The sequence below is a fragment of the Muscardinus avellanarius genome (assembly GCF_963383645.1).
Source record: "Muscardinus avellanarius genome assembly, chromosome: 1".
Classification (NCBI taxonomy): domain Eukaryota; kingdom Metazoa; phylum Chordata; class Mammalia; order Rodentia; family Gliridae; genus Muscardinus; species Muscardinus avellanarius.
Genome location: NC_137786.1, coordinates 28,391,158 through 28,535,336, shown reverse-complemented (window position 1 = coordinate 28,535,336; position 144,179 = coordinate 28,391,158). Strand labels below are relative to the sequence as shown.

Here is a 144,179-nt window from a genome sequence, read left to right as displayed (position 1 = left end):
AAAATGACCAATGTGAAAGCCAAGCAGAGAATCTTAAAGGCAACAAAAACAAAGGGCCAAGTGACATTCAGAGACAAACCAATTAGAATCACTCCAGACTTCCCAAACCAAGTCATGAAAGCCAGAAGGGCTTGGAGTAACATATTCCAAACTCTGAAAGAAAACAACTTCCAGCCAAAAATTTCCTACCCAGCAAAACTTTCTATCAAATTAGATGGGGAAATAAGAAGCTTCCATGACAAACAAACTGAAGGAATTTATGTCTTCAAAACCAGCACTAGAGAAAATACTCAAAGAGATTAACTACAAAGAATTAGGTAACACACACCAGAACCAGAGAAACAAGATTTTCCATCCAACAGACAACTAAGATTGGTTATCTTTGGAGATTCGTTATTTATTTTAGTCTTTTACCTATTTCTAAATGGTATTGTTTGCTTTAATTGTTGCTAATTTTTAGGATTTCTAGTTGGAATATTAATATACCTTCAGATATAGCATTTGGAAATATTTTATCCCATTCTATCAGTAACTTTTAACTCTGTTTACATTGTCTTTAGATATACAATATTTTTTTAATTTTTAGGGAGTTTGTTTACCCTTCTGTTGCCTGTGTCATTGAAATCATATCCAAGAAATCACTGCCAATTTCAATGTTGTGAGGTTTAATGACCCAGATTTTCTTCTAAAAGTTTATAGTCTTAAGATTTATATTTAGGTCTTTTATCTATTTTGAGTTAATATTTGTATATGGTGTTAGGTATGGGTCCAATTTTATTCTTTTTCATGTAATTATTATGTTTCAACAATATTTAGTTAAAAGATTAATATTTCCACCACCAAATGTTCGTGGAAACCTTGTCAAAAATAACTTGACAATATAGGGAAGAATTTAGCTCTAGGCTTTTATTTAACTCCAATGGTTTATATATCTGCCTTTAGAATAGTACTACACTGTTTCAATTATTGTAGTTTTATATGGTTTGAAATCAGAAAATATACATCTTCTAGCTTTGTTCTTTTTCAAGATCGTTGTGGGTACCTAGAGTCCATATTCCATATTAGGATAGATTTTTTTTCTGAAAAATAAATATATAAATATATGATAGTTTCACCTAAAAAATAGAAAAAATAGATTCTCTGGTAAGAAAGAAAGCAAAAAGAAATATTGAAATGTTATCTTTAAGTCATCAAAAGCTTGGTATCAGACAAATGAAACTGTTATGTGAGATTATAATTTTTAATTTTTGATAAATTGCTATAATACTAGATGTCAACCACTAAGCCAAGCATGGGAGGAAGGGATAGGGAGAGAATGGGGTGGGGATCTGCTGGACTAATCATTTACTTTGTTTATATGTAATTCACTATTGTTTTGCTGTGATTGCCCCCCTTCCCTTTCTTTTTTCTCCTATTATTAATCTCACTGGTGAAGGGTATAAATTTTTCGGGGTTTTTGTAATAAAGTGTCATTGGCTCAAGAAGCCTTTGTCCACCTCAGATTCTTTCCCAAGCGTCGTACCTAAAAAACTTAGGGAATTCATAGAGGGGAAGGAATCGCTGCAGATAAGTTTCTGCAGAACTCCACCTGCCTTTTGCCCCATCTTTCTGAGGATTTGACCGGGAGCTGACAATAACGACCCAACTGAGATTAGTCGGCGACAAAAAATAAATAAAATAAATAAAAATAAAAATAAATAAGACATTGGATATCTTGAAAAAAAAAAAAAAGAAATACCAAGGAAAAGGAAACAAAGGACGATACAACATATTGACAGTAGAAGGCGCTCTGTTCTCATCTAGTCCTGTGGACTAGCAGAACTCAGTCCAACAGAAAGGACAAGAATCATGGGAATGTAAAGCCCCCAAATCCAGGGGTTAGGACACCAATCAAAAAAAGTTAGCACAGGACCCATGAATGCTGTATCCCAACCCAAGTGAAGAGGTAAAAGTTGGCGAGACCAACAGTGGGCAGGTCAGTGAGGTAGGGAGTCGGTGTCTGCTCGTGGATCTTGAGACTTTATATCAAGGTGACCACTTCTCCAGATGAGCAGTCTTCTAGTGTTGCTGTCAGGAGTGGCTGATAATCCCTGAGAAGAAGCTGGTTGAATGTTTGATTAGAAATCTGGGTGATTCAGTCTTGGAGGCATCAGATGATTCAGGGGGCCTGAGGTTTGAAAGGGGCCGAAGAGTGGTAATAACCATGGGGCCATCCCCTTCCATATTCCCCAGGAGGCCTCTCAGTGCCATGAGTTCATTTTACCTTTAGGTCTTGTACTATTCCCTTACGGTGCTGTATGTTATATTCCACCTGACCTAATTGATTAACATAATAGCAACATTCCTCTCCTATGAAAAGGCAAGTACTGTTCTGAAGTATGACCTCAGCTAAAGAAGAAAGTAGTTGTTGGAGTGCCTGGATAAGAGAATGTGCCAATTCCCTGCTGCCAGTCCCATAGCTGTAACTGCTGTAACTAAACTATCCCCTAGGAGGACAGTTAGGGTAGCTGCCTATGTGACACGTGTCCTGGATAAGTCACGGTTAGGTCCAGGGAAGGAGTTATCAGCTGTGGGAGAGGCGAGCAGGTCCATGGTGAGCAGGTCTGTGGCCTTGGCCTCAGAACAGAGGGGATTAGGCTGGGAGTCAAGGTAACTGAATGACAAGGTCCAGTTGTGGCAGGCCCAAGGCAAGGGAAGACTTGAGAGGAGTGTAGGAAAAGCATGCCTGGGGGAAGGGTAACTGAGTCCCCATTTAATGGGATCCATCAGGTCACAGGCAGCATAAGGAACAGTTCCTGGCCCAGCATGAAGTTATATTGAGAAAAGAGAGAATTGAGGAGAGGGAGGAGCTGAACAGGTTGGGGTGGACATAAAGTTAAAGGGCCTCACTGGAATGGGAATTAACAAGGACCTGTGGAGCGGCTCACTTAGGGAACAGGCTGAAGTACTGACGTTTAGAAAGTTAGCCAATATGGATAAGGAGAAGGAGAGAATTGTGTCCCATGAGAAGCAGAGGGTGAGGTTTAAGTGTTTGAGCCAAGCCACTGGCCATTGTCTAGTGATGTTGAGGGCTTCTAGAGCCTTGGTTGTGTGAGAATCTTGGATTTTTTTTTTAAGATTTAAAAAAGTTTTATTAGAAAGATAGAAATACAGAAAATAGAAATACAGCCCCATGCCAAAAAGGCATAGGGGAGGGTGACTTGAAATGAATACACCAGAATCTTAGATTTTTTTTAACTTAATTTTTCCTCGGCCTTGGAAGTTAATCGTGATTAACAAATCCCACAGCTGCAATGTGGCTCTGCCAGGTAGTAGGGTTGTTAATTTTAAAGGGTACATTATTTTTGCTGCTTTTTTACTGTAACGGATTGGTGTAATTTCCCAGGTCTTAGTTGTTCCCATATATGGGTAGGACCCGTGGTACCTGCATTTCCAATGTGGGCATCCCTCCCATCCTCCACGGTCTCTGCAAGTGTTATTCATTTGGTCCTCCTGGAGGTAGCAGTATTTACTTGTTCTCTTAGATTGTGGTGGGCACTGATGAACACACATGGAGACTGCATCAAACGTGAGGAGAATATTTGGGCAATTATCAAATGGGCACAATTTCTGATCAAGAAGATGGATTTGTCTTCCCTGGTTATCTAATTGCCAGACTTCAAAAACATACTGGCAAGTAGGTACGGTACAACTAGGCACTGAGCAATGTAGTTGACATAGGTAGGGCAGAAAATAGAAGCCAAGAAAAGGCAGAATCATGTCTTATCTGGGATAGGAGAAGCAGCACAAACGCAGGAGAAGCAGAGTTTAAGGGGATTGTTGAGAGAGGGTGTACAAGTAAAGTGAGAGGAGTGGGGCGAGAGATATTTAGAAGGGTTTGCATTGTCACTCTCAGTAGGCTTAAGTCGGGAGATGTGAATCCAGAACATTAGGGTTCCAGAGCGTTCACGCAGCTTAGCAGCAGTGGGGGTGCAGAACACCACTTGGAGAGGGCCTGTCCACTTTGGAGCAAGAGAAACCTTCCTTGAGTCCGAGGGGGGGGGAATAGACCCAAGATCTAGGTGTTAACAGAAACTGGGAGGCAAGCCTATTTGAGTTAGGCAGCAGCGTGTCCTGAGATGTCCAGAGTTGGTGCCTTATAAAGGTAAGAAGTGGGGAGATGAGATCCTTGGGCAAGGGCCCTTTAACTGGGCAATTCCAGGTGGGAGGGCCGGACGCCTGAACATGACCGCAAAGAAGGTTTTTTGGGGGAAGAATTTATAGCCAAACTGCAAGAGGGAGTAACTTCACCCAATCAATGTGGAGTTCCAAAGAGAGCTTAGGGAGAACTCTTTTGAGAGTTTGATTGGTCCTTTTAACTTTACCTACGGATTGAGGGTGATTAAGGATGCGAAAGTGCCACAGGACATTCAGAGCAGAGGAGAGGTTTTGGGAGTGTGGATCTGGGGATGGAGAGAGAGAGAGAGAGACCTTGTCTATCCCTGGAAGTTTTTCGTAAAGGAGGACTTGACAGAGAAAGCGATACAGAACAAGGGGCAATAGTGGAGAGAAAGAAAGCTTGAAAATCCCCATTCTTGGTCTTGACAGGGGCTCAGCAGGTAGGTTTCTGGGCTGTGGGCAGGGAGTTGATTAGGATCTCTTTTTTGCCATTGCTGAAGTGTTTTGTTCTCTAGCTCCTCTGGCCAGGCCTCACAGCCAGACCTGACCGTGCCCACATTTTGGGAAATGGGCAGCTGGATTTTCTCTGGATACATCCTGCATGATGAAGGTAGACCGAGAGGTAGGAGCTGTGTTGCAGACTCTGTGAGGGTCTTCGTAGTTTTGTGCATCTGAGAGGAGGGTGTGTTGGCCTTTGGTCTGCAAGAGAAGAAGCTCCTTAACAGAGCAGTTAGTGAGATTTTTGTTTGTTGTTTGTTTGTTTTTTATTTGCAACCTAATCAGGTTGATTATCCATGGCCCAAAGAGTAGGATGAAGCGGAGTAAGGAGTTAGAAAGACCAAGAGCCATGCTATCCAGGAGGAACACACCCAAAGATTTTACTTGGTTGGCAAGTATTGTCCAGGTGTTTTACATATATTAAACTAGTTATGGTTTTGAATTATCAGTAATATTAAAACAACATGCCCCAGGAAATTTCTGACATCCCAAAGGATGGAGTAAGAGCAGGTTTTCTTTGCCCTATTTTATCTATTAAATATGGGCAAGGGACAAAACATCAAAGTGAGAAGAAGCAAATTTGGATGAGGGTATTGAGGGGAACAGGTGCAACAAGGTTGATCGTAATACCTCGAAGCTTTTTGTGGCACAAATCTTGAAAAAGATCCAGCATGTTCTGTAGGATTTTGAACAGGACTCAAATCCTCTAGGAGTTTACACAAATAGGAATTTTTACTTTTGGTAGAAGTCTGATGGTCCTGGACCTGTAAAACTTATAAATGGCTTTAATACAGATCCTATTTGTCACCCTTGAAATAGCAGATTTGCCTCTGGTTATACTGTTTTTCTGGTAATTCAAGGCCAAGCTGGGCAAACATATGCTTTTAAGAATTTTGCTATTAAGGTCAGTCAAGGCTTCTCAGGGTTACTCTTAGGGACTTGGTGAGGCTTCACCTCTACCAGTCGTGCCCTCTGTCATATCATGGTACAGGCCATATCATGGTACTGCTGACCATTTTGCTTTACTTGAAGCATAGAGCACTTTTTCCTCTCTGATGACTTTCCCTTTGCAAAGCATAGGTTGGTGGCTTTATCTCTGGGGTATCCACAATCTTCCTTCTTGGGGGATTGAGTGACTTCCCAGAATTTACAAAGTCATTAGAAGTCCCATCACTTATTCCCTGAGTTGCATTTGACCTTAGAGGACTAGGGCCAAAATATTGGTGGATTTACCTTTTATTTCCAGATTATTTCATAAGCCTCAGCTTGAAGGCCCAGAAAGTCAGTTCTACCAGGTCTTTTTAGCTGCCTTGCAGGTGATGAAACAGTTGTATAACTCTTTGGGGAAAACACAAAGCAGAATTAGGCCTGTACATTTTCAGGACACAAATATCTAAAACATTATAGCCCATAGATATACAGATTTTATAAAACTTTACCCAAAGCAGATCAGTGTGGTAGGAAGGATCATCACAGTAATGTATATTTCCAGTGCCAAAGAAAAACCCTTGAAAGCAATGAACACTGTATTCGGAAACATCCACAAGCTCCAAAAGAGTGAAAACAGCCATAATAAACTTGTATAAAGGCTTGCATTAGAAAACTGGTTTCAGCCAGGCGTGGTGGCACATGCTTGTAATCCCCGCAGTTGGGAGGCTGAGACAGGAGGATCACACAGTCACACAGGTTCAAAGCCAGCCTCAGCTACTTAGTGAGGCTCTCAGCAACTTATTGAGACCCTGTTTCCAAATAAAATATAAAACAGGTCTGGGAGTATAGCCCGGAGGTAGAAAGCCCCTGGGTTCCACCCCCAGTACCACCAAAAAAAAAAAAAAAAAGAAAGAAAGAAAACTGGTTTTGCTGGGCATGGTGGCGCATGCTTGTAATCCCTGTGCTTGGGAGGCGGAGACAGGAGGATCGCAGGTTCGAAGCCAGCCATGCTGGTTTAAGAGACCCTGTTTCCAAATAAAAAAATATAAAATAGGTCTGGGAGTGTAGCCCTAAGGTAGAAGGGCTTCCAGGAACCCCAGTACCACCAAAATAATAATAATAATAATAATAATAATAATAATAATAATAATAATAATAAAAGAAAACTGGTTTCAATTTACCCTTTTAGGTATGTTGAGTTCCTAACTGGGCACAGAACCCAGGCCACCAGGGCATTTTAAAAACTCCTTTAGCTTTAAAGGTGGTGCAGAGGCAAGGCTGAGGCTCAGCACCAGGTGTGGGCAGGGAAACAGGTGGACTTGGAGCCTGGATCCTGGGCCAGGCGGATGAGAGCCCTAAGGAGGAGGACATGAGATGGGGAGAAAGTTTTACAGAGATTGTTGGGAACAGAGTAGGAAAAAACTCATGGAGATAGGAAGACTTCTGCCTTTTGCCAGTCAAAGGCTGAAATTTTCCCTTTCCTCTGCATTGCAGGAGAGTGTTATTTACAGCCAGATTTTACAGGCCAATATTTATCTGGGATGTTATCTGGAGCATCATCTGGAGCTTGATGGCTTCAACTCTGTTGATGACAGACTTAACCACATAATTTAGTAACCATGGGACAAATATAAGTATGAGTAGAATGGCCTCCAGGAGTCTAAAAAGGCAGGCTGAATAGAAACTTACTGCAGGTTTTTAACTAAATTTTATATAAAACCATCTTTATCACATATACAAACAAACATACCATAAATGCCTTACAACTTACCTCAAACCTTTGATTTTTATCCTAGTCCTTTTGGGACAATCTTGGGATAAACCCTACTGTATGCCAAATGCTTTTTTATTCTTACAGACCTTCTTTTCTTTTATATCCTTTTTTCACCAAAAACTTTACACACCCACACACTTTTCACATCTGTCTCTTGTTCTTACATACAAGCTGATCTAAAAGCAATGTCATTTTACAATGTTGCTTTTACACCAATAATATAGAAACCCATGTAAAAGACTTAAATGTTACTTTAAACCTTATGAAGTTAAGAGCATTTTAAAGCATTACTCACACTTTACATTTACTTAATAACTGAATTACAGATTACTGGAGAGAATTAAGACATCAGATTTACAGACTAAGAAAACTTGGGAAGCTGAAAAGCTGGAGGGGTCTCTCTGTAATCAGCCTCATGGTCCAGGCAGATAACTGGCTTTCTAGCCCCTGGCCCATAGACAGTCTGATCTGTGGCCAGGGCTGTGTAAATTAAGTTGTCCTGTCCCTCTTATCAGGCTTATCCTCTTTTTACCCTGGGCTCCCACCTCCTGGTTGCCTAGGTGGAGGGGCAGACCCATTAAGTTGTAAGGCACTCTCCCACTAGACTAGGGGGGAGCAGGTAGATGCAAGTGCTGGGTGCGTGGACCTGTGGGCATGGCCATGGGGGAAGTTTTGGGAGTAGACTGGAGGTGCAATGGAGGTGCAGAACCACCACTCAGAGCCACCGGGTGGTGCAGGGTTTTTTGGCATCCTGGATGCAAATGGCAGTGGCAGCAAGAGCTGTGGGACCTGACAGCTGGAGTCCCTAGGAGGCTGGGCACCTCAGAAGGAGGAGGAGTGCCTACACAGCAAGCACACTTGCAGGGGGCATGGGGGGTAGGGAAGCAAAAAAGGCTCCAGAGATTGCACCAAATGTGCAGGTGGCCCTACTGGTCTCAGGGTTGCAGTGGGCTGGCCGGTGGGCAGTACTAAGGGCTGCAGTGGGAGGGGCAAGCAGCAATAAAAGAGGGGATGAGGCATCTCGAGTAGCCAGCTCCAAAGGGGCCAGCATCTGTGCGGGTGGGGCCTGTGAAGAGGGGGCAGAAGCTAGACAGCATTAGGCAGTGCGGAAGTTGGAAGGGAGGGGAAGGGTGGAGTCACCACTGATTGCAGAGCTCCGGTTGCAGAGGGAGAAGAGAAAAGGCTTGTATATAGGAATCTGTCCATTTTTTTTTATTGCTCACAGAAGTTAAAAAGATTCCTCAGCAGGGAGGAATCCAGGGACCCCTCAGGGAGCCATTTTTTGTTTTTTTAAGGGATACGTAGGCTACTTCAGAGTACAGAGCTTTATACATTGGGTGGATTAAGGGCATTAATTTTTTTTTTATTTTTTTATTTTTGGTGGTACTGGGGTTCCTGGAAGCCCTTCTACCTTAGGGCTACACTCCCAGACCTATTTTATATTTTTATTTGGAAACAGGGTCTCTTAAAGCCAGAGAGGCTGGCTTCGAACCTGCGCGGTCCTCCTGTCTCTGCCTCCCAAACACGGGGATTACAAGCGTGCACCACCACGCCTGGTGATTAAGGGCATTTAAAAGACACTTTCGGCCAGGCGTGGTGGCGCACGCTTGTAATCCCCGCGCTTGGGAGGCAGAGACAGGAGGATCGCGCAGGTTCGAAGCCAGCCGTGCGCTGGCTTAGGAGACCCTGTTTCCAAAATGAAAATGTAAAAATAGGTCTGGGAGTGTAGCCCCGAGGTAGAAGGGCTTCCAGGAACCCCAGACCACCCCCCCCCCCAAAAAAGACACTTTCGTGGAAAATCAGCCAGAATAGAAGAAGACCACCCATGAGAGGGAGGGTTTAGTGGTGGAATAGCTGGAGAAGCGTCCTTCTCAAGCTAACCACCACCTGGTATGGTATCCACTCACTGAATCCAACCGTCACCGGAGTTCAGGAGGCGGAGAGAGGTGTCAAGATACTGGAGATCATGGGCTACCCAGCGCCAGGATTTTTGCCCCTGGGGGAGTGCAAAAAACAAAGAGGGAGGGAGAGATCCACAATCGGAGGGAAGAAAAGGGAGAGCACTTCCACTATCAAGGCCGAGTTTCCAAGAAGGAAAAAGGGGGCTACACAGGGACAACTGTGACATTGAAGGTCTAGGTGGGGCACATTCCTCCTTGTGGAGATTCTTGAATGGGTTGCCAGACTCTCAAAGGTCAATCCTACCAGACAGATCTCATAAGTTTAGAGCCCAAGAGGATAGGGGAAACTTACCAATCAGAGATTGATGCTGAGTGCTGCTGAGGAGTGATCGAAAGGATGGACCCTGGCCAAAGGGGCTCGGTGGGTCTTAGTCCTCCAGTTCAGATGGGGTCCTGCCCAGGACCACCACGAGGCAGGGAGTTCCATTCAAGTCATGGTACTACTGAAAGAACAAAGTTTGACCACACCAGAGACCACCTTGTAGCCAAGAGATTTATTGGAGGGGCCAGCATGAAAGGAAGAAACAAAGAAAGAGGGAGAGAGAAGCAGAGGGGGAGAGAGAAAAAGAAAAACAAGAGAGAGAGAGAGAGAGAGGGAGAGAGAGAGAGAGAGAGAGAGAGAGAGAGAGAGAGAGAGCGCGCGTGCGCGTGCTGGGGTAAGGGTTATAAACCAGCTCGGGGTTATGTGTTGGGTCTAAGAGTGTAGGAGAAATGCCTTTTGAACTAATTGGCTGGGGTCCCACATAGGGGACGTGAAGCCAGGTAATTGGTTTGGGGTCAATGAGGAATGTCCTTTCACTGATTGGCCAGGGTGGACCAGAAGAGGGCAAGTCTCCCTGGTATATGACCAGGTCCAGCTGGAGGGGGGATGGTGGCTTATCTGATCAGACCAGGGCCTCTCTGGAAACAGACTCATAACTCATGGGGGCTTTCTGGAATAGAAACTTAATCCATCTAACATCTTGAATATAGCCGGGTGTGGTGGCACATGCTTGTAATCCCCACACTTGGAAGACTGAGACAGGAGGATTGTGCAGGTTCGAAGCCAGCCTCAGCTGGCTTAAGAGATCCTGTTTCCAAATAAAAATATAAAATAGGTCTGGGAGTGTAGCCCGGAGGTAGAAGGCCAGTGGTTTCCATCTCCAGTACCACCAAAAAAAATAAAAATAAAAAATAACACCTTGAATATAAAACAAGGAGATACAGTAAGGGAAAAAAGAAAAGTTTTGAGAGAGGAGAGGAGATAGGCTAGAGTGAGGATGTTTATAAAATGAATGGGGGGGAAGAAGCAAACAAACAAAAATAAAGTAACAAAACACAAACAAAAAACACAAATACAAACAAAAAACAAAACAAAAGAAAATAGTCCTACTAATATCTATATAGTGGCCTGCATAATATCTGTATGTCTGTTCACTGTGGTTGATTCTGGAGTATATTCCAATGTCTCTTATTTGCTCTGTAACCTATTGTCAGCTTTTGAACCTACTCTCTGGGTGTTTGCTCCCCTCTCTCACCTCTGACAGCTTTGTGTTTAGGTGTCAGGGTGTCGCGTGTCACTGTTAATGAGTTCCATGTAAGTCCAGAGTTCTGCATTTTTCCACTTTGTGCTCTGTGCTCCCTTGGGCCTCTGAGCTCTTCGCCGTGGACTCAGGCCCTCTGCTCTGTGCCCGTGCTTCCCTACCTGCACTGGTGGAGAGCGTCCAGTATAGTCTTGGAGCAACCCCCGTGACCCTGTGCAGATACCACACCTTGAGCACCTTTCCTGTGTCTCTGGAGGTTCTAACTGGACTAGCTCGCTGGGTTCTGTGGCTGCCCTGGGTGGTCTTCCGCTGAGTACTGAGTAACGCAAGCAGTTACCTGGTTGTCCTGCTGCCAGGTCTCTGGTGGGCTTGCTGCATCCACTATGGTGCTGCCTCTGGTGAGCGCACGGGCTTCTGGATCTTTTACTGCATCCCTGAAGCATGGTTCCAGTCGCTTAAGATGTTGGAGCTTGCCGCCGCTTTCTGCACTTCAAGTTCTTGATTACTTTTCTGGATTTCTTGGGGCTGCCATGCTGGTGTTGGCCAGAACCAGCACTCATGATTTGGGCTGGTGGCCCAAGATGGCACCGGCAGCCACACCATGTCTGTTCCAGGTCAGCCAAGCACTTGGGCTTTTTACAGTGGATCTCACAGTTCAGAGTACTGGATTCCTCCCACCCCCTTTGCAACTCAGAAGGACCCTGTTTCAAAATAAAGAATAAAAAAATAGGGCTGGGGGTATAGCTCAGAGGTAGAATGCCCCTGGGTTCTATCCCCAGGACCGCATAAATAAATAAATAAATAAATAAATAAATAAATAAATACTGGGCATGGTATCACACACCTATAATTCCATCCTTGGCAAGTTACTTGGAAACAGGGTCCCACTAAATTACAGAGATCCTCACTAAGTAGCTGAGGCTAGCCAAGAACTTTAATCATTCGATCTCAGCCTCCCCACTACTGGGATTAAAAGTATTCTTCAGGCATAGTGATATATGTTTTTAATCCCAGTACTCAGGACAGTACTGGTAGATCATGGGTTTACAGCCAGCCTCAGCTACTTAATGAGGCCCTCTGCAACTTAGTTAGACCCTGTTTCAAAATGAAGAGTTCAAAATAGGGCTGGAAGTGTCACTCAGAGGTAGAATGTCCCTGGGTTCAATCCCTAGTAACACACACACACACACACACACACACACACACACACACACACACACAGGCATTCTCCACCACGCCTGGCTGAGATTTCTATTCTAAAATATTCATTACTTCTCTGAACTTATATAGTTCCAAATGAATTTCTCTGGGCATTTTCTCTTCAGTTGATGTTTTCTCATTGGCGGTGAGAAATGAATTGCTCCCCCCACCTCTTCCTGGGCCCTCAGCTCAACTGAACACTAATACTTCTTTTCAGACTACTTAAACCTGTGTGGGATATTTGTGAGGTCTGAGATTGCCTGTTTTACTTGGCTGCCCTCAGAACCTGTTCCAGAAACCAGGAAAACTAATGGTGAATAGCCTCTAGTGTTCTGGATGTAAGGAAGTAGATGGAGAAATAGTTAGTCATTAACAGGGCTCTAGCAGAAAAGGCAGTCTCTAAAAAACATGGAGATGTTTCTTTGCAATTTAGCAATTCCTATTCCTATGTTTCTTTTCTTTCTTTCTTTCTTTCCTTCTTTCTTTCTTTCTTTCTTTTTTTTTTTTTTTTTGTGGTGCTGGGGATTGAAACCAGGGGCATTCTACCTCCAAGCTACACCCCAGACCAATTTTTTTATCATTTGGAAACAGGGTCTCACTAAGTTGCGAAGGGTCTCACTAAGTAGCCGAGGCTAGCTGTGAGCCTGGATTCTCCTGGGATTACAAGCATGTACCACCACGCCTAGCTTTTTCTTTTTCTTTTCTTTTTTTTTCCTTTTTTTTTTTTTTTGTTTATTTGCTTTTTCTGTGCCTGTTGACAAAAAAGTTTTTTTTTCCAAAATTTTTGTTATGTTTTAACATTGGGACAGATGACTATTTCAAACATAAATTTGAAGCTGTCCACAACCCCTGTGTTCTTTTCTAGATATCTAAACAATAGCCTTTCTGGTTGTCAGTGAGTGGGGGTGGCGGTCAGGATCAAAACAGACCTGACTGTTTTTTGAGTAAAGATCAAATATCTGAGTTCAGGGGGACACGCCTGGCCTGGTTTTATTATTTTTTTATTTTTTGCAGTACTGAGGATTGAACCCAGGGGCATTTTACTTCTGAGCTCCACCCCCAGCCCCTCTTTTTTTTTTATTCTTTGTTTTGAAACAAGGTCTCACTAAATTGTGGAGGGCCTCACAAAGTAGCTGAGGCTGGCTGCGAACCTGTGATCCTCCTGTCTCAGCCTCCCAAGTTCTAGGATTGTAAGTGTGCACCATCACGCCCTGCTGGCTTGGTTTTATCTGATGGTTTCTCTAGGCCCTGAAGACTGCATCTCCTTCTAAGATCAATAGGCTTCAAACACCAGTGACCCTCTACTGTGGATAAGGGGACCCTTCCATTCTTCCAGAATTTCAAGCGATATCTGGCCCCAAACAGAACTTGTTATTTTCTGTTAGAAAAGAGATAGCCTAGATGACTGGCTCTTCACTCCTCCCTGACCAGCAATCCCAGAAACTCTAAGATCTAAACTCCATGATTTTTTTTTGCTTTGTTTTGTTTTTTGCAGTACTGGGGACCAAACCCAGAGGCATTCTACCTCCAAGATATACCTCTAGCGCTTCTTTCTTTCTTCTTCTTTTTTTTTTGTGATACTGAGAATGAAACCCAGGGGCATTCTACCTCCACACTACACCCCCAGTCCTAGTTTTTAGTCTTTTTATTTTTGAAACAGGGTCTCACTGTTTCAAGGGCCTCACCAAGTAGCTGACACTGGCCATGAACCTGCAATCCTCCTATCTCAGCCTCCCAAGTACCGGGATTACAAGCGTGACCACCACCCCCAGCTTAAACTCCATGTTTTTGTCTCAGTTAACTTTCAAGAAAGAATAACATGTATTATTTTGTAATTCATGGCCTTCTTATAGTTGATGATGTATAAAGTACTAAATTATGTTCATCTTTATATATAAGTACTGGGGACTGAGCCCAAGGACATTCTACCTCTGAGTTACACCCCCAGCCCTTTTTTATTTTTAATTTTATTTATTTATTTATTTATTTATTTATTTATTTATTATTTTTGGTACTGGGGATTGAACCCAGTGTATTCTGCCTCTGAGCTGCAAACCCAGCCCTATTTTATTTTGTATTTTAAAAGACAGTCTCATTAAGTTACAGAGGGCCTCACTAAGTTGCTGAGGCTGGCTGCAAACCCATGATCCTCCTGCTTCAGCTTGCCAAATCCTGGGATTATAAGAATGTGCCATCATGCCTGGCTATGTATGTATGTATTTATGTGGGACTAGGGATTGAACTCAGTGGCATTCAACCTCTGAATCCCAGCCCCATTTTATTTTTATTTTGAAACAGGATCTCACTAAGTTGATGAGTCTCACTGATTGCTGAGGCTGTCCTTGAACCTGTGATCTTCCTTTTTCAACCTAACCAAGTATGGAGGCTACAGGCCTGCACCATTTTAATAATTCGAAATATATTAACAAGCTTTTTTCATTCCTTCTTTTTTTTTTTTTTTTTTTTTTTTGCAGGTCTGGGGATAGAATCCAGGGGCATTCGACCTCTGAGCTACACCCCCTGCCCTATTTTTTATTCTTTATTTTGAAACATGGTCTCAGGAAGTTGCAGAGGGCCTCACTAAGTAGCTGAGGCTGTCCGCAAACCGCAATCCTCTGGTCTCACCCACCACCATGCCCGGCTTTCATTCCTTCTTAAAGATCATCCCTAGCCAGGCACAGTGGCCTAGCCCTATAGTCCCAGTACTCAGGAGGCTGAGACAGGAAGATTGAATGTTTGTGGCCAGCGCCAGCATTTAGTAAGGCCCTCTTCAATTTTGAGAGACCCTGTTTTCAAATAAAAAATAAAATAGGGCCGGGGATATAGCTGAGAGGCAGAAAGCTTCTGGGTTGAACACCCAGTACACAAAAAATGAATATAATAAAGATCATCCCTGAATTCAGTGCCAGATCTTGACTCTATTATCCCAGAATGAGTCGAGAGAAATTTAAATAGAGAACCAACCAAAATAAAGGGATTTTCTGCCAACTGCCACCTCCTTCCCAACATGCACACACCCCAGGTGCTGAGTGCTCCCGGCTGGGAGAGAGCAAGATCTGAACAGAGAACAGGGGGAGGACCGGAGCGGCCATGTACCTTTCACCTGCCCCACAGTTTCCCTGCAACCCCGGGGGAATCTGAGAGAAGAGTGGGCCGGAGTCCCGCACCCCAGTGGGAGTTTTGGGATATGGTACACCTGCGACTCCTCGTCCCAGACCCCAGGCATACAGCCATTGAAATGGTGGCATGGTCTTCCCAGGCCTTGCTTCTGTGAGGCATGGGAGTTAATCAGGAGAAAGCCAAGGTCCCAGCAGAGGAAAGGGGCAGTTAACCTAAGATATGGCATATGCCACCCAGGGATGCAGACTTGACTGCACCTCTGGGGAGTCGCCAGGCCAGTGAGCCTCACAGAAGCAGGCAGAAGTTTACAGGCCTGAGAGTGCTCTGTGAGCCCAGAGACACAGGGACTCTGGACAGAGAGGCGATGGTCCCTCCCACCCCCCAGGCAGAGACTTTGTTCACTCCAAGAGCCCTGGACCCAGCTCAGAGGGCAGGGGAAGGAAACACTGGAACAGCTCAAAATGAACTTCGACCAGGTTATAAAACCTGAACTCACAAAGACAGAGCTCATAAATAACTCGATTAAGTTGCCTATATCTACTGCTATGACTTTCAGTCCTCAGAACTCATATCACATTTAGCCAGAGCCAAGCTTGGTGGTTCACACTTATAATTTCAGTACTTGGGAGGCTGAAACAGGGTGATCATAGGTTCAAGGACTCTCATCAACCTAGGAAGACCCTGTTTCAAAAAGTAAAAATATAGGCCGGGCATGGTGGCACACGCTTGTAATCCCCGTGCTTGGGAGGCTGAATAGGAGAATTGCACAGATTCGAAGCCAGCCTCAGCTATTTAGTGAGGCTCTCAGCAACTTAGTGAGACCCTGTTTTCAAATAAAATATAAAATGGGTCTGGGAGTATAGCCTGGAGGTAGAAAGCCTCTGGGTTCCACTCCCAGTACCACCAAAAATAAAAAATAAAAAATAAAGAAATAAAAAATAAAAGAGTTTCTTTCTCGCTCAGGGAGTGTTCAGTTCTGCAGCTCCAGGGGAAGTCCAATAGCTGGCCCATGAGCTCATAATCCAAATGGTTGTGGCCCAGTAAGTGTGGCTTGGTAATGGAGGGCAGAGAAAGAAGGTTTCACTAAGTTGCTGAGGCTGGCTTCTTCTCTGCAATCCTCCTATCTCCGTGCTTCATCAGCACTGGGATCAGGTGTGTGCCACCACACCAGGCCCCATTTTTTTTTTTTTTAGCATTTCCCTTCTCCATCCCCACTTTTTAAGTACTCCTGCAGAGGGCGCAGTTTCCTTGTTCCTGAGACTCCCATGTCCTGACAAGTCCTGAAGGCCTTTCCATCCAAGCATCTATCCAAAACACTGAGCGAATCCCTCCAGAAGCACAGGAAGGACCTCCGACCTGAGGAGCTCCCAGCATTCCCAGAGAAACAAGGTAACATGCTCAAGAGGACAGGGCAAGACACCGTAAAGACTCTAGATGCTTAGGAATTCCGGAAAGGTCTCTTCTATTTCCAGCTGTCTCCAAGGAAAAAGTCAAAAGAGGTGTTGGCAGTGAGAGTATGTTTTGTTGGATAGGATGATTGAGGAACTATGCCAAGAAAAGCAGAGACAGAAAACGGCAAGGTCTTATTAAAGTCTCTTGTTTTTTAAATAAAAATTCAAATCATTTGGGGCTAGGGTTGTAGCTCAGTAATAGAACAATTGCCTAGCACAAGATCCTGGTCCCGGGTTTGATCGCCAGCACCATCACCCAAACACAACAAATAAAACTTTAAGTTATTTGAATTCCTCACTATATAATGGCTAATGTGACTTTCCTAGGGGGCTTTGTTAACATATTTATTTACTTATTTTTTGTGGTACTGGAGATGAAAGCCAGGGGCATTCTACTTCCAAGGTACACCCCCTACCCTATTTTTTTTTTAATTCTTTATTTTGAAACAGGGTCTCACTGAGTTGCAAAGGGCCTCACTAAGTAGATGAGACTGTCTGTGAACCAAGATTCTCCTGTCTCAGCCTTCCAAATGCTGGAATTACAAGCATGTGCCACCACACCCAGCAACCTATTTATTTAAAGAAACCTTTTTATTTTTTAAATTTATATGTTAGCTGGGCCTGTGCATGTTTGTAATCCCAGAACTTGGGAGGCTGACACAGGAGGATCACAGGTTCATGGTCAGCCTCAGCTATTTAGTGAGATTTCTCAGGTACTTAGTGAGACCCTGTTTCAAAATAAAGAATAAAATAGGGCTAGGGTTGTAGATTGGATGTAGAATGCCTCTGGGTTCAACTTCCAATGCCCTCCTTAAAATTTATATGTTGTCGGGAATAGGTAATAATTCTCTTTTATTTTTGCTGGGGGTATTGGGAATTAAACCCAGGGGTGTTCTTTTTTTTTTTTTTTTTCAGGTCTGGAGGTGGAACCCAGGGGCATTCGACCTCCAAACTACACCTCCTGCCCTATTTTTTAGTCTTTATTTTGAAACAGGGTCTCACAGAGTTTCAGAGGGCCTCACTAAGTAGCTGAGGCTGTCCGCAAACCGCGATCCTCTGGTCTCAGCCTCCCAAATGCTGGGATAACAAGTGTGCGCCACCACACCTGGCTCCCAGGGGTGTTCTACCTCTTAGATATACCCCAATCCCTATTTTATTTTTTATTTTGAAATAGGATGTTCACTCACTAATTTGCTGAGAGTATTGCTAGGTTGCTGAGGCTGGCCTCAAACCTGAAATCCTCCTGTCTCATCCTCCCAAGTACTAGGATCACAGGCGTGTACTAGCACATCCAGCCTAGCCAATAATTCTCATGGATCAAAATCCAAGGTTAAAAAAGGACGTATAGTAAAAGCTTTTCTATCTTTCCTTGAAGCACTAGTTTTCTTTATTTGTGTGTGTGTGTGTGTGTGTGTGTGTGTGTGTGTGTGTTTCTGGGGATTGAACCCAAGGGCATTTTACCTCCGAGCTATACCCCCAGCCCTGTTTTATTCTTATTTTGAAACAGGGTCTCATTAGGTTAATGAGAGTGTCACTACTTGCTGAGGCTGCCCTCAAACCTACAATCCTCTTTTCTCACCCTCATAAGTATTAGGATTACAGAATGTTTCTCTTTCTTTCTTTTTTTTCTTTTTCTTTTTCTTTTTTTTTTTTTTTTTTTTTTTTTTTTTTTTTTTTTTTTTTTTAGTACTGGGAATGGAACCCAGAGGACTTCTACCTCCAGGCTACTTTTCTAGACCTGTTTTATCTTTTATTTGGAAACAGGATCTCACTAAGTTGCTGAGAGCCTCACTGAGCTACTGAGGCTGGCTTCAAACCTGCAATCCTCCTGACTCAGCCTCCCAAGTACTGGGATTGCAAGCGTGCAGCACCACACCTGGATCTTCCTTCCTTCCTTCCTTCCTTCCTTCCTTCCTTCCTTCCTTCCTTCTTTCCTTTTTCTTTCTTTCTTCCCACTGGGGATTGAACCTACAGACATTCTAGCTCCAAGCTACACCTTCAACCTGATTTTATTTCTTTACTTGGAAAGAGGGTCTCACTAGGTTTCTGAGAGCCTTGCTACATTGCCAAGGCTGGCTTTGAATCTGTGATCCTCTTGACTCAGCCTCCCAAGTACTGGGATTACAAGTGTGCACTACAATGCTCAGCTCAGTTTCACTTTCTGAAAACAACTAATGTCATAGTTCCTTTTGTAACTATCCAAAGATATTCTATGCAAATATGAAGAAATAACTGCACGCAGTCTTTAATTCTCTTTTTTACACAGAAGGTATCTATGGCACACTGTTCTGCATCTTGCTTTAATTATTTACCATATCTTTCTAAAATTATTTTTCTGTATTGATTTTTATTTATAAACAAATTGACATAAAATAAGCTTAGGTGGTAGTGGGAACAACTGTGACCTGCTTAAAAGAAAGCATGAGGACAGAGATAGAAGGAGGAAGATGGCAGCAGCCGTGGTCACAGTGGCGACCACAGTGGCGACCACGGCCGCCGAAAAGGATGTGCATTCTTTGGAGAAGCCCTGGACATCAGATTTTGGTTTAATATCTGAGTGGGACAACTTAAGGAGACATTTCCAGCCGTGACTTCCTTCCTAGAATACAGGAGAGAGTGGATAATGGAATTAGAAGCAAGATGACAAGAAGGTGCCCACCACAAAAGAAAAGTGATTTTTGGAAGAACATCCCAGAAGAGATTAGAGAAAAGACCACTTCAGCTATACATGCTGGGGAACTCTTAACAACATACCTTGTAAGAAAAATAATCAGGGCATGGTAGAGGGATCCCAGAACAGGGCGGAAAGCCCAGCCACGTGTCCCGGGGAACTCAGTGCACCTGACCACCACTCTCCTTTGCTGCGCCAGGGGTCAGGATGTGCTTGGAACAGCAGATCCTGCTCTATGTGGTGAGGCTGTGGGCCTCCACTTGTGGAGGGGAGATAAAATTCATTGCTGCTCAGTGCTTGATCTCACAACCTCTTCAAAACACACATACTGTCTTCTCTTAATAAAAATATTGGAGAGGGATCAAGATGGCGGTGGCGGCAGCCAGGATTCAGGAGATCCAGACAAATCCTAACCAATCCACCTTGAACTTTTTTTTTTTTTTTTTGGTGGTACTGGGGTTCCTGGAAGCCCTTGTACCTCGGGCTACACTCCCAGACCTATTTTATACTTTTTTATTTTTGGAAACAGGATCTCTTAAGCCAGCGCGGCTGGCTTCGAACCTGTGCGATCCTCCTGTCTCTGCCTCCTAAGCGTGGGGATCTCCTAAGGCAGAGACAGGAGGATCGCGCAGGTTTGAAGGGGTGAGGCCGGTGCCGGGGCCAGCAAGTCCAAGATCAGAGCCTGCTGTGAGGCAAGGCCGGTGCTGGGGCCTCCAAGGCCGGGATCGGAGTCTGCTAAGGGGTGAGGCCTGTACTGGGCTAGCGAGGCCGGGATCGGAGTCTGCCATGGGGCAAGGCCAGTGCTGGAGCCTGCTGAGGGGTGAGGCTGGTGCTGGGGCCAGCGAGGCCGGGATCAGAGCCTGCCATGAAGCAAGGCTGGGGCTGGGGCCAGTGAGGCCAGGATTGGAGCCTGCCATGAAGCAAGGCCGGTGCTGGGGCTTCCAAGGCTGGGATCAGAGCCTGCTGAGGGGTGAGGCTGGTGCCGGGATCCCAGACTGCCATGAGGTAAGGCCAGTGCTGGAGCCAGTGAGGCCGAGATCAGAGCCTGCCAAGTGGCCACCCAGTGCTGAAACCTCCAAGAGTGGGATTGAAACTTACAATGTGGCATACACAGAGAAATATCACAGAAAATAAAAAATCAGATAGTTTCCCTAATATGCAAAAACTAGGAAGAAATGGTTAATAGGAAGAAATCCAGTTGAAGAAAGGGCCCTAAGGAGGAGCAATAAAGGTGACCAATCAGAGGGGATGGGATGGGAGAAGATGGAATCTCTTTAAAACACATGATGTACATAAACAAATATATAAAAGTTAATCACTAAATCAAGCATGGGATCGAGGGAGGGGGAGGGAATGGGATGGGAATCGGATAAAGGCTAATTGGATGATGTGTGCTCTTATACCCTCATAAGTATTGTATTCCGTTGAGAGGTTTGACTACAATGTGCCAATAAAAATATTTTTAAAAAAGAAAGAGGCTGAGCCGGGCGTGGTGGCGCACGCTTGTAATCCCCGCGCTTGGGAGGCGGAGACAGGAGGATCGCGCAGGTTCGAAGCCAGCCGTGCTGGCGTAAGAGACCCTGTTTCAAAAATATAAAATAGGTCTGGGAGTGTAGCCCGGAGGAAGAAGGGCTTCCAGGAACCCCAGTACCACCAAAAAAAAAAAAAAAAAAAGAAAAGAAAGAGGCTGGGCGTGGTGGCACATGCTTGTAATCCCTGCGCTTGGGAGGCTGAGACAGGAGGATCACACAGGTTCAAAGCCAGCCCAGCTACTTAGTGAGGCTCTCAGCTACTTAGTGAGACCCTGTTTCCAAATAAAATATAAAGTGGATCTGGGAGTATAGCCTGAAGGTAGAAAGCCTCTGGGTTCCACCCCCCAGTACCACCAAAAAAAAAAAAAAAAAAAAAAAAAGAGAAAGAAAGGAAGAAAGGAAGTAATAAAGAAATTGCACATTAACAGCAAGACAAATTTAAAATAATTTTATTTGCATTGTTTTTCATCTCAGATTTTATGTATCTAGCACATGTTTTGATGAAATGCTGTATTACACACAAAGGATGAAACTGTCACATTCATATTGTGAATTGAAAGTTTTATCTCTATAAAAGGGCTTAATTAATGAGCCACAGGAGGAACTCTAGGTGAAAAAGGAGATCCTATAGAGGAGCAAATAAGGGAACCTGACTGAGGGGATGGGATGGGGGGAGAAGGAAACTCTCTAAAGGACCTGATGTACTTAAACAAACATATAGATGTCAACCACTAAGCCAAGCATGGGAAGGAGGGTTGGGGAAGGAATGGAGTGGGGATCGGGTAGGGGCTAACTGGGCAATGTGTGCATGTATGTCTACACAAGTTTTTTTTTTTAATCCTGTTATGATGTATGAATACAATGCACCAATAAAAATATAAGGGCTTAATTAATCCCTAAAAAAAGCATGAGGACAGTGGAGGGGGTGGGACATTTCAGCCTGAAGACCCTTCCCTCCCCCAACTTAGGGCCTTCTTGGCCTAAAATTAGTAGGCCCAATCTTCTTCTGCAGCAATTCTGGTGAGGGCAAGGAGCCCTGGTAGGGACCATGTGGGAGAGCCCCCACCCACTGTCAGGGCGGGGGGCTACAAGGGGCCCAGTCAGGGAACAGAGGAAGAGATGACAGGACCTCTCCTCCCCACAGTGGGAGGAGTCTGTCCATTCCAAGCAGAGAGTGCCCTGGGGCAGCGTCCTCTAAAAAGGAGCCATGCTGGTATGGGCAGCCTCTCTGGGACCAGGGCAGGGTGGTCTCCCCCAGTGTCTGGAGCAAGAGAAGCATTCTCAGAGGTTTTTCCCAAGTCCAGAAACAATAAATTAACAATAAGAAATGATGATTTGTTTAAGAAAGATAAAGATTTGCACCACGAGTTTGGAGTCTGGGGATGTGGTGGGAAGGCAGAGGTGGTGAGATACCACACCAAGCCTGGGAGCTGCTGTGGGGACTGCATGCCAGGGTCTCCTGAGGCCCAAGGGCTGGCCTCTTCCTCTGTCACTTGGAAGGTCTCAGTCTGAACTCCTGGTGAGAAGCCAGCTGGGCTTGAGAAATAATTAGAGGGGACCCCAGAGCCACTGCCGGGCTGGGGGAAGGAAGAGCAGCGCCAACCCTGGGCCCACACACTCCCTCCTCAGTCCTTCATGGAAGGACACACAGTGGCAGGAAGGGGTAGCAGTGGTGGTTCTACACAGCCTCCTGGAGTCCTGAGAGGCCCAGAACCCACGAGGTGTCTGGAGCAGGGTGGTGGCCCTCCTTCCAAGGAGAATGCCCCATCTGCCTGGTCACTCGGTGTCTCGCTGGGCCTTCTGCTCAGAACTTGCCCTGCTTCAGCCGGTCTATGTGGAAGGAGAGTTTGAGCATGGACCCCAGCTTCAGACCCATGTACTTCATCATCATATCACTGTACAGCGGGAGCAGGGTCTTGCCGTCGAGCTCATGTTTGCAAAAGAGGTGAGCATGAAGGGGGGGGGGTCCAAGCTGATCAGCTTCTTGAACACACTGCACCATGTACTCACCTGTCCATGAGGAGGGGTCCCAGCCACTGGATCAAGAGGCATCCTGACTTTCCAGGTATCGGTCCAATTCTGGGAAATGGCTTAGTTTCCAAAATGATTCCATAGCCCTTCTTTCTTTTGATTCTTTTAACACTCTTCTGGAGTGAGTGAGGTAGTGCCCAGCTGGAGGCCACATAAAGGAAGCAAGGGCCAGTACCCAGGAGCTCGAAGATTCTGGGAGGTGCTGACAAAGTTGGTGGGATTCAAAGCAGAGTCCACAGAGTCTACGCGTGGCACCAAGGACCGGGCCAAACTATTCCCCAGGACAAATGTTTCATCTGGTAGGTACCTTTCATGACTGTGGCTGAACTCTCTGGCAGTAAGTGATAAGTGAGTCTGAATAAAGAGCTGGTTGCCAAACAGATTGTCGCTTCAAAGGCTGTGGCAGAGCTTCTCTAGGAATCGAAGGATGTAGGTGATGCTGTTGACTGCTGAGAGGTTGAAGGTACAGTGTTCCCGGTCAAACACGACTGTGATGATCTCACCACCGTGCCCTGCTTGAGGAAGTTGAAGACAGTTTTCTGGTGATAAGCACAGATGATGCAGGCCTGGACAGCCTGCTGAAGCACCGCAGAGGTGCTGGCTGGCCTGGAATCGTCAGGAAGTTGCTGGACCTCTTATCTGTGCTTCCATTTTTGTTCAAGTAGATACAAACTGTGCGGGCTTGCGTGGCTGATCTGGGGGTGGTGGCACCATCTTGGGGAACAGTACTGGTATCCAGCTCAGGGGTGCTGGTTGTTGGTGAGGTGGGTGGAGGGCTCAGCAAAGTCCAAGGTTTCCTCTTACAGCCAGGTTTAGGACTCTTCTTCGCAAATTTCAAAGGTTCAGCTGACTTGGATGGGGTAGAGATAGGATGGAGAATAAGGGTCTTGGGTGTTTGGCCCCACTTCTTTCCTGATTTATGTCCCCTCTACCCAGGTTGATGTTCCAAGACAGTTTTAGTGCTGCTGTGGTTACTGGGCTTCTCAGTGTTCACATCAGACGCAGGGTAGGGATTCTTTGGAATCACAACTTTGGTGCCAGGTGGCTGCAGGTTGTCTCCAGTCAAGGAACACCAGGCAACAGGAAAGATGTCCTGGGAATTGAAGCAGCACCAGTAGTCAAAGGCCCCTTGCCACCCATCTAACGTGACAAGCACCTCTGAGCCCCGAACTTCCCCAATCATGGCTGGACAAATACAGTGAGGGTTCTTCCTGCCCACAGCTTCTAGCTTCATCCCGATTTTGAAGACGTTGTGGGAAGGTGATGGTGGCTCCTTGTGGAAAAATCCCAATTGGAGCCATCTCTGCTCCATTCAGCATCTTCAAAAGGAACACGGGAGCCAGGCGTGGTGGCGCACGCTTGTAATCCCGGCTTGGGAGGCTGAGATAGGAGGATTGCGGTTCGCGGACAGCCTCAGCTACTTGGTGAGGCTCTTTGCAATTCAGTGGGACCCTGTTTCAAAATAAAGAATAAGAAAAAAATAGGGCCGGGGGTGTAGCTCGGAGGCAGAATACCCTGGGTTCTACCCCCAGTATCTCTCTCTCACACACACACACACACACACACACACACACACACACACACACGAACATGGGCCAAGAAGAAGCATTCAGCTGGAATCCCAGAGGGGGCTGCAGCACCCTCCCCCCATTCTTCTCACAGTTCCCAGCAGGCTGTATTTCTGCTGAGTCAACCAGCCGCCAATAGTCATTCTTGTTGTCACTGCCACGAGGGTGCAGGCGGAGGCGAGCACCTGTCAGTCCAACTACTGTGGCAGTACAGGTAGATGAGGTGTTCCTGGGGTCCTGTGCTTCCACCTCATGCTGACGTGAACTCGTCAGTTGGAGGTGTGTAGGACAGCTTGCAGCAATGGACAGGTGCTGAGACTGAGCGTGTTTCTTTTAGGTATTTGTCTCAGGTAAGACGACCTAGAGGTGACCGCATGATGAAGCAGGGAAGGCCCCAGAGACTCTCACAACTAAATCACTGTAGCAAACCAGCTTTGCTTTTCCTTTCCTTTCCTTTCCTTTCCTTTCCTTTCCTTTCCTTTCCTTTCCTTTCCTCTTCCTTCCTTCCTTCTTTCCTTCCTTCCTTCCTTCCTTCCTTTCTTCCCTTCCCTTCCCCTCCCTCCCCTCTTTCTTTCTTTCTTTCTTTCTTTCTTTCTTTCTTTCTTTCTTTCTTTCTTTCTTTCTTTCTTTCTTTCTTTCTTTCTTTCTTTTGAACCCAGGGGCTCTTCTACCTCCGGGATATACTCCCAGACTTATTTTATATTTTATTTGGAAGCAGGGTCTCACTAAGTAGCTGAGGCTGGCTTTGAACCTGTGTGATCATCCTGTCTCAGCCTCCCAAGCTTGGAGATTACAAGCATGCACAACCGTGCCCAGCACAACAAACCAGCATTTCTTGAAGTTCTGTGGTGGAGCAGCACAGGGCCCCTTTGGGCCATGCAAAAAGCACTAGATTCTGCATTGTTTCATTTCATTTATTTCTTCAGCTCATATAATGGTTCATTTTAGACAAAATCAGGTGCATTCAGGGAGTGAAGGTTCATATGTGTTCTCTAATAGGTGAAAGCAAGGGAGTAATGGGGATACCAGATAATGGAGGAGAAACCACAGTGGAGCCAGGGAGGTGGCCTAGGGGAAGGGGAGGGGGTAAAGTGCGGTTCACTGAAGAAATTACTACCATTGGCTATGTGTACATATGTGAAAATACCAATGTCAGCCGAGTGTGGTGGCGCACGATTGAAATCCCAGCATTCAGGAGGCTGAGACTGGAGGATCACATTTCGAGGATAACGTCAGCTACTTAATGAGGCCCTTTGCAACTCAATGAGACCTTGTTTCAAAATAAAGAATAAAAAAATAGGACTGGAGGTGTCGCTTGGAGGTAGAAATTTGCCTAGGTTTCATCCCTACTACTGCAAAAAAAAAAAAAAGTACCAATGTCAATCTCAGTAATCTGTATGGGGAAGGGGAAGACGGGGAGGCACCAAGTGCTCTGTGCATGTATGCCATTGTCAGTATGGTTTACATTCTGATGTGAGACTATAATGCACCAATAGAAGCTTATTTATTTATTTATTTATTTATTTATTTATTTATTTATTGGTGGTACTGGGGTTCCTGGAAGCCCTTCTACCTCCGGGCTACACTCCCAGACCTATTTTTACATTTTTATTTGGAAACAGGGTCTCCTAAGCCAGCGTGCGCGGCTGGCTTCGAACCTGCGCGATCCTCCTGTCTCTGCCTCCCAAGCGCGGGGATTACAGGCATGCGCCACCACGCCCGGCTTAGAAGCATCTTTAAAAAGGTAAAAAAGTTAAAAAAATAAAAATACAAAAGCCAGCCGGGTGTGGTGGCATACACTTGTAATTCCAGCATTCGGGAGGCTGAGACCGGAGGATCATGGTTCATGGGCAGCCTCAGCTACTGAGCGAGGCCCAGATGACTTGCTTTGTTGCAGCAAGAAGCTAAGGAATTTTCCATTTCTAGTGAAAGAGGGAGGTCTGAAGATACCAGACCATTTGTTAAAATTGAAATTTGGCAAGTGGCCACTAAATAATACATGCATTGTAGTCCTTGAGTATATCTCCTGCTTCCCTGATCACTAACCAATCACAACACTCTCTGCTTTTCACCACTTTGCCCACTCAGGTGCAAATGTTTATTGAATTCCTACTATGTGCTAGGCACTTGTTAGAAAAAGATAAATAAGACACACAAATCAGCTGTTTCAAGTGATTCCAAAGAGGAAGAAATGCAAATGGCCAGGCTTGGTCTACGTGCCAAAAGAAACTGCTGCCCCCATCTGGGAACGTGCTGTCGCCTGTCAGGTTCTGGGAAGGAACTGGATTGCTGCGAGTCTGGCATGCATTGCTATGGAAGCTAAGATTTGTTTCTATTTATAATTCTCTGAGAAATTAGCCAGCATTAGGAGCAAAGAGAGGCCTTAAACTGTTATGTGTAAATTAAAATATTTCAAAATCTAGGGCCTACTATCTGTTTTTAATAATAGAAAGAGAATTAAGCTGGTGGTGCCCGCTTGTAATTCCAGCACTTGGGAGGCTGCCATAGATTTTAGGGCAGCCTCAGCAATGTAGTGAGGCTCTCAGCAACCTAGTGAGACCCTGTTTCAAAGAAAGGACTGGGGGTGTAGCTTGGAGGTAGAATGCCCTTGGGTTCAATCCCCAGTACCCTCCCCTCTAAATATGAAGAGTTATTTGACCTCACCAGGACCAGAAACTTTCAGGGGTGCACCATGGCACTCAGCTTCCCTTCATTTATTTACTTGTTTGCTTGTTTATTGTATATATGGTACTGGGGATTGAACCATGTGGCATTCTACTTCCAATATACAACCCAGGTCTTATTTTTATTTTGAAACAGGATCTTGCTATCAGCTTCGTTTATATTTTATATTTACTTGGATTAGATTTGAGGAGGGAAGCCGGGCGTGGTGACTCACGCTTGTAACCCCAACATTTGGGAGGCTGAGACCAGAGGATCGCGGTTAACGGACAGCCTCAGCTACTTAGTGAGGCAACTCAATGAGACCCTGTTTCAAAATAAAGAATAAAAACTTGGGCAGGAGGTGTAGCTCGGAGGTCAAATGCCTCTGGGTTCCATCCCCAGACCCGCAAAAAAAAAAAAAAAAAAAAAAGATTTAGAAGGGGGACCACAGGAATATTAATTAGGTAAGAAAGCAAGGTCACGTGGTGGCAGTATGACCATAATCGCTGTACTTGGGAGGCTGAGACAGGGGGAAATCGCAGATATCTCAGGGTCCCGGACTAGATTTCTTTAAAGGTGGTTCCTACTCATCTCTATCTAACACAATTCTGAGCGTCATCGATGGAGTTTATTTTCATATTGCAGTGCTAGGGTGAACTACATCCCTAGCCCCTAAAGGTGAAATTTAAACAAAATTTCTTTGCAATTTTGGTTAGAAATGAGGGATTTGTTGGTAACTTGGGAAGACAGATAAAATAAGTCTTTTAAGAGCTTTTGATATTCTACCTCTTAGAAACAAAAGAAAACGCTTGGGAAATTGAAGTTAATAAAATTGTGATCACATCAAATCCTTAGTTCCTCTTAGCACTAGGTTTCTTTCTTGCTCTCTCTTCATTTAAAATATTAAAACTCAGCCTGGCGTGGTGACGCACGCTTGTAATCCCAGCATTTGGGAGGCTGAGACCAGAGGATCACGGTTCACAGACAGCCTCAGCTACTTAGTGAGGCCCTTTGCGACTTAGTGAGACCCTGTTTCAAAATAAAGAATAAAAAACAGGGCAGGGGATGTAGCTCGGAGGTAGAATGCCCCCGGGTTCCATCCCCAGACCTGCAAATAAATAAATAAATAAAAATATTAAAACTCGAAACCGGACGTGATGGTGCACGCCTGTAATCCCAGCATTTGGGATTTGGGAGGCATGTTTCAGTCTCGAAAGTTCCAGGCCAAGCTGGGTAACTGAGCGAGATTCTGTTTCAAAATAAAAAGGGCCGGGGGTTCAGCTAAGCGGTAGGGCGCCCGTGGATGAGGTCCTCAGAATCACAAATAAAGCTTGAGCACTGTTGATGGGGACTTCTAACTGAAACGGCCAGATTCTATACATCATACTTTTGGACATTTTCGTCCTAAAGGCCAAGCAAAGGAAGACAGCAACGGCACTGAACAACTTTCCACAACAACTTAGTGACCGCAGGATCATTGGTCGCCGGCGACATCCTCCCTGTCCAATTGCTGGGAAGCCCGGATAGAACTCTCTTTGGATTGGCTAGAGGAAACATCTCTCCAAGTCCATTCAAGAAGGGGGTGGGCGTGGGCCTCGGCCGGTAGCACCTCCGACCAATCGGCAGATCGTAGAAGTGGGCGTGGACCTCAGCCGGTAGCACCTCTGACCAATCAACAGACCGTGGGGGCCGGGCTTTGCCGCAGGAGGTGGAGTGGAGCCTGTCTTGGGAGACGAATCTCCGCAGTCAGACCCGCCCACCGCCAGCGGAGGGGCGTGGCCTCCGGCTGAGGTCTCCGGCTGGTGGGCGGGGCGCGCGGTGTCTGCGGCGGAGCCGGATGCGGGCGGCGCCCGGGCCGCGGCGGCCCTAGGGATGGGCGGAGCCCCGGCCGCTAGTGCTGGGGGCCGCGGCTGCCCCAGCCCGAGGACGAGCTGCGCTCCCGCCGTGCCGCGGCGCTCCTGGCCAGGGCGGCGGTATGCTGGGGAAAGGGGTGGTCGGCGGCGGCGGCGGCCCCAAGGCGCCTAAGCCCTCCTTCGTGTCGTACGTGCGCCCTGAGGTGAGGGCGCAGCGCCGGGCCGGGCGGCCGGGGCGGGAGCGGGAGCCCGGCGCGGCGGGACGCGGCGCTTCCTGCCGGCGTGCGGGTCGGGGCGAGGCCGGGGCCTCCGCGCGGGCGCGGGCGGCAGGTGCGGGGCGCGGGGCCCCCTCGAGGCGACCTCGGCAGGGCCGAGCCGGGAGCGCCGGGGCCGGGCGCCCGCGTTGCCCGCGTGCCGGGGACCGGGCTCGGCGGCGCGGGGAGGGAAGCAGGGGCAGCCGGGCTCTGCCCCGCAGGACTCGCAGGGCCCGGCTCGCGGGTCTCGGCCGTTGGCGGGAGACCGCCTCCCGCCTCGCAGCGGCGCGGCTCTGCGGGGAGCGGGGGGCGGCCCTGGCCGCAGCCAGCCGCCGGTCCCTGGTGAACCCCCGTCGTTTCTTTCCCTTTTCTTCTCACCCCTTCTTGCTGTCCGTCTGTGGTGTTACTGCCAAGAAGTTCGTTTATTCATTCATAAAATACTTCCTAAGCTCCTACTGTGTGCCAAGACACCGTTCTAAACGCCGGTGATGTCCATCGGTGAACAGAACAATGCTCCCTGGGAGCTTGTATGCGGGAGAGAGGAGAAACTGAGTAAACCGTAGGTATCGTTTGTAAGTAAATTATATGGTGTTAGAAGGTAAGCTTGGAAAGAAAAGGCACATCTTTTTCATCCTTGTAGAGGTGGCATTTGAGCCAAGATTTGAAGGATCTGAGGGGAAGAGTGATACGGGTAGGGGGCCTGGCAAGCCCCGGTAGCTGGAAGAGCACCGAGGAAGCCAGAGTTGTAGAGGCCTGGTGAGCAAAGGTTAGACAGGTCAGAAAGTAGGCCAGTAACTTTTAATCAATGTCTAATTAGATACCGTCTCATTTTGGATTTGTGAAGGCTTATTATTCTCTAGCACTTTATTTATTTATTGTGGTGCTGGGGATGAAAACCAGGGGCCTTCTACCTCCGGCTACACTCCCAGACTTATTTTATATTTTATTTGGAAACAGGGTCTCAATAAGTTGCTGAGAGCCTCACTAAGTAGCTGAGGCTGGCTTTAAACCTGTGCGATATTCCTTTCCCAGTCTTCCAAGTACTGGGATTACAAGCGTGGGCCACCACGCCCGGTTTCTCTAGCACTTTAGTCAGCAACATTCAGAACAAGTACAAAATTTCCTGATGTCTTCCTACTTTGCACCTCTGTAAGGTAGAGTTGGGCTGTGGATGAGACATCTTAATCAGGGCTGCTTCTGCAAGACCACCTGGGGCCTGTAGCCTTTGCATATAACCTTCAAGATGTTGTCTTCAGTGGAGAGCACTTTTGAAATGGGTCCTATTTTTAGTTCTAATTTTCAAATAACTACTTCCTTTGTTAGCATTTGATATGGAGTCAGGATCATTTTAAATTTTCAGCAGGATTCCCTTGTAGTATCACATGTAAGTAATGTGGTCAGTTTCGTGTGTGTGTGTGTGTGTGTGTGTGTGTGTGTGTGTGTGTGTTACTGGGGATTACACCCAGGGGCTTTCTACCTCTGAGCTGTACCCACAAGCCCTTTCTTTGTTTTGTTTTGAAACAGGGTCCCACTAAATTGCTGAGGATCTTGGTAAGTTGCTGAGGCTGGTTTCTAACCTGCAATTCTCCTGTCTCATCCTCCCAAGTATTAAGATCACAGATATGCGCTACCATACCTGGCTTCAGTTTCTCTGTGTCTTTTTTGATAAGGCCCTGTTTAAAGGACAAATGATCTTTAACCTTTCTTTTTCAGTTAGATTAAACTTTCGTCTTTTGAAATGTGGCCAGAGTTTAAAAATGTTCCATCCCTAGTACTATAAAAAAAAAAAAAAAGGAAAGAAAAGAAAAACACGCGTTCAGATTCTTCACCAGATGAATGTGTTGTAATTAATTAGATATGTTTTCATTTTTTACCCTCAGTGCCTCAGTGTTTTTTGTTGTTTTTTTTTTTTTTTTTAGGTACTAGATGTAGAACCCAGGAGTATTCTACTTCTGAGCTACACCTCCAGCCCTATATTTTATTCTTTATTTTGAAACAGGGTCTCACTGAGTTGCAAAGGGCCTCACTAAGTAGCTGAGGCTGTCTTTGAACCATGATCCTCCTGTCTCAGCCTCCCAAATGCTGGAATTACAAGTGTGCACCACTGTGTCTAGCAGTGTTTGATGTATTTCTTTTGAGGATAATTAGGGAAGGGGAGTGGTTCAGCCCCAAAATAACCCTGAGTGGTCACAGTTTTCAGATCCTAATAGTTGGGTATTTTTTTTTTTTTTTTAGGCAGTATTGGGGGTTGAACCCAAAAGCATTCTGCCTCAGCTACACCCCAGCCCTATTTTTTATTCTTCATTTTGAAACAGGGTCTCACTACATTGCGGAGGGCCTCCCTAAGGAGCTGAGGGCTACCTATGAACTTGTAATCCTCTGTCTCAGCCTCCCAAGTACTGGGATTACAAGCATATACCACCATGCCTGGCCCCTTTTTACTTTTTATTTCAAAATGAGGTCTTGCTAAATTGCCAAGGGTCTCACTAAATTACCTATACTGGCCTCAAGCCTACCATCCTCCTGCCTAAGCTTCCAAGTACTGGGATTATTGGTGTGTGCCACATGCTTAGCCTGCAGTTTTGCTTTCCTGCATTAATGTAATATCATGGTACCCAGGTATGGTGGTGCACGCCCATTACCCCAGCACTTGGGAGGCTGAGACAGGTGGATCGCAGGTTCAAGGACAGCCTCAACACAAAGTGAGACTCTCATCAACCTAGGGAGACCCTGTTTCAAAATAAAGATAAAATAGGGCTGGGAGTATAGCTCAGAGGTAGAATGCACCTGGATTCCATTCCCAGTACCAAAAACAACACCCCTCTTCTGAACCATAATACTGTGCAGACACTGTGCCTCTTTGTTGTAGTCTGACTCTAGAACTATTTTGTAACACAATAAGGCCTCACCTAAATTGTGAATAATTTTTTTTCCCTGAAAAGATAAGAATTGGAAGCCATAATGGTACACCCCTGTAATCCTAGTACTTGGGAGGCTGAGACAGTGGCATCACAGGTTGGAGGACAGCCTCAGCAAGTAGTGAGACTTTCATCAACTGAGCAAGACCCTGTTTCAAATTTAAAAAAAGCTGGGCGTGATGGCACACGCTTGTAATCCAGTACTTGGGAGGCTGAGACAGGATCACAGGTTTGTAGCCAGCTTCAACTACTTAGTGAAGCCTTCTGCAACTTAGTGGACACTGTTTCAAAATAAAGAATAAAAATATAGGACTGGAGGTGTAGCTTGGAGGTAGATGCCCTGGCTTCAATCCCCAGTATCACAAAAGAAAAAAGAAAAAGAAAAAAGAAACCACAAGAAACAGGGCTAGGGGTGTAGCACAGAGGTAGACTGCCCCTGGGTTTAATCCCCAAATCTCCAGTAACACACACACACAAAAAAAAAAAAAAAAAAAAAAAAGAAAAAAGAAAAGAAGAAAGAAAAGAAAAAAGATGTGGGTAGGAGGATATGAGAAAACTATTTTTAAGTACATAGCTTTGCAAGACTTCACATTGTGGGAAATGGATGTGAGCAGCTCTGAGGCGCTGTCTGTGTGTCTGAGAGCCCTAGGTCTGTGATCCTCTTGGGCTCACCCAGTGGGAAGAGTCCCTCAGAATACTTTTCAGGACTGTCATCCACTATATCTACTCTCCTTTACTCTCCTTTCCGTCATATTGCCTTCATCTTTACTGCCTTTAGTGTATTTCTTGCTATCTCTTCTTTCTTTATACAACTTTTATTAGCTGGGGAATCGCAGTTTTTCAAATGTTTTTGGTGGGTAGATGACAAAGCTGCCAGAACAACCTGTATGCCTTATGATGTAATGATGTCTGTACCTTGGGGATAAGCTTGTTCTTGGCTGTTCAGAACCTGAAAGGTTCAACTGCAGCTGCCTTCAGTATGCCAGAGAGTCTATCAGAAGTCAACACTTTGTGTTAAAACCAGAAATGCTTAACTGGAAAATGTATTTGAAGACAATATTGTTAAACAAGATTGGCATATCTTTTCCTTACGATCAGAAAAGACTGGTCTTTGAGAACCTAAAATGAGGGATAATAGTTAACTCCAACTTTTTTTCTTTCATAAAGGGCATTGAACCCAGGGATATTCTACCTAAAGCAGAGAATGTGACAGTTAAAATCCTGAATAATTTAGGACCTTTGGTCCTGTTCTGTAAACTGCTTAGAGGATTACTATTAAGTGGGAAGATAATGATGCTAAAAGTAGAGGTGAGCAGGAGGAAGAAACCTGAGGCCATTTCGGTCCTTGATAGCTGGTACCTAAAAAACATCTTAGCACCCCCATCCTAGCTCATCCCCAAGCACAAGGTACAAAGGATGTTGGTTCTGTGCATGCAGGGGAACTTCTGGATCTGGAAGGTATTTAACAGACTCAGAGAGGTTAAATACTTTGTTCAAGATCTTAACTAGCAGGACGGGATGTAGTTCATTGGTAGAGCACTTGCCTAGCATGCAAACACTCTGGGTCCAGGCCCGGCATGGTGGCCCATGCTTGTTATCCCAGCATTTGAGAGGCTGAAACCGGAGGATCACGGTTCGCGGACAGCCTCAGCTACTTAGTGAGGCCCTCTGCAAATCAGTGAGACCCTGTTTCAAAATAAAGAATAAAAAAATTGGGCAGGGGGAGTAGCTCGGAGGTCAAATGCCTCTGGGTTCCATCCCCAAACCCGCAAAACAAACAAACAAAACAAAACAAAACCACTCTGGGTCCAATCCCCAGTACCTTAAGAACAAAACAAAACAAATCACAGCTCAAGGATTGGTATCAGGTTTAAAAGTCTACCCCCAGCCAGGCGTGGTGGCACACGCTTGTAATCCTTGTGCTTGGGAGGCTGAGACAGGAGAATCACACGGGTTCGAAGCCAGCCTTAGCTACTCAGTGAGGCTTCCAGCAACTTAGTGAGACCCTTTTTTCCAAATAAAATATAAAAACAAAAAAGGTCTGGGAGTATAGCCCTGAGGTAGAAAGCCTCTGGGTTCCACCCCCAGTACCACCAAACAACAAAAAAAAGTCAACCTCCAAGGCCCCTTCTTTTATTCTTGTTCTTATGAATGGAAGGAACGTTGTCAGTGAACCTACTTACCTTCAAGCTTGACCTTTGCACACTAGAGTGCTTTCTCAGTGTGTTTTCTAGTAGCAGTTTCTTGCTTGCTGAGCAGTACAGGCAGGGACTTCTTCACTATCTAGTCTCTAGAGGCAGTATTTTTTAAAAATGCATTTGATTAGTTTAATAGATGTTTACTCAGCACATAGTGTGTACCAGACATGATTCCAGGTATTGAGTGGGGATATACCAATCTATAAAACAGATTAAATTACTGAGATGATTTTTTTTTTTTTTTTTTGGCTGGGTCACTTTCTATGTTAACTTTGGTGAATAGATGATAAGATGACAACAAGACAATATTGGCTCATCCTAAAACAGACTAAACAAATATCCTAAAACAAAGTATAGTTCTATTGCCCTTTGCGTGTGTGTACTGGGGATTGAACCTAGGGCTACTCTACCTCTGAGCTACCTGCCCTGTTTTGTTTTTTACTTTGAAACAGGGTCTCACTAAGTTGCTGAGGGCCTCCCTAAATTGCTGAGTCTACTTTGAACCTGCAATCCTCTTATCATAGCCTCTCAAGTACTAGGATTATAGGTACACACTACCTACCTGGTTCCAACTATTTTTTATTTTTTTTTTTGTACTGGGGATTGAAGCTAGAGGCATTCCATCCCTGAGCTACACATCCCAGCCCTTTTTATTTTTGTTTTGAAACAGTGTTGCTAGGTTGCTGATAGTCTTACTGCTGAGTTTGTCCTTGAACCTGTGATCCTCCTGTCTCAGCCTCCTTCTGGGATTACATGTGTGCACTACCACATTCGGCACTGGGGATTGAACCCAGAAGCATTCTACCTCTGAGCTATATCCTTAGCCCTATATTTTAATCTTTAATTTTGAAACAGGGTCTCACAGCCGGGCGTGGTGGCGCACGCTTGTAATCCCCGCGCTTGGGAGGCGGAGACAGGAGGATCGCGCAGGTTCGAAGCCAGCCGTGCTGGCGTAAGAGACCCTGTTTCAAAAATATAAAATAGGTCTGGGAGTGTAGCCCGGAGGAAGGAGGGCTTCCAGGAACCCCAGTACCACCAAAAAAAAAAAAAAAAAAAAGAAACAGGGTCTCACTAAGTTGCAAAAGGCCTCACTAAGGAGCTAAGGCTGTCTGTGAACCCAGATCCTCCCAAGTCCTGGGATTACAAGCATGCACCATCACACCTGGCTCCAGCTAATTTTTTTTTTTGTGTGTGTGTGTGGTACTGAGGATGGTACCCAGGGACATTCTACCTCCGAGCTACATCCCCAGCCCTATTTTTTATTCTTTATTTTGAAACAAGGTCTCACTGAGTTACAAAGGGCCTCACTAATTAGCCGAGGCTGTCCTCAAGCTGTGATTCTCCTGTCTCAGCCTCCCAAATGCAGGGATTACAAATGTGTGCCACCATGCCTGGCTCAGCTATTTTTTTATTTTTTATTTTTTTGGTGGTACTGGGGGTGGAACCCAGAGGCTTTCTACCTCTGGGCTATACTCCCAGACCCATTTTATATTTTATTTGGAAGCAGGGTTTCATTAAGTTGCTGAGAGCCTCACTAAATAGCTGAGGCTGGCTTTGAACATGCAAGATCCTCCTGTCTCAGCCTCCCAAGCTTGGGGATTACAAGCGTGTGCTACTACGCCCGGCCTCAGCTAATTTTTTAATGGTAGAATTTCTCCTTGAGGTTGGAGGTCATTGATAGTCATTTAACAGGCCAAAAAAGGACATTAAAAGTTCTTCCTAAAATAATCACTTTCTTAGCTGTGGCTTTAGCCTGATGATTTGTCCAGAGCTTCCGCTTTTTCTCTCCTGCATGTGCTTCCTGTGGCATCTCCCTGGGTCAGATCCAGCACCACATATTCTGCAGATGGAACATCGGAAAGCATCAGGAGGCTCTGCTAAGCAACATTTCCTGCAGCCCGATTAAACAGCTGCCATGGTCAGCCTTAATCTTAGAGTCAGATAATTCTCTGTACCCTAAGTCCATCTCCAGTGTTATAAACGGAACTACTGGGGCTAGGGCTGGGACTGGGGCCTCTTCAAGCACGTGCTTAGCATGTGTAAGATCATGGGTTTGGTCTTTAGCATGCACACTCACACACATGCACACACACACTGCTACTGTCAGAACTTAGATGATTCACTTATAAGTTTAAGGTTCTAGATTTTTCTCTGAACATCCTCAACAGGATATTGGATATTTTTGGAATTCTTCCACATGAAACTATCCTATGTGTCAATGTGCTTTGGAGAGAATCTGATTTTCAGAGGCCCAAATCTTTTTTGTCACTGTTTAAAAAAAAAAAAAAAAAGTATAGCCGGGTGTGGTGGCGCACGCTTGTAATCGCCGTGCTTGGGAGGCAGAGATGGGAGGATTGTGCAGGTTCGAAGCCAGCCACGTGCACTGGCTTAGGAGACCCTTTTTCCAAAATAAAAATGTAAAAATAGGTCTGGGAGTGTAGCCTGGAGGTAGAAGGGCTTCCAGGAACCCCAGTACCACCAAAAAATAAAAATAAATAATAAGTATAGCATATGATAAAGTCAGTGTAATAAAGTTGCCGTTTGGTTGTTAGAAAAATAAAATAACCTTTAACTATGGTAACAAAGCAGTGATTTTATTTTTTGGTGTGCTCAGGCTTTGTCCATGCTTGTGTATCTCATGTGGCTAAACGCATGTGTAAAAATTTATAGCCTGCACGTGGTTGTCGTTTTTGAAGGTTTTTCTGCTAGTCCCTGACAGTAGAGCATGTACTTTGATTTAACAGCAGGGAGCCACCTTCACTTTCTCATCAGTGGGTTTGTGCCCTTTGATAAGAGAACATGGGGGTTCAGAAAAGGCAGAATCCAGGTCCCCATCTTTGTTAGTGTTATACTCATGGTAACTATCTGTGGGGACTTTTGTGAAGCTCAACAAACAGCAAAGATAGCTGTTCTGGATAGAGTGTTTTTTTTATTGTTTGTTTTTTTGCAGTACTAGAGATTGAACCTGGGGGCATTCTACCTCTGAGCTATACCCAGCCCTATTTTTTATTTTTTTTTATTTTGAAATAGGGGCTCACTGAGTTGCAAAGGGCCTCACTAAGTAACTGAGGCTGTCCATGATCCTCGATCCTCCTGTCTTAGCCTCCCAAATGCTGGGATTACAAACGTGCGCCACCACATCCGGCTTGGATAGAGTTCTGATCAAACACCCACTTAGCCACATTGATAAACTAAAGTTATTTGGTTTTTTGTACTGGTGATTGAACCCAGAGGCATTCTGTCCCCATGCTATATCCCTAGCCGATTTTTTCTTTTTTTTTCTTTTTTCTTTTTCTTCTTCTCCTTCTCCTTCTCCTTCTCATTCTTCTTCTGTACTGGGGATGGCATCCAGGGCATTATACCTCTGAGCTACACCTCCAACCCTATTTTTTATTTTATTTTATTTTATTTTTGCAGGTCTGGGGATGGAACTTAGGGGCATCAGAGGCATTTGACCTCTGAGCTATACCCCCTGCCCTATTTTTTATTCTTTACTTTGAAACAGGGTCTCACAGTTGCAGAGGGCCTCATTAAGTAGCTGAGCCCGTCCATGAACTGAGATCCTCTGGTCTCAGCTTCCCTAATGCTGGGATTATAAGCATGTTCCGCCATGCCTGGCATTATTCTTTATTTTGAAACAGGGTCTTACTGAGTTGCAAAGGGCCTCACTAAGTAGCTGAGGCTGTTCTCGAACCAAGATCCTCCTGTCTCAGCCTACCAAATGCTGGGATTATAAGCATGGGCCATCACACCTGGCCTTATTTCTTATTTTGAAACAGGGTCTTGCTAGGTTGCTAAGAGCCACGCAAAATTGCCAAGGTTGGCTTTGAACCTGCAGTCCTCCTGTCTCAGCCTTTCAGGTACTGGGATTATAAGCTTGCGTCACTATGCCCAGCTCAGAGTATTTTTAGTCTAACACCTTGAGTTTACTCTCACTTATGTAAGTTTAATGGTGAAAAAGAGCCATATAAAAATGTTTTCCAAGTCTTCAGAAGGAATTATTTAAACAAACCTCTTGGCTAGGCGTGGTGGCACATGCTTGTAATCCCAGCATTTGGGAGGCTGAAACAGGAGGATTGAAATTTGTGTACAGCCTCAGCGACTTAGTGAGGTCCTTTGCAACTCAGTGAGATCCTGTTTCAAAATAAAGAATAAAAAAATATGGCTGGGGATGTAGCTCAGAGGTAGAATGCCTCTGGGTTCCATCCCCAAACCCGCAAAACAAACAAAGCCGGGCGTGGTGGCGCACACTTGTAATCCTGGTGCTAGGGAGGCTGAGACAGGAGGATCGCACAGGTTCAAAGCCAGACTCAGTTACTTAGTGAGGCTTTCACCAACTTAGTGAGACCTTGTTTCCAAATAAAATATAAAATAGGTCTGGGTGTAGCCCAGAGGTAGAAAGCCCCTGGGTTCCACCCCCTAGTACCACAAAGAAAGGAAGGAAGGAAAATATGGGGCTGGAGGTCTAGCTCACAGTAGAATGCCCCTGGGTTCCAAACCCCAGTACCACACACACACACACACACACACACACACACACACACACACACACACAAAATAGAATAAATATAAAAAGTAGGGAAAATAATAATGTTCATTTTCTATGATAATTATGTACGAACATTCTGTTTGTACTGGGATGGTACTGTGGCAATGGTAGAGTACTTGCCTAGCATATATACATCCCTGGGTTCCATCCTCAGCACTATAAAACAAAACAAAATAACCAAAACATGGTTATACATGTGAAGCCCTTGGCAGGGTAGTTTCTACCTACCCTGCCAAGTTGGTTAGCCTTCAGTAGAAGCAGACCATTATTATTATTCAGAAGTTGGTCAGAACCACTGAGATGGTTCATGTTGCTTAGTCTTTTAGAGGCAGAAATCTTCCCAGCTAAGGTATTAGTAAAAGTGGAATGTTTTGTTGTGGTGGTTGTTGCCATGGTATCATGTCAGGAAAGTTCACGGTGTGATAACTTTTTCTTAGAGTATTTTTCACCATCTCTAAGTTTCTTTTCCTCTTTGTTCTTTTATGCTTTTGAGAATGATATGATTATATTTAAAATTCCAACCTAATGAGAACACATAGTTGTTAATTTTTTTCATTATTAATATTTGACCTTTGACATTTTGCTAATTCCTGACTTATATTTCCTCTTTGCTCCTTTTTTTTGGGGGTGTGTGTGTGTGTGGTACTGGGGATTGAACCCAGGGGCATTCTATCTCTGAGCTACAACCCCAGCCCTTGAAACAGAGTCTCAGTAAGTTCACAGTTAAGGCTGACTTCTATTCTGTGGTCATCCTGTCCCAGCCTCCCAAACACTGGGATTACAGGCATGTGCCACATGCCCGGCTCCTCTTCACTCATTTCTAATGGGCCTGTCAAAGACCAAATTTTGCTCATTTATCACATCTATTCAGGGATTCATTTAAGATATGAGTGAATCAAATCAAAGTCATAATTAGCCTAAGTAAAATCAAATTCTCTCTTGGAGTAATAACTACTTCAAAGGCAGATGCAAGATGACTGTTTTGGTTTCATATTTAAATGCTTTTCTTCAAACACCATTATCATTTTTCCCTCTTGTGGGCCTGGCTGGTAGGCACAATGTCAGGTTTGGCAGGCTACCTTCATTGTTTGCTTTTGGGAGAGGGGGGTTTTCAGCTACAAGGGCTGGAGCTTAAGTATGGGTGGGGTAGAGGAAGCCCTGGCCGCAATGGTTTCTTTGTTTTTTGGGTTTTTTTTGGTGGTACTAGAGGTGGAACCCATAGGCTTTCTACCTCCGGGCTATACTCCCAGATCCATTTTATATTTTATTTGGAAACAGGGTCTCACTTAAGTTGCTGAGAGCCTCAGTAAGTAGCTGAGGCTGGCTTCGAACCTACGTAATCCTCCTGTCTCAGCCTCCCAAGTGCGGGGATTACAAGCGTGCGCCACCACGCCCGGCTTATGGTGAAATATTTTGAAGTCTACCTTTCTGTTGGGACAGATTTCCACCCCTGTTTCAGACAATGGTTCTGAGCTGTTAGTTTTTCATTTTTGTTTTTGCCGTGAGTTTTTAATTTTTTTTTAAATTATTTTTTGGTACTGAGGATTGAGCCCAGTGACATTCTGTCTTTGAGCTATACCCCCATACCAATTTTTATTTCTTATTTGGAAACAGGGTCTTGTTAGGTTGATAAAACCTCACTACTTGGTGAGGCTGTCCTTGAACCTGTGATGTCCTGTCTGAGCCTCCCTACTGGGATTACAGGTGTGTGCCACCATGCCCAGCCTTGCCAAGAGTTTAAAATACCTGAGAATGCCTTGAAGAGAATGAGCCCAGTTTTTAAAATAAAATTCTCACCAAGTTCCTGCCCTTTCTGTATCTATAAAACAGAATTTCTTAAGATCAACATCCCAATGTGTCCTTTTACTTGGGAGGTGTAGTAATTCTGTTTCCCTCTTGGTCTCCCTGTACATATATGCTTCCTGTTTCTGCAGACTACTAGGAACAGCACTTTCCCCAGCGGACCAGTCTGATTGTGTGTGTAGTGTTGGTTACAGAACACAGTCTGGGTTTCTGGTCCTGGGGATGAATACCAGTACCTCTTATATCAGTAGCCTAGGCTAGGCTGTGTGTCTGTTGGCCCCTCTTTTCCTCACTCCATGCTCATGTACCTACTCCTTGTCGTTTTTCTGAACTCCGTTCCCTCCTCAGCTTGCTTAGTTTAGCTTCAAGTTCACTTGCCCAACCAATCTGGGCTTTGCTCTCTGCTGCTTTGCTCTCTGGAGGAAAGAAGTAGCTGCTTAAAACCTTTTTGTTTTAATGACTACTCTCTGCTACCTGCTGAGTAAAGAAGATGGTCTGTGTTAAGGGAGATGAGAGAAACCCCAATGTACCTATAAGCAATGCCTAAAGAACTCCTAAGTATGTCAGACAGAGAAGTGGTAGGAACTCTGGGGTGCATGGGAGAGGCCCTCTGTGTGGTATGGGCGAGGCTGTCACTAAGGCTGGTGCCAGAACAGAGACAGCTGAGGAATAAACCTATCACAGTAGAAGTTTGGGGATGAGGAGGAGTGCCATGATGTTATGGAAGAGCCTTTGATTGTGGAGCTTTTCAATCCTGCTTTAGCCATTTAAGGGTGACCTTAGACATGGGACTTCACCTCTTTTCCTCACCTGTAACATGTAGATAGGCATCTTCCCTGCAGGCTGTGTGTGTGTGTGTGTGTGTGTGTGTGTGTGTGTGTGTGTGTCTGTGTGTCTGTGTAGTAAAAATCCTTAGGGATTGAACCCACGGGCATTTTACCTCTGAGGTATATCCCCAGCCCTATTTTTTATTTTTTATTTTGAAACAGAGTCTCACTAAGTTGTGAGGGCCTCACTAAGTAGCTGAGGCTGGCTGTGAACCTATTATCCTCCTGTCTTAGCCTCTCAAGTACTGGGATTGCAAGCATGTACCATCATGCCCAGCTCCTGCAGGCTTTTTTTTGAGGATGAGAAGAAAATAAATCATGTATATCCAGCACAGGACCTGACATATAGCAGATACTCAACAACTGCTAGATGCTCTTATTATCTATAATAACTTACTCGGAAGATTCTTTATTTGAGCAACATTTTTGCTTAACCACCATTTGCTAATCACTGGGTTAAAATTAGGAATCTAGTGAAACAGTATGTACTCAGCAGCTTCACATTCTGTTGGAGAGACAGCAGGTCACCAGATGGCTCTGATGGATGGAGGTAGGAGCTGCCTACTTAAGAGGGTGGTGTGCCCAGAATGCTCCAGAGCAGAGGAGGGCCCACTGCAGACCCGCCACAGCATCTGGTCTCCTGTGAAGGCTGTGTAGGACTTGGAAAGGACAGTGTTAAAGTGGGATTTAGTGTGGGAAGGAGGAGGATGTAGCAGACAGCAAGAGGGACAGACTGAGAGGCTCAGAGGTACATGGGGACTGGGTGTTTGGAGCATGCCTATCTTATATAAGGCACGTGTACTTGTGCATGTTGGTGAGAAAAAGAGGTAAAAAAAAAATAGTCTCTAGGCCACCTCTCGAACATGCAGGGGTATTTCTGATATTCGGCAAGGATTCCTTCTTTCTGTAGCATGCTGCTCTACCATTAGGTCAGTCTGGCCCTTAGCAAGCCTGCAGGCACCCTCTCATTTGTCCCCTGCTTCTTCCTCTTGTCCTCATCCTGCTCTAAGGCATTTAACTCCTTCCAGCTATTCAGCCAACCTGGGGTTTACAGAGCATTTCTAGGGGAGGTGACCAAGGGAGAGGCACAGAAGGCAGTGCCATGTGTTTCTGCAGCTGCCGTTAGTCACACCCCTTAGTTTAAAGTGTAAGGCAATGACAGTCCCATAACCGCCACTTGACACCTTTCTTCTGGCACTTGTACACATTCCAACACCATCGTCTTTACTTTCAATATAATTAGGTAGCTAAGAACATAACTTTGAAATCAGACTGAGCTATATTACTTGCTAACTGCAAATTTGGGCTGGGTATTTAGCTTCTCTGAGCCTCAGTTTCCTGATCTTTTAAAGGAGAGTAATAATAATAGCATCTATCCTATATGGTTGTTTTTAGTCTTATGTGAGACAATCCATAGAAAGCTATTAACATAGCTGTGTGGGGTAGCACACACCTGTAATCCAGTACTTGGGAGACTGAGACAGGAGGCCACAAGTTTTGAAGCTTGCTGACTTAGACCCTGTTTCAAAGTAAAAGTAAAATAGGGGGTGAGGTATAGCACATAGGTAGAATGTCCCTAGGTTCAATTCTGCAGTACTATAAAAGAAAAAGAAAGGAAAGCTTGTAACACAAAACTTGGCATACAGTGTTATTTTGGTTTTGCTTTTTGCTTTGTTGTGTTGTTGGAATTAGAACTCAGAGCCTCACCCATGCTGGCAAGTACTCTACCACCGGGCTGTACCCCAGTCCTGTGTTGTTGTTATAGTTGTTATTGCTCACCATCCCAGAAGCTACAAGTGTGTGTGTGTGTGTGTATTGGGGGCCACCAATAGGTCTTGATGGTGCCAAGACTTGACCTGCATTCCCTTCCAGCATTGTCTTCCTTTGTACTCCCTGAGGCAGGTGTCTGAAGATAGGAAGGAGGCCCATGATACTGTAGGAGAACCTTCGATTGTGGAGATTCCCAAGCCTGGTTCAGCTACTTGATGGTGATCTTAGATTTGGGACTTCACTGAGACAACTTCTCACATATAACATGTGGCTAGACATCTTCCCTGCAGGCTTGTTTTGAGGATGAGAAGAAATAAAATGTATACTCAGCTCAGAACCTGATGGGGTGCCTTCCCTTTATAGACTGTGCCATTCCTACCATGGCTCCCTTCCTGCAGTTTTGTGTTTCAGTGAGTAGGTTTGAGTTTTCCTTTCTGTCCTTATATAACAGTATCGTGTCTCAAGGGCTTCTCGGAGGACATGAGGTTTGGGCAGTGTATTAAATCTTGGACTGATACCTCTAGTTGAACTTGGCTTCCCTCTCTTTTTTTTTTTTTTTTTTGGTGGTACTGGGGATGGAATCCAGGGGCCTTCTACCTCCGGCTACACTCCCAGACCTATTTTATATTTTTTATTTGGAAACAGGGTCTCTTAAGCCAGCGGAGGCTGGCTTCAAATCTGTGTGATCCTCCTGTCTCAGCCTCCCAAGCATGGGGATTACAAGCATGTGCCACCATGCTAGCTTTTCCCTCTCCTTTTAAATCAGTCTCCTAGCTTCTACCAGTTGCACCCCTATTTTCTTAGCCACTCATCCTTCAAACCAGTCACAGTCCCCGGAGCCCTTTTGGGAGGCCTTTGTTGCAACCTATCTTCATTTACATTGCCATTTTCCCTGTCTAGCACCCTGTGCTGGGCCTGGGGTGCCCTAGATTAGCCTGTCTGTTTCCCACTTCTTTTGTCTACACTGTTCCAAAACCTCTGCTTACCAGACAGGATTCAGTGGCCATGTTCCTGTTGGGTGTAGCCTGGACTCTGGCCATTTCTTTGTGACCTTGAGGTCTGTGTTCCTGATATGTAGGGTTAGGTTTTCTGCTTTATAGAGTGTTGATGTTGTTTTGGGATGGGTATGTGGGTGTGTGTGTGTTTTACTAGGAGTTGAACCCAGGGGCACTCTAACTGAACCACACCCCAGCCCTTTTTACTTACTTACTTATTTATTTATTTATTTATTTTTGCAGGTCTGGGATGGAACCCAAGGGCATTTGATCTCTGAACCACACCCCCTGCCCTATTTTTTTTTTTTTTATTCTTTATTTTGTAACAGGGTCTCACTAAGTTGCAGAGGACATCACTAAGAATAGCTCAGACTGTCCGTGAACCATGATCCTCTGGTCTCAGCCTCCCAAATGCTGGGATTATAAGCGTGCGCCACCACACCCAGCTTAATTTTTTTTTTTTTTTTTAGATGAGATCTTGCTAAGTTGTTGAGATTGTCCTTGAACTTGGAATATTCCTGTTTCAGCCTCCCAAGTTCTGGGATTATAGGTGTGCACCATCATGTTCATCTTCGTGTATTGTTAAACACATTTTGTTCAAAGGACCTTTTAGAGATTTAAATATGCAAAATAAATAGAAAAAATAGAGTAAAATTCTTTTTGGGGGGGCAGGTCTAGGGATGGAACCCATAGGTATTTGACCTACGAGCTACACCCCCTGCCCAATTTTTTATTCTTTATTTTGAAACAGGGTCTCACTGAGTTGCGAAGGGCCTCACTAAGTAGCTGAGGCTGTCCTCGAACCACGATCCTCCGGTCTCAGCCTCCCAAATGCTGGGATTACAAGCATGCGCCACCACGCCTGGCTTAGAGTAAAAATTTTTTAAGATTTTCAGCAAAGCCCGAGTGTCCAAGAAGGCTGTGAGTAGGGCAGGAGGCACTTGAGTATAATCTGTACTTTTTTCAAAATTTTAGATAGTTAACGTCTTCTCTTATCCCTTGTTGAGAACTGCTGTTTCAAATGAAATCATTTGGGAACTCAAAAATACAGAGAGAGAAAGAAAAGAGGAAAAAGAGTTTGAGGAGCAGTTTGAAAAGCTCTTGGCTAGGCAGCATAGTGGCTTTGTGAAGTTCAAGGTGGCTTCAGAGAAGACTGATTAGACTGTGACCCTGGCTTGGTGACACATGGGACCTGTTCTAGGAGAGGGCCTCCCAAGGTGGTTAGTGGGAAGCATCATTTGGAGGCTTTTAAAAATTTCTCTCCCTCTTTTTTTTTTTTTTTTTGGGTCTGGAGATGGAGCCCAGGGCATTTGACCTTCGAGCTACACCCCCTGCCCTATTTTTTATTCTTTATTTTGAAACAGGGTCTCACTAAGTTGCAGAGGGCCTCACTAAGCTGCGAACCACGATCCTCTGGTCTCAGCCTCCCAAATGCTAGGATTACAAGCGTGCGCCACCACGCCGGCTCTCCCTCTTTTTTTTTTATTGGCGCATTGTAGTCATATATCTTAATGGGGTACAAGATAGTAGAGGCATACATACATGCACTCATTTTGCCCTTCTTTTTTTATTTCTCTTGGTGAGTGCATCTTGAGGATTTTAGGTTGAGAATTGTTTATGGCCTTTAATGTCATCGTCAACTGTAGTCTCAATCTTTATGCTCAGTAATCAGTTTTGGCACAAGGTACTTAGTCTCAAAATACTCCTTTAACCTATCACTGTGGCGGGTGTGTTTGTGTGTGTGTGTGTGTGTGTGTGTGTGTGTGTGTGTGTGTGTGTGTGTGTGTGTTATGGGGACTGAACCCAGAGGCATTCTACCTCTAAGCTCCACCCCAGTCCTATTTTATATCTGTTTTGAAACAAAGTCTTGCTAGGTTGATGAGAGTCTCACAACTTGCTGAGACTCCTCGAACCTGTGTGATCCTCCTGTCTTAGCTTCCCAAGTGCTGGAATTATAGGCATGTGTCATCATGCCTGGCAGTTAGTTATTAAACCAGGGTCCTGTCCTGGTGCCTGAAGCCCAGTTGCTTTTCTGTGATGTGTCTCTGGCTGCCCTGTGCTTTTGCAAACAGCTCTTGAGTATGCAGACCCTCATAGAGAACAAAAGAACCAAGGCAGTTTGGTGAGGTCTGACCTACCTGCCTGAGGCTTACACTAGTGTTTAGGTTGTACTATTTCTATTTTAACTTGAATTTCTTACAACAGAGCGTTTGATAAGGTGTTTAGATTGTTTAAAGGCCTAACAAGTGCCTGGGCAGGATGATCCTTGCTCAAAAGTGTGAAATCTTCACTGTCTTAAAAAACTGATGAGCTTTTGAAATGGATTGAGGGATTTAGTGTGCATCCTAGTGAGCAGTTACTGTCTTTCTTGAAAATAAAGTATTAGGGAAAAATAAACAGTAGTAGGTCTAAATGTGACAGAAAGCGCTTACAGTGGCCATGTGAGTGAGTAGTACTGCTCAGCTGTCATCAGCACCCTGTCAAAGCTCATTGCCAGTTTGCCTGCCCTGAGCACTTGTTGTAGTTGGAAGTGTTGCTTTGTAATAGGAAAAATGCTTAAGATTGGTGGTTGCTGAAATAATCCTTTTGGAGTGATGATAATGTTCTCAAATGGATTGTGCTGATGATTGTACAGCTCTGTGCATAGACTGAATACCATTTCAATACTCTACATTATTAAACTCCTTAAGTGGGTGAATTGTATGGTATGGTATGTGAAGTATGTTTTAAAACATTTTTTAGGGGGGCACTAGAGATTGAACTCAGGGGCATTCTACCTCTGAGTAATATCCGCAATCCTTATTTTTTATTTTGCAACAGGGTCTCACTAAGTTGCTAAGGGCCTTGCTAAGTTGCTAAGGCCACCTTTGAACCTGTGATCCTCCTGTAAGCCTCCCAAGTACTTGGATTACAAGTGTATGCCACCACACCTGGCTTTAAAACTTCTAAAAACTAAGTTAGCTGGGCATGGTGGTAATGCTTGTAATCTCATTACTTGGGAGACTGAGACAGGAGGATCACAGGTTCAAAGACAGCCTTGGCAACTTAGCAAGGCTCTCAGAAACCTAGTGATACCGTATTTCCAAATAAGAAATTAAATTGGGCTGTGGGGGTGGCTTGGAGGTAGAATGCTTGTGGGTTCAATCCCTAGTACCAAAAAAAAAAATAAATAAAAACCAAAGTTTAAGGATCAAAAGTTCAAGGCTTGGCATCAGGACTCCTGATAATGAGTTCTGGCTTTAACATCTATTTAGCTATATGCACTTTGGGCCCATTATTTAGCCTTTTGGAGCTTCATTGGCCTTAATTATAAAGTGGGAATGAAAACACCTCACAGGACTGCCAAGATAAATGACATAGGACATGTGAAAGGAAACATAGTAAAATCTCCAGCAAACTATATTTTTTATGTGTTTAAGTTAGATGTGCATCTTTGTGGAGAACAGATGCTTAGTCTAAAGCATGCTCTCTGGAGTTTCCACACAGCCCTGAGATGAATGCTTCTTGTGGTTAAGAATTGATTTGCATAACGAGTAAACAGTGGGAACCCTTAAAGACCAGGTACACAGTCATCTGTATGTATAGTTTTTATCTTGAGACCAGAGTTGTCAGCCTCTTCCTGGCTTCAGGGGTGTTGTCAGAGTGATTGGTGTCTATAACTGCAAAAGGTAGTATGTAGCTAGTGGAACCGATCTGTGGTCAAAAGCAAAGCTGTTATAACACTTGGTCATGCTTTCAGGGTCAGGAATCTTGAGGAATGAGCCTGCTGGTCAGGCTGGCTCTGAGAGGGCCAGGTCCTCTGGCCATGAGTTGGTAACCAGCAGTGTGGAAACCAGTTCCAAGAAACAAATCCTATTTCAATTTCTGGTTCCCTAGAACTGGGTAATGGATGAATTCATTCAGGCTCTAGTCTATAGCCTCATTGAGAGAGAAGTCTTCAGATTTAAATTTTGACTTTGAAAGGTGGCGCATGCTTGTAATCCCAGCATTCCAGAGGCTGAGACCTGAGAATCTCGGTTCGTGAACAGCCTCAGCTACTTAGGCCCTCTGCAACTCAGTGAGACCCTGTTTCAAAATAAAGAATAAAAAATAGGGCAGGGAGTTTAGCTTGGAGGTCGAATGTCCCTGGGTTCCATCCCCAGACCCGCAAAAAAAAAAATCTGACTTTGAATGTGTCCCTACTCCATCAGTGAAACTAGAATATACTTTAAAAAACTAGCTGAGGGAGGAATGTGACAGTAGTTCAGTAATACCTGCCACTAAGCATATGCATAGTGTGTTAGTCAACTTGTAAAGAAGAAATGTTTATTTTGCATCACAGTTTTGGAGGTTTCAGTCCACGACTGGTTGGCCTTGTTGCTCTTTGGCTTGTAGCAAAGCAGCACATCATGGTAGGAGTGTGTAGTGGGGCAAAACTATTTGCCTCTTGGCAGGGTACAAGAAGGAGAGGAGTGGATCAGGGCCTCACAGATCCTTTGGGGGCATGTCTGCAGTACCTAAAGACCTCCCACTAGCCCCTCCCTCTTTTGTCATGCTGAGGATTGAACCCAAGGACATTCTACCTCTCAGCTACACCGCAAGCCCTCTCCCACTCTTTTTTTTTTTTTTTTACAGGCTTAAGCAAATTTTACTTTTGCAAAGGTAGAAAGAAGGGACAGAATAATAAAGTACTGTATCAGAGGATGCAGTGGAGTGCCTTGAAAATAAGACACTGAAGTTTTTGAACATAGAACAGTTTTTATAAGGATTCATTATCTCCTATCCTGCTTAACCAATAGTCTATCTGCCCCTGACTTGGTGTAGGTGTAGGCCTGCCCATTATCTCCTGCAAGCCTTTGTTATTATTATAAGGATTCACTATCTCCAATCCTGCTTGACCAAGTCTTTTTATCTGCTCCAGACCTGATGCAGGTGTGGACCCACCCATTATCTCCATGCAAGCCTTTGTTACAACCAAGATGTTTTACTTGGTTAACAAAGTCAGGGATCACATAGTATATACCCTCTTTCACAAAGGCCTGTACCATCCTCCTGCCTCCTTGGGGAGTTTTAGCCTATCTGATAGAAGTTGTTTATTATGTAAACTTGTCTTTAAAATATGAAGCCCTGGGCTATAACTCATTTGTGTACTTGGTAATCACTTCTTGTGAGGGGAACTCTGCATTGTAACAGGTGCTCCCCTCCCTGCCTGAGTGCCTGTGCAGCACCCTGGTCCTGACTACTTTTTATATTTTTGAAATGAATACCAAAGCAATTTTCCAATAACAGCTGCCCCCCCCCCTTCTTTTAACTTACTGACACCTGTCAAGCCAAAGGGAATGGGGACTAAAAAAGTCAGTTGAGCTACTTTCATGCTGAGAGGGGTTGAAGTGGGGCCCCGGCCTTGAGGGTGCAAGGAAGTCACTTGTGAGGGTGAGATCAGCTGATGTTCGAGGTGTTCATGGCTGTTCAAGAGGCTCTGGCAGATATTCATCTGGGATATTATCTGGAGCTTGATGGCTTTAACTCTGTTGAAGACAAACTTAACCAGACAATTTAGTAACTGAGGGCCAAATATAAGTATGAATAAAATGAAATCCAGAGGTCTCAAAAGAGGTAGACTTAATAGAAACTTATTGTAAGTCTTTTAAAACTATCTTTATCATGTATGCAATATATTTTTATAAACTTAATTTTTTTTTTTTACAAACATTTTACAAACACTTTGCGACTTGCCTCAGCCCTTTGATTTTTATGCTAGTTCTTTCTTTTCCCATTTGGGACAATCTTATTTTTACAAAATTTTCTTTCTTTCTATCCTTTCTCTACCAAAAACTTTTCATACCCACACACTTTCCATATCTGTCTCTTGATTCTACATATAAGCCGACCTCCAAAAATGCCATTTTACAATATTGTTTTTACACCAACAAGTTAGAAATTCATTTAATAGACTCAAATGTTACTTTAGACTTTATGAAGTTAAGAGCATTTTAAAGCATTACTCACATTTTATATTTAATAATTGAATTATAGATTACTCCAGAAAAAAAACATCAGATAAGCGTCACTAGTGTCTTAAAACATTTTTTTACAAAGAAAAAAAATTTAAAGGCAATGCATCTTGTATTTGATCACATCTCACAGAGGTCTAAGTTTTACAATGGCCTGGACAGCCTTTTGGAGGTTTACATTTTAGCTAGGGTTGGCTGAGGAAAAAAATACCTTGAGCAGTACCTTGTTTTAGTATAGTCAGCAAATGAGAAAAAGAAGAGCTTAAGTTTTTTCTTTTGGGTCTTTTCTGGAAGGATGAGACAAAACATCGTATAATTTTAAATAAGACCAAGGGAGAAGCTTGTACTCAAGTTAGTTTGGTTTATGACATTATATCTTCTTTTTTAACAGAGGAGCTGGAGTCTCTAACATAATTAAGAATGGGAGAAGTGTAGGTCACCCCGAGAGCAGGCTAAATCTTGAGTAAGGAAACATTCCAGGGGCCGGCCTGATATGCTCCTGACTAGAGCTGTACATTTGGACCTTGGGCCAGGAGAGAAGGATAATGGCCCCGGTATCTACAAAGAACCAGACTGTCCAAGACCCCATCGTAAGGATTGCCCAAGGCTATTTAGTCTTAACCCAGGTGGTGGGAGCCTGGAAGAATGGCCCTGGGACCCATCACTGGGAACCTGGATCTGGGGACCCCAGGTTCCTCTGGACCTGGGGGTATCAGACTTCAGTGGTCCCCTTTGCACCATGGGAAGGGCCTTGGAGGGCATTTCCAGCTTCATGGTTGAGGGCATTTGTGCCTGAGATGTCCTGGCTTTCCACACTTAAAACAGACTTGAGCCCAGGCTTTTGTGAGATTAGTGCTCATACACATGGCAGCCAGAATTTCTCCATGGTCTTTGTCCTTCTGTTTCTCCATTTTCAAGTCCCTATTATTATAAACTGAATTAGCAGCCTGCAGTAGTGATTCCAGATTAAATTTGTCTGATTCCAACACCAGTTTTTGGAGTTTTCTTTTTATATCAGGTGCAGACTGAGTTAAGAATTTGTCTCTGAGGATGGCCTCCCCGTCTACTGAGCCTGGAGTCAGGTTGGTAAATTTTATCATGGCTTCCTTTAGTCTCTCAAGGAAGGCCATTGGGGACTCCTGCATTTTGATAAGTGGCAGCCAAAAAGCCATCGTTGAGGGATTTGATCTTAGCTCTTTTTAGCCCCTCAGTTACACAGTATAGGAAATGGGTCCTTTCCCAATCATGCCTTGTATTGTGATGGTCCCGTGGGGGATTGTCTGATGGGGCAACCCGTTCTCCCATTGGAATCATCATTCTCTTCTCACAGAGGGCTGTTGGGAATTACAATAATCATCACCTACTTTCCCTAGCCATCTTATATACTCAGTCTCTCTCCAGTGAAGTCAGGGTCTGATCTAAGAGCAATTTGATGTCCCTCCGGGTTAGGTTGTATAAATTATTGAGTAACCTGAATGCCTGCATATATTGTTCAGGGTCAGTGATATAACTACCAAGGTCCCTTTTAATTTCTTTAAGCTCAGCCAGTGAAAACGACTTATGCACAGATTGAACTCCAAACTCCCCACCACCACCACACACATACTGCTGGCAGGGGAAACATTCCTTTTAGCCCTCTTGGAGCTGGTCCTGGCTGCTGTCTTTCAGTCTTGGGTGTCTCTCGCGCCCCCTGGTTGGAGGGGGGCTGTATCATGGTATGGAGGGGGCCTATTTAGGCACTGCTCCCTGGGTACTAAGGGGAGCTCTACTGGTGCGCTAGCTCCTGCAGGACAGTCATCCTGCTTTTCTGGGGCTACCTGGTCTTTGGGTTTTGCCTCCACTGCTGTTGCTAAAATTGCCTCAAGGTTGCAATCTTTGAATAAGTCTGGGTGGCTCCACAGATAGTAATTAAAAAAAAAAGAAAACTGAATATATGGCCTCTCGTTGTACTTGCCCTCCCCACTGGCACAACTCTTAACTGCAAAATAGTATTAAAGTTTAAGCTTCCCTGTGGTGGCCAGGCCTCCCCATCCCTCAGTGAGTACTGTGGCCAAGTTTGAGTGCAAAAGAAAATGAGAGCTCATTTTTTTAAGATCTGAAAGTCTAACCTATCCCAGTGTCTGAGGATATTGCTGGGATCCCATCTAAGAGAGAAAGGGTGTAATTGGAGGGTACACAGAATGTTGCCTTCCTTCCTTGCACCCTGTGAAGCTGAGTAGCCCAGCTGGGGGCATCTAGCTGGAAGATTGTGTGTGTGGACTTGGTGAGAGTGGCCTCACTGCCCACCGAGGAGGGTCCTTATGGGTTTGAGGCTTTGCCACTCTTGCCCTTGCCCTGCCTCCACCCCTTCCTGCCTGCTTCGTGGCCTGCCTCTGTCTGGATGAGGTTCCCTATAATCTCATTTGTACCCTAGATATTTTTGATATTTTTAATTAAGAAAACACTGCAATTCCCCAAATACTCTCATTATCCATGGACACATCGTGGCCATTAAAGCCAAAGTCTCAAGTGTGGGAGGATCCCGTCTCATTAATTTGCCTTCCCGTGAATGTGCCACAATTTAGGTGGGGATAAAAATCCACGGCTGACAAGAGGTCTGAAATGGCCACCCACAGGTGCTCTTCTTTTCTGGTTTCTACCCTGAGGACTTTTCAGTGCATACAGGGGCAGTGTCTAGTTAGATGAAAGCAGAGGGGAGCCCAGGAACCAGAGAACAGGTGTCTCTCTAACCTCTATTACAGAGTCTCTGTACAGTAGGGACAAGGATTTTTCTGAGAACGTAGCCTGTGTATGAAAAGGTGAGCATCCTCCCCGCATTCTGTTTTCCAGAGGTCTTTTAACAGAATGTCCCATCTTTGACAGGGGCAGAATGGATGGGCACTCATTGAGCCTTACAAGACAATAGTGGGTTTCCCCAGAACCCCAATATAGATCTTGACAAAGATCTAGTCTCACGAGAACATAAGGCAACATGAGCCGTTACTTTGAAAGGCATGAGGCTCCCAAGTCACTGTTTGGTTACCTGTGAATTCATATAGTAAGCTTGAGGAGGGTCTGGAGTCCCTTCTTTTCTCCTATTCTAATTAAAAGAGAATTTCCTCCTCCCCTGGAGAGTGTGCCATAGCTAAGCGGTGGCAGGTGGGTCTCCACAAACACAGAGAACCCGTTGGCACCAGTTACCCAATCATCCACCAGGATCTGATCACATTTTGGGGAGGGTCGCTAACCTTAGGCTACCATTGGCTGGAGCTCCACCGTTGGGCACCAAAACTGTAACAGTATGAGATAGACCTGGCCATTGGGCACCAAAACTGTAATGGTTTGAGGTGTTGACGTGGGTTCTTGTTCTTAGCTAGTTTAGAAAAAATAGCCAGAACTATACTGCTATAAGCTTAAGCAAATTTTATTATTACAAAGGTAGACAGAAGGGACAGAATAATACAGCACTGCATCAAAGGGACGTAGTAGAATGCCTTGAAAATAAGACACTCCCCTCCACCTTTTAAAATTTTTCTTTTTGAAACAGGGTCCTGTTCCTGCCTTGAACTTGCAATCGTCTTGTCTTAGCTTCCCAAGTACTGAAATCATAGGCATGTACTACACTGCATGGCCAGCCCTTTTTGTTTTTTATTTCGAGACAGAGTCTCACTAAATCGCCCAAGCTGACCTTGAATCCTCCTGCCTCAGCCTCCTGAGTAGCTAGGATTATAGGTGTGTACCACCATGCCAACTAGCCCCTTCCTCTTGAAGTTTTCATTACCTCCCAGTAGTGCCAAGCTGGGACCAAGGCCTTTGGTGGACTTTTCAGATCCAAACTATACTAGTTGGCAATTTTGTGTTTGTGGGAGAGGAGGACACAATACTGATGATTGAACCCAGGGCCATTCAGATACTCCAGCCTCTATACTTTTAATTTTGAAACAGTCTTACTAAATTACTGTGTGCTGGTCTTGAACCTGATCCTCATGTTTCAACCTCCCAAGTATTGTGATTGCAGGCATGTGACACTTTACCTGGCTGATTTGTTTGTTTTTTTGTTTTGGTATTTGGTATTGAACCCAGGGGCATTCTACCTCTGAGTGATACCCACATCTCGTTATTTAGTCATTTATTTATTGTACTGGATATTGAGCCCAAGGGCACTCTATCTCTGAGCTATACCCCCAGTCCTTTTTTTTTTTTTTTTTTTTTAAACAGGGTCTCACTAAGTTGTTAAGGGCCTTGCTAAATTGCCAGGTTTTGCCACCAACCTGTGATCCTCCTGTCTCAGTTTCCCAAGTAATAGAATTACAGGTGAGTGCCACCATGCCCAGCTTATTTTTTATTTTGAGACACAGTCTTGCTAAGTTGCTGAGGCTGACCTCCAACCTGTTCTCCTGTCTTAACTTCTCAAGTTCTGGGATTTACAGGTGTGTGTCACCACACCCAGCTGGGATTTTTAAATAGAACTATTTCTTTAATTTCTCAATAACTGTGCCTAGCCCTGAAGATACAGGATCAAAAATTTCCCTCTCTATGTCTTCATGTATGTATCCTTCCAGTAGACTTATTGATGATACACTGTCAGCAGTTGAGGCAAACATATACTAGAATTTGAGGCAAAACCCCACAAAGGTACAGCCTAACCCCTCAGTTTGTTTAATGGAGGCATATACAGAATGTGCTTTGGGCGTCCAGAAAAGGTGCCCCTCAGTGTTCCATGGAGGAAGGCTGTATTATAGAACGCTTGGCAGAGGACCTGCGCTGTAGAGAGTGGATTGGATGGAGAGCTGGATGGACAGGGATGGGGAGAGCATATTGCCTGGGCCCAGTAGTTGCCCAGACAGGCAGTGTGACTGCGGTCATGGGAGCATGCCAAATGGCAGAGGGTGGTGACCTGAAGTAAGAGTGGCAACAGAGGAGGAGGAGGAGGAGTGGACAGGATGGGGGCAGGGAGTAGGTTTCTGTCTTGATTAGGTAGGCTAGCCACAGCCCACAGGAGCAGGCTTAGAAAGGGATCAAGGGGTATGGGTGGTGATGGCTGGCTTTGAAATGTGAATTTGAAGGACATTCTATTGTAATGCAGGTAGCTAGGAGGCTTTGGGGTGTCCAGGTATGGAGCTTACAACAGAAAGCTATTTGGGGATCATCAGCCAAAAGTATTGAAACACCTTGAGTGGGAGAGCTCATCCAGGGAGCGTCAGGTTTGTGAGGTAAGAGAATCCTGCCCAGAAAGGAGACTTGAGTAAGAACAGCCCGAAAGTGTATTGGCCATTCTGCCTGCAACTAATTTTTGCTGATTTTCAGGTATAAATAACACTTTCTGAAGGCGACTGTCTTCTTTGAAATTTTCAGAATGTGAGTAGGCGTGTCTGCTGTGTTTCCAGTGTACCCTTTATTTCCCCTAAGCTCGCACGTGTCTTTGTTAATGCTGCAGGTGGTGATGGACTCTTACAAACTCTGCAGGGTAAACTGTGTGGTGTTTGCTATGCCTGGAATAGAGCATGTGCATAAGGAATGACCTTTGGTAAATGCAAGAGGGTCTGAAAGTGAAAGGGTGGTCACAGTGCCCAAGGGAGGGGGTGGTCGGTCAGGAGAGCAGGTTGGATTGGAATCTAGAACACAATTTAGTCAAATAAACTGAGGCTGAAGGCCCCCTTCACTTAGCCTGGCTCAGTGTTATTTTCCTCATCTCTAAACTGAGAATAATAATTATAGTTAACAAATTTGTGAGGACTAAATGAGATGATGCATAGAGATAGAATCTTTTGTAGGCTTTACTATATATTACACTAAATACCCAATGTTCCAATTATTTTTTTGTCTGTCAGAATTTCACAAGGGTAAAAATCAATTCTTATTTTTTTAATCCCCAGCATTTGGTATTTAAGGTTTTCAGGAACTGTTTATTGAAATGCATTGTTATATATTAGAGATGAGGGTCATCTTGCAACTCTGATTAACTAGACATACAGCTTTGACTAGATATACAGTGTTGACTCAGCTTCATTGGAGTCTTGTGATTTGGGGCCACTCCTCAGAAATAGTTCTGAGACTGGATCAGATTGACAACTTTTTCATGCTGGCCCAGCTACATGATGAGTGTTCTAATAGGTGTGCCTCTTTGGAGCATAAGCCTGCTCAAGAATGGATGACAGTTCTCCAACTCTTCTGTCTTGTCTGGCATAGACATTGTGAAATGGGAGTGCTTCCTACTCAGCATGGGTGAGGATCTTAGATGACCCCACTTTTGGAGGTAGTAGCAGCTGGTCCTGGGAATTGTTGATACTCACAGTGGGAGCCAGAGCACATGTAGCTAGCTCCTTTTGATCTTTGGTTATATCTTACAGAAATGGAAGACTTATTTTTCATGCTCTTATCCTCTTTTTAAATTAGAACAAGCAAACCAAAACAGTAGCCATTACATTGAGGTAAATATTGAAATAAGAAATTAACAACAAAAGCCCAGTTCGTATCTACATTCTGGAAGGACTACCCTTCTTTTCTATCATCTTTTCTAATTAAATTTATGACACAGGTATCCTAGTTTTCTAAACCCTGGATATGCTATGACCCTGGCACCAGAAATTTTTGCTTTTCTTTTGTGCTATAATAGCAAACTTTGTCCATACTCAAATGGAATAGCAAAAGGTGCTAGACAGAGCACATAGGCCATTTTCAGCGCATTTGTTGAACATTCGCGTAACTTTCAAATGAGTTAGTGCTTGAGAAGTCTATCAATGTACTAGTAAAACCAGTTCTTCTAGATTATTAGAGGACCATACATTTTTTAACCTCTTTTTCCCTGCACATTGTTCATGATATTTAATGAAGTCAGCAAGGACTCTTATGTCAGTCTTATAGCTGCAGAAGTAAGATCGCTGATTGAGCAGTTGTCAGGGAATGTCAGAGTTGAAGGACAGTGTGATAGAAGGGGAAGAGGCACACAGGGGATTGTAGGTCCCTCTTGGAAACCAGGTGATTTAAAAAAAATTTTTATTTACTTTTTTATTTATTTATTGGTACTGGGGATTGGAACCTGGGATATCATACCTCCAAGCTACATCCCCAGCCATATTCTTTTTTATTCTTTATTTTGATACAGGGTCTCACTGAGTTGTAAAGGGCCTTACTAAGTAGTAGCTCAGGCTGTCCTGAACCATAGTCCTCCTGTCTCAGCCTCCCAAATGCTGGGATTACAAGTGTGCGCCACCACGCCCGGCTACCAGGTGATATTTTAAGAAGCTTCTGCCACCCTGAAGAACAGGGATATAAGAGAGGCAGTTCATTGGCTGATGGGTGAATTGACTATGAGATCCTGTGATAATGCCTGGCCCATCCAATCCGTAGCTCTAGCCCTGCTACAGTTTTGTTGTTGTTTTAGTTACAGGGGATGGAAGCCAGTGGGCTACATCCCCAGCCCAAGTGTTTATTCTTTATTTTGAAACAGGATCTCACTGTGAATTGCAAAGGGGCTTACTAAGTAGCTGAGGCTCTTCGCAAACCAAGATCCTCCTGTCTCAGCCTCCCAAATGCTGGGATTACAAACATGCACCACCACGCCTGGCTTGCTACAATTCTTTCTGTATAAACTTCATGAGTAATGTCTCTCTGGATTAATACCACCTACAGTGCAGTCTTTAAGGAATCTTCTCTTTCTCCAGTACATTATGATATGCTTAGAGCACTTGGTGATACCATCCATTTTAGTCCCCTTGCCTGGCCACTCTTTTTTTTTTTTTTTTTTTTTTTTTTTGAGGTACTGGGGATGGAACCCAGGGCCTTCTACCTCCAGGCTACACTCCCAGGCCTATTTTATATTTTATTTGGAAACAGGGTCTCTTAAGCCAGCAGAGGCTGGCTTCGAACCTGCGTGATCCTCCTGTCTCAGCCTCCCAAGCACGGGGATTACAAGCGTGTGCCACCACGCCCGGCTGCTTGGCCACTCTTAATCTCCCGTATATTTATCTGGTCACTGTTGATTTTAGAATTAGCCGATTAAGAATTATGTAAAAGTATGGAGTGTTTCTAAAACCTCATATTAAGTATAGTCATTATTAAATTACTCAATAAAATCTTTTCAGTACTTATTGTGTGCAAAGCCTGTTTTAGATTGGGGGACAAAGACTTCCCCACAAGGGCTTATAGTTGGTGGGGAGATAGACTTAAATGATTACTTAAATGAATGTGAAATTGCAATTTGTCTGGTGTTAGCAGGGAATAACACGTGAGAACCTGGAACAGAGAAGGACTCGTAAGGCAGTGACCTGAGACCCAATGAATAAACAAAAAATCTACAGGCCAAGGGCTGGGGGAAGTGTAGCTCAGTGGTAGAGAACCTGGTTCCATCCCGAGTGCTGAACACATGGGTTACCACGTAGATTACCACCTAATATGTGGATGCAGATGGTTTAGTGGAGAAAAAAAGTATTAAGTGTTAGTCTAAAAAAGTAGGGCAACTTTGAGGAGATGCAATGTCTGTGTTGTGTCCTTTTAGCTCTTTGGGGCCAAATGAAATTGTGTTTTGGCACCTTAAGGGATATTGAGGAATGTTGCTTCTTAGAGTTTTCCCTTCTGGCTGGATGAAATTAATCTGAGGAAAGCAGTTTCAGTTTTTGACTCAAAGCTGATGATATGAACATTTCTAAGCATTTTTACCTAAGAGCTTCTTTGTAAACCCCTAGCCCAGTTCTTTTCAAGGTCAGTGGTCTTTCTGGCAGGACCTTTGCCTTTTCTGCCTTTCCTGAGGTACCCCCAGGTGCATCACACTTTTGTGAAGATGTGCACGCAGATTGTGAACTCGGTAAGAAATCAGAAAATTGATTTCTTGAGAACCAGTGGAATGGAAATGACCAGGCTGCTTCTCTGGCTTTTCAACAGATCCTCAGGAGTGGTAGCTGACTTGAACTCCTGTGTGCTTCTGTTCTGTGTGTGGCTGATACAGTGAAGTATAGTTCTCTTCAGGAAATTTTCTAATATGTTCTAATCAGTTTTGTAGGAAAACTGGTTTCCTACAACAAGCAATAATTTTCTCTTTTGTAATGGGAAACTGGAGACCAGGTTTGTTAGAACTGGTACACAGCAGTAAAGAATGTTTGCTCTGATTTAGGATGGGGCTTGGGCTAACACTTGGATAAGAACTCATTTTTCTTCCAAAACCTATGGCAAGGTACTGATCCTGTTTCAGCCTCAGTTTGCTTATCTGTAAAATGGAGTTAATACTAGAATTGTTGTGAGGATTAATGAGCTACTAACAGAAGCCTATTATAGGTTGGCTATTATCATTAGAGTTAAAAGCAAGCATTTGAGGTGGAATTGCTTTGGCAAATAAATTGTGGAGGACTTTGGTCACTGCAGGGCTGGACCGATTTGTTATTACTGCTCAGGAGCCTTTTTGACTTATGCTTTTTGGCAGTATTCCAAATAGGTGAGGCCGAGCCAGGTGTGATGGTGCATGCCTGTAATCGCAGTACTTGGGAGTCTGAGACATGAGAATCACAGGTTCACAGTCAGCCTCAGCAACTTAGTGAGACTCTGTTTTAAAATAAATAATAAGCCGTGTGTGGTAGCTCATGCTTGGAATCCCTGTGTTTGGGAGGTGGAGACCGGAGGATCGCGTAGGTTCAAAGCCAGCCTCACTGGTTTAGTGCCAATGTTAAAACATATTTAACGATTAGGGAAGGGAAGAAGAGGTGTCAGTGCCCCCCCCCCCTTGGTACTGGATATTGAACCCAGGGACATTCTGCCTCTGACTACACTCCCAGCCCAGTTTCTTATTCTTTATTTTGAAACAGGATCTCACTAAATTGTAGCGGGCCTCACTAAATAGCTGAGGATGGCTGCGAACCCGTGATCCTCCTGTCTCTACCTCCCAAGTACTGGGATTACAAATGTGTGCCACCATGCCCAGCTATCAGAGCTTTTAAAATGAAAAAATAAAATGTATAAATTGAGCATTTGAGGTATTTAATAAAGATAAGGGTGCGAGGGAAAGGTCCCTAGCTGCTTGCTTTTTCCTTTCAGGAAATGCTCTAGTTTAGAGGATTGATTTTATTCTTTGTTCTAGAAGACTTTACGGGCTGTGACCAGGTGATTGATCTGGAATGGAGAGGGTCTCTAAGCGTCCCTTCTTCTTTCCTCCTTTCCTTTTTTTATTCTTTTCCTTTTTATGTGGTTGGTCTGGGGATTAGACCCAGGGCCTCTCACATACTATACAAGTGCTATAGCACTGAGCTACTTCCCTCGCTTTTTCTTTTCAGTTTCTAGTGAGGGAAAGGCACCAAGCACCCTCCCTCTCTTCTGGACATAGATACATAGGCTCATTTCCATGTTGTGATTTCAGCTGTACACAGGCTCTCTCGTGCAGGATCTCACAGAGCAGGCAGTACAACTCTTCATTCCATTCTTTCAGATGGGCCAATGAGACCCCAACACTTGCCCAGGATCCTCCTGATGTCTTTGTCAACTAGGAACCACCCAGACTCTTGATTGTGTCCTGTAATTTTTTCTAAAAGATGTTTATTGGTCAGGCGTGGTGGCGCACACTTGTAATCCCAGTGCTTGGGAGGCTGAGACAGGAGGATCACATAAGTTGGAAGCCAGCCTCAGCTACTTAGTGAGGTTCTCAGCAACTTAGTGAGACTCTGTTTCCAAGTAAAGTATGAAATAGGTCTGGGAGTATAGCCTGGAGGTAGAAAAAGCCCCTGGGTTCCACCCCCGGTACCACACACACACAAAAAAGATATTTATTGGGTATAGTAAATAATGTGTGCTTAATTCACTCCCCTACTTAGAGTACTTGAGTTGCTCACATTTCCCACAGGATAAATCCCAAACTCCTTAAAATGGCAGTCAGCTTTTTAGCATTGGTGAGCACTTCAGCTAAATTAATAGGAGAGATAAAGAGATTAATCCCCGTGCTTGGGAGGCGGAGACAGGAGAATCGCGCAGGTTCGAAGCCAGCTTCGCTGGCTTAAGAGACCCTGTTTCCAAATAAAAATATAAAATAGGTCTGGGAGTGTAGCCCGGAGATAGGAGGGTTTCTAGGAACCCCAGTACCACCAAAATAAATTAATAATAATAATAATAATAATAATAATAATAATAAATTTAGTCTTTGCAGTGACAGATAATGACAACTCTCAATGAGAATTTTTTTCTGGGTACTGAGGATTGAACCCAGAGACATTCTACCTCCAAGGCACACAGCAGCCCAATTTTATATCTTATTTGGAAACGGTCTCACTAGGTTGCTGAGAGCCTCACTAAATTGCCAAGGCTGGGCTTTGAACCTGTGATCCTCCTGTCTCAGCCTCCCAAGTACTGGAATTACAAGTGTGCACCATTATGTCCACCTTGAGAATTTTTTAAATTACCAAAACACTCTTAGTATTTACCATGTGAGAATAGTGCTCTTGCTTAAACACCCAGAGAAATGCATCGGAATCAGCAGAGGAACTCTTTACACATCATTCCTATGCTCGAGGTGGGGCTGAGTACCCATATGGATAACAAGCTCCCCAGGTAACCTCTCATGCCTCGAGTTTGAGCAGAACTGCCCTAGAGGGACATGGTTTGTTGACATCTCATGGGATGAGAATCATAGTCACCTCTGCAACAGACCATGCTCAAAATGGATCCCTTGGGAAAGCTACAACATTGTATTTCTGCCTTAAGATGGGCTATCTAGTCTCTCTCTTCCTCAGTTGTACCCAAGTTTCTTCTAAAGCCATAGTCCAATCTGAATTAACAAATTCAGAAAACTTATTATACCTAGAGCCTTCTACCAAAAATAAATAATCCAGTTTTATTTTATTTTTTATTTTATTTTATTGGTGGTACTGGGGTTCCTGGAAGCCCTTCTACCTCCGGGCTACACTCCCAGACCTATTTTTACATTTTTATATTTGGAAACAGGGTCTCCTAAGCCAACGCGCGCGGCTGGCTTCGAACCTGCGCGATCCTCCTGTCTCTGCCTCCCAAGCGCGGGGATTACAAGCGTGCGCCACCACGCCCGGCTCAGACCTAATTTTTTAAAATATATTTTTATTTGGAAACAGGGTCTCTTATCTTAAGCCAGCAAGGCTGGCTCCGAACCTGCGCAATCCTCCTGTCTCCGCCTCCCAAACGCGGGGATTACAAGCATGCGACCTGCAATAATCCAGTTTTATTTGTTGACAAACTGGCTCTATCTTGTAGAGTTTTCCAGTCAGGATTTGACTGATTGCATTCCCCGCTGGATTATTTAATGTGTTTCTCTGTCCCAGTATTTGTTTCTTTTTGCAATACTGAGGATTGAACTCAGCAGCATTCTACCTCAAGCTGTAATCCCAGCCCTATTTTTCATTCTTTATTTTGAAACAAGGTCTTATTAAGTAGCTGACTCAGGTCCATGAAACTGAGATCCTCCTGTCTCATCCTCCCAATTACTGGGATTCCAAGCGTATGCCACCATGCCTGGCTCCAGTGTTTCTTATAAATTGGCGGATTTCTGTAGCTCAAGCAGATTGAGATTAGATATTTTGGTAAGAATACTTTATAGATGGTGTGATAGACTTCATTCATTAAGAGGCCTACCATGTCTCTCTTTTTGTTATGTTGACACTTGACAGCCCTTTTTGGTCATCACTTTGGAAGCATTGTTCATTAAGGTTTGCTAATTGTGTGTGTGTGTGTGTGTGTGTGTGTGTGTGTGTGTGTGTGTGTGTGTGTTTTACTGGGAATTGAACCTTGAACCCAGGGGCATTCTACCTCTGAGCTACACTCCCCAGCCCTATTTTATTTTTATTTTTGAAACAGGGTCTCACTAGGTTGATGAGAGTCTCACTACTTGCTGAGTCACAGTCTTTCCTTAACCTGTGATCCTCCTGTCTAAGTCTCCCAAGTACTGGAATTACAGTCACGTGCCACCATGCCTGGCTTACTAATTATCTTTGACTGTATGGTAAACACTGAACCCAAATAGGGCTTGGAAATACATTTCTTGAGAAACAGTGACACCAAACCAGGCTTTGGTTTTCCATTAGAAGTGGTTGCACACCTTGGCTCTGTCTTGCCATTTTAGGTAACTTAGAATGGACATTGAATGTACCAACTGTCTTTAGTGATCCCCAGTAAGCCATAGAGATGAATCTGTACTGACTAGATACATGTATATTTCCCTGTTTTTGCCTTTAAGCTTTTATATATGTTCATTTTTTCTAAGAACACACAATCTCTTTTGTGTTTGGCCCTTGATTCTCACAGGTGGAGAGGAGACTCATGCTGGAGGTGTCTTCTGTTCCTCTCTGTTTGAGCTCCTTACTTTGCTATGTGCCGCTTCAACTTGTTTATTTACATAAGAGGTGCTCATCCCTGCTTTTCTGCTTGGGACAACGAATAGTTATTAATCCTAAATAATTAGTTTAATACTTTGACTATCACTAACTTTTGGGAATGTTCCATATTTTGGGAATTTTCCTGTTTAAAAACAATGTTTAAAAATTGTGTGTGTGTGTGTGTGTTTGTGTGTGTGTGTGGTGTTATTAGAGACTGAACCCATGGCTTCTACCTCTGAGCTACACTCCAAAACTATTTTATTTTTATTTTGAAATAGGGTCTTCTTAGGTTGATAAGAGTTTCACTACTTGCTTAGGCTATCCTCGAATCTATGATCCTTCTCAACCTCAAATATTAGGATTATAGGTGTGTGCCATCACGCCTATCTTAAAAACATGTTTTTAAAAAGTAGTTTGTTATCTGGGTGTGGTGGCACACACTTGTCATCCCAGTACTTGGGAGGCTGAGACAGGAGGATCGTGCAGGTTTGAAGCCAGCCTCAGCTACTTAATGAGGTGCTCAGCAATGTAGTAAGACCATTTCCAAATAAACTAATAGAATAGGTCTGGGAGTGTAGCCCAGAGGTAGAAAGCCCCTGGGTTCCATCCCCAGTTACACACACACACACACATACACACACACACACACACACACACACACACACACACACAACTAGCTTGTTAAATAAAAACATAGCTTCTGAGGGTACGTGGTTTAGTGTTTGTTTTTTTTTTTTTTGTGGTACTGGGGGTGGAACCCAGAGGCTTTCTACCTCCGGGCTATACCCCCAGACCTATTTTATATTTTATTTGGAAACAGGGTCTCACTAAGTTGCTGAGAGCCTCACTAAGTAGCTGAGGCTGGCTTTGAACCTGCACGATCCTCCTGTCTCAGCCTCCCAAATGCGGGGATTACAAGTGTGCGCCACCACGCCCGGCTTTTAGTGTGTTTTTTAAAAGTATGCTTTTATATTATTTTGAGTCCTTAACAAAGAAAAAGATTACCCTTTGCTTTTCTTTTTTAGGAAATTCACACAAATGAAAAGGAAGTAGCAGAGAAGGAAATAACTCTTCACTTGTTGCCAGGTAACAGTCATGTTAGCATTATAACTCCTGTATAGCCAAAGCCAATGAGAAGTTACATCATCTGTAGTATCAGTATATTTAAAGACCTTTGTTTTCAGCCTCTGGAATGTAGTAGTAATGAGTTGGACAAATATTTCAAGGTCTTTAGTTCAGTAACTTTACACCTGGCTCTGCATATTACAACATCTGGAAAGAATTATTCTTATTTTCCTCTCCTCCCCAGCAGAATCAAATAAAACTGGGAAATTCTCACCTTTTTCACAAGCAAATGAGGCCTTTTTCAGGTTGTCCGTCTTGGCCCCATCCAGTATTTTTTTACTCTCTTTCTTTTTTTGTGGCATAGGGGATTGAACTCAGGGGCATTCTATCTCCGAGCTAAACCCACACCCCTATTATTCATTTATTCATTCATTCATTCACTCATTCATTCATTCAGCGGAACTGGGGATTGAACCCAGAGGCATTCTACCTCTGAGCTACAACCCCAGCCCTATTTTTTATTATTTATTTTTTAATTATTATTATTATTTGTGGTGCTGGGGATTGAACCCAGGGGCATTCTAACTTCGAGCTACACCCCCCAGACCAATTTTTTATTCTTTATTTTGAAGCAGGGTCTTACTAAGCTACGGAGGACCTCACAAGTTGCGGAGAATGGCCACAAATCTTTGATCCTTATGTCTCAGCCTCCCAAATACTGGGGTTAAAAGCTTATGCCACCACACCTGGCTTTATTTTTATTTTGGAAGTGCTTCGCTAAAACTTTCAATCCTCCTGTGTCTCAGCCTCCCAAGAACTACCACCACACCCAGCTCCACCCAGTATTTCTCTACTTTTTGCAGTACTGGGAATGGAACCCAGGGGCATTTTACCTCCAAGCTACACCATCAGTCCTATTTTTTATTCTTTATTTTTAAACAGGGTCTCACTGAGTTTCAAAGGGCCTCAACTAAGTAACTGAGGCTGTCCATGAACGGCGATCCTTCTGTCTCGGCCTCCCAAATGCTGGGATTACAAGCATGCACCACCACGCCTGGCTTCCACCCAGTATTTCTAATCTCCCTTCAGGAAAACCTCAGTACTCTGAAGAGCTCTATACCCCAAGCTTTCTCCCTGCTGCCCAAGCCTGTAGTTGCCTTTGAACAGTGTAGCTGCCCACGCCTCCTAGGTTAGGTATTGGAAGGTAGCCTCACTTGTCTGTTTCTGCTAGCGTATCTGAGCATGGGTACCAGTGATGCTGGGATTTACCAACCCTGGGGCCACTGAGGCTTTGCTTAGCAGTCATTTATTATTAGGAGGCTGGATTAGTTGATAATTTTTAGAGGAGAGTGACTATAGCTTAATTTAGATTTTAATCATTTCTGAGTCCAGGAACGGAAACTACTTGGTGGCACATCTTATCAGTTTATGGGAAATTCTATCCATTGTGTATTTTTTTTCCTCAGTCAGAATAACTTTTTTTTTTTTTTTTTTTTTGGTGTTGAAGATTGAACCCAGGGCCTCACTTATGCTAGGCAAGCACTCTACCACCGAGTCACACCCTCAGCCCAATATATATATATATGGTACTGGGGATGGAACCTAGGGGCCTTCTACCTCTGGGCTATACCTCCAGACCTATTTTATATTTTTTTTGGAAACAGAGTCTCATCAAGTTGCTGAGAGCCTCACTAAGCTGCTGAGACTGGCTTCAAACCTGTAATCTTTCTGTCTCAGCCTCCCAAGTACTAGGATTACAAGCGTGCGCCACCATGCCTGGCTCCAAAATAACTTTTTATATAACTTTTTAAAATATGCATTACTCTAAAACAATAGAGGACCCATTCTGATACTGTGTTATTCCAGTTTGTTGAAGAGATATGAATATGTGCAAGTTTCTGACTATTCCACTTTATTTGGTAGAACATTGAAATCATAAAGTTTTTTCTTTTCCTTTCTTCCTTTCTTTCTTCTTTCTTTTCCTTTCTTTTCTTTTCTTTTCTTTCTTTTTTTTTTTTTTTTTTGGTGGTACTGGGGTTCCTGGAAGCCCTTCTACCTCCGGGCTACACTCCCAGACCTATTTTTACATTTTTTTATTTGGAAACAGGGTCTCCTAAGCCAGTGTGCGCGGCTGGCTTCGAACCTGTGCCATCCTCCTGTCTCTGCCTCCCAAGCACAGGGATTACAAGCGTGCGCCACCACGCCCAGCAACCCAGACCTATTTTTAAAAATATTTTATTTGGAAACAGGGTCTCACTAAGTTGCTGAGAACCTCACTAAGTAGCTGGGGCTGGCTTCGAACCTCTGCTATCCTCCTGTCTCAGATTCCAAGCACGGAGATTACAAGTGTGCCACCACGCCTGGCTTCTCTTGTTGAGGCTGGCTACAAACCTGCATTCCTCCTGTCTCAGCTTTCTAAGTACTAGGATTACAAACATGCATCACCATACCTGGCTTCATTTTCTTTTTCTTTTTCTTTTTCTTTTTCTCTTTTCTTTTCTTTCTTTCTTTCTTTCTTTTCTTTCCTTTTTTTTTTTTTTTTTTGTGGCACTGGGGATTGGACCCAGAGGCGTTCTACCTCTGAGCTATACCCTCAGCTCTATTTTATTTTTATTTTGAAACAGGGTCTTATTTGGTTGCTTGCCGAGAGTCTCACTATTTGCTGAGGCTCTCCTTGAATTTGTGATCTCCTGTCTTAGCCTTCCACGTACTGGGATTATAAGAATGTTCCACTGTGCCCAGCTTTTTTCTTATTTTCTTATTAGTGCATATTAATTATACAGAATAGTGGGCTTCATTGTGGCTTATTTATGCATGCAACATATTTTGATCATTTTACTCAACTTCTTTTCTTAGTGTTTTTAAGTTTCAAAGGCTTTTTTCAATAATGATGACTTAAACCTTGATTCAGGCCGGGCGTGGTGGCACACGCTTGTAATCCCTGCGCTTGGTGGAGACAGGAGGATCGTGCAGTTTTGAAGCCAGCTTCACTGGCTTAAGAGACTCTGTTTCCAAATAAAAAAGTATAAAAATAGGTCTGGGCGTGTAGCCCAGAGGTAGAAGAGTTTCTAGGAACCCCAGTACCACAAAAAAAAAAAAAAAAAAAAAACCTTGATTCATATCTCTTGGTCTTTTTTCTTGGGATTATACATTCTGAAATTACCTTTTAGTAACTGGGTGTTTTGTATATTCTCCCTTCTAGATTATTTGATGATCTCTTCTAAGTGTGTGGCTGTTAGCTTCCTGGAAGCACAGTTAGCTTTTCTGAACCTCAGTTTTCTAAACTAGAGTGCAATCCTTTCCAGCTCCCAGCACTCGTGCTTCTAGAGCCTATGTCTGGTACAGACAAGTTGGTAGTTGTGGTGCAGCATGGCACGTTTGCAGGGGGTCTCACCAGGAATGTTCTAATAGCTGCTGCATGATGGGTCTGGTCTTCAGCACATGACCGTGGAACGGGACCGTCCTGTCTTAGAGTCTCACTGTTAAAAGCCATCGAGCACTGGGAGTTGAAGCACAGGAAGCCTTGCCCACATGTCTTCACCTTGAACTTAGCTGAAACATTTTTTTCTGGAATTATTTTAAGCCTTAATGAGACCCTAAGTTTATTGTTTTCTTCAAATTCTATGGTCTTGCTAGAGGTAGAAATGGTGACTGAACCATTTTCCAGTATTTCCTTAATGTTTCAGCTGGAGGTAATTAACCCTTGAAAAGCTACAAAAGAAAATTTCATAATATATGCCTCCTAATAGTTTATCTGAAGCTCTTCTTTGATTTCATATTGAAAGCTGACCTAAATGAATTATTAGCCAAAAAAAGCAATTTTTGTGTGTGGTACTGAGGATTAAATCCAGGGACATTCTACCTCTGAGTTACACCCTATTTTTTTTTTTTGTGTGTGTGTGTGTGTGTGTGTATGGTACTGGGGTTCCTGGAAGCCCTTCTACCTCTGGGATACACTCCCATGGGCTACACTCCCAGACCTATTTTTTTACTTTTTTTTTTATGTGGAAACAGGGTCTCTTAAGCCAGCAAGGCTGGCTCCAAACCAGCGCGATCCTCCTGTCTCTGCCTCCCAAGTGCGGGGATTACAAGTGTGAGCCACCATGCCCAGCTACACCCTATTTATTTTTATTTTTATTTTGAAACAGTCTCACTAGGTTGATATGATTCTTACTACTTGCTGAGGCTGTCCTCCAATTTGCAATCGTCCTGTCTCAACCTAAGTACTAAGATTACAGCTGTGCACCATACCTGGCTAAAAATAATTTTTTTTTTTTTTTGTGGTACTGGGGAGTGGAACCCAGGGGCTTTCTACCTCTGGGCTATACCCTCAGCCCTATTTTATAATTTATTTGGAAACAGTCTCACTAAGTTGCTGAGAGTCTCACTAAGTAGCTGAGGCTGGCTTCAAACCTGTGTGATCCTCCCGTCTCAGCCTCCCAAGTGCTGATATTACAAGCGTGTGCCACCACGCCCAGCTAAAGATAAATTTAAGGATGAAGAATCCAGAGGGAGATTCTGAGGAGAAAATGATTATCTGTTAAATGAGAAGAAAATTTCTTTTCTTTTTTGTTATAAAGTATTAATGCTCAGTTTTTATTTCCTCCATATCCTTCTCTATCCCTGCCCTCACCCAGATATCCTACCCTCTTGAATTTCTCTGATTCCGAACAGAAAATGTTTACCTGTGTCCTCATCCTAAACATTTTGACCATAAAAAGAAACACTGACTGTTCCGAGCCTGTGGCTTCTCATGTGGGCTGGACACTGCAGATGCAGCGGAGAGGTGACACACTGAGAGGAAATACTCTCAATTAAGAAAGAGAGGAAATGGTTTTTTGTTTTTTTCCCACCACCGGCCTCTGACCTCTTTTTTTCCTCTCATCCTCCCAGCATGCAGCCAGAATGAAGTGGCCCACACTGAGTTCTGCGGAAGGCTGCAGCACCTTTTGTGTCTGCGGAAGCTGCCTGGAAGTCCCCGGGCGCTCACAGGAAAGGGTGGATGTGCGCCAAGGCATGCTAGCGAGCCTGCATGTCTTTGCTTTCTTAGGATATTACTGCTCCAGAACATCTGCCGGGGTCAGAGTGGTAAAACCACTAGATCTGTGCTCAGAAGTACAGCTAAGATCATTACCACCTATTTGGAAGCTTCTAATACAGTGAGAAGATCCCTGCACGAAGGGGTCTCTGAGCCTTGTTGTTGTTGTTCTATTTTTGCAGTGCTGGGGATCAAATCCAGGGCCTCAGGCATACTAGGCACATGCTCTACCACAGAGCTACATCACCAGCCCATCTCTGAGCCATTTTGCTTTCCCCACTGCTGCATCTCTCCTAAATTTTGTAGATCTTGCTACTCTGAGAGCGATATGTTTTGAACTGCTGCTTTTTATTATGTCTGTTCTTATGTAAACAGAGTGGGCAAAGCTCTTAGTGTTCGCATACCGTGTATTCCCTGAAGACTCTAAGGAGGACTTGTTTTGGATTTCACCAGGTGAACAGCTGCTTTGTGAAGCCAGCACAGTCCTGAAGTACGTGCAGGAAGATTCCTGTCAGTGTGGAGTCTATGGGAGGCTCGTCTGTACAGACTTCAAAATCGCCTTCTTGGGTGACAATGAATCTGCATTGGATAATGATGTATGTATGAGCTGCATTTGCTTGCATTTGGAAGGAATAAGAGTTATGGCTCTGTTCCTCAAGCTCCTCTCCCAGCTCCTCAATTCTTCTACCTTCACCCCAACACATAAATACAAACAGAAGACAGATGTCCTTCTCCTCACTGGTCTGCTTTCTCCTTCAGAAGCTCCTTTTAATCAGAAGGACTATTTAGAAATTTCTCGCTTGTGCCTCAGCAAAGGGGCTCGCTTTTGACTTTATAGGTTGCCACTCAATTTTTTTCTCATTTCCTTCCTTCCTTCCTTCCTTCCTTCCTTCCTTCCTTCCTTCCTTTTTTTTTTCTTTTTTTTTTTTTTTTTGCGGTATGGGGGTGGAACCCAGGGGCTTTCTACCTCCGGGCTATACTCCCAGACCTGTTTTATATTTTATTTGGAAACAGGGTCTCACTAAGTTGCTGAAAGCCTCACTAAGTAGCTGAGGCTGGCTTCGAACCTGTGCGATCCTCCTGTCTCAGCCTCCCAAGCACGGGGATTACAAGCGTGCACCACCACGCCCGGCTTAGTATTTCAACACAGTACAAGTCACTCACTGGAATAGCATCTCCCCAAATATACTAGTTCTCCATGTTTTTATTAAAACATATAGAAGTAGAAGTAATGTAAATAAGAGTACTAAACTCTTATTCAGATTCAGGAACTGAGTTCAGTAAAGAAACTGAGGGCAAGTGAAGCTTTTTTTTTTTTTTTTTTTTTTTTTTGCAGTACTGGGGATAGAACCCAGGGGCATTCTACCTTTGAGCTAAACCCCCAGCCCTATTTTGTTTTTATTCTTTTTTAAAAATTAATTATTTATGTTTTGGTGGTACTGGAGTTCTTGGAAACCCTTCTACCTCCAGGCTACACTCCCAGACCTATTTTATATTTTTATTTGGAAACAGGGCCTCTTAAGCCAGCACGGCTGGCTTCAAACCTGTGCGATCCTCCTGTCTCTGCCTCCCAAGCGCGGGGATTACAAGCGTGAGCCACCACGCCTGGCTTTATTCTTTATTTTGAAACAGGGTCTCACTGAGCTGCAAAGGACCTCACTAAGTAGCTGAGGCTCTCCATGAACCACGATCCTCCTGGTCCAGCCTCCCAAATGCTGGGATTATAAACATGTACCACCATGCCCAGCTAAGTACAGCTTTTGAATTTTAGTTTATTTTATGTTTGGTGTAAACTTAGTGGCAATGTCCTCGTGAGATTTGTCCCTACTTACTAATGAAGACAACTACTCACACCCTAGGAGAACACTGTTTTAATGGAAACCCAGACAAGGTCCTTCCTGGCCCCAGCTGCCTTGGACTTCCCTTGTTTCTTTTTTGTTATTTTTTTTCTTACATTTTTCTTTTCATTTACTGGGTAGGGAACCCAGGAACCCAGAGCCGAGCTAAACCCTCGGCCCTTTTTACTATTTTGAGACAGGTCTCATTAAGTTATGTGGATTGGTCTCGAATTTGATCCTCCTGCCTCAGCCTCTTAAGTAACTGGGATTATAGGCATGTGCCATCAAGCCCAACTCCTCCCTTGCTTCTTAAATAGCAGTACTGTTGCTGTTTCCAAATCTGGTCCTCTGTGCTGCTCTACAATGTAGCAGTTTGATTTCTCATCTTGTACTTGAATCTCTCAGGTTTTCTACCCAAATCTGATGTCAAGTACCTGTGAAAGTCACCAAGAATGTTAGTCTACATGTCATGTCCGCATCTTTTCTTTTCTTTTCTCTTCTCTTCTCTTTTTTTTTTTTTTTTTTTTTTTTGGTGGTACTGGGGATGGAACCCAAGGGCATTCTACCTCTGAGCTACACCTGCAGCCCTATTTTTTATTCTGTATTTTGAAACAGGGTCTCAGTGAGTTGCAAAGAGTTTCACTAAGTAGATGAGGCTGTCCGCTAACCACCATCCTCCCAACTCAGCCTCCCAAATGCTAGGATTACAAGCATGCGCCACCACTTTTTTTTTTTTTTTGGTGGTACTTGGGGTGGAACCCAGGGGCTTTCTACCTCCGGCCTACTCTCAGGCCTATTTTTTTTTAAATATATTTTTTAAAACAGGGTCTCACAACGTCGGGCGTGGTGGCACATGCTTGTAATCTCCATGCTTCAGAGGCGGAGACAGGAGGATCGCGCAGGTTCGAAGCCAGTGGCGCTGGCTTAAGAGACCATTTCCAAATAAAAAAAAGATGTAAAAATGGGTCTGGGAGTGTAGCCTGGAGGTAGAAGGGCTTTCAGGAACCCCAGTACCACCAAAAAAAAAACAAAAAACAGGGTCTCACTGAGTTGCGGAGAGCCTCACTAAGCAGCTGAGGCTGGCTTCGAACCTGTGCGATCCTGCTGTCTCAGCCTCCCAAGCACGGGAATTACAAGCATGCGCCACCATGCCCGGCTTCTCCCCATATTTTTTAGTGACTGTGTGTGGCATGGTGGATTTTCCTAGGAGCAGCCCCAGTGTGACCTGGCCTGCTTGAATTGCAAAGCCAGTACTCATGAGCTCTTCTCACACACTTGATTGCCATTCTCTTAGCAATGTGTGGGTGCATTTCTCTGTTTATCTAAATGCAGAAGTGGAGAATGGTGATTTGCTTTGTCTGTAAATGTCTAACAATACATAAAAAGGAGTCACAGTTGTTTCCTTTTAAATCTTTTTAGGAAACTCACTTTAAGAATAAGGTTATAGGAGAAAATGACATTACACTCCACTGTGTGGATCAGATTTATGGAGGTAAGTATCTCTTTTCTCTTAGGATGTCTCCAGCCTTTGAATGTATAGCTATGATGCCGATACCCTTTATAGTTTATAGAAAGTGTTCACATAAATGATCTTGTATCAGTTTTATGGTTGATACATTAATATTTGAAGTAACTCGTTAGGGGTTGTTTAGCTGGAGAAGCTTGGACTTTAACTTGGAACCTGTTTTTTTTCTAGTACTCCACACAGACCATTCTGTATTAGATGTCAACCAGACAGTTTGACACCAGAGTTAGCTGTGTACATTTTACTTTAAAGGCTGATCTGGAAAGGTCTTTTGTTTTGCATTAAGATGCCTTTTCTGCTGACTAGACATGCCACTCCTACGAAGCCTTTCTCTGTTCCTCCTGTGTGTGTGTGTGTGTGTGTGTGTGTGTGTGTGTGTGTGTGTTCAGGGCATTTTCAGAAGTCATTCAGTAGCAGCTGTTCATGATGTTCTGAACACCAGTAGGTGCTAAGTGGTCCAGGCTCTGGGGCAAGAGAGAGGTGTTAGACGGGGTCCCACCCATCACCTACTTGTTGGCTGGTGTGAAAGCACATCCCCAGTGCTCTCTTTTTCATACTTTATGATCTCAGCCTTCAGAAGTGGGTTTTCGGGGGACTTCCGGGAAGATGGCGACCAAGAAAAGCGGGGCTTAAGAGCCCCGCTAACAACAAATCTCCATTACCACAAAATCAGCGCCTTACAAAGCCAGAAAACAACATCATCAGAGAAACAAAAAAAATCACCAGGCTCCAGAGAGAAAGCGGACTGAGAACAGAGCCAGAGAGGAGATCCTCACGCCCGAGGACGCGGCTTCAGGCCCGAGGACGCGGCAGCAGCGCCATACTGCCGGCGGCACCGGCGAATTCACGGGAGGGCCACAGCAAGCCAAGGGGAGCCGCTGCGGAACAGCCAGGTGGGATTTCTCGGCGCAGAGGGCATCTAAAGCTTCCAGTGGCTGAGCTTAGCACACGCTGCAGGGATTCAGAGTGGAAATCAAAACCAAGGAAAAAAAAACGCCAGCCCCATAGCCGAGGGCGTAGCAGCGGCGCCATATTGCCACCGGCGGCAACAGCACCGAATTCACCGAATTCAGTAGAGCTACATCTGCGTACTCAAGAACAGTGAGTCAAATTGTGGGCCACAGCGGAGAAATCCCAGTACTGTACTCACTGGGACTTGACCCAGTAGGAGAGGGGCGGTGGCAGTGATATCACACCATAGGAGAACGTGCAACCTGGCACCCCCCACAGTCTAAAGCAGCCTCTATCGACTCTCTGGGTCGGAGACTCTGTGATACAACCCAGTAAAGGAGTAGTGGGGTCTGAGATACTACTGACTCGAGATCCAGAGCACCTTAAGTGAAGTCATAGTGACCCAAGGGAAGAACCCAGAGAAGGCACAAACTTCCGAAATCATGGGAAAGAGGAATAACACTGGAGCAATGAATGCTCACAACCCCACAACATCAGAACCCGATAAAACAGAAAATCAGAGATTTATAGAAGATCAAATCAGGAAAATAACTGTAGAAATAATAGAGGTGCTTCGAAAAGAACTCAGAGAGAGCCAAAAAGAGATAAAGGATGCAATTAATGAAGTAAAGGCCTCAATTCAAAGCACAAACAACCGTTTAGAACACATGGAGAACAGAATCTCGCTCTTAGAAGATGATCATTCCAAAAATGAACGCATAGTTTCTAATCTAGAAAAAAATATCCGACAGCAGGAATCTGATATTGAAGAAATATGGGCCCATTTTAAGAGAGCTAACCTAAGAATAATTGGAATAGAGGAGGGAAAAGAAAGTGAAACCAAAGGGATCAACAATCTCTTCAAGGAAGTAATAGCAGAAAATTTTCCAGACATAGAGCAAGAGGTCGATACGCAGGTCCAGGAAACGTATAGAACTCCCTTTAGACAGGATCGGAGAAGAGGATCCCCACGCCACATAATTGTCAAAATGACCAATGTGGAAGCCAAGCAGAGAATCTTAAAGGCAACAAAAACAAAGGGCCAAGTGACATTCAGAGGCAAACCAATTAGAATCACTCCAGACTTCCCAAACCAAGTTATGAGAGCCAGAAGGGCTTGGAGTAACATATTCCCAATTTTGAAAGAAAACAACTTCCAGCCAAAAATTTCCTACCCAGCAAAACTTTCTATCAAATTAGATGGAGAAATAAGAAGCTTCCATGACAAACAGAAACTGAAGGAATTTATGTCTTCAAAACCAGCACTAGAGAAAATACTCAAAGAGATTAACTACAAAGAAGAAATAGGTAACACACATCAGAACTAGAGAAACAAGATTTTCCATCCAACAGACAACTAAGATTGGTTATCTGTGGAGATTCATTATTTATGTTAGTCTTTTACCTATCTCTAAAGGGTATTGTTTGCCTTTATTGTTGTTAATTTTTAGGATTTCTAGTTGGAATATTAATATACCTTCAGATATAGCATTTGGAAATATTTTATCCCATTCTATTAGTAACTGTTAACTCTGTTTACATTGTTTTTGGATATACAATATGTTTTTTATTTTTTAGGGAGTTTTTATACTCTTCTGTTGCCTGTGCCATTGAAATCATAACCAAGAAATCACTGCCAATTTCAATGTTGTGAGGTTTAATGACCTAGATTTTCTCCTAAAAGTTTATAGTCTTAAGATTTATATTTAGGTCTTTTATCTAGTTTGAGTTAATATTTGTATATGGGATTAGGTAAGGGTCCAATTTTATTCTTTTCCATGTAATTATTATTTTTCAACAATATTTAGTTAAAAGATTATTATTTCTACCACCAAATGTTCGTGGAAACCTTGTCAAAAATAACTTGACAATATAGGGAAGAATTTAGCTCTAGGCTTTTATTTAACTCCAATGGTTTATATATCTGCCTTTAGAATAGTACTACACTGTTTCAATTATTGTAGCTTTATATGGTTTGAAATCAGAAAATATACATCTTCTAGCTTTGTTCTTTTTCAAGATTGTTGTGGGTACCTAGAGTCCATATTCCATATTAGGATTGATTTTTTTTTCTGAAAAATAAATATATAAATATATGATAGTTTCACCTAAAAAATAGAAAAAAAATATTCTCTGGTAAGAAAGAAAGCAAAAAGAAATATTGAAATTTTATCTTTAAGTCATCAAAAGCTTGGTATCAGACAAATGAAACTGTTGTGAGATTATCATTTTTAATTTTTGATAAATTGCTATAATACTAGATGTCAATCACTAAGCCAAGCATGGGAGGGAGGGATAGGGAGAGAATGGGGTGGGGATCGGGTGGGGGCTGACTGGGCAATGTGTGCATGTATGTCTACAAAAGTATGTATCCCACTATGATGTATGAATACAGTGCACCAATTAAAAATTAAAAAAAAAAAAAAAGAAGTGGGTTTTCTTTGGGCAGTGGAGTCTATTCTGCTGATAGTGGCCAGTATGCCTGGGTCTAGAGTTTACTGTAGTGGAATGAAGAAATGATTGCTTTCAAGAGACAGGGCTGCTGGTTTGGGGGTGGGGGGTCTGGATTCCTGCCCTTGAAAGTTAGTAGGGGGCCTCGTTTCTCTGGCATTAATTGTTGCTATATAACATATTTCTTTTCCTGATTTCATCATTACTCTGTAGTGTTCGATGAGAAAAAAAAAACTCTCTTTGGACAGCTGAAGAAGTACCCAGAGAAACTCATCATCCACTGCAAAGACCTTCGAGTGTTCCACTTTTGTCTGAGGTACACCAAGGAAGAGGAAGTCAAAAGGGTAAGTAGTGGCATTTTGGGGTCTGTTTCCCTTTAGGTTTTCCCGACTATTTCCCCAGTATTTGAGTCAGCATTCTCACCTCTGTGGTCCAGACTTTTTTTTTTTTTTTTTTTTTTGCAATACTGGGAATTGAACCCAGAGGCATTCTACTTCCAAGCTATATCCCCAGCCCGGTGTGTGTGTGTGTGTGTGTGTGTGTGTGTGTGTGTGTGTGTGTGTGTGTGTGTGTGTGTGGTACTGGGGGTGGAACCCAGGGGCTTTTCTATCTCCAGAGTATACTCCCAGACCTATTTTATATTTTATTTGGAAACAGGGTCTCACTAAGTTGCTGAGAGCCTCACTAAGTACCTGAGGCTGGCTTCAAACCTGTGTGATCCTCCTTTCTCAACATCCCAAGCGTGGGATTACAAGCGTCCATCACCATGCCCAGCCTTTTTGTGTGTGTGTGTGTGGTACTGGGAATCGAACCCAGGGTCATTCTACCTCTATGCTACACCCTAGCCCTATTTTTTTTTTTTTTAATTCTTTATTTTGAAACAGTGTCTCACTGAGTTGCAAAAGTATGCACCACCATGCCTGGCTCCCCAGCCCTATTTTTTTACTTATTAATTTTTTTTTTTGTGTGTGTGTGTGTGTGTGGTACTAGGGATGAAACCCAGGGACATTCTACCTCTGATCTACACCCCAGCCTTATTATTTTTTATTCTTTATTTTGAAACAGGGTCTCACTGAGTTGCAAAGGGCCTATGTACCTGAGGCTATCCGAGAACCACATCCTCCTGTCTCAGCCTCCCGAATGCTGAGATTATAAGCATGCAACACCACCACACCAGCTTCCAGCCCTTTTTTTATTCTTTATTTTGAGACAGAGTCTCACTGAGTTGCGGAGGGCCTTACTAAGTACCTGAGGCTGGCCACAAACCTGCAATCCTCCTGTTTCAGCTTCCCAAGTATGCAGCACCATGCCTGCTCAGTCCAAGTATGCAGCACCATGCCTGTTTAGTCCTATATATATATTTCATTTTATGCTGGCTGCCAAGCAGGAGCCAGGGCTGCAGGTATTTACAGTATGATGGTGGGGAGCAGAGAAAAATGGAAAGGTCAGAGAGCAGGTCAGAACTATTCTGCAGGTGGGTGGGACTGGGATACACACACACACACATACCCACACGCATTGCCACGACACCAGGGACCCACCTCCACCCAGTGTGGCCACTGGAGCATGAGGTCCAGGAGACATTTTTACACCCAAATCCACTAACTATAGTTTTTATTTTCATTGACTGAAGGTAGAGGGAAGCCTTCATTCTGTGATGTTGAAATTGGTTGTAATTCCATATTCTTTGATTAAAATGTGAGCGGTAACCCAGGCATAGTGGCACACACTTGTAATCTCAGCATTTGGGAGGCTGGGACAGGAGGATTGCGGTTCGTGGACAGCCTCAACTACTTAGTGAGGCCCTTTGCAACTCTGTGAGACCCTGTTTCAAAATAAAGAATTAAAAAAATAAAAATTAGGCTGGAGATGTAGCTCAGAGGTAGAATGCCCCTGGGTTCAATCCCCAGTACTGAAAAAAAAAAAAAAAAAGTAAGTGAGTGGTGACTGAGTAAAGCATGCCTGCATGTCAGCTTGGCAAGTACTAGCTTTCACCCTTCACTTCATAATGTTTTAACTCCTGTAGCCACTGAAGGTGGGAAGTGAGAAGCCAGGTCAGGAGGCTTTGGAGGAAATAGAAGGTTGGGACAGCTACAAGTTATCCCTCTTCCTACCTCTGCCAGCCTGTTCTAAAGACAGTAGCACTACTGGGTGTGGTGGCTCACGCTTGTAATCTCAGCATTTGGGAGGCTGAGACAGGAGGATCGTGGTTAGGCCCTTTGCAACTCAGTGAGACCCTGTTAACAAATAAAGAATAAAAAATAGGACTGGAGGATATAGCTCGGAGGTAGAATGCCTTTGGGTTCCATTCCCATTCTCTCTCTCTCTCTCTCTCTCTCTCTCTCTCTCTCTCTCTCTCTCTCACACACACACACACACACACACACACACACACACACACACACACAGTAGCACTGACTTTCAACTCCTGTGAATAGTGAGTTACCTCCAGGATGTAGTGGTTGTGTGTGAAAGGAGGTACACAGGTCAGACCAACAAAGCTGCGTTGCCAGTTGTGCCTTTGGAGGCTAAACCTGGTTTAATCTCCTAACTGGCACAATCAATTGAAATCTGTAAAGGGTGAACTCAGAAAGTAGCTGTTTCAATTTGGTGTTCACATTAATTTCAATATTTGTCTTACTAAAATACTAAAGGTCTCAAACTTGCCACTCTTGTAAATATATCAGGAAATTTAGCAAGAGACCAGTACAGTATATTGTCTCTAGTGAGTTGTGTACACCTACAGGTAACGCTTGAATTTTCTTTCAGGTAATCTTTAGTTAAAATAATAAAAATGACTCAACTACCTGTTCTGAGCAGAAAGAGTGGTGTAGGTATGGAAAATTCTCTGAGCAGCTAGAACCTTCATACATACATACATACATACATACATACATACATACATACATACTTATTTACTTGGTCTATTGTAATTTTACATCATATTGAGGTGTAGAATGACAGGAACATATAGCAGGCAACCCCTGGCACACTTCCTTCCAGGTCCTACTCCCTCCCCCACCCCCTTACATGTTTGCAATCGGAACTGGTAATTTTGAATACATATATAGCTTTACTTCTGATGTTACACTCTGTATGTCTTCATCCCCCTCCTTTCTTCCCTAAACTCCCTCATTCACTCCATTGGAGTCTCTGCTCTTCGACCTTATGTTACCCTTGTTTCCGAATTTCTGTCTAGCCTGCACGTATAAGAGAAAACATACATCTATTCATTTTTTTGAGACTAGCTAACCTCACTTACTATAATAGTTTGAAGTTCTATCCATTTTCCTGAAAATGACATGATTTTTTTCTTCTTTATGGCTGAATAAAATTTCACTGTGTGCATATACCAGTTTGGGGATCCATTTATCTATTAATGGATACCTTGGCTATAGAATCTTCATCTTCATTCATTCATTCATTCATTTTTGTGTATATGATACCGGGAATTGAACCCAGGGGCATTCTACCTCCAAGCTACACCCCTAGCCCTATTTTTTATTTTGAAACAGGGCCGTGTGTGTGTGTGTGTGTGTGTGTGTGTGTGTGTGTGTGTGTGTGTGTTACTGGGGATAGAAACCAGAGGCAATATCCACACCCCCCAGCCCTATTTTTTAGTCTTAATTTTATTTTTGAAACAGGAGCTCATTGAGTTGCAAAGGGCCCCACTAAGTAGCTGAGGCTGTCCATGAACTGCGATCCTCCTGTCTCAGCCTCCCTAATGCTGGGATTATAAGCATGCACCACCAGGCCCAGTTCTGAAATAGGGTCTTGCTAGGTTAATGAGAGCCTCATGGTTTGCTGAGACTGTCCTTAAACCTGTGATCTTCCTGTCTCAGCCTCCCAAGTGCTGATATTATAGGCATTTGCTGCCACACCCAGTTGTTTAAAATGTTTTTCTAGAAATTAAGAACTTTTAGAAAGTGACAAAATAGTGTGCTGTTGATCTGGCATTATTCCAAGGGCTGAGTCCAGACCTCAGCAGGGATTGCTGTGTTGTCCCTAGAGCCTCATTAGCATGACTGAGAGCCTAGAAGAGCCAGCTCCAGCCTTAGTGTGTTTATCTGTCAAAGCATAAATATGTCATGTGTGGTGGCACACACTTTAGTAATTTCGGTAGTTGAGTTCTAGGACAGCCTCAGCAACTTAGTGAGACTCTCATCAACTTTGTAAGACCCTGTTTGCAAATTTAAAAAAAAAAAATTTTTTTTTAAAGGGCTTGGGGCCGGGTGTGGTGGTGCACATTTGTAATTCCCAAGCTTGGGAGGCAGAGACAGGAGGATCGTGCAGGTTTGAAGCCAGCCTCGCTGGCTTAAGAGACCCTCTTTCCAAATAAAAATATTTTAAAAAATAGGTCTGGGAGTGTAGCCTGGAGGTAGAAGGGTTTCCAGGAACCCCAGTACCAAAAAAAGGGTGGGGGGGGGGGCTTGGGTAGAGGTTAGATGTACAGGGCAACGGGATTCAATTCCTAGTATGAGAGAGTGAGTGAGTGAGTGAGTGAGTGAGTGAGTGAGTGAGTGAGTGACTGAGAGAGAGAGAGAGAGAGAGAGAGAGAGAGAGAGAGAGAGAGAGAGAGAGAGACTAACTAATATACATTGGCTGGTTTTTTTCTAGATTGTCAGTGGCATAATTCATCATACCCAGGCTCCTAAACTGCTTAAAAGATTGTTTCTGTTTTCCTATGCAACGGCTGCACAAAACAACACAGGTAAGTATTTTCTGGGTTTTAATTTTAGGGTAGGTAGGATCCTTTGTATTTTTTCCTATAGGCAGACATGGGGCAAAACCCACCCAGGGGTGGTCCCCCCACACCCCTTTCTGCTCTAGTTTGGTCACCTCTTGCTTGGGAAATTCGTTCAGAAGGTTTCTACTTTTTTTCCTGTGATCTTTGTTTAAGTTTTCTTTTAGGTTTGTTTACTTGCTTTCTTGCAGTGGATTGTTTGGTGACTTCTTATGAAAAGTAAAATCAATATATTATACTAGGAATGTGAGACTGTAGAGAAGCAAAATTGAAGCAAGTTTAAAATAACCTTATTTGGAGCTGGACATGGTGGTGCATGCCTGTAATCACCATACTTGGGAGATTGAGACAGGAGCCTCAGCAATTCAGTGAGGCTCTCTTTTAAAATGAAATAGGGCTGGGGTGGGGGTGTATCCAGGCGGTAGAGGGCCCCTGGGTTCTATCCCTAGTGCTACCACAAAAAAAAAAAAAAAGCTATTTGTCTTGGGTGATTTTTTTTTTTATTGTGGTGCTAAGATTAAACTCAAGTGTTCTACCTCTTGAGTTGACCCACAGGCCACCCTATCTTTTTTTTAAAGTTAGAAACAAGGTCTTACTTAGTTGCTGAGGCTTGTCTCAAACCTGCAATGCTCTTGATTTAGCCTTACAAATACTGAGATTACCAGTGTGCACCATTATCCCAGCTGTGCCCATTACTTTTAACATGAAATTGTTGTTGAGTGCTCTTGAATCCCATGTCAGGGAAGTGGCAGGTTTAAAAGCTCGTGTAACTAGGTATGGTGTACTCTGGAATCTCAGTACTTGGGAGGCTGAGATAGGAGGATTACAGGTTCAAGGACAGCCTCAGCAAATAGTGAGACTCATTAACCTAGCAAGACCCTGTTTCAAAATAAAAATAAAATAGTGCTGGGGGTATGGCTCAGAGGTAGAATGCCCCTGGGTTCAATCCCCAGTGAGACACACACACACACACATGCGCGCTTATATATAGAATTGAGGATATAGGTCGGTGGTGGAGCACTTGCCTAGCATATGTGGGACCCTGGATTCAGTCCCTGGTCTGTCTGTTTGTCACACACACACACACACACACACACACACACACACACACACACAGACACACACACACAGTTTTTTTGGACTGCAGAACTGCTTTGTCACTAGCTACTCACTTAGTAAATACTTATTGAATACCTGTTGTGAGCTGGACATGGTGGCGCACACTTGTAATCGCAGTACTTGGGAGGCTGAGACAGGAGGAGCACGTATGTTCAAAGCCAGCCTCAGCTATTTAGGCTCTCAGCAACGTAGTGAGATCCTGTTTCCAAATAAAGTATAAAATAGGTCTGGGAACATATCCCGGAGGTAGAAAGCCCCTGGGTTCCATTCCAGTACCACCAAAAAAAAAGAATACCTGTTGTGGGCCAGACTCCACGCAGACATGGAAGTGAACAGGACTGAATTCCTGCTCTCATGGAGCACACAGTCCCATGGAGAGGCATGAGTGATATGTGTTCTGATGGAGGTGCCAGCCCTGCCAGGGGGAGGTGGCTATCAGAGGAAGAGGCTGTGCCCGAGTGGGTTGTGCAGGATGGTGGGAGCACCTGATGGGCCTGGAGGATACAGAGGTGTAGCTATCTCAGAGAGCATGGTGCATTTTGGGAGCTCTGAAGGTTTAGATGAAAAGATGGAGGTTTTGGCGTCATCCCACTTAAATTCAAATCCTTGCCCAGCTATTTTCTGCCTTTGCGATCCTGAAAATGACATTTCACCCTTGGTACCTATGTTTCTGCATTTACTTTTATTTTTTTGTGTGTGTTTTTATTTTTTTTTTTTTGCAGGTCTGGGGATGGAACCCAGGGATATTTGACCTCTGGGTATACCCCCTCTACCCCAGTTTTTAGTTCTTTATTTTGAAACAGGGTCTCACTAAGTTGCAGAGGGCCTCATAAAGTAGCTGAGGCTGTCTGTAAATTGCAGTCCTCCAGTCTCATCCTCCCAGCTTATTTTTGCATTTTATTTTATTTTATTTTTATTTTTATTATTTTTTTTTTTTGGTGGTACTGGGTTCCTGGAAGCCCTTCTACCTCCGGGCTACACTCCCAGACCTAATTTTACATTTTTATTTGGAAACGGTCTCCTAAGCCAGCGCGTGCAGCTGGCTTCAAACCTGCGCGATCCTCCTGTCTCTGCCTCCCAAGCGCGGGGATTGCAAGCGTGTGCGCCACCACGCCCGGCTTGTTTTTGCATTTTAAAAACAGCAATGTTAGCCGGGTGTGGTAGCGCACACGCTTGTAATCCCAGCATTTGGGAGGCTGAGACTGGAGCATTGGAGGATCGCTGTTTGCGGACAGCCTCAGGTAGCGAGGCACTTTGCAACTCAGTGAGACCCAGTTTCAAAATAAGGAATAAAAAATAGGGCAGAGTGTGTAGCTCAGAGGTTGAATGCCCCTGGGATCCATCCCCAGACCCCACCCCCCAAAAAACACAGCAGTGTTAATGCTTCCCTTGAAGTCTTATGAAGATCACAAAATCTTCATGGCACCTAGTGTACAGTCATTAAAGAAGAGTAAATTGAGGGTGTAAAACTGCATTTTTACATTTGTTCAGAATAGATTGCATTCAGAGAATTACATTAACATCAAATATACTTGTACTAGGATTAGGCTGAGCATAAAATTTGTCCCTAATTCAGTAAGTTCATCTTTGTGAACAACAGGTCTTCTGTAGCTGTATGTACAAGTGCTGATTCACTGGGTACTGGCCTGTAGTGTGTGGCAACATGATGTACACAAATATGACTTCTTTGTTGATCACTCCAATTCATATAGACACTTACTGGATTCACATTTCAAAAACCACACTCTTAGTTTTTGGAATTCTACCTCTTCCTAATATCCTGGATGGTTTTTTTTTTTTTTTTTTTTTTTTTTGGTACTGGGGTACTGGGGATTGAACCCAGGGGTATTCTACCCCTGAACTACAACCCCAGCCCTATTTTTTTATTCTTTATTTTGAACAAGGTCTCATTAAGTCATGGTAGGCCTCACTAAGTAGCTGAGGCTGTCCTCGGACCTGTGATCCTCCTGTCTCAGCTTCCCAAGTACTGGGATTACAAGCATGCACCACCACAACTGGCCTTAAATCCTGGTTCTTGATCTGAACCCATCATAGTACAGTTTCTGGACTTGCCAACATATGGTGATTAGCATGCCAGAACCCTTACTTTGGTCAACCCTGGCTATTCTGCTACCTTCTGGTGGACTTTTGTGCCAAAGATTCAGCACATCTTTATTCTCTTTTAATTTCTTCCTTTTCCTCTCTTTTAGTTTTTGTGCCAAGTCTGTATTTTAGTGCTTCACATGATCTTTTTGTATGTATGTATGCAAAAGTAATTTATAGTTAATTTTCAGTCATTTACCACATGAGTTTTTGTGTGCATGTGTAGTACTGAGGATTGAACCCAGAGGCATTCTATCTCTGAGCTACACCCCCAGCCCTATTTTTTATTTTGAAACAAGGTTTCACTAAGTGCAGAGGCCTCACTAAGTAGCTGAGGCTGTCCACGAACCTGGATACTCCTGTCTGAGTCTCCCAACTATTGGGATTACAAGCATGTACCACCACACCTGGCTGATCTTTTTGATCTATGTAATTTATCTCAGCCAGGTAAGGTGGCATACACCTTTAATCCCAGTACTTGAGAGGCTGAGACAGGAGGATTGCAGGTTCAAGGACAACCTCAGCAAGTAGTGAGACTCAACAACCTAGTGAGACCCTGTTTCCATATAAAAGTAAAATAGGGCTGGGAGTGTAGCTTGGAGATAGAATGCCCCTGGGTTCAATCCTCAGTACTACACATGCACACAAAAACTCATGTGGTAAATGACTGAAAATTAACTATAAATTACTTTTGCAAGGGGTGAAACAAGAATAACTTCTTTGTTACAATATAAAAAAAAAATCATAATCTTGGGTTAGTGACCAAAAAATGGAGTAAGGCTATGATTAAGTAGTGAATTCATTCTGCTTTCATAAAAATGGGCTTAGTGGAAGAAACGGGCTTGAGGATGCACTTCTACATAATTAAAATACCAGTGCTTCATGAAGAGATTTTATTGTCTTTCTAATTTTGTTTGTTAGCCACCAATCCCAAGAACCATACAGTAATGTTTGACACACTTGAGGACTGGTGCTGGGAATTGGAGCGGACCAAAGGCAACATGAAGTTCAAAGCAGTGAGTGCCAATGAAGGCTACAGGATCTGTGGGAGGTAAGCCTCATCAGGGCTGTGCCCTACAGTTCTCCCTCTTGAGGTGAATGGTGTTTTTAAATATACTGACAGCAGTATGCAGTCATCAGTGCACTCAAGCTTAGGACATTTTCATCACCCTCCTCCAAAATCTCCATATCCATTAGCATATGAGCAGTTAGTCCTTATCCCCACCCCAACATCCTCCTGCCTCTCACTGACCTTATGTAACAACTAATCTGCTTTCTGTGTGTGTGTGTGTGTGTGTGTGTGTGTGTGTGTGTGTGTGTGTGGTACTGGGGGGTAGAACCCAGGGACCTTCTACCTCCAGGCATACTCCCAGACCTATTTTATATTTTATTTGGAAACAGGGTCTCACTAAGTTGCTGAGAATCTCACTAAGTAGCTGAGGCTGACTTTGAACTTGCGCGGTCCTCCTGTCTCAGCCTCCCATGTACTGGGATTACAAGTGTGCGCCACCACACCTGGCTTCTTTCTTTTTGTTTTTATATATTGGAGGTTGAACTTGGGCATTCTACCACTGAGCTACAACTCCAGCCCTATTTTATTTTTACTAAGTTACTGAGGCTGGTCTTAAACCTGCAGTCTTCCTGCCTCAGCCTCCCAAGTACTGGGATTACAGGCATGTGCAATCAAGCCCTGCACTAATCTGCTTTTCTGTCTCTATAGATTTGCCTGTTCTGGACATTTTATATAAATGGTCTTTTATGACTGGCTTCTTACACTTAGTACAATGTTTTCAAAATTTATTCATGTTTGCTGGGTGTGGTGGCCCACACTTAAAATCCCAGTACTTGGGAAGCTGAGACAGGAGGATCACAGGTTTTCAGCCAGCCTCAGCAACTTGTGAGGCCCTCCACAGCTTAGTGAGACTCTGTTTCAAAATAAAGAATAAAAAATGGGCCTCACTAAGTTTCCGTGGAGGGCCTCACAAGTTGCTGAGGCTGGCTGTGAACCTGTGATCCTCTTGTTTCAGCCTTCCAAATACTAGGATTACAGATGTGTGCCACCAATCCTGATTTCCAAATTTATATTGTGTGTTTTATTCCTCTTATGGAGCACTTTATTTATTCAACAAAAAGTTCAAGTGTCTATTATGTGCCAGAAAGTATCCTAGCTATTAGAGATATAGTTGTCAACAAAGTACCTGAAAACCTCTGCCTGGCTGTAGCATTCCTTCTAATGGGAGGAAGGTGATGATAGAATAAAGAAGTAAAGTTTAGTCTATCACAAGATAAGTGCTAGGGAGCCGGAGCTCAGTGGTAGACTGTGTGGCTAGATTGCACCAGGCCCTGGGTTCAGTCCTTGGCAGCAAGAAAACAACTAAACTAAATTGGGTGGGAGCTGAGTGGCGGAGCGCTGCCAAGGTGCGTGAGGCCTGGGCTTGATCACCAGTGAAGTGCTGTGGAGAAAATAGACCACGCAGAGGGTCGGGGTCCCGGGGGATGGTGGGTCAGGAAGACCTCGGGAGTAAGTGGTCGTTGAGCAAAGCCTTGGTGGAAGTGGACAGTCAGGAGAAAGCTGCGTGATAGCAGTGAGGGCAGGGGAGAGGAGGAGGAGGTGAGCAGCGGGAGAGCGGGCACGGTTGGGTGCCGCAGAAGAATTCATGCTTTCTGACTCTGAGAACTAGGAGGAGTTTAAGCAGAGGCAGGGAACGAGCTGACCTACATTTTTAAAGGATGACTCTGCATAATCTCTTTTTAGAAACTCAAGTCTTATCATTTTAGAGCATATGCTTTAGCACCCTGTTAACAGTTTCATAAAGTGGTACAGCCCTGTAGGGCTTTTTGTGTTCATGGTTCTGATAGGCCCCTTCAGCAGATCAGTTTTGGTTTTGATCAGTCTCAGACGTTTACAGGGTGATACCCTGCACAGCATGAGCTGCGGTGACAGCGAGTGCAGGAGGGTCCTGGCCACACCTAGAACTGCGTTGTGGTCTTCTCTTCTCCAGGGGAAAAGCAGCTTAAAATGGAAAGCCAGCTCTTGCTCAGAAAGAGGCTAGGAACCCCTGCTCCTGGGATATGTAATGTAAGGTTCATACTAATATAAGGCATCCCGTTCCCAAAACTGTTTGGTTTTGCAGTACTAGGAACTGAACCCAAGGTCTTTCTTCCACAGAGATACATCCCCAGCTCCCTTTTTTAATATTTTGAGATAGGATCTTACTGAGTTGCCCAAGCTGATCTTCAGCCTGTGATCCTCCAGCCTCTACGTCCTGGATAGCTGGGATTATAGCTGTGGCTTTTTTTTTTTTTAAGTGGCTTGCATATGTTGCCCATGCTGGCCTCTTAACTTGTGGGCTTAAGCAAGTCTTCCTGCCTCAGCTTCCTGTACAGCTAGAACTATAAGAGTGTACCACCATGTCCATTACTTATAGTGTGTGTGTGTGTGTGTGTGTGTGTGTGTGTGTGTGTGCACGCGAGCGCATGCGCGCGGTACAGGGGATGGAACCCAGGGGCATTCTACCTCCAAGCTACACCTTCAGCCCTATTTTTTATTCTTTAGTTGAGACAGGGTCACACTGAGTTGTTGGAGGGTCTTACTAAGTAGCTGAGGCTGGCAGTGAACCCTAATCCTCCTATCTCAGCCTCCCAAATGCTGGGATTACAAGTGTGTGCCACTATGCCCGGCTTATAATTATTTTTTATTTTTTATATTTATTTATTTATTATATTTATTTATTTATTTATTTATCTTGGTGGTACTGGGGTTCCTGGAAGCCCTTCAGCCTCCGGGCTACACTCCCAGACCTATTTTATATTTTTATTTGGAAACAGGGTTTCCTAAGCCAGTGGCTACGAACCTGTGCAATCCTTCTGTCTCTGCCTCCCAAGCGCGGGGATTACAAGCGTGCCCCACCACGCCTGGCTATTTTTGTGGTGCTGGGGATGGAACCCAGGGCCCTCTATCTCTGGGCTATACTCCCAGACCTATTTTATATTTTATTTGGAGACAGGGTCTCTTAAGCCAGCCGCGCTGGCATAAGAGACCCTGTTTCAAAAATATAAAATAGGTCTGGGAGTGTAGCCCGGAGGAAGAAGGGCTTCCAGGAACCCCAGTACCACCAAAAAAAAAAAAAAAAAAAAAAAAAAAAAAAAAAAAAATTCAACAGCCGGGCGTGGTGGCGCACACTTCTAATACCCACACTTGGGAGGCTGAGACAGGAAGAACACACAGGTTCAAAGCCAGCCTCAGCTACTTAGTGAGGCTCTCAGCAACTTAGTGAGACCCTGTTTCCAAATAAAATATAAAATAGGTCTGGGAGTATAGCCCGAAGGTAGAAAAGGCCCTGAATTCCACACCCAGTACCACACACACACAAAAAAATTCCAATATAAACCTAGCTGCAGCTGGGAGTGGTGGCTCGTGCTTGTAAGCCCAGTACTTGGGAGAATGAGACAGAAAGATCATAGGTTTGAGGTCAGCCTTAGCAACTTAATAAGGCCCTCAGCAACTTAGTGAGACCCTTTTCAAAATAAAAATAAAATTAGGGCCAGAAGTGTAGTTCAGAAGGAGAATATCCCTGGGTTCAATCCCAAGTGCCCCCCCCCACACACAATAAAGTTGCAAAAGAAAAAAAGGTAGCCAAGCATAGTGGTGTATACCTATAATCCCAGTACTTGGGAGGTTGTGATAGGAAGATCACAGGTTCGAGAGTCTTAGCAAGTAGTAAGACACTCATCAACCTAGTGAGAGCCTGTTTAAAATAAAAAATGAAATCAGGCTGGGGTGTGTAGCTCAAAGTTAGAATGCCTTTAGGTTCAATCCCCAGCACCACCAAGGAAAAAAAGGAGAAGAAGAAAAACAAAGGTTAGAGAGAGGAGTTTGTAATTAGAGGAAAAGGTGAGAATGGTACTTTAGCCAGATTTTGATATTCAGAGCACTCAGTGCAGACACACACTTGAACTACCCAGCTGTGGACCTGGTACTGGAAGCACTGTGCTGTGTTCTCTGGACCACTACAGCAGCTGCCTATGTGGTCTCTCCCATCCACTCTGGTCCCCCAGCGTACATTCTTTGTATTGCAGGCCAAGTGAGCGTCTCCACATACATCTGATCATGCTTATTCAGCTAGGTAGCTCCTTGCTGGCTTTGGTATACAATAAAACCCTTATCAAACACCCCAGGGCTCAGCAGAGTTTGACTCCTTCCTAATTCTTCAACACCGTCATACACTGCCACGTATACTGACTGAATCTACTGTCTTGAAGCACTCTTTGCTTCTAGGTACACATGGGTGGTATACCTAGAAGCAAACCCATTTCTTCTCTTTTTATTTTTCTCCTCTTTTTACTTTTTTTTCTTTTGGTACTAAGACCTGAACCCAGAGGCATTCTACCTCCAGCTCCATACCCAGCAGCTCTTTCTTTTTTTATTTTTTTTTTGAAACAAGAGTATCTCTGAGTTGCTGAGGATCTTACTAAGTTGCTGAGGGGTACTTTGAACCTGTGGTCCTCATATTTCAACCTCCCAAATACTGGGGTTATAGGCGTGCATCCCCACACACAGGTAATTAACCCCATTGCATCAATCAGCTCTCAGCTTAGTGCCATTGGCTGGGGAGCCTTCACAACACAGGTCTCACGAGAGCTCTCATTGCTCTGTATGCTGCCTTCCTGGCACTTTCTGCAAATGGGAATTTATTTTTATAATTTTTTAAAATTTATTTATTTGTGTGTGTGTGTGTGTGTTTGTGATACTGAGAATTGAACCCAGGGGCATTCACACACACACACACACACCCAGCCCTATTTTTTAAATTCTTTATTCTTTTTTTTTTTTTTTTTTTTTTTTTGCGGGTCTGGAGATGGAACCCAGGGACATTCTACCTCCGAGCTACACCCCCCTGCCCTATTTTTTATTCTTTATTTTGAAACCGGGTCTCACTGAGTTGCAGAGGGCCTCACTAAGTAGCTGAGGCTGTTTGTGAACTGCGATCCTCCAGGTCTCAGCCTCCCGAATGCTGGGATTACAAGCGTGTGCCACCATGCCTGGCCTTATTCTTTATTCTGAAACAGGGTCTCGCTAAGTAGCTAAGACTATCCGAGAACCACAATCCTGGATTTTTTAACTTATTTTGAAACAGGGTCTTACTAAGTTGCAGAAGGCCTTACTAAGTAGCTGAGGCTGGCTGCAAAGCCAGATCCTACTGTTTCAGCCTCCCAGAAATTTATTTATTTTTATTTATTTATTTTTATTTTTGGTTGTACTGGGGTTCCTGGAAACCCTTCTTTCTAACTCCGGGCTACACTCCCAGACCTATTTTATATACTTTTTTGGAAACACGGTCTCTTAAGCCAGCATGGCTGGCTTCAAACCAGTGCGATACTCCTGTCTCCGCCTCCCAAGAGCAGAGATTACAAGCATACACCACCATGCCTGACTGAAATTTATTTTTATTTGTCCATTTGTTTAGTGTTACAACCTACAGGTCTGGGGAGATGGAGGCTACCTTTTTTCCTTATTGTATTCTTAGTAGTAAGCAGAGTGTCTGGCTTCTGAGTGGTGCTCAATAAATAATAGCAACTGAATAAAATAATAAAAGCCCCACTAGGGGAATGGATTCCAGTCAGTTTGGATAAGAATGAGAAACTGTCTACCTTACCCAAGGTCAGAGCTGGCTATTGTAGACATAGATTTGTTTCTTCTCTTTTTATACTCTCCTAAAAGCCTTTCTCTCATCCCACCTCCCTGTAGACATATAAGAAGGTGTGTATTCCTGTGGGATGTGTACAACACATTGAATTGATGTAAATTGATGCAGGAACAGGAAGACATCTTGCTCGCTGCTCCTGGGGTTTCCTGACCCTAACTAAGGTTGTGTCTGAGTGGATCATTCAACTTCCTCTGTGACTAAAGTTGTCCTTATTTAATTAAATTAATTTATTAATTTATTTATTTTGTGGGTCTGGGGATGGAACCCAGGGGCATTTGACCTCCAAGCTATATCCCCTGCCCTATTTTTAAAAATTATTTTGAAACAGGGTCTCACTAAGTTGTGGAGGGCCTCACTAAGTAGCTGAGGCTGTCCGTGAACTGCGATCCTCCAGTCTCAGCCTCCCAAATGCTGGGATTACAAGTGTGCACCACCATGCCTGGCTCTGTATTTTAAAATGATTTCCTTTACTTTACTTTCTATTTTAAACCTATCTAAATGATTAAAATCACTGTGCTCCAAGGAGGGCTGATTAATTGCTTGGGTCCATTGGCAGTCTCGAAACAGAGACTTCGTGCAGTCCACCTGAGTTCATTGGGACAGGCCAGGACATACTTCACACCCTCGCTGTGGGGAGATGGAGGCTACCTTCACCAGTGACCCTGTGCTCTTTTTTTTTTTTTTAATTTTGTGAAAGGTTGTTGGTAAGAGAAAATTAACTGGTCAACTAACATTGTAAAACATTCAGTCTCACTAGTTGGGCAAAACTTAGACGTTTTTTAGAACAAAGAGGTTTCACTCCAACTTATAGCATGAACCACTAAAGGAGGAGCTGAGAGCCTAGTTTAAATGGCTCCACTGGTGGTTGTCCTGAAAAGGTTGAAAAGTAGCAACCTTTTTGTGTGTGAGTTATGGGCTAGTCAGTCCTTCATGCAGCTTACAGTGCATCTAAACCACCTGGGAGCCAGGTATGGTGGCTCACACCTGTGGTCCCACTACTCAGGAGGCTGAAGCAGGAGACTGCAAGTTTAAGGGCGGCCTGAGCACCGTGGTGAGATGCGGTCTTAGGGTAGAATGGAATAAGGTTGGGGAAGTACCTCAGTAGTGGGCCTGGGCTTAGTTCCCCAGTATCAGAACATCACTCAGTCAGTCGAGACGGAGCACTCGACAGCCTCGCCAAGCACTAGGATTACAGGTATGCACCACCAGGCCCGACTAACAGCCAAATATTTTTGATAGTTTTGATGATGAGATGTCTTAACCTTGACCAAACCTGGTTTTACCTTATAATTTTATGGGGAAAAAGATTAAAACAAAAAATAAAAGCTAGACTTGGTGGCACATGCTTATAATCCCAGTACTTGAGAGGTGGAGATAGGAGGATCACAGGTTCGTGGCCAGCCTCAGCAACTAGTGAGGGCCTCTCAATTTAGTTAGACTCTGTTTCAAAATAAAGAATAAAATAAGGCTGGGGATGTAGCTCAGGTGTAGAATATTTCAGGGTTCCATCCCCTCTACTACAAAAATGAATAAACAAACAAACAAACAAAAATAAGTAAAGGGCTGGGGCTGTAGGTCAGAAGTAGAGTGTCCCTGGGTTCTATCCCTAACACTGGAAAAAAACAAAAACAAGTTCTTTTTTATATTTTTAATCTGATTATTACTAGTATTAGTATTAGTATTATGGTGGTGCTCCTGCTGCTGCTGGGAATTGAACCCAGGGGCATTCTACCTCCGAGCTATACCCCCAGATCAATTTTTTATTCTTTATTTTGAAACAGGGTCTCACTAAAGTTGTGGAGTGCTTCAGTAAGTATCTGAGGCTGTCAGCAAACCAGGATCCACTGTTCTCAGCTTCCCAAATACTTGGATTATAAGCATGTTCCACCACGCTCAGCTTTGCTTTATTATTAATCAAGATTCAATTAGATTAATATTTTGAGATTGATGTTTTTAAAAATTGCTTAATCTGTAGATATTTTACACCATCTTTTTTTTTTAAATTTTATTTTATTGGTGCACTGTATTCATACATCATAGTGGGATACAAACTTTTGTAGACATACATGCACACATCGCCCAGTCAGTCCCCACCCGATCCCCGCCCCATTCCCTCCCCATCCCTCCTTCCCATGCTTGGCTTAGTGGTTGACATCTAGTATTATAGCAATTTATCCAAAGTTAAAAATGTTAATCTCACATAACAGTTTCATTTGTCTGATACCAAGCTTTTGATAACTTAAAGATAACATTTCAATATTTCTTTTTGCTTTCTTTCTTACCAGAGCATATTTTTTTTCTGTTTTTTTTAGGTGAAACTATCATATATTCATATATTTATTTTTCAGAAAAGAATCTATCCTAATATGGAATATGAATTCTAGATACCCAAAACTATCTTGAAAAAGAACAAAGCTAGCAGATATATATTTTCTGATTTCAAACCATATAAAGCTACAATAATTGAAATAGTGTAATACTGTTCTAAAGGCAGATATATAAACCATTGGAGTTAAATACAGGCCTAGAGCTAAATTCTTCCCTATATTGTCAAGTTATTTTTGACAAGGTTTCCACGAACATTTGGTGGTGGGAATAATGATCTTTTAACTAAATATTGTTGAAAAATAATAATTACATGGAAAAGAATAAAATTGGACCCTTACCTAATCCCATATACAAGTATTAACTCAAAATAGATAAAAGACCTAAATATAAATCTTAAGACTATAAACTTTTAGAAGAAAATCTGGGTCATAAAACCTCACAACATTGAAATTGGCAGTGATTTCTTGGTTATGATTTCAATGGCACAGGCAACAGAAGAATATACAAACTCCCTAAAAAATAAAAAAAAATATTGTATATCCAAAGACAATGTAAACAGAGTTAAAAGTTACTAATAGAATTGGATAAAATATTTCCAAATGCTATATCTGAAGGTATATTAATATTCCAACTAGAAATCCTAAAAATTAACAACAATAAAGGCAAACAATACAATTCAGAGATAGGTAAAGACTAACAAAAATAATGAATCTCCACAGATAACCAATCTTAGTTGTCTGTTGGATGGAAAATCTTGTTTCTCTGGTTCTGGTGAGTGTTACCTATTTCTTCTTTGTAGTTAATCTCTTTGAGTATTTTCTCTAGCGCTGGTTTTGAAGACATAAATTCCTTCAGTTTCTGTTTGTCATGGAAGCTTCTTATTTCTCCATCTAATTTGATAGAAAGTTTTGCTGGGTAGGAAATTTTTGGCTGGAAGTTGTTTTCTTTCAGAGTTTGGAATATGTTACTCCAAGCCCTTCTGGCTCTCATGACTTGGTTTGGGAAGTCTGGAGTGATTCTAATTGGTTTGCCTCTGAATGTCACTTGGCCCTTTGCTTTTGTTGCCTTTAAGATTCTCTGCTTGGCTTCCACATTGGTCATTTTGACAATTATGTGGCGTGGGGATCCTCTTCTCCGATCCTGTCTAAAGGGAGTTCTATACGTTTCCTGGACCTGCGTATCGACCTCTTGCTCTATGTCTGGAAAATTTTCTGCTATTACTTCCTTGAAGAGATTGTTGATCCCTTTGGTTTCACTTTCTTTTCCCTCCTCTATTCCAATTATTCTTAGGTTAGCTCTCTTAAGATGGGCCCATATTTCTTCCATGTCAGATTCCTGCTGTTGGATATTTTTTTCTAGATTAGAAACTATGCGTTCATTTTTGGATTGATCATCTTCTAAGAGCGAGATTCTGTTCTCCATGTGTTCTAATCGGTTGTTTGTGCTTTGAATTGAGGCCTTTACTTCATTAATTGCATCCTTTATCTCTTTTTGGCTCTCTCTGAGTTCTTTTCGAAGCACCTCTATTATTTCTACAGTTATTTTCCTGATTTGATCTTCTAGAAATCTCTGATTTTCTGTTTTATCGGGTTCTGATGTTGTGGGGTTGTGCGCATTCATTACTCCAGTGTTATTCCTCTTTCCCATGATTTCGGAGGTTTGTGCCTTCTCTGGGTTCTTCCCTTAGGTCACTATGGCTTCACTTAAGGTGCTCTGGATCTCGAGTCTATATTATCTCAGACCCCACTACTCCTTTACTGGGTTGTATCACAGAGTCTCCGACCCAGGGAGTCGATAGAGGCTGCTTTAAACTATGGGGGGTGCCAGGTTGCACGTTCTCCTATGGTGTGATATCTCTGCCACCACCACTCCCTCACTGGGTCAAGTCCCAGGAGGTACAGTACTGGGATTTCTCCTCTGTGGCCCGCAATTTGACTCACTGTTCTTGTGTACGCAGATGTAGCTGTACTGGACTCGGTGAATTCACTGTTGCTGCCGCCGCCGGTGGCAATATGGCGCCTCTGCCACGCCCTCGGCCGTGAGGCTGGCGTATTTTTTCTTCTCTGGTTTTGATTTCCACTCTGAATCCCTGCAGCGTGTGCTGAGCTCGGCCACTGGGAGCTTTAGACGCTCTCTGCGTGGAGAAATCCCACCTGGCTGTTCCGCAGTGGCTCACCTCGGCTTGCTGTAGCCGTCCGTTGAGTTCGCCGCTGCCTCCGGCAGTATGGCGTTGCTGCCGCGTCCTCGGGCGCGTGTGTCTCCTCTGTGGCCCTGAGCTCTGTTCTCAGTCCGCTTTCTCTCTGGAGCCTGGTGGGTTTTTTTGTTTTTCTGGTGATGGTGTTTTCTGGCTGTGAAAGGCGCTGGTTTTGTGGTAATGGAGATTGGTTGTTAGTGGGGCTCTTAAGCCCCGCTTTTCTCGGTCGCCATCTTCCCGGAAGTCCCCATCTTTTTTTTTTTTAACAGTACTGGGGATGGAATCCAGTGGCATTCTACCTCCAAGCTACACCCCGAGCCCTACTTTTTATTCTTTAATTTGAAACAGGTTCTCACTGAGTAGCAAAGGGCCTCACTGAGTAGTGAGGCTGTCCGTGAACCACGGCCCTCCTGTGTCAGCCTCCCGAATGCTGGGGTTATAAGTGTGCACCGCCACGCCCAGCTCACACCGTCATATTTTCCTTGCAGTTTGCTGAAGAAATCAAACTATTTGTCAAGTAGTTTCTCACAGTCTGGATTTTGGTGGTCATATCCCCCTCCCCCAAGCGATACTTTTTGTTGTTGTTTTTAGAAAGATGCAATGAGTTTTTATTTGTGAAGTGCTTAAAAATAGTGTCTGTGTTAGTTATCACTAGTGTTGCTGTTATTTCAAAAATAACATTATTATCCCAACAATAATATATGCTGATATCCCCCATCACCCTATCCCTTGTCCCTGACTAGGCCACCTTGGCCATGTCTTCATCATCCTCTTGGGCCAGCCAACACGTTTTCAGATACCACTAGTGATACTTAATATGCTATTCCTTCCCCTATGAATTGATTAATGGCTTTATTACATTTTCTTAGTTTTTGTGTGTGTGTGGTTCTAAGGATTGAACCCAGGGGCATTCTGTCTCAAAGCTACAACCCCCAGCCATATTTCATATTTTGTTTTGAAACACAGTCTCACTAAGTTGCTGAGAGCCTGAATAAGTTGCTGAGACTGGCCTCAAATTTGCAATCCTCCGGTCTCAGCCTCCCAAGTACTGAGATTATATATATGTACCACCACACCGGTCTGAGTGCTGATTTCTTTAACTCTGAAAACCTATTATTCCCATGAGATACTTTACAGATTAACATCAAACACACAGTATGCCTGGAAACATTTTTTCCCCTTTTTTATATTGGGACTTGAACCCAGAGGGGCATTCTGCCTTAGAGCTACCATCCTCCTTCTCTTTATTTTGAAGACCAGGGTCTCACGAAGTTGCTGAGGCTGGCCTTAAACTTGTAATCCTCATGTGTTAGTTTCCCAGGTCCTGGGGTTACATGCATGTCCTACTGCTCTTGGCTCTGCAGACACCATCTGATTGCTGCCCACTGCAGTTTAACACCATAGGCGCCTTATTCCCCATGAGGCTTTATTTATTAAGCTGTTTGAGGAAAAGATGTTTATCCACAGTGATGGAATTTAGGCAGGTTTTTTATTAATACAAACCTTCATCTCTTGACTAAAAGAAGAGACAGTGTGCCCACATATCTTTGATCTCTACAATTCTGAAAATCTAACTTTCCCATGTCCTATTAACAGGCTTGTTCTTTTCAGAGACTAATTTTTCTCCTGTGGAAATGGAAGTCCTACCTCTGGGTTCCAGCCCCAGCTCCACTGTATGCTTATGTAACTTGGAGAGGGCTTTAGGGCTTTTAGCAGCCTTGTGTCTCAGTTTCTTTATCTGTAGAATGGAAACAATTCTAGCCCTTACACGATAGCGTTTTGGGGAGGACTGGAGAACTCATTTTGAGTAGAAGGCAGTACCTGGCAATGTAGCCGGCAAACGTTAGAGCACTTGTTAAGTGAGCAGCAGTCGTCATAGTTACTGGCTTTCATATTAGTTTAACTGAAAACACAACTGGTGCTTATATTGTTACTATATGATAAAAAAAAAAACACTGTGAGTTTTGGAGTTCATATACTTTGAAATATCATGTTTTCTAATCCTATTTTTTTTTTATTTTATTTGTAGTACCCTAGGGCATTATACCTCTGAGCTACACCCCCAGCTCTATTTTATTTTATTCTGAAACAGCATCTCCATAGGTCGATGACAGTCTCACTATTTTGCTGAGGCTGTCCTCAAACCTGTGATCCTCCTGTGTCAGCCTCCCAAGTTAGCCCCCCCACATTGAATAGAAAAGAAAATAACCCAGAGAGGTAGAGTAACTTAGGGTTGTGCAAAATTGGAGGCAGAGCTCGGATTAAAACGGAGTTTCCTGACTGATTTACCAAAGTACTTTACACCATCAAACTGAAAATTGACAGGTGCTCCGAGTGAGTTCCGTGTCTGTGTGTGTGTGTGTGTGTGTGTGTGTGTGTGTGTGTGTGTGTGACAGACAGACAGACAGACACACACACACACACAGAGACATTGGGGATTGAACCCAGGGGCATTCTACCTCCAAGCAACACCCCTCCCCTGCACTATTTTATTCTTTATTTTGAAGCAGTATCTTACTAAGTTGGGAAGTTGCCAAGTGCTGGAATTACAAGCCTGCACCACTATGCCCAGCTGAACTAATTCTTAACGGAGAAATAAGGTCCTTTTCATAACCCTCTACTTATCTTTTATTCGTTGAAGTTGGGCTTTCATAATTTTGTGAATTAAATGTAGTACTAAAATATGATGTCATCTCTTTCTTCTAGGTTGCCAGCATACTTTGTTGTCCCCACCCCTCTTCCTGAAGAAGATGTGCAACGCTTTCAGGGTCACGGCATTCCAGTAAGTGCGTCTGGAAACCCCGAAGGGAGTGTGTTGTCCATTGATCCACCTAACAGAACTCTTCTACGTAAAGCTCTGGGCTTTGGTACACAAGTTTGTCCTCAGTCTGAGAATGATCCAGAAACACCGTAAGGACTCCCTAGAGGAGTCTCTTAAGCATGAGGCTTCCTGGGAGAGTCCGAAGTTTCAACAAACACACTTCAGTTTTAGCAAAGACATTGAACATTTTTAAGAGGATTACAGATCTGTCCACTGTTGAAAGCAATGACACCTAAGTCATGTTGAACCTGAGCTGGCTACACCAAGAGTAGTAGGATTGCAGGTTCCTTTTGTCAGCACTCTTTTTGTGTGGTACTGGAGGTTAAACCCAAGAGTGTTCTACCTCTGAGCTACACACCCAGCCCAATTCTGTGTGTGTGTGTGTGTGTGTGTGTGTGTGTGTGTGTGTGTGTGTGTGTAGGCATGTGCCACCATGCCTGGCTTGGCTAGCACTGTTAATCTTGGTATAGATATGGTGATGTTTTCTCCCAGAAACAACATGGAGTGCCTCCATGCGTTCTGAATAGAATGAGATTGGAGCATATTTAATGTGTCATTGGTCAAAGAAAGCAAGACTCTGGCAGTCATTCCCATTTCTAATTGGTAGTAGGGAGTGGCCAAGCCTGTAGAGAATGTTGTAAGGAATGAGAATTAAAAACAAATATTGTGAGCCGGGCGTGGTGGCGCCCTGCACTTGGGAGGCTGAGACAGGAGGATCTTGCAGGTTCGAAGCCAGCCTCTGCTGCTTAAGAGACCCTGTTTCCAAATAAAATATAAAATAGGTCTGGGAGTATAGCCTGGAGGTAGAAGGCCCCTGGGTTCCATCCCCAGTACCACCCCAAAAAAGAAACAAAACTAAAAATAAATATTGTGAGCCGGGTGTGGTGGCACACGCTTGTAATCCCCGCGCTTGGGAGGCTGAGACAGGAGGATCGCACAGGTTCGAAGCCAGCCTCAGCTACTTAGTGAGGCTTTCAGCAACTTAGTGAGACCCTGTTTCCAAATAAAATATAAAACAGGTCTGGGAGTATAGCCCAGAGGTAGAAAGCCTCTGGGTTCCACCCCAGTACCACCAAATATATATATATAAAATGTGCTATGCAATGGATGGTTCACTAGAAGGGTCACTTCTGAGTGGGAAGTAAGATGGTGACCTAAGATGCATGCCAGAAGCCGGTGGAGGCCGAGCAGGTGATGAGCAAAGCCCTTGCAGTGAACTGGAGACCCTCTGCCTGCTCCAGGGGTGCAGCTATTCAGGGCAGTCACTTTGTGCCATATGGGGATACAGGCCGAATACTGCCAAATGTCCTGATTTTTTAGGGGAAGCCAGAGATACAGATTTCTGTGTGCTTTTTCTGATCTTTAAATAAATGCAACTGATCCTAAAGTTAAAAAAACATCTTTGGGCCAGAGATGGATATATCTTACAAATTTGCAATCTTTGATTTAGGGCCATAGTTCTCAACTTCCTGGTGTTTTGCCTCTTTTCTTTATACTCTTTAAAAATTATTGAGGCTTCCCCTGTGTTTTTGTTTATATGAGTTGTATCTATTAACACTTGCTATGTTAGAAATTAAAAATTAAAAAAAATTTTAATTTAATTAATAGTTGAACATGGTAGGTCACACCTTAATCCTAGCTACTTCGGAGGCTGAGTCAGAAGGATCAGGAGGAGTTCGAAGCCAGCCTGGGCAACTTAGCAAAACTCTGACTTGAAAACAAAACCAAAATATAATTTAAAAGGGTTTGAGGTGTGGCTCAGTAACTAGTGCCCTTAGATTCAGTCCCCAGTACCATAAAAATAAAAAGGCTTGGGAATATAGTCTAGTAATAGAATGCTTACTTAGAATGTGCTAGGCCCTAGGTTCAATTCTTGGTACTTAAAAAAAAAAAAAAAGATTTAAGTAACATTACATATTAGCACAAATAAAGTTTCTATGAAAAATAACTATCCAAAATAGTATAACATTATTTTATGTTTTTAAAAATAGACGACAATTAGATTCCTATATATTATTCTTTCAATCTATTGTAGTATATTGAGGTTTGGTTGAAGTACTTGAAGAAAATTCATCTTTATACAGATGTGTTTTTGGGAATATTTAATAGTCTTGTTACAGCGTATTTAGTAGCCCGATTGAGAATATTGTTCTTTGAATGTACACCAAAAAATTGATATAGTTTCATAAAGGTTAGTTGCAATAAGGAATTTGAAAACAGATTCTTGAGCTGACAGTTAAAAACCTAGCCAGTACAGTAATCAAAATAGTATGGTATAGGCATAAAGACAGACATGTAGACCAATGAAACTGAATAAGTGCCCAGAAATAAACCCATGTGCTATGGTTGGATATGATATATGTTTCTCAAAGCTTCATGTGTCGGAATCTTAGTCCTCACTTGGTAATGTTGAGAGGTGATGAAAGCTTTGAGTGATTAGGACTCTCAGGATTAATGCTGGTCTTGCAGAACAAGTCAGTTCTCAGAGTGCAGGATTGATTTCTGCCTATTCTCCAGCTTCCTTTCACACCATGTGATCTCTTGCACAGGCTCCCATTATTGTGATGTCATCCACCATGAGGCCCTCACCAGGCTGAGCAGAAGCTGGTGCTATGCTCTTGGACTCCCAGAACCATGAGCAAAAGAAATCTATCCTAGCCAGGTGTGGTGGCGTGTGCTTGTAATCCCAGCATTCGGGAGGCTGAGACCGGAGGATCACGGTTCGTGGAGAGCCTCAGCTACTTAGGGAGGCCCTCTGCAACTCAGTGAGACCCTGTTTCAAGATAAAGAATTTAAAAAAAATAGGACAGGGGGTGTGGCTTGGAGGTCAAATGCCCCTGGGTTCCATCCTCAGACCTGAAAAAAAAAGAAGAAAAAAAAAAGAAATATTTTTTTCTAAAAAAACAACAACAACAAATACACACACACACATACACACACACAAAAACCAGCTGCACATGATGGTGCACACCTGCAATCCCAGTTCTTGGGAGGCTGAAACAGGCTGGAGATGTAGCTTGATGGTAGAATGCTTCTGGGTTCAATCCCCAGCACCACAAAACAAAACAAAAAGGGTCTCTCTAGGTTGATAAGAGTCTTGCTACATGCCAAGGCTGTCTTTGAACCTGCAATTTTCCTGTCTCAGCCTCCCAAGTACTGGGATTACAAACATGTACTGCCATGCCCAGTTTATTTTATTATTATTTTTTTTTTTGGCGGGTCTGGTGATGGAACCCAGGGGCATTCTACCTCTGAGCTACACCCCCTGCCCTATTTTGTATTCTTATTTTGAAACCGGGTCTCACTGAGTTGCAGAGGACCTCACTAAGTAGCTGAAGCTGTCTGCGAACCACAATCCTCCAGGTCTCAGCCTCCCGAATGCTTGGATTACAAGTGTGCGCCACCACGCCCAGCCATGCCCAGTTTATTTTTAGTTTTGAAATAGGGTTTAACTAAGATACCACATGCTGGACTTGAACCTGAGATCTTCCTGTTTCAGCCTCCCAAGAACTAAGATTGCAGGTGTGCACCATCATGCCCCTCCAAGCTATACCTTCAGCCTGGTTTTATGTTTTATTTTGAAGCACGGTCTCATTAAGTTGCAGAGGGCCTTGTTAAATTGCTGAGGCTGGCCTCAAACTACAATCTTCCTGTCTCAGGCTCTCAAATACTAGGATTTAAAGGCATGTGCCACCATGCCCAATTTTTGTTTTTTATTTCAAATAGAGTCTTGCTAAGTTCTTTTTTTAAAATTTTTTATTGGTGCACTGTATTCATACATCATAACGGGATAAAAAACTTGTATAGACATATGTGAACATATCGCCTAGTTATCTTGCTAAGTTCTTAAGGCTGGCCTTGAACCAGGAACCTCCCAGGTGCTAGGATTATAGGGATGTACCACAACGCCTGGCTTCATTACAAAAATTTGAAAGGTCATATTCATTAATAACATTATCTCCTCAGAAAAGTCTTTAAATATTGGTAATCTGTCCTGCTAAAATAGTAGATACTAAACCAGACCTGGTGGCTCACTCTTGTAATCCTGGTATGTGGGAGGCTGAGATAAGGAGGATTACAGGTGCAAGGCCAGCCTTAGCAACTTAGACCATGTTTCAAAATAAAACAATAATAATAATTTTTAAATTTTTTTATTGGTGCATTGTATTTATATGTCATAATGAGGTAAAAAAAAAAAAAAACTTGTGTAGATATACATGCACACATCACCCAGTTAGCCCCTACCCAATCCCCACTCTATTCCCTCCCCATCCCTCCTTCCCATGCTTGGCTTAGTAGTTGACTTCAATATGTTTTAAGTATATCATGTGCTTTAAAGAGTTTCTCTCTTCCCCCCTCCCATCCCCTCAGTTAGGTTGTCTTATTAGCTCCTCTATAGGATCTCCTTTTTCATCTAGAGTTCCTAAAAATGGGGAGACCCATTTCTCCTTAGCTTTCGCATATTAGGGAAAGCATCCGATTTCTTATTTTTTGTGACTGACTAATCTCACTTAGCATAATGTCCTCCAGTTCCATTCATTTCCCTGTAAGTGATGTAATTGTAGTTTTTTTTTTTTTTTATGGCTGAGTAAAGTTCCATTGTGTACATATCCCACAGTTTTGTGCCCCATTCATCTGTTGATGGACATCTTGGCTGGTTCCATAGTTTGGCTATGGTGAATTGTGCAGCTATGAACATAGATACACATGCATTAGTTTGATAGTTTGGTTTCTTTTCTTTTGGGTAGATACCCAGAAGTGGTATTGCTGAATCAAATGGTAGATTTGTTCCCATTCTTCTGAGGATTCTCCATACTGTTTTCCAAAGTGGTTGCACTAATTTGCAATCCCACCAACAATGTTTTAGAGTTCCCACTTCTCCACATCCTCGCCAGCATTTGTTGTTGTTTGTGTTTTGAATGATTGCCATTCTAGTTGGAGTTAGTTGAAATCTCAGGGTAGTTTTGATTTGCATCTCTCTGATTGCCAGTGATGTTGAGCATTTTTCGTGCATTTATTGGCCATTTGAATTTTTTCTTTCATGAAGTGTCTATTTAGTTCACTTATCCAATTTTGATTGGATTATTTGGGTTTTTTTTTACTGTTGAGTTTCTTGAGTTCTCTGTATATTCTAGATATTAGTTCTCTATGGTGTCTATTTAGTTCGCTTATCCAATTTTGATTGGATTATTTTTTTTTTACTGTTGAGTTTCTTGAGTTCTCTGTATATTCTAGATATTCCTTATTGGAGGAGTGGGTGGCAAAAATCTTCTCCCATTTTGTTACCTCTCAGTTGAGGTTCTTGACAGTTTCCTTTGATGTACAGAAGCTCTTCAGTTTCATGCAATCCCACATATTGAATCGCCTTTTAATTTGTTGTGCCTTTGGGGTCTTGTTGAGAAAGTGTTTATATGTGCCTATGTGTTGCAGTGTTGGACCTATGCCCTCTTCAAGGAGTCTCAAGGTCTCTGGTCTAATTTCCAAGTCTTTGACCCATCTTGAATTGACTCTTGTACAGGGTGAGAAAGTAGGATTAATTTCCAATTTTCTGCATATGGTTAACCAGTTTTGCCAACACCATTTGTTGAACAGGCTATCTTTTTTCCACTGTATGTTTTTGTCCCCTTTGTCAAAAATCAATTTGGCTGTAAGTGTGTGGATTTGTTTTTGAGTCTTCTATTCTGCTCCATCGGTCTATGTGTCCATTGGTCTATGTATCCACTGGTCTATGTATCCATTGGTCTATGTATCCACTGGTCTATGTATCTGTTTTTGTGCCAGTACCATGCTTTTTTTATTACAATGTCCTTGGTTAGTGCCCAGTCCCCAGCCATTTTACCCACCACTAACACAGTGGAAAAGACAGATGAGTATTCCTGTGAGAATGGTGTGGTCTCTTGGACCATCTGCAAGAGTCTTGGGGCTCCCAGGGCAGCATTTACTACTCTTTGAAAATCAGTGTTTTAGAGGAATGAAAATGAGGATATTTATCCTTCTGCCTTTCACAGAGCAATCTAGAAAAGAGGATGTAGTCTACAGGAAGAAACAAAGATGAATTGTTTACATTCGTGGGAATAGGCTACTTCTGCATCCCTGCAGCAGGTGAAATGTAGATATGCTGTGTTCTAGCCAGGCCTTGAGACTGAGAAAGAGAAAATGTTCTCATACCCGAGTGAAGAGCACATTGCAGTCCTTCAGTCTGCCCTAGTTATGTTCCGAAAGTCACTAGTGGTGTTTGCGTGAATGGAGGGCAGAAAGGTATTGCACAAGATGGAATTTACACACCTCTCCAGGGGACCCAGCACTCTCAGTCCCCTCCTCCCACTCTCACCCAGCTCTTCCTCTCTTGTTTTGCTACTGGGCATTGAGCCCAGCAGCATTTTACCTGAGCTGCACCCCCAGTCCTAGTTTATTTTTTACTTTTTTAAAATAGACTGGCCAGCAAGGCGTGGTGCCGCATGCTTGTAAATCCCAGCATTTGGGAGGCTGAGACAGGAGGATCGTGGTTCGCAGCCAGCCTCAGCTACTTAGCGAGGCCCTGTTTCAAAATAAAGAATAAAAAATAGGGCAGGGGGTGTAGCTCAGAGGTCAAATGCCCCTGGGTTCCATCCCCAGACCCTCAAAAAAAAAAAAAAAGATATATATATATATATATATATATATATATATATATATATATATATATATATATATAGTCTTGCCAAGTTGCTGAGTATCTCATTAAGTTATTAAGCCTGGCTTCAAACCTATGATCTTCTGTCTCAGCCTTCCAAGGACTACGATTATAGGCATTCACCATTACACCTGGCTTCTCTCTTTTTTGAGGGAGGGAGCACTGAGGATTGAACCCAGGGGCATTTTATCTCCAAGCTACACCTCCAGCCGGATTTTATTTTTTATTTTGAAACAAGGTTTTCCTAGGTTGATGAGACTCTCACTACATACTGAGGTTTTCCTCAAACCTGCATTCCTACTGTCTCAGCCTCTCAAGTACTGAAATTACAGGTGTGTGCCACCACACCCAGCTCTTTTTTTTAAATGTAAGATTTTCATTTGACTACAACATTAAGATCACCAAAAATGATCCTAGACAAATTATAAATCAATAAATATTATATTTAGAATTGATGAAAATGTACTCTGTGTGTGTTTGTGTGTGTGTGTGTGTGTGTGTGTGTGTGTGTGTGTGTGTGTGTGTGTGTTACTAGAGATTGAGCCCCAGGGCATTCTACCTCTGAGATGTATGTATGTATGTATGTATGTATGTATGTATGTATGTATGTATGTATTTATTTATTTAGCAGATCTAGAGATGGAACCCAGGGGCATTCGACCTCCAAGCTCCATCCCCTGCCCTATTTTTTATTCTTCATTTTGAAATAGGGTCTCAGTAAGTTGCAGGGGCCTCACTAAGTAGCTGAGGCTGATGGTGAACCACAATTCTCCTGTCTCAGCCTCCCAAATGCTGGGATTACAAGTGTGTGCCACCACTCCCGGCTGTTTTTATTTTTTTATTCTTTATTTTGAAACAGGGTCTCACTGAGTTACAGAGGGCCTCACTAAGTAAGTTGCTGAGGCTGGCTTCAAACCTGCGATCCTTTCTCAGCCTCCAAATACTGGGGTTACAAGTATGCACCATTGTGCCTGACAAAATGGTGTGATTTAATCTAGAAAACTCAAGTCTTTTTCTTTTCTTTTTTTTCTTTTTTTCTTTTTTTTTAGCAGTACTGGGGATGAAACCCTGGGGCATTCTACCTCTGAGGTACACCCCAGCCCTATTTTTTATTCTTTATTTTTGAACAGGGTCTCACTGAGTTGCAAAGGGCCTCACTAAGTTGTAGCTGAGGCTGTCCTTGAACCATGATCCTCCTGTCTCAGCCTCCCAAATGCTGGAATTACAGGCATGTGCCACCACGCCCAGCTAACAAAAATCTTTTATTTTTTTAAATTTTTTAAATTTTTTATTTATTTATTTTTGGTGGTACTGGGGGTGGAACCCAGAGGCCTTCTACCTCTGGGCTATACTCCCAGACCTATTTTCTACTTTTTATTTGGAAACAGGGTCTTGCTAAATTGCTGGGAGCCTCACTAAGTAGCTGAGGCTGGCTTTTAATCTGTGCGATCCTCCTGTCTCAGCCTCCCAAGCGTGGGGATTACAAGCATGTGCCACCACACCCGGCTAACACAAATCTTTTAAATGTTCCTTTTGGAGGATCAGTATTACAAACTAAAACCACTATAACTGCTTGTGTTTTTGTTTTGTTTGTGGTAGAGTTTTTCAGTCTAGGCACTTCTGACATTTTGGGCCAGATAATTGTTTGTGAGGGCCTATCATTGTAGAATATTTAACACAATTGCTGCTAATAGCACCTTCCAAGTTGTGGCAACAAAAAACATGTCCAGATATTGCCAAGTAAGCGCTCTACAACTAAGCTACACCTGCAGCCACATTATTGCTTGCATTCTTGATAATTGTGCATTCTCAGGGTTGTTTAGATTTCCATTTCCCTGATTGCTAATGATGTTGAACTTTTTAAATATATTTTTTCATTGTTTGCATTTTTTTCTTTTGAGAATAATAAGTTCAAGAGCCCATTTCTTAACTGAGTTATTTGTTTTTGGTAGTCTTGAGTTTTTTACATATTCTAGATATTAGTCCTTTATCAGAGGAATAGCTAGTAAAGACTTTCTTCCAATCTGTAGGCTCTCTCTTCAGAATCTTGATTGTAGCCTTTGCTGCACAGGTTTTTAATTTGATGCCATCCCATTTATTGATTCTTGGTTTTATTCTCTCAGGGCTCTTGTTGAGGAAGTCTCTACCACTGCCTATATGTTGAGAATTGGTTCTGTGTTTTCTTCTAGTAATTGCAACATTTCTGATTTAATATTGAGGTCTTTAATCCACCGTGAGTTGACTTTTGTGCAGAGTGAGAGATAGGGGTCTAGTTTGACTCTTCTTCATATGAACATCCAGTTTTCTTAACACTATTGTTAAAAGGCTATCTTTTCTACAGTATATGTTTTTGGCATCTTTGTGAAAAACCACCTGGCTCTAGGCGTGAGGCTTTGTCTCTGTATCTTCTACTCTATTCCATTGATCTATGAAGTCATTCTTAAGCCAGGCATGTAATCCCAGTAATTACTTGGGAGACTGAAACAGGAGGATTGCAGGTTTGTGGCCAAACTTAGCTACTTAGTGAGGTCCTCTGCAACTTATTTAGACCCTGTTTCAAAATAAAGAATGAAAATGGGTGAGGATGTAGCTCAGATAGAATGCCCCTTAATTCTTGTACTCTCAGCTATCTATGACCTTTCTCCTACTTCCATTGGGATCCTGGACAGTGACAGGAATTCCTTCGGCTTCCTTCTCGACCTCCTGTTGTTTCTCTCTGTGTTCCTGCTTCCTTCATACTGAATTGGAGTATGTCTGATGCCTAGATTGCTTTGTTGGGAGCTTAGTTCTCTAGCCTTCTCTCTTCTGTGGCTATATTTCTGAGGTGTTTTCTGCTTTCTCTGGAGACATCCCTGAGTCTCCTCTAACCTGGAGAAGCCCTTTTTTAACATTCAAGCTACTAACTTGTTCTTTTTCCCTGTACTGCTAAACCTAAGAACATTGCATTCTTCCTCCCCAACCCCTCTGTCTACTTATGGCTCCTATTTTTGTTTTTTTGTAGTGTTGGAATCAAACTCACAGCTTCACACATTCTAAGCACATAGTGCCCCCCTGAGGCACACCTCCAGCCTCTCTTTTTTCTTAAAACAAGACTTCTACTCACCTGACTCTGTAGACATTACCACCCAGAAGTCAATGAACTTTGTATAGCTCCAGTTCTTCACAACATCATTGTAGCTTTAAATACTAATTACATACCGCCTTTTTGTTTCTTCTATGTTGCTTGTGTGTGTGTGTGTGTGTGTGTGTGTGTGTGTGTGTGTGAGAGAGAGAGAGAGAGAGAGACAGACAGACAGACAGACAGACAGACACTTGGGATTGGACGGGGATTGAAACTAGAGGCATCTACCTCTGAGCTACACACTTAGTTTTATTTATTTTTTTTATTTTGAAACAGAGTTTCACTTAGTTGCTGAGGGCCTTGCTGAATTACTGAGACTGGCCTTGAACCTGAGATCCTTGTGTCTCAACTTGCCAGGTACTGGGATTATAGGTGTGTACACCCGGTTCCTTTTTTTTTTTTTAATATCTGTATTTTAAATTCCTGTTCTACCTTTGGAAACACTGTACTGTCTTGGTCCTCTTACTGTCTTAATGGTTCCCTTCCTTCTGACATTCCTTCTTAACCTCTGATGATAGATGTTCCCCCTAAAGCTGTCTTTGACTGCACTAAGAGATTTCTATAAATGCATCAAAAAAATTAGTAAACCCCCCAATTACAAAATAAATGAGATTAAAAACTATGACTCTTGCTGCTAAATAATTCATGCTAAGAACTCTGGTAACTTTCCTGAGAGAAATTATTCATGTTGACAATGAAAGGAAACAACTTTTTGATAAATTCCTGTGGAAAGTTTCTCTCTGACCAGGATTGTTCATTTCTATTTACTGCTTCAGATAAAGAATAATAAGAGAGTTAGTTGCTCCTTCCAGGCTAGGATGAGATAAGATAATTCTGACTGGCAGTTATCGTTGTACCTGATCCACCTGGAAAATGAGGTGTGGTTGGCTATTACCAAGAGCCTACCATATTTGTTCCAGGAAAAGAATTAAGAACACAGTTTCTTGGATCCTGCTTTGCAGTTCTGGCTAAGACTATCCCCTCCATGTCCAGGTGAGCTGCAGCAACTTGGGGTGTGACCACGTAGGCAGAGGGCTTAGAGCTGTGTGGTGGTACCTGCACACTGCTTAGCATTGCATTGGGAAAAGGAATAGGAAAACAGCAAAGGCCTCTCCACTTGTCTCGGTTTCTAGTACTTCTGCCTCCAGTGAATCCTAAAGTATGGCTTAGCCCCAAGAGGGGATTGTTGCTTTTTTGGTGGTTCCTAAAGCAGCTGTGCGTCACTGTTTTTGTTTTCTGGGTGGGCTCATCATGGTTCCGCTTCAGCTGGCCATCAGGTCCGTGGCCAGAGCTCCAATGCTGCCTTCTCACCTGCGCTCGTATCTGCCATGGTCGGGCCTCCTGAGTGTCTCCACATGGATGTCCTGGTGGCACTGGACACCCGACGCACCCAGTGTCAGTGCCATCATCTTCTCAAGCCTCTTCCTCCTCCTGACTTTCTAAGTGTAGTGCAGAGCATCCCCTGGATTGTGCTGCTCTCTAACCCTCAGTCCAGGCAGCTGCTAGCATAGCCAGGGTCTGGTTTATGAATGGCGAGTGGATACGAGGCACCAGAATTGCAGAAGGCATCTCTTCCCAGCAGGGTTACACTGGAGCCAGGGTTAGAGTTAGCCTCTGGAACACTTTGCCAGGCCTTTATGCAGGACACAGAGCCATAGCTGTAGTCACCTGATAATCAGCTCTTCTCTCTCCTCCATTCTAGGGTCTGCTGTTAGATTATTTTGCTGCGAGGTCAGTTATTTTTTCATTTTGTGCCTATAAAATAAACAAAAGTTCCCACAGTATCCAGGAAAAAAAGCCCAAATGCCTCAGCCTGTCATTCTTGATTACCCATAGGAAGGATGTCTTCATCCTCTGTCTCTTTTGTTGTTCCTTGGAATCCTCCCACCCTGTTATTTGGCACGTTCTGCTTTCTGTTATATTTTAAGAGTAGAAGCATTTCACAGTCATCTTTCTGCCCTCTCATAACATGGTCCAGCACCTTCCATGTGTGAGATGGATTCACTGTGTATCAAATGGCCAACTTTCCTTTCTTCCTCGTGTGAACTTTCTCAGATGGTGGGAGATGACCCTTGCCTGCCATCCAGGTAAAGCATAGCGTTTGGAGTCAGACTGCAGCTACTTTCTCTACAACTTGGGGAAGTCCTTTGGTCTCTGGGCTTCAATTCCTTGCTGTGAATGAGGATGCTTATTATACCTCTCACAGGGCCTGACCATGAGAATTAAATGAATTAATGTAAAATGTTTGACAAGTATAGTGCACTCCAGTGATGGCTGCTGTTCTAATAATATTGTCGTCGTTATCAGCTAGGTTACCAACACTAGAGCCATGTCGAAAGGTGTATGCCAGGCCATGAGCAAGCCTGAGCCTGAAGACCTAATCCTGTTTTTTGATTTTGCTTTAAGACTTCAGTTTACTTCCCTGAGTAAATTCTCTTTGGCTTAATGAAATTGAGTATATTCAGCCATTTCTTATTAAAGTTACACATTTCTCTGTCTAAACTTAAATGCCAAACTTACCTGATTCCTGCTGGGTCGTAGATGTGCCATCTGACGAGCATTTCTCCCCTGCAGATATGGTGCTGGTCCTGCCACAATGGAAGTGCCCTCCTGAAAATGTCAGCACTGCCCAAAGAACAGGATGATGGCATTTTGCAAATCCAGAAGAGCTTCTTGGACGGGTCAGTACTCAGTCTACATTTGTTTTTGTTTTCCAAGAAGCAGGGAAGAGTTCTTAGTAGTATATTTCTGTTTACCTATCGGTAGCTTAGTGCTAGAAGAATGCAATTTATAGTAGTCATTTTTAATTACTTTAAAAGGAGTCAGTATAACATAATCATTAGGCATATCACAGAGCTAGGGATGTAGTAAGTGGTAGAGCACTTGCTTAGCATGCCAGAGGCAGAGGCCCTGTTTGATTCCCAGTACCACATACTCATACACACTCAAACACACACACACACACACACATACACACACGAATTTATATATATACCAAATGCACTAAAGTATATAGGGGGGAAATGGCATGGTGTCTGTAATGTCTTCGTAAAAGCTTAAGTGGGGGGCGATCTGCAGACCTCCTAGCCCAGATTGTAGCACATAGTCAGTGCTCAGGAAAAAGAGCTGCTATAAATTCATGTTTGCTCTTCTAATCTTGTATTACTTTTCGATACCTAGAATTTACAAGACCATCCACAGGCCACCTTATGAGACTGTTAAAACAGAAGACCTATCAAGCAACTTCCTATCCCTTCAAGAAATCCAGACTGCATACTCTAAATTTAAACAGCTATTTCTGATAGGTGAGAAGAATGCTGAGCAAAAACTTTCTATCAAATGGGGAAAGACATGCCATGTGGATCAGGTGAAAGTTGGTGCCTTTTCCCTGGGTTCCTCAAGGCGATGCACAGGTTCATGGCCTTGAAGGTCACCATCACATAATGCAAGGGCCAGTAGCTAAGTGGCCAGCTGCTGTCACCATGCTGCCTGAAGAGCCCCTCTTTCCACTTGATCACTCAGCCATCCTCCTCTCCTTTCCCAGCATTCCAGGCTGCTCAGTGGTGAGCATTTTGACTTCTTTCTGTAAGTTTTTGGACCACACAGTGTCTATAGTCACTGACTTATTTAATAATTTATAAAGTCAATAATTTGTTCTTTTTCCTTGATGAACTTTTTTCCAAAGTGTAAATACCTCCAAAATATTTTCTTCTGATTTGGCAAATATAGTTTCTTAGAGTGAAAAATAATTCAGTTGTATCCAGACATGGTGGTATATGCCTATAATCCCAATACTTGGGAGGTTGAGACAAGAAGATTGCAAGTTCAAGGCTAGCCTTAGCAACTTAGACCTTGAATCCTGATGCCCCTCCAGCCCCTCCCACTTCCTTGACCTCGCTGAACACTAGTACAAGTTAAAACTTGACTAGTTTAATCATGTTTAGTTACCTATTGATTTTTTTCCATTCTTGAATAAATATTTACTCTTTGAGGCTTTTCATGCTTATAGGTAATTTTTCCTAACTTCATCTTCTAGCCTAGAAAATTCATAGCTATTTTAGGATTCATTCACCTGACATTTATTGACTTTCCATCATGTAAGAATGTATATAGCATAGGCCAGGCGTTCACCAAAGATGAATATGACACTCAAAGCTCACACTCTTTCAGGGAAACGGAAGCATATGCCTCCAACTAAAAAATATAACACATTTTATAAGAAGATGCCTAAGCTGCAAGGCATGGTGGTGCACACTTGTAATCCTAGTACTTGGGAGGCTAAGACAGGAGGATCACAGGTTCGAAGCCAGCCTCAGCAGCTTAGTTAGGCTCTCAGAAACTTAGTGAGACCCTGTTTCCAAATAAAATCTAAAATAGGTCTGAGAGTATAGCTCGGAGGTAGAATGCCCACGGGTTCTATCCCCAGTACCCCCCCCCACACACACACACACAAAGAAGTAGATACTCAGAGGAGAGGTTTTTTTTTTTTTAATCTCAGACTGTGATTCTATAGTTTTATTTTAATTACCCAAAATTTACAAGTATATCTTCCTCTTATTGATTTGAGTTTGCGTGTGTGTGTGTGTGTGTGTGTGTGTGTGTGTGTGTGTGTAAGAGAAAGAGAATTACTAGGAATCATTCTACCTACCACTGAGCTATACCCCTAGCTCTTTTTATTTTTTATTTCGAGACAGAGTCTTGCTAAGTTTCCTATACTGTTCTCAGACAATCCTTCTGTCTCAGCTCTCAAGTACTAGAATTATAGGCATGCCCCACCACACCTGGCTCTTGCAACTTTCAAATGTATTAGATTTCTGTAAAAATCAAGGTTCTCTGTTTTATAAGATATGTAAGGGGGAATCCTATAGTGATATAAAAGGTAGATGATCTCTTATATTTCAGATTTTTACAGAAGTCAGGTCTCACCCTTGTACTCCCATGGCAAGATATATCTGGTTCCTTTTTCCAGTTGGAGGAATAGCAGCCTGGAAGATGACTATTTCTGCCAAAACATGTTACTCTTTGTTCAATTACAGGATAGAATGTGGCTTTATCTGGTATAGATCTTTTTTGTGTGTATGTAAAACTGGGGATTGAATCCAGGGACATTCTACCTCTGAGCTACACCCCAGCCCTTTTTTATTCTGAAATAGGGTCTCGGTAAGTTGATGAAGCTACTTACACCTTAAATCTCTCATTCTCCTATCTCAGCCTACCAAGTACTGGGATTATAACTGTGTGCCACCACACCCAGCGAGACATTTATTATTTCAGTAATTATGACTTCTTTTTTACTTCCACGCCCCTCTAGAGGCCTGTAGTTCAAAAACCATTTTTGCTGAAGTTTGAAAAACTCTTTACTTGAAATGGAGTCCTATGTCTGACTTATACAGACCACTGATCTAAGCAGCTAGTGGAATACTTAGGTATTTTGTGGCAGGTGTGTCAGTAAACAATGATATGACATCTGTCCTCTTTCTTTTTTTAGATAACAGTACTGAATTTTGGGACACAGATATAAAATGGTTTTCTCTCTTGGAAAGTAGCAGCTGGCTTGATATAATCAGGTATTTCAAACCATTGTTTTGCTCCTGAATTTTACAGTTGTCTAATTCAGAATAGTAAAGCTAATTGAGAAATAACTTAGCCACTTGATATTTCACAGTCTAATGTTGTTCTTAGATCACATAGTCTGTCCAGGGATCACCTAGAGTTTACATTTGATGTTTATTATTTCTGTGCACATTTGATAGGAATTTGTCAACATGCTGCCTGCTTCCAAGGAAATATACTCTGTAGACAGTAGATTGAAAGACTACAGTAAAGGATGTGACAACCCACAATTATAGTTAAGACAGCAGTTCTGGCATCCAGGGGGATCTGGGGAACAAATATAAGGGATACGGACTTTTCACCAGATATCTTTTTGTTGTGTCTTATATAAAATCATGATTAATGTGGTTTTTAGCTTTGCAGCCAGGTTGAGAGTCCCAGAGAACCGTTATATTGCCTTTTCTTCAAAATATAAAAAAATAAATTAAAAAGGCTAAGGGTATAGCTAAGAGTTAGAATATCCCTGGGCTTAATCCTAGTATCCTCACACACACATACACACACAAATACTTCTAGATAATGTCTAAACTAGCAATTGTTACTGGAAATTCATACCTGAGTCTTCTGGTGAGTTCTAGTAAACCCCATAAATACTTACTTCTGTGATATAATCCACACTGCTTCATTCAAAGTGGGCAGCTGAATATATGAGCATGGCTGAAAGTTGATTCCATGCTTTCTATACCAGGTAATAGTTTACCTCTAAGCCACACCCCTGGCCCTATTTTATTTTTTATTTTGAACAGTGTCAGTCATGCTAAGTTAATCTAGGTGTTTTCTTCTGAAAATTTTCCATTTCTGTTTTGTCTTCTTTTTATATTTAGTTGATAATGATTACATATATTTAAGGCACACATTGTGTGTTAGGAACTGAACCCAGGGCATGCCTGTGCTAGGCAGTGCTCTATCACTAACCTACTTCTGCAGCCTAGGTACACAGTCTATATTTAAAATACACAGCCAGGTGTGGTGGTGATGTCTGTCATCCCAGTACTTTGGAGGCTGAGATAGGATGATTGCAGGCCAGTGCACAGTAATTTAATGAGTTCTTGTTTCAAAATAAAAATAGGCCAGGCGTGGTGATGCACGCTTGTAATCCCAGCGCTTGGGAGGCGGAGACAGGAGGATCACACAAGTTCGAAGCCATCCCCACTGGCTTAAGAGACCCTGTTTCCAAATAAAATATAAAATAGGTCTGGGAGTATAGCCCAGAGGTAGAAGGGTTCCATCCTCAGTACCACCAAAAAAAATTAAAAATAGGACTGGGAGATCTAGGCATGGGGGTGCACACTTGTAATCCCAGTACTTGGGAGGTTGAGACAAGAAGATTGCAGGTTTGAGGATAGCCTTAGCAAGTAGTGAGACTCTCATCTACCTATTAAGCCGGATGTGGTGGTGCACGCTTATAATCCCAGTACTTGGGAGGCTCAGACAGGAGGATCGCACAGGTTTGAAGCCAACCTCAGCAGCTTAGTGAGGCTTTCAGTAATTTAGTGAGACTCTGTTTCCAAATAAAGTGTAAAATAGGTCTGGGGGTGTAGCCCAGAGGTAGAAGGCCCCTGGGTTCCATCCCCAGTACCATACACACACACACACACACACACACACACACACACACAGAATTTAAAAAAAGGGCTGGGAGTATAGCTCAGAGGTAGGATGCCCCTGGGTTCTACCCCTAGTACCACAAAATACATACATACATACATACATACATACATACATACATACATACATGTATAAATAAATAAAATAGGTCTGGGGATGTAGCAAAAAGATAGAATGCCCCTGGGTTCAATCAATATCCAGTACCACCAAAAAAAAAAAAAATATATATATATATATATATATATATATATGAGTAGTGAGGGTGTAGAATACCCAAGTAGCACTAAAAAATAACATATAACTTGTCTGATGATTTTCACAATCAAATTAGGTATCAGCACCATCCAAGCTATACTCTAGGTCCTCAGAATTTGTTCATCTAACCACTGAAAGTCTGTTCCCTTGGACAGTATCTCACTACCCCCACTTTTACTTTCTCTACTCCCAACTGTTGGAAACTACTATTCTACTTCACATGCATATTCAACAGTTTTAGATTCCACGTACAAGTAAGATCATGCAGCTTTTGTTTTTCTGTGCCTAGTTTATTTCACTTAGCATTTTTTTCTCCAGGTTTGTCCATGGTGCTCCAGTGGTAGAATTTTCTTTTTCTTAATGGCAGAATAAAATCCATCACATCACACACACCATGGTACTTATTGACGCATTTCTCTGTGGACTCTTGGGTTGTTTCCATGGCTTGGTTATTGTGAGTGATGCTGTGGTGAACATGGGAGTGCAGATATCTAAGTTACTGACTTTATCCCTTTGGATAAACATCCAGAATCTGTTTCTAATATGCAGATGAGTATCTCAAAGTATCTGATTAGTGTAAATGGTAATTATTTTCTTTTTTCTGAAGGATTTTAGCATGAAAAAGTAATTTGTAACAAAGTGTGCAGAAGAGTGAAGAAAACATAACTATAGAACAATGCAGATTACCTCTAAAGTTAACTATTTATGGTACCAAACTCAAGAACTAATGCCCCTGTTTCTTGTCTCCTTCCTATTTAGACGTTGCCTGAAAAAAGGGATAGAGATTACAGAGTGTCTAGAAGCACAGAACATGAACGTTCTTCTTTTAGGTAATATATTTAAATCTTACAGTGCGGTTTGCATTTTCTTTCACTTGAGATTGAGTTAATTTGTATATGTAGTTTAATGGAATTGGAATTGTCTTAGAGAAGGAGTGAGCTAGCCGGGCATGGTGGCACACGCTTGTAATCCCAGCATAGAAGGAGTGAGCTACTGTAGAAATCCTCCCATTCTTTTCTCCTTAACCTTGGACTGAGGATTGAACCCAGATAAGTGTGTTTTACCTCTACTCACATGTGGTCCTCCTGTCTCAGCCTCCCCAGTATTGGGATTGCAGGTGTGTGCCACCCTGCCCACCTAGATTTTGATTTTTTTATTAACTCAATATGGTTGAAGTCTTTTTTTCTCCAGTACTGAGGATTGGACCTAGAATGCTCTACCACTGTGCTACATCCCCTCCTTTTTTATTTCTTATTTTGAGATAGAATCTCACTAAGTTACTTAGGCTAGCCTCATCATTATGCCTCAGCCTCCTAATCACTGGGATTATAGGAGAGTGCCTCTGTGCTTGTTGAAGTTTTAATTTTTTGGTAATCCCTTTTATATAAACTCATTAAATAAAATTATTCATATATATATATATATATATATATATATATATTTGACAACTTTTTTTCCTATGGCACTAGGATTGAACCAAGGGTGTTCTACCTCCAAGCTTTACCCCAGCCCTATTTTATTTTTTTATTTGGAAACAGGATCTTGCTAAGTTGCTGAGGCTGGCTTCAAACCTGGGATCATTGTTTCAGCCTTCCAAGTACTGATATTATAGACATGAACCACCATGCCTGGTGTTTAGAACCTTTTTTTTTTTTTTTTTTTTTTTTGGTGGTATTGGGGGTAGAACCCAGAGGCTTTCTACCTCCGGGCTATACTCCCAGACCTTTTTTTATATTTTATTTGGAAACAGGGTCTCACTAAGTTGCTGAAAGCCTCATTAAGTAGCTGAAGCTAGCTTCGAACCTGTGTGATCCTCCTGTCTCAGCCTCCCAAGCGTGGGGATTACAAGCGTGCGCCACCATACCCGACTCCTTTTTATTTTTAGGAGACAGGGTCTTACTACAGTGCCCAGGCTGATCTGGGCTCAGGTGATTCTCCTGCCTTAACCTCCAAAGTAGATAGTACTACAGGCATATACCACCATGCCCAGCTTCAAGTTTCTTATAGCCCCACCCTATAAATTTAGTAGATTGTTACATGTTTTTATATGTATCAAAGCGTTTGTCATTTCTCTGGTGTTTCCCTTGACTGTTAGTGTTTAGTTTCTAAGAGCAAACTGGAAAATGTGGCTTCTGGTCCATCTGATGCAGGCTCACTGGCTTGGAGTTGAATATAGTCATCTAGCACCTACATGCCTTCTAGAAGTTTACAGCCCTAATGGGAGAGTTGGCCTAAGAGTGTTGCTTATAAAGACTTCAAAAGAGCATTATTTAAGTACTAAGTAACTGGTAAAAGGAAGAGGAATGAAGATTGGAGGTTTGAATGATAGAAGGAGCCAAGGCCAGTTTGCAGTAATCACAGAGCTGCATAAAATGAAATACAAATTTCTGGCTGATGGAAAGGAAAGGCCTGTCACTCCTTGATGGACTTCTGAGTTTTCTTTAAAATCGCATTTTCTAATTCCTCTAACCATCACTCCGAGGTATACTCTCAACAAGAAAAAAGATTACCTTAAAAATAAAACTTATGGCCAGGCATAGTGGTGCATGCTTGGAATCCCAGCATTTGGGAGGCTGAGACAGGAGGATCGAGGTTCGTGGACAGCCTCAGCTACTTAGGGAGGCCCTTTGCAATTCAGTGAGACCCTGTTTCAAAATAAAGAATTAAAAAATAGGGCTGGGGGTAGAAATTTATGGCTAGACATGGTAGGGCACACCTCTAATCCCAGTACTTTGTAGGCTGAGACAGGAGGGATCGCAGGTTCAAAGCTAGTTTCCACAATTTAACAAGACCTTGTTTCCAAATAAAAAATAAAATAAGAGCTCGGAGTGTAGCTCGGAGGTAGAATGCACCTGGCTTCAGTCCTCAGCACCACGGTGAGGGGGGGGGGTGGACTTATTTTGAAGACTGACAGCATTAGAAGGTAAACGTAAAAGCCTATTAAGCACATGTCGTTCTGTAGTTTAGGCTTGTTTCCTGGAGGAGACCAGTGTAAGCCTGGACCTTTTATGCTTCATAATTACAGGAGTCAGGATGAAAGAGTAACTTTCTAATTAAAGTTTATCCTTAGCTGGGCTTAATGGTGCATACTTATAATCCCAGTACTTGTGAGGCTGAGACAGGAGGATCACAGGCTCAAAGCCAGCCTTAGCAACTTAGACCTTCAGCAAAGTAGTGAGACCCTGTTTTGGGGTTGGAGGTATAACCTGAAGGTAGAACACGTCTGGGTGCAATCCCCAGTACCAATGAAGTAAACAAGCAAAGCCTTAGTTAAGCTGGGAAACTTAACAAACCCCTGTTTCAAAATAAAGAAGGATAAGGTAGTAGCTTAGGGGTAGAGTGCTTATGTAACATGAATCAGGCCCTGGGCTCAATCCCCAATACCAAAAATAAAAAATTCATTCTTAGTTTACCTAACACCAAATAATAATAGCACATCTTCCTCGCGGGTATTTTTAAAAAGCAATTTGAGTTACGCTTTTTTTTTTTTTTTTTTTTTTTGTAAAGAGGAAACATAGACCTCCAACTCCCACCCCCTGCCGTTAGGATTTTAACCTTGTAAGATAAATGCATGGCTGTAGATGCATTTTTATTTGTGCTGTCATGAGTGTTAAACAAGCATATGAATGAACTTTTTTTTTAATCATGTGGGTTTTGTAAAGTTCATTCCAGCTGAGCACACAGAAGAGAACCAAGGAGAACTTCTCCTCTAGGCTAGTGAGGAGAAGCTTACACCTCTCTGCCCCTCAGACAGAAGAGGAAGGAAGAGCCTGGGGGCAGAAAATTAGCTCAATTTTGGTACAGTCCAGAAGTATTAAACTTTCTGCAAAGCTGATTAGTGAAGGACTTGGGAATAAAGGAAAGGAGCTCCAGGGTGAGTCTGAGAAGCAGCAAGCCTTGGAACAGGGAGCTCAGTGATTAAGGCCCGGGCCCCAGGAGGCAAGGGGCCTGGGTGCAGTGTGGTCATTGTTATGTGGAGAGTCCATCTTGTTGTGTTGCACATCTGGATGCCCACATGCTGAAAGTGGATTTTCAGTGCTGCATTTATTCAGTAAGCAAATGCATACTTAGCAGCAGTGCATGCTGCAGTGAATACTAGACAGGCTAGAAGCAAATTATCTCTGGGTCAGAAAGCATCACTCGTATTTCCATTGGCCCTTGCCTGGAGGGAGTAATAGCTGTTGATAGCAGTCCTTGGTGTTGGGAGCCCTCAGTTCAGCTGTCTGGTGGAGCACTGCAGCTTTTAACACTTTCTGCCTCCTTCCTCTTGGCCTCTGCTGCTGGGCTCCTCCTAGAGGAGAACGCCTCCGACTTCTGCTGCCTCCTTTCCTCTCTGGTGCAAGTGATGATGGACCCCTACTGTCGAACTATCCCTGGTTTCCAGAGCCTCATCCAAAAGGAGTGGGTCATGGGTGGCCACTGTTTCTTGGATCGCTGCAATCACCTCCGTCAGAATGACAAAGAAGAGGTAAGTTTCTTCCCCGCAGACTGTCCAGTCACAGGAGAACTACTCAGTCTCCGACCCAATACTTTTCTTCAAACACAGAGTTTCAATTCCCAAAGTGCATTCAGTAAACATGTTAAGGAAAACCAGATCCGTTTATCATGTGTGCCTTTATTTTTTTTACTTTATTTTTTGGTACTAGGAATTGAACCCAGAAGCCTTCTACCTCTGAGCTACACCCCAGACTTTTATATTTTGAAACAGAGTCTTACTAAGTTGCTGAGGGTCTAAGTTGCTGAGGCTGGCCTGTGCGACCGGCTTCGTCAGAGCACTTAGGGGACTCTACCAGGGTGTGGGGACCCATTGGGACTGATTTCTCGAAAGGTGGACAAAGGCTTTGATTGTAGTTCTGCAGAAGCCTCTCTGCAGTGATTTTTCTCTCTGGCCAAGTAAAACCCCTTCAAGTCCTTGTTCGGCGCTAAACGTGGGGATTTTTCCCAAGACTTGGGAGAGAGAAATCTGAAAAAGACTGGACACGGACAATTGCCTCCTCTCTCATGCAACTGATGGGTTTATTTCCAAAAACCAGCAAATTTGTAATTCTTTCCCCAGTGAGACTCCCTAGTAGCAAAGTGTAAACACCAAAAACAGTAGTGAAGTATAGAGTGAAGGACATGCAATTCACCAACCATAAACAAGACAAAAGTAAGGCCTGTGACATCACAGGTCTTTTGTGATTGAGATCAGCCCCATGACCCTGCAGGTGGGTCTTGTGACTTAAGTCAGCCCCTTTGGCCTTCCCTTGGTCTTTTAGTTGCTCGGGCTTTTAGAGGGCAAATTCCAGAAGAATAAAAGTCACACCCAAAATCATTTGAAGAATTCAGTTCTTAGAGTTTTCTTTTAACCCTTTTGGAACCTTCTATTCCTAGGGTTTAGTCCAATGTCCTTCTCTATCTAGCAACCTCCTTTGAGCTGGATGGGGACAAAGTCGGAGATTCCAGCTTTCATACATGTAGTTGGTGTAGGGAAATCCGTGTCGTGTACATCATATTGCGATGAATGTCTGCCGGATTTTGTCCACAATACCATCTGATGTCTGAACGCTTCAACGCTATTAAACACTTAAAATATATTTTAGCAGACAGGGCCCAAAACGCAACATGAAGTTTTTAGATTTAATTGTCAGATGTACTCCTTTAGTCTCTACCATCCTCTTTTAATAATCCATCTTCATTATATATGCATATCACAAACCTTCTGTTTTTTATCCTGGTCCTTTATTTTCCCATTTGGGAAATTCTTAGGATAAACTTTACTTCATACAAAATGCTTTCTTATTCTCACAAGATTTTCTTTCTTTATAACCACCAAAATTTCATACCTGCACATTTATTATATCTTTCTTTTGTTCTGTCATAACTATTTTTTAACCAGGAGGCATCCCTGTCTCCGGGCAGTGCAAAAAGTGCAAGGGTCAAGAAGGTCAAAGATAGGGAGGAACTTTGCATCCCCTCCCCTACCTAACTTCTTTCACAGCACCTAAGTTCTGACTATATCAGCACGTTATTGACACATTTTCCCTTCTGTCTTTTTTAGCCAATTTTATTATAGCTTGGAGCAAGGCAGGGAAAGTCTGAGGGCTCAGACATATTTTACCAGAAAATTTATCCCAAAGTTCTGGTTTTTGAACTCGTTTTACACCACTGGAGCCATAAGTATAGAATCATTACCAAAAGAACAATAGCTTATAAAAGAATATCTAAGAGCAAGGAGACTCTGGCCAGGGACCACACCCCCTCGGGGCTTCATCTCCTTGAGATTTCTTATGCCACATCATGCGTGCGGGAGCACAGCTGACTGCAAGGAAAGCGGGGCCGTGGCAGGCCTGGAACCTGCAATCCTTCTATTTTAGCAGCATTTCAAGCATCCTACCACACCCAGCTTATTTAAAGGCATGCATGAGCCGGGCATGGTAGCACACGCTTGTAATCCTAGCACTTGGGAGGCCGAGACAGGAGGATTGCACAGGTTCAAAGCCAGCCTCAACTACTTAGTGAAGCTCTCAGCAACTTAGTGAGACCCTGTTTCCAAATAAAATATAAAATAGGTCTGGGAGTATAGCCCGGAGGTAGAAAGCCTCTGGGTTTCACCCCCAGTACCACCAAAAATAATAATGATGATGATGATGATGATAATAATAATAATAATAATAATAATAATAATAATAATAATGCCATGCATGAAAGCTGAGTTTGGTGGTGGTTCGAGGCTAACTTCAGCAACTTAGCAAGACCTTGTTTTAAAATAAAAAGAGGTAGGGGTATAATTTAAAGGTAGAATTTAGAATTCCCCTGGGTTCAATCCCTAGTATGGGGGGGCTTTAAGCAATATTATACTTCTTATATACAGTTTTTATAATATATAAAGGCATGGTAGTATACACCTATAATCCCAGTACTTGGATAAAAGTAAAATAAAAATAATAAAAGTAGGCCTGGGGGTTATAGCTCAGAGGTAGAATACCCCTGGGTTAATTTCCTGGTACCACAGAAGAATAAAGCCGGGCGTGGTGGTGCACATCTGTAATCCCAGTACTCAGGAGGCTGAGTTAGGAGGACTGCAGATTTGCAGCCTCCAAAACTTAGTGAGAGCCTATTTTAAAGTAAAAAATAGACCGAGAAAAGCGGGGCTTAAGAGCCCCGCTAACAACAAATCTCCATTACCACAAAATCAGCGCCTTTCAAAGCCAGAAAACAACATCACCAGAGAAACAAAAAAAATCACCAGGCTCCAGAGAGAAAGCAGACTGAGAACAGAGCCACAGAGGAGATCCTCATGCCCGAGGACGCGGCTTCATGCCCGAGGACGCGGCAGTAGCGCCATACTGCCGGCAGCACCGGCGAATTCACAGGACGGCTACAGCAAGCCGAGGGGAGCCGCTGCGAAACAGCCAGGCGGGATTTCTCGGCGTAGAGGGCATCTAAAGCTCCCAGTGGCTGAGCTCAGCACACGCTGCAGGGATTCAGAGTAGAAATCAAAACCAAGAAAAAAACGCCAGCCCCATAGCCGAGGGCGTAGCAGCGGCGCCATATTGCCACCGGCGGCGGCAGCACCGAATTCACCGAATTCAGTACAGCTACATCTGCGTACTCAAGAACAGTGAGTCAAATTGCGGGCCACAGTGGAGAAATCCCAGTACTGTACTCACTGGGACTTGACCCAGTGGGAGAGGGGCAGTGGCAGTGATATCACACCATAGGAGAACGTGCAACCTGGCACCCCCCACAGTCTAAAGCAGCCTCTATCGACTCTCTGGGTCGGAGACTCTGTGATACAACCCAGTAAAGGAGTAGTGGGGTCTGAGATACTACTGACTCGAGTTCCAGAGCACCTTAAAGTGAAGTCATAGTGACCCAAGGGAAGAACCCAGAGAAGGCACAAACTTCCGAAATCATGGGAAAGAAGAATAATACTGGAGCAATGAATGCTCACAACCTCACAACATCAGAACCCGATAAAACAGAAAATCAGAGATTTCTAGAAGATCAAATCAGGAAAATAACTGTAGAAATAATAGAGGTGCTTCGAAAAGAACTCAGAGAGAGCCAAAAAGAGATAAAGGATGCAATTAATGAAGTAAAGGCCTCAATTCAAAGCACAAACAACCGATTAGAACACATGGAGAACAGAATCTCGCTCTTAGAAGATGATCATTCCAAAAATGAACGCATAGTTTCTAATCTAGAAAAAAATATCCGACAGCAGGAATCTGATATTGAAGAAATATGGGCCCATTTTAAGAGAGCTAATCTAAGAATAATTGGAATAGAGGAGGGAAAAGAAAGTGAAACCAAAGGGATCAACAATCTCTTCAAGGAAGTAATAGCAGAAAATTTTCCAGACATAGAGCAAGAGGTCGATACGCAGGTCCAGGAAACGTATAGAACTCCCTTTAGACAGGATCAGAGAAGAGGATCCCCACGCCACATAATTGTCAAAATGACCAATGTGGAAGCCAAGCAGAGAATCTTAAAGGCAACAAAAACAAAGGGCCAAGTGGCATTCAGAGGCAAACCAATTAGAATCACTCCAGACTTCCCAAACCAAGTTATGAGAGCCAGAAGGGCTTGGAGTAACATATTCCCAATTTTGAAAGAAAACAACTTCCAGCCAAAAATTTCCTACCCAGCAAAACTTTCTATCAAATTAGATGGAGAAATAAGAAGCTTCCATGACAAACAGAAACTGAAGGAATTTATGTCTTCAAAACCAGCACTAGAGAAAATACTCAAAGAGATTAACTACTAAGAAGAAATAGGTAACACACACCAGAACCAGAGAAACAAGAGTTTCCATCCAACAGACAACTAAGATTGGTTATCTGTGGAGATTCATTACTTATGTTAGTCTTTTACCTATCTCTAAATGGTATTGTTTGCCTGTATTGTTGTTAATTTTTAGGATTTCTAGTTGGAATATTAATATACCTTCAGATATAGCATTTGGAAATATTTTATCCCATTCTATTAGTAACTGTTAACTCTGTTTACATTGTTTTTGGATATACAATATGTTTTTTATTTTTTAGGGAGTTTGTATACTCTTCTGTTGCCTGTGCCATTGAAATCATAACCAAGAAATCACTGCCAATTTCAGTGTTGTGAGGTTCTATGACCCAGATTTTCTCCTAAAAGTTTATAGTCTTAAGATTTATATTTAGGTCTTTTATCTATTTTGAGTTAATACTTGTATATGGGATTAGGTAAGGGTCCAATTTTATTCTTTTCCATGTAATTATTATTTTTCAACAATATTTAGTTAAAGATTATTATTCCCACCACCAAATGTTCGTGGAAACCTTGTCAAAAATAACTTGACAATATAGGGAAGAATTTAGCTCTAGGCTTTTATTTAACTCCAATGGTTTATATATCTGCCTTTAGAATAGTACTACACTGTTTCAATTATTGTAGCTTTATATGGTTTGAAATCAGAAAATATACATCTTCTAGCTTTGTTCTTTTTCAAGATCGTTGTGGGTACCTAGAGTCCATATTCCATATTAGGATAGATTTTTTTTCTGAAAAATAAATATATAAATATATGATAGTTTCACCTAAAAAATAGAAAATATAGATTCTCTGGTAAGAAAGAAAGCAAAAAGAAATATTGAAATGTTATCTTTAAGTCATCAAAAGCTTGGTATCAGACAAATGAAACTGTTATGTGAGATTATAATTTTTAATTTTTGATAAATTGCTATAATACTAGATGTCAACCACTAAGCCAAGCATGGGAGGAAGGGATAGGGAGAGAATGGGGTGGGGATCGGGTGGGGGCTGACTGGGCAATGTGTGCATGTATGTCTACAAAAGTATGTATCCCACTATGATGTATGAATACAGTGCACCAATTAAAAATTAAAATAAATAAATTTAAAAAATAAATAAATAAAAATAAAGTAAAAAATAAAATAGGACTGCGGTGTGACTCAGAAGTCGAAAGCCCCTGGGTTCAATCACTAGTACCCACAAAAGTTTAATTACAAATGCTGATCATGTTAATGCTGCTCCATAATGAGATTTTTACATATTTCATCTTTGACAGAGTACTGCTGTCGTATGTAGGCTTAGCAAGAAATGAGAGACTCGATAGTCCAAGGAAATGTGCCAGTTGAAGGCTTTATTAGCTGGCCAGCAGCGGTGCCCTCAGTCTAGAAATCTGACTAGAGGGGCATGCTGACTGGCTGAGGGTAGGGGTTTATAAAGACAAAACCACAGATGTTACGTAAAGGACAATAGCAGGTGCTCATCTCAATTGAGGCAGCTATCAAACCGTGTCGGCATTGATATATTGTGGAGGTTCGGGACACGTGGTCTGGAAACAATGTTGGTTAGTTCTCCAGGCCCCTGGGGACCTGACCCTTAAGCTGATTGGCTGGCGAGGGTTCAGAGGAATTTTCAGTTACTGCAGGTTGTAGGTAGGGGTGAAGGTAGGGGCAAACATGGAGTCACTCTGGTTTCTAGGCCTTAACATTGTGGTTTTTACACAAAGTTACTCAGAGGTCAAAGATGGAGTATAGTTAGGTGAGGCGGCTTGCCTTTTACACTGCCAAGTACTGACATTAGTCAACAAGCATGTGATTTCAGTTGAACATGGATAGAGCACGCACTCTGTATGCCAGAAAACATAGAGCTCAAGAGAGGTTACTCCACAGCTGCTGAGATGGCATCCACTGAGCTCAGGCCAGCTCACGTTGGGCCCCGCGCTTGCAAAATAACATGTATCTTGTTTTCATGTAGGTTCCTGTGTTCCTGCTGTTCTTAGATTGTGTCTGGCAGCTGGTGCACCAGTATCCCCCAGCGTTTGAATTCACCGAGACTTACCTGACTGTTCTCTCAGATAGCCTGTATATACCAATTTTTAGCACCTTCTTCTTCAATTCACCTCATCAAAAAGATACTAACATGGTAAGAGTCCCTCTTAGAAACCTGTATAATAAAGAAGCTGCATCTCACAAATAGGATGCAATAAAATTGATGCTGAAAATGATGTCCACTTAACATTGACTGTACCAGGCATTTCTTGAAGTACTTTTAAGTTATTTACACCTGGAAAGGTACTTAGTCCTTCCAGCACCCTATGGGTTATGTACTGTTGTCATCACTGAGAAAGCTGAGGCACACAGAGTAAGTAACTAGCTGAAGGTCACATAGTAAATATTTGAGCTGGAAGCAAGTGTTGTGCAAGCGATTAACCAAATTGAAAGCTATCCTCTGCTGGGTGTGGTGGTGCATGCTTGCAATCCTGGTATTTGGGAGGCTGAGCCGGGAGGATCACAGTTTCGCAGCCAGCTTCCACAACTTGTGAGACCCTCAGCAACTTAGTGAGACCCTGCTTCAAAATAAAGAATAAAAAATCAGGCCAGGAGTGGAGCTCAGAGGTAGAATGCCCCTGGATTCAATCCCCAGTATGGGAGTATCGTGTGTGTGTGTGTGTGTGTGTGTGTGTGTGTGTGTGTGGTGTGTGTGTGTGTGTGTGTGTGTGTGTGTGTGTGGGGTGTGTGTGTGTGTGTGTGTGTGTGTGTTCTGGGCATTGAACCCAGAGGCATTCTACTTCTGAGCCTCACCCCTAGCCCTGTTCTATTTTTTATTTTGAAATAGGCTCTCACCAAGTTACTGAAGGCCTCACTAAGTTGCTGTGGCTTGCCTTGAATCTGCGTTCCTCCTATCAGGGATTATAGGTGCTCCAATGGCCAGTAAACGCTGTCCTGGTTTGTTTTTGTTTTGGTACTGGGGATTGAGCCCAGGGGCATTCTACCTCTGAGCTACACCCTCAGCCCTATTTTATTTTAAAACAGGATCTCACCAAGTTGCTGAGGGCCGCATTAAGTTGCTGAAGCCTACTATCCTTCTGTCTCAGCCTCCCAAGTACTGGGATCACAGGCATGAGTAAACCACCATCCATGGCTGAAAGCTGTCCTTTTAAAAACAGACAAATGAAGCTGAGAGTGGTGCTCACTTGTAATCCCAGCACTTTGAACAGCTTTAGCTGCTACTTAGTGAGGTCCTCTGTAACTCAGTGAGACCATTTCAAAATAAAGAATTAAAAATAGGGCGGGTAGAGGTAGAATGCCCCTGGGTTCCATCCCCAGTACTGGTGGGGGGGGGGGGGACAAACAGACAAATGCTCTTTTTTCCCTTAGAAAAAAGCACCCTTCCTAGTGCTGCTTCTGAGAACACGTGTTTGCTTTCCTGTCTCCTGAAAGCCATGGTGACCTGTGCTTGTTTTGGCAGGGTAGGGAAAGCCCGGATACACAAAGCAAGCCTTTGAATCTACTCACCGTGTGGGATTGGTCTGTCCAGTTTGAACCGAAAGCCCAGACATTGCTCAAAAACCCTCTGTATGTGGAAAAGCCAAAAATGGACAAAGGCCAGCGGAAAGGCATGCGTTTCAAAGTAAGATGTCCACATCTTTGTCTGCCCCAACACTCCTTTGTATGTAAGGATATAAGTTACTCTGTGTGTGTGTTTTGTTTTTGTTTTTGTTTCTGTGATACTGAGGATGGAACCCTTTTACTTTCAGGCTACAGTCCCAGCCCTATTTTATATTTTGTTTGGAAACAGGGTCTCACTGAGTTTCTGAGAGCCTCGCTAAGTAGCTGAGGCTGGCTTCGAACCTGTGCAGTCCTCCTTGTCACAGCCTCCCAGGTACTGGGATTACAAGCATGCGCCACCATGCCTGGCTTATATTGTGTGTTTTATCCCTCCATAGTATGTGTAGTCAAGACTTGTGATGGTCAAGGTGCCAGAGCTCATTAAAAGAATCTTTTACTTTCAGCAAATCAGCTTTTGCCCTGATGAAGCCTGGCTGTTTGCTGCATGTTAGTAGGTGCTGTTGCCTTAGTATTGCAACATTGGGATCATGCCTCTTACCCTGTCTTTGTGTGTGGTTAGTAAAGTAATAGAACACTGGTTTTATGGGACTTATTCAGTGTATATGCTAGTTCATATATTACATGGTAAGGCTTTTCTTTCTTTTTTTCTTTTGCGGTACTGAGGATGGAACCCAGATGTATTCAATCTTTGAGCTACACCCCCCGCCCTAGTTATTATTTATTTATTTTGGGGGGGGGGTCTGGGGATGGAAATGAGGGGCATTCGACCTCCAAGCTACACCCCCTGCCCTATTTTTTATTCTTTATTTTGAACAGGGTCTAAGTTGTGGAGAGCCTCACTAAGTAGCTAAGGCTGTCGGTGAACCATGATCCTCCTGTCTCAGCCTCCCAAAGGCTAGGATTACAAGCATGCGCCACCACGCCCAGCTTTTATTCTTTATTTTGAAACAAGGTCTCACTGAGTTGCAAAGGGTCTCACTAAGTAGTAGCTGAGGCTGCCCTTGAACCATGATCCTTCTGTCTAAGCTTCTCAAATGCTGGTATTATAAGCCTTCTCCACCAGACCCAGAAGTAACTCTTCTTAATGAGCTGTACCTGTAAACCAGGAGTTGGCAAGCCTTTTCTGCCAGTGGCCACACGATCTCTTGTCACAATTACCTACCTACTCTACTCCTGTGGCACAGAAGTGGCCTTGGACATTATGCAAACAAGTGGGCATGGTTGTGGTCCAATTTTTTTTTTTTTTTTCGGATCTGGGGATAGAACCCAGAGGCATTTGACCTCCGAGCTATACCCCCTGCCCAATTTTTTTATTCTTTATTTTGAAACCAGGTCTCACTGAGTTGCAGAGGGCCTCACTAAGTAGCTGAGGCTGTCCGGGAACCGCGATCCTCCGGTCTCAGCCTCCCAAATGCTGGGATTACAAGCGTGCGCCACCACACCCGGCTTTGTGGTCCAATTTTTATGAAAACAGATGCTGTGACAGATTTGTCCCACGAGGTGGGGTTTGCTGACTCGTGCTCTAAGCTACAGATGCCAGAGCTTTATCTTCTTGTGAGGTATTTGTTTCTGATTTTACCAAGTATACACTGTAAAGTTCCTTCATTAATCAAATGTTTTTTTTGTTTGTGTGGTACTGGGGATTAAACCCAGGGACATCTAACACCTCCAGCCCTATTTTTTATTCTTTATTTTGAAATAGGGTCTGACTAATTGCTGAGTCTGGCTGCAGACCTGTGATCCTCCTATCTTGGCCTCCCAAGTACTAGGATTACCAGTGTGTACCACCATGCCCAGCCTGATAAAAGCTTTAAATGACATTTTCTAGCTACCTCTTGCCCTAGAATCTTGTCTGCAGAGCCCACAAGGGAGAGAGCGACCATGGGAAATCCAAGTGGGTACAGGTCACCACTCCACCACCTTCCTTCATCCTGCCCAGTCAGGAGCCTGGCCAGTTCTGGGTGGGGACCTAGGTGAGCCAAGGCCTCAGAGACAGACTTCAAACTGCCACACCCTCTTTTTTTTTTTCCCCCCCTGTACTGGGGATGGAACCCAGGGGCATTGTACCTCCGAGCTACCCCCAGATATTTTTTATTCTTATTTTGAAACAGGGTCTCACTGAGTTGGAAAGGGCCTCACTAAGTAGTAGCTGAGGCTGTCTTTGAACTGTGATTCTGCTGTCTCTGCCTCCCAAATGCTGGGATTACAAGCATGCATCACCACGCCCAGCTTTCCCACACCCTCCTAGTTGTCCTCACACCTGGGGTGGAGGTTTCCCTTTCTGGTTCAACCCCTTTTCTGTTAGTTTGACCAGAATTGCCCCAGCCCCAGAACAAGGTGGCCAGAGATAAGCTTTTCTTCAGTGTTTTGCGCCCCCTTGTGGCCACCTGCACACTTCTCGTGAGAGCTGGGCTGGCATCATCATTGCCTAGTGCTGGTAGGTAGAGAACTTTTCGAGACAGTGGAGCCCCCCCCCCCTTATTTGATGGGAGGGAAATAAGGCTCCACCTTCTAAGAAATTTTATTTCTTTCCTCAGACCCAGTTTTTCTAATTATTGTTTCTCATAGATTCTCTGTTTCTCGCAGACAGCCTCAGCTCCAAGATAAGCCAGTGGAGAGATCTGGGCTAATGGGCCAGAAGATTTGGGGTTATACTAGATAAAGCAGAGTTGGGGCTGGGCTACAAGGAACTTACAAGCCCGAGGGTAAGCCCAGCTGTCGAGGGTAAGCCCAGCTGTCGGGGTGCCTTGCAAATGGCATGAGGGAAGGTCTGTAGAGACTGATGAAGCTGGGCTGGCCGGCATAAAGTGCTGCTCTGTGAACTATCTGGAGAGGATCAGGGTTTGCTCAGGCTTGCAGTATGGCTTCCCCCTGCCACTGACTAGGCTTTGTGCGAGCGGTGCTGCTCCCATCTTGGCCCACCTTTAATGTTCCATTCACTGAGGTGATTGGGAAAAGAGGGCTTCCAAGACCAAGTAGAGAGTACAGATGAGAGGCCAGGCTCTTAATCCAGGCTGCATTTGAAACTACCTTTTGTACCTGGTAGCTGGTGCGTTTGACAGATTACTTAACCTCTGGGCTTTAGTTTCCTCTCTTGTCAAATGGGGAAATAGTGACTTTAAGAATTAGGTAAGTCAGTGCATGTAAAGCACTGAACTTAAAGCCTAGCAGCTGAAAATACTCAGTGACAGGTTTCCTCCACATCTCCTGCCTGGCTCACCCTGATCACTGTGCAGAAGAGAGGCCAGTGATTCCCAGCCTTCATCTCTCCTCTCCGCAAATGTAGTCAAAAGTTCAGGGCAAGCCGGGCATGGCAGTGCACACTTGTAATCCCAGCATTTGGGAGGCTGAGACAGGAGGACCATTGTTCGCAGACAGCCTCAGCTACTTAGTGAGACCCTTTGCAACTCAGTGAGACCCTGTTTCAAAATAAAGAATAAAAAATAGGGCAGGGAGTATAGCTTGGAGGTAGAATGCCCCTGGGTTCCATCCCTAGTACGAAAAAAAAAAAAAAAATCCAGGTCATCCTGGAGTTGTGGTATTGTACATGATTTTGCTTTCTTTATATTTTTATTGTGTGTGTGTTGAAGGGGGTGATACTGGGGATTGAACCCAGTGGCATTCTACCTCTGAGCTACACTTCCCAACCCTAGTTTTTAAATTTTTTATTTTGAAATAGAGTCTTACTAAATTGTGGAGGGTCTTACTAAGTTGCTAAAGTTGACCTCTAACCTGTGATTCTTCTATCTCAGCTCCCAAGTAAGTGCTAGGATTATACAGATGCACCATCATGCTCAGGTTCCATATTCTGTTATAAGAAAATATTTCTTTTAGCCGGGCATGGTGGGACATACTTATAATCCTAGTACTTGGAATGCTGAAAAAGGAGGATTATAGGTTTGTGGCCAACCTCAGCAACTCAGTACTGGAGATTGAACCCAGGGATATTTTACCTCTGAGCCACATCCACAGCCCTATTTTATTTTGAAATGGGATGTAGGTATGGTGGCACATGCCTATAATCCTAATACTTGGAAAGTTGAGACAAGAAGATGACAGTTTTAAGGCCAACCTCCAGTTTAGCAAGACCCTCTTTCAAAAAAAAAAAAAAAAAACAGTTGGGGGTGTAATTCAGAGGTAGAATGCCCCTGGGCTCAATCTTCAGTACAAAAAAAAAAAAAAAAAAAGTGTTGAAACAGGTTTTGCTAAGTTGCTAAGGCTGGCCTTGAACCTGTGCTTTGTTTTTTGTTTGTTTTGTTTTGAGGTACTGGGTATGAAACCAAGGGGTATTCTACCTCTGAGCCTTTTTTTTTTTTATTATTATTCTTTATTTTGAAACAGGGCCTCACAATTGCAAAGTAGCTGAGGCTAGCTGTGAACCACGAACCACGATCCTCCTGTCTCAGCCTCCCCAGTGCTCAGATTACACGCCTGCACAACCACACCTGGCCTGTGATCTGTTTTTATCAGTCTCCCCAGTGCTGGTATTATAGGTGTGCACCACCACACCCAGCAATTTTTATATACATAAACAATTTAAAAGCAAAAGAATTGGGGTAAAACATCTTCCTCTGATTTTTACCTTCTCCATTGGGTACTGAGGAACCCCACAACTTCTGACCACTCAACCCATCTTCACCCTCCTCTCACAGGGTGCCCCAAAATATAACAGCTTGCTCTGGCTACAGAGAGAATTACCAAAGAGGAAAAAATGTTTAATGCTCTCACATTTTCACATTTTCTCCTCTACATAGGCAGTGAGATGAACAAATGGCCAACTTAGCTGATGCGTTTTAGCAAAATTCCTTGGCTCCTGCATGCATATTTCTTTGAAAAAATCTCTTTACCTCAGCGTGGTGGTGCAGCATACCTGTAATCCTGGTAATTGGAAGGCTGAGACAGGAGAATTACAGGTTCGAGGCCAGCTTCAGCAATGAAGCAAGACTCTCGGCAACCTAGTAAGACTCTGAAGGGCTAGGGATGTAGCCCAGAGGTTTAATGCCTTCCGTGTGTGTGTGTGTGTGTGTGTGTGTGTGTGTGTGTGTGTGTGTGTGTGTGTGTGTGTGTGTGTCTTTATCTCTCTCTCTCTCTCACACACACACACACACACACAAAGAATCTTTATGATTTAGACTTAAACTCCCACTGAATGCCTGATAAGCTACTAAGTTATTTACTTCATATGATAGAATCTTCAGGTAGTCAGCCCCGCTTGCTTGCAGGTGTTCAGAATGTTGCAGCAATCAACAGCCCTGAAGTTCTCAAAAAAGAAGTATTTTGTTCCCTTTAAAAAATTATTAGGGCCAGGCATGGTGGCGCACGCTTGTAATCCCAGTACTTGGGAGGCTGAGACAGGAGGATCGCACAGGTTTGAAGCCGGCCTCAGCTACTTAACGAGGCTCTCAGCAACTTAATGAGACCCTGTTTCAAAATAAAATATAAAATAGGTCGGGGGTGTGGCCTGGAGGTAGAGGACCCTGGGTTCTATCCCCAGGACCACAAAAAAATATAAATAAAGAAAGAATAAAAAATATAGGGCTGGGGGTGGAGGCCTGAGGTAGAATGCCCCTGGGTTCAATCACCAATACCAAAAAAAAAAAAAAAAAATGATTAGGCACCCTCCCCCAAAGTTTCCTAACTCATTAACCTAACTTAAGGTAAACTAGTTCCTCAGAAGGACTTAGTGTCTGCATCCTTTAGTTCCCCTGTTCCAAGGAAGGAGGGGATCGAAAGCATCATCTCGCTGTCCCAGCATGTTTTTCTGCATGGCTGCCACATGCCCTTTTGTTGATTGATGGATTGATAGTATTGACTACATCAGACATTCACGTATAAGAATAAGTAAGAACCCCTACTTCCTTTCTCTATGTTACAGCTGTGGTGAGGATTACTGGGGTTTGAAACCAGAAGCATTCTACCTCTGAGCTACACCCCTAGCCCTGTTTTATTTTCTGTTTTGAAACAGGATCTCACTAACTTGAAGAGGACCTCACTAAGTTGCTGAGGCTGACTACGAACTTGCGATCCTCCTGTCTCAGTCTCCCAGATACTGGGATTACAGGCATGTACCATCACGCCCAGTTTATGTTAGAGCATTTTAATGAATATGCATTGACCTGGCAATTCTGATATTATGATACTTGTTAAAGCAGGGTTGTGCCCCTTTTTTTCTTTTTTTGTGGTACTGGGGATGGAACCCAGGGGCATTCAACCTCTGAGCTATACCCCAGCCCTATTTTTTATTTTTTATTTTTTATTTTGAAACAGGGTCTCAATGAGTTTCAAAGGGCCTCATTAAGTAGCTGAGGCTGTCCGCGAACCGTGATCCTTCTGACTCAGCCTCCCAAATGCTGGGATTACTAGTGTGCGCCACCACGCCCGGCAGAAGCAGGATTGTGCCCTTTTTTTTATTATGGTAACAACTCTAACCATTCCTATTATGTTAACCAGATATTTTTATTTGTGTTTTTTCTCAAAGCATCAACGACAGCTTTCTTTGCCACTCACCCAATCTAAGTCATCTCCCAAAAGAGGATTTTTTAGGGAAGAGACAGATCATTTAATTAAAAACCTTCTGGGCAAGAGAATCAGTAAACTTATTAATTCTTCGGATGAGCTGCAAGACAACTTTCGAGAATTCTATGACAGCTGGCACAGCAAGCCTATGGATTACCATGGTGTGCTGTTGCCTCATATAGAGGGGCCAGAAATCAAAGTCTGGGCTCAGCGCTACCTGCGTTGGATTCCAGAAGCCCAAATCCTAGGCGGTGGCAGAGTGGCCACTATGAGCAAACTCTTGGAAATGATGGAGGAAGTCCAGCACTTACAGGAGAAAATCGAAGAGAGACACCACAGCCAGGAGGCCCTCCAGGCTGAGGCCCCCTGCCTGCTCAGGAACTCTGCTCGCCTGTCCTCCTTGTTTCCCTTCGCTTTGCACCAGAGACCTTCATCCAAGCCCGTCTTACCCACCAGTGGCTGGAAAGCTTTGGGCGATGAAGAAGATTTGGCTAAACGAGAGGACGAGTTTGTGGATCTGGGGGATGTGTGACTTGTGTGCTCAGTGATCGAGAGGCCTGTGGGAGGAAGGCCTTCGCTAGGTGCTCTGTTGGAAAACCTGGGTGGGCCTTGAGGAAAGAGCTGGTTCTCATTCTTTTTTTTTTTTTTTTTATGTTTCTAAAAGACTATGCAATTTAAAACATATCTCTAGTATTAATTGCAAGGAATTCCTACTTGACTCATAGGATTGTGGCCGTCTTCTGATGCCTAAGTATTACACAGACCCTGCAGTGGCTGGTAATACTACTAGAAAAAAAACTTGGGTAAGATATTCTTGGACTTGACACTTTCTTCTAATCCATTCTGTGCCAAGATAATTTATCCAGCCATTGGGATGTAAGTTCTTTTATACACCATCTCAGTTGGGAGCAAGTTCAGCTTTGTGTGTCATTTGTATAAACTGAAAGATTGAGATAGAGGTATTAAGACATATGGCATTTACTTTAACAAACCATAGCATTTTCCTTTCTACGTCCCCACGTCTGCCAAAAGCTGAAACATTCCACTCATGTCACTCATCGTAACATCAGCCCTTCTCCCTCCCTCCTGCACTGGGTCACAGGGTGTGGGGTGGCGGGCTAGCCGGCCCAGCCCTCCTTCCTGCACTGGCAGACAGCTGCAGATGTCCTCTGCGGGCTCCGTGCCTCTCCGCATGCTTGCCCTGGCACACACAGTCCAGCGTCTCGCTGCTGAGCCCGTGGGCTGAGCAGGGAGGACCTTCCCTTCACGCCTGACGTCTCTCAGTGTCGGAAGTGCTGTGCCTTCCTCTCCGCACCGACTGTGGCTTCAGGCCCTGTGACCATGCTTCTGAGCAGCAGCTCCTCAGCTGCGCCCAGGCTATCTCTGTTACCTTCACAGACTGCCGGGCGGGCCGCTTTTGAATGTGGCTTTCATAGGAAAGCAGTTAAACACAAATGTCAGAAGTGATGATCATCACAATACCTCAGTGATTTAAAAAGCCATAGAAGAAACACGATTATGCCTGGTCACCTTCTCAGATCTGCTGTCTAATTGAAATATATATTTTAATGTAGGAAAGTATACTTTGTAAGGACCAGTTTTTTCATTTTCAGTGAAGCCCTGTCAAATCCCTCAAAAGAAAGGAAGAAACTTGTGTTAGAATGTTTTAAATTAAACATTTGTTTTTTATATTCATTTGCTCTCCAGGACAGATTCCAATTTAAATGTTAGATGTTTAGGAAAGCTTCAGTTGAGCTGGGCGTGGTGGCACACACTTGTAATCCTAGTGCTTGGGAGGCTGAGACAGGAGACTTGAAGGTTCATGGCCAGCCACAGCAAGTTACTGAGGCCCTCCACTGTATGGACCTTTTTTCAAAATTAAACAATAAAATAGGGCTGGGGGTGTAGCTTGGAGGTAGAATGACCCTGGGTTTCATCCCCAGTACCACAAAAACAAAACAAAAAAAACCCTTCAGTTACTCAAGGGCAACAAATAAATTTGAAACTGTTGACAGAGGAGTTTCTGATCTGCACTGAATCATCTTTCATACATACAGTCACTTTGCTCTTCTCCCACTTCACCTGGATGCCAGGCTGGTCTGTTAAGATGAATGGTGGAGGGCAGGTAGTGCTCCCACATCTGGGGCAGACACGCACCCAGTCTTGGTTGCCTTAAGAGTCTTAATGAACGAGGTCAGTGTCGGGCTCGCGATGGGGAGTTTTTAAATCCACTAGTTCCTTAGCTACCTTCACATCTGTTCTGTAGCCTTGTTACACCATACTAACCTCCACTTACTTCTCTGCCCCACTGCCTCCCAAAAAATTATGGAGCTATTTTTGTTACCATATTATAACGTGAATAATTTTATGGTCACCTCTTCGGTCTTAGTAATTTTCATTCCAAAAATGCCCAGTGTGATGCTTTACACTCCACAAAGTATGGTTTAGAGGCACAAGGTCTTGGCCCTTGTCATAGCAGTTGAATGTGCATTGAAATATTTTTCTATGATTTTTTTAAATTACAATAGAAAAATAAGTGAGCAAGCAAGCTGTTGTAACATGTAAAGTCATGACAATTTATGTATTTATATTTGAAATCAGATTTCTATAACTTGTATTTGTGTATAGAATTCTCAGTGGGTTTATACATTGTGAAATTTTAAGATGTGGCTTATGCTTAACAGTAAAAGCTAAAATGAGACCATTTGCTTTGTTTAAAGTGCTGCACTGTGTGAGCTTGGAAATGTACATTAATAATTCACTGTATATAATATCTTGAATTTGTTTATACCTCCCAGTTTTTACACTGAAGATAAACTAGCTTTAAATAAATTCTGAAATTTTTTTAAGGGAGCAAGCTGTCGGGCTAAATCTGTATAAATATGCTTTTTATTTTCTGAATGCACAATGGAAGTTTATACTTGTATCTCACTGCATCATATCTGATTGCAGAAATTAAAGCACAATTTACAAGCAGTCCTGTACTTAGTGTGGTTGGTCTAACACAGAGTCATCCTTGTCATTCATTCAGGAAATGCGAAGCCCGTCCACACACAGGGCTGCCCGACCCGAGGCTCCACAGTCCTGGAGTGTGTGATTCTGCAAAGTATGTGGCTGGTCAGTGATGGGGAACCAATAGCCAAGTATTTAAATTTCCAGGCTCTGCCGGGCATGGTGGCGCACGCTTGTAATCCCTAAGCTTGGGAGCCTGAGACAGGAGGATCACTCAGGTTCGAAGCCAGCCTCAGCTACTTAGTGAGGCTCTCAGCAACTTAGTGAGATCCTGTTTCCAAATAAAATATAAAATAGGTCTGGGAGCATAGCCGGGAGGTAGAAAGCCCCTGGATTCCACTCCTAGTACCACAAAAAATAAAAATAAAATAAATTTCCAGGTGATGACAACAATGCAATGAAGAAAATAGGGTTTGGAGGTGATAAACCCTATAAGGTGATGACTAGCAGAAAAAGGTTTTATAAACTGCTGAAATCAGATATCACTGTTTCTTTCCTTTTGTGGGGTATGTAACATTAGGATTCTATTGTTGTACTGCCTGGAGGGATCTGAGGTTTCTTAAAGCTGAAAGTTGACCGAAAAGGCTTTGTTTTTCTTCTAGAGGGAATAAGCATAGCGAGGAGCACGGAGTGAAGTGATTCATGAGCAGGAACCTACCTAATTAGCTTTGTTCTGTGCTCAGTAGGTGTGTCGTGCTGCTTCTGTGTCTCAGAAGTCCAGTCTCCTCCCTCAGATCAGGCTCCCAGGCTGTTGCTGCCCAGCTGTCCAGGAAGCCAGCCTCAAGGTGTCTCTGGACTCTTAACAAGCTCTCCTTGTTACCACAGTGCTTTCCAGACTTTTTCATTATTTGATATTTGTATTAAATTTTCAAATAGTTACTCTAGAGTTTAGCAGCTTGTAGGCTTGCCTTCCACATTTGTTAGCTCTCGGATTTGGTCGACTCTCTTGTCTCTGCCTCTCAATTTTGCTTGCTCCTTGGTTTCAGGCATGGGGGACTCGATGAGGGGTAAAAACTGGAACATTTTCCATCCAGTGTGAAACAGGAAGGGCGCTGCTTCCTGCTGAGGACCGGCCCTGTGCCTTCCCATCACCTCTGGTCCTTGGAAGGGGTGGTTGGCAGTAGAGGGAGCCTGAAGTCTGTTTTCTGAGCGCCTCCTGTGGTTGTGGTCACAGTTGCTCTGCAGGGTGGTACTTACGCCCCACTGTGACTCTAGAATATTTATTAATGCGCAATCTCAACAGTGTATAACAATTTCTATTTCCCCATATTATGCATCAACAAATGCATTTTAAAATTATGTCATTTGCAGCCAAGCGTGGTGGTGCACACTTGTAATCCCAGCACTTGGGAGGCTGAAACAGGAGGATCGCACAGGTTCGAAGCCAGCCTCGGCTACTTAGTGAGGCTCTCAGCAACTTAGTGAGACCCTGTTTCCAAATAAAGTATAAAATAGGGCTGGGAGTATAGCCTGAAGGTAGAAAGCCCCTGGGTTCCACCCCCAGTATCCCCCCCCCACACACACACATTATGTTATTTGCAGCAAAATGGATGGAACTAGAGAGTTGTATGCCAAGTGAGACTGAGAAAGTCAAGGTTCATATGTTTTCTTTCTCTCATACGCAGAAGCTAGGGAGAAAAAAGGAAACAAGACTTTAGATAGATGAGAAGAGAGACCAGTACAGTAGTGGAAGGGGGTTGGGGAAGAAAGGGTGGGGGAGGATTGAGGAAGGGAAGAGCTTAAATAATGTTATGTCTCACCAATCTCCCCGACGTGTAGAGGGAGGAGGGAAAGCGGGGTAGGAAAAATGCCTGGTGATGTGTGCTTGTATGTTTGTATTACTTTGAATCTTACTGTGATATATAATTATAGTGTACCAATAAAAGTATAAATAAATAATTTTTTAAAAGAATGTTTACAAAGCTGTCCCTGTAGCAGACAAATTAGGACTAAGCTCCCAGGGTGCCCGCTCCCTGCAGCCAGGACAAGATCTGTGGAGACACATGGCCCTCTTACCCTGGCATGTCTCTTTCCAAGAACCTCCCCAGCACACATACCCTAAACCACCCTGGAAAGTACCAGGGTGGAGGTAGGAAGGCCAGTCTTTGTGTGTGCTGTGAGTCCAGGTCAGCCAGGGGCCTGTCCAAGACTTACATGTGAGTAGGTTGATAACCAGGCCAGCATGGGTTATACAAAATAAATGTTTTAAATGCCACTTATCTATTGAAAGTAATTTGTTCAAGTGGTAGTTTTATGGAAGAGGTTGCTGTTTGGTACTACAAGTTGAATCCAGAGGCATTCGGCTCAATTTTATTTTTTATTTGGAAACAGTCTAAGTTGCTGAGGAACCTCACTAAGTTGCTAAGGCTGGCCTCAAACCTATGATCCTCCCATCTCAGCCTACCAAGTACTGGGATTACAGGCATGTGCCACCACACCCTGAATGATTTTGTTTTGTGGTACTAAGGGTAGAACCCAGGGGCTTTTCTACCTCCGGGCTATACTCCCAGACCTATTTTATACTTTATTTGGAAACAGGGTCTCACTAAGTTGCTGAGAACCTCACCAAGTAGCTGAGGTTGGCTTCGAACCTGTGCGATCCTCCTGTCTCAGACTCCCAAGCGCTGGGATTACAAGCGTGCGCCACCACGCCTGGCATGATTTTGTTTTTAAAAACAGACGTCTCACTGGGTGTAGTGATGCATACTTGTAATCCCAGTGCTTGGGAGGCTGAGACAGAAGGATCGCAGGTTCAAGGACAGCCTCGACAACATAGCAAGATTCTCAGCCACGTAGTGAGACCCTGTTTCAAACTAAAAATAAAACAGAACAGGCGGTGTAGCTCAGAGGTAGAATTCCACTGGGTTCAATCCCCAGTACCAAAATAAACACAGAACAAAATAAAACCCAGAAATCTCAGCATACCACAGCTACTCAGGAGGCTGAGGGAAGAGAGTCACAAGCAATCCCAGTGCTTGGGAGGCTGAGACAGAAGGATCGCACAGGTTGGAAGCCAGCCTTAGCTGCTACTGAATGAGGCTCTTTCTTAGCAACTTAGTGAGACCTTTTTTGCAAATAAAGTAGAAAATAGATCTGGGAGTATAGCCCATAGGTAGAAAAGCCCCTGGGTTCCACCCCCAGAACCCCCACACACACACACCAAAAAAAAAAAAAAAAAGGAAAGAAAAAACCTTCCAGTTTTGTTAGCAAGTTTTAGACAGGGCTATCTTGGTCCTGAAACTTTTTAGGAGATCCTAGATGAAGGACTTTTCAAATTATCCTCATTGGGGCATTTTAGGCCTGCTGGATGTAGTGTTTACTCATTCCCAGCACTGAAAATGCACACGCACGTGCCTTTCTTGGGTAGGAAAAATGCAGACCCACCACGTTTTCTCCCTGGATTTAGGACACTGACTGGAATCTCTCAGTGCCCCAAGGAAAGGATTGAAAAGAGCCTGTCTCCAAACTGATCTAGGGTAGGAAATCTGGAGATTTCCTGGGGTAGAGGTGGTGGGGGGATGGGATAGGGAGTGACCTGAAAGAATGTTCTGGAATGATAGCTGTAGTCTATATCTTGGTAAGGGTTTGAGTCATACAGGTGTATGTTAAAATGCAGTAAATGTACATTTAAGATTTGGTGATGAGCCAGGTGTGGTTGCTCAAGCTTGTAATTCCAGTACTTGAGAGGGTGAGACAGGAGGATCTGGGTTCTCGGCCAGCCTCAGCTACTTAGTGAGGCCCTCAGCAAGGTAGTGAGACCCTGTTTCCAAATAAGATATAAAACAAAATAGGTCTGGGAGTGTAGCCAGGAGGTAGAAAGCCCCGGGAAGGGACCAATGTGTCTCTTCCCATTGGTGTCTGGAGAGTTGCGCATAGTCCTGATCGGCCAGCTGAGTCACGTGGTGGATTGGAGGTACTGATGTTTTATAGGCATGCCGATTCTCTCGTGACATCTGTAGACTTGCAATCTCAAGTATGTCTCGTGGCACCTGTAGTCTCGCGATATCTCTGCTTTTGGCTTCCGCGGTTCCACCTCCTGTTCCCTCTGTGAGATCACATGGGAGAGGAGAGGGACCCGACTTATCAGATAAAAAGAAATGTATGCAGTTCTGTGATACAGTCTCCATTAGCATGCCCAAGACCCTCTTTTGATCTCCAGCACCACAAAAAAAAAAGAAAAAAACTAAGCAAATATTGAACTGTGTAATGATACTGTGTGTAGTGTTGTCTAAAGTTTTCTTTGACACTAAAGTTAAGCTGGATTATTGCCTGAATGGAGGGGTGGACACAGATAAATACTTGACCAAGCAAATAATAGGAAAATGTCAGTGGGATAATCTAGAGATAGGAATGAAGCTGTGCGGGAGTTCACATAAAATTCTCTAAACTTTGCTGTACGTTTAGAACCTTTTACAATATTTGAGAGAAAAGTTTAAACTCTTAACCATGGAGGAAAAATGTATATGGGAACACATTGTGTTTACTTTTTTGTTTTTTGTTCTTTTTAAAATATTTTGCAGTACTGAGGACTGAATCCCAGGGCATTCAACCTCTGAGCTACACCCCTGCCCTGTTTTTGTATTTTTATTTTGAAACAGGGTCTCATTTAGTTGCAGAGGGCCTCACTAAGTAGCTGAGGCTGTCGGCGAACCGCGATCCTCCTGTCCCAGCCTCCCAAGAACTGGGATTACAAGCATGTGCCACTACACCCGGCTTTTTTTTTTTTTCATTTTTAAAAATGTTATTGGTGCAGCCAGGCGTGGTGGCGCACGTTTGTAATCCCCGCGCTTGGGAGGCTGAGACAGGAGGATTGCACAGGTTCGACGCCAGCCTCAGCTACTTAGTGAGGCTCTCAGCAACTTAGTGAGACCCTGTTTCCAAATAAAATATAAAAAAGGTCTGGGAGAATAGCCCGGAGGTAGAAAGCCTCTGGGTTCCACCCCCGGTACCACCCAAAAAAAAAAAAAATGTTATTGGTGCACTGTAATTGTACAGTCAGATGCACACTGGCACAGGCTCCTGGTATCTCCCTCAGGCCCCGCCCCGCCCACTCCTCCCCCTGCATCATATTAGCATCGCTCTCCCCTCCCCCTCCACAAATCCCCCTCCACTACTCCACTATTCTACTAGTGTCCCCCTCCTCCCGTGCTTGAAGTCCTTTTCGTTTCCCAGTTTTACTCTAGCAAATGAAAATGTTTGACTGACCCTGTACTTTCTGAGACTGGCTAATTTCACTTACCATAATATTCTCCAGTTCCATTCTTTTTTATTTTTTGTGGTACGGCGGGTGGGACCAGGGGCTTTTCTACCTCTGGGCTATACTCCCAGACCTACTTTATACTTTATTTGGAAACACGGTCTCACTAAGTTGCTGAGAGCCTCAGTAAGTAGCTGAGGCTGGCTTCGAACCTGTGCGATCCTCCTGTCTCAGCCTCCCAAGCGATGGGATTACAAGCGTGCGCCACCACGCCTGGCCAGTTTCATCCATTTTCCTTTGAGGGGCGTAATTGTGTTCTTTATGGTGAAGTCAAGTTCCATTGTGTATGAATCAACCATCATTTCATAAGCCATTCATCTGTTGAGGACAGGCTGTTGAGGACCTAGGCTGGTTCCATAGCCTGACTATTGGTAATCACGTATTTCTTCATCCTGAAACTTTTTATGGATGTATTCACTAAAACTCTGTGTTGCAGTAACTTAAGCCAAGAAGAAGCATCTCAGTGTATGTGAAGGTTGAGGTCAGAGCTACAGCTGGATCTTGGTACTCAAAGGCCACGAGGTCTTTTCTCAAAGCGTCCTTGATCTTTCTTGTGCTACAGCTCTCTGATTCATTCAACCCACAGGGCAGGATGAAACTCCCACAGCAGCTCTGTTTCAAGAGAACAGTCAGCCGGGCATGGGAAAGAGGGAGAGGGAGAGGGGAGGGGGAGAGAGAGAGAGAGAACGAAAGAAAGAGAAAGAGAACAGTCAGAGGGAAGCACCTGCTGGGGAGGAAAGTGTGGACCAGCTGTCTTTGGGGATGGGCCCGGGATGCAGGACAAGGGCTGCTCTCACAGATGACAGGCGCGTACCTGTGGGTTCATAGGACAAAGACTTTGGGAGCTACTCACTTCTTAATAATGATCACATATTTGTCTTTCAGATTCTTGAATTTTCTAACAGTATGAATGTTCTACTGTGTTTCTACAGATGGGCTCTAGCACCATCCTGCAAGAGAGGCTGTGGAGTGCCATTGTTAAGGAGCGGGCTCTCAGGCCAGACTCAGGAGTCTGACCCCTGCTTTGCAACTTGCAAAGCCTCAGCTCACATCCCTCTGTCGGCTTCCTTGTGTGTAATATGGCACCATTCACGTGACCCACCTCACTGGAACTCTGGAGGGTTGAAGATAAGTTTCCCTTAACTTCTAATATGACATAAATGCCCAGTGACTTTAGCTATTACTGTGTGCGTGCGTGTGTAAATCATTATCTACCCCAGAAACACTTAGTATTCTTATCAGGAATTCAAGTTCCAAAGGTGGCTACGGAAATGCTCCACATGGTTTTATTTTGTTTTGTTTTGGTGGTACTGGGGGTGGAACCCAGGGGCTTTTCTACCTCCAGCCTACACTACCAGACCTA

At 43.4% G+C, this 144,179-nt stretch overlaps 1 protein-coding gene and 2 pseudogenes across 5 annotated transcripts in view; 2 read left to right on the top strand and 1 right to left on the bottom strand.

Moving 5' to 3' along the window:
- Positions 1–22,622: 22,622 nt before the first annotated feature.
- On the bottom strand, positions 22,623–28,478 carry LOC308266095 (polycomb protein SCMH1-like; annotated as a pseudogene). Its single transcript has 4 exons — positions 28,469–28,478; positions 24,436–24,762; positions 23,877–24,177; positions 22,623–23,519 (listed from the first exon to the last, which is right to left on the bottom strand). The product of its transcript is annotated as a polycomb protein SCMH1-like (transcript).
- A 440-nt stretch (positions 28,479–28,918) lies between these two features.
- Positions 28,919–135,079, top strand: MTMR12 (myotubularin related protein 12; the record flags this gene model as incomplete). Of its 3 annotated transcripts, XM_080705542.1 has the most annotated exons (16): positions 28,919–29,137; positions 64,562–64,622; positions 70,093–70,235; positions 72,897–72,969; positions 76,618–76,748; positions 81,022–81,115; positions 85,292–85,421; positions 98,306–98,381; positions 110,789–110,895; positions 111,395–111,519; positions 113,703–113,781; positions 116,450–116,520; positions 119,986–120,158; positions 126,437–126,604; positions 127,931–128,092; positions 134,510–135,079. In XM_080705542.1, 16 exons carry the CDS (start codon positions 29,057–29,059, stop codon positions 135,077–135,079), a joined length of 2,244 nt encoding a protein of 747 aa, XP_080561668.1. The 3 variants fall into 3 exon arrangements, with proteins under 3 accessions (XP_080561668.1, XP_080561669.1, XP_080561670.1); XM_080705543.1 differs by lacking the exon at positions 127,931–128,092 and having other exon boundaries at positions 29,057–29,137; XM_080705544.1 differs by lacking the exons at positions 126,437–126,604; positions 127,931–128,092 and having other exon boundaries at positions 29,057–29,137.
- An 8,499-nt stretch (positions 135,080–143,578) lies between these two features.
- LOC308265994 (calcyclin-binding protein-like) overlaps positions 143,579–144,179 on the top strand; it is a 1,957-nt pseudogene continuing 1,356 nt past the window's right edge. Inside the window, exons 1-2 of the transcript in view lie at positions 143,579–143,632; positions 143,722–143,826. The product of the transcript in view is annotated as a calcyclin-binding protein-like (transcript). The remainder of the gene's footprint in view (positions 143,633–143,721; positions 143,827–144,179) is intronic.